Consider the following 134,564-nt stretch of genomic DNA (forward strand, 5'->3'; position numbering starts at 1 on the left):
TGAGAAAGCTGACACTTCTGGAGTGGAGGCAACCATGAAGGCAGACGGCGCAGATGTGGCCCCCAAATCATCGCTGGCGCTGGACATTGCTTATTTGTCATTCTTGTATGAAAACTAAAATTCTGGAGATTTTGGAAGCCTGTTCAGACCACCTGTGATACTAGAAGTGTTGTCATAGGGACACAGGTATAGAACGTTTGTGCACAGCAGACCCGCAGCTTCAGCCTATGATAACTCTTCAGTTATGAGGCCCAATGTCCTTATCTTAGTATTGTGCTGCCAGAACACGGGTACAATAAGTGTTGTCATAGGGATATAGGTAGCAAAGGAAATCTCACACTAGTCCTGCCATTTTAACTTGTTCTTCTGTAATGCCGGCGTATATCTCTATAATAACGCAAGGCAGGAAGTGTTGTCATAGGCACATGGGTAGAAAAACTTTTCTGGCATGGACTTACAAGCTTATCCTGATCTGATAATGCCTCACCTCTGATTTTCACTTAGTGTCTTTTGAGAGTGTCAGAGCGTTGTGACAGGAAGAACTATCACAGGGGCATAGATTTAGAAGGTATAGTAACCTCTGATTTTCACTTTTAGTGTCTTTTGAGAGTGTCAGAGCGTTGTGACAGGAAGAACTATCATAGGGGCATAGATTTAGAAGCTATAGTAACCTCTGATTTTCACTTTTAGTGTCTTTTGAGAGTGTCAGAGCGTTGTGACAGGAAGAACTATCACAGGGACATAGATTTAGAAGCTATAGTAACCTCTGATTTTTACTTTTAGTGTCTTTTGAGAGTGTCAGAGCGTTGTGACAGGAAGAACTATCACAGGGACATAGATTTAGAAGCTATAGTAACCTCTGATTTTTACTTTTAGTGCTTTTTGAGAGTGTCAGAGCGTTGTGACAGGAAGAACTATCATAGGGATATAGATTTAGAAGCTATAGTAACCTCTGATTTTTACTTTTAGTGTCTTTTGAGAGTGTCAGAGCGTTGTGACAGGAAGAACTATCACAGGGACATAGATTTAGAAGCTATAGTAACCTCTGATTTTTACTTTTAGTGCCTTTTGAGAGTGTCAGAGCGTTGTGACAGGAAGAACTATCATAGGGATATAGATTTAGAAGCTATAGTAACCTCTGATTTTCACTTTTAGTGTCTTTTGAGAGTGTCAGAGCGTTGTGACAGGAAGAACTATCATAGGGGCATAGATTTAGAAGCTATTAGTAACCTCTGATTTTCACTTTTAGTGTCTTTTGAGTGTCAGATCATACTTACAGGAAGTGTTATCATAGGGACATAGACACAAGGATTTAAAAAAAATAATATTTTAAAACAGACGGGAGATTTTCTGGCAGTTCCCCTTAAAGACCCCCTTACTCCCGGGCTGTAATCATTGTATAATTAGTCGGGGGCTGTAATATATAATTAGTCGCTTCTCTATGGTAATTATATGCATGGTGGCGTTCAGCAGAGGGTCCCCGCTGATTGGACAGAGCGGCGGTGACCCGGAGACCCCGGCTCTGATCTCACTGACCCTCATTTTTATCATTTCATTCTCGATTTTCCAGCACATCAGATGTTACTGAGAAGCATCCGTCCTCCATTCTATTCATTGTTTCCATTACCTCCTTTCCACCCAGCTTTCTGACAGCCCTGAGTGACCTATGAATGTGCATTAATACTTAGGTAAAGCTTCTTCCCACCTTCTAATCACTAGCGCCCGTGTGTCAGTCTTCACTGTAAGTCTTGAGTTCTGTTCACACACCAGCGCTCTACAAAGCTGATTATTCCAAGGTCCTAAAGCAAAGACCCTGTAAGAACATTGACCCATTTCCTCATATTTATTACAACGTGTGTGAAATCTGTAGAAAAAAAGATCTATGAAAAGGTCTTTAAGTACTCAACTAAAATGTTAGAGAAGTTAGCTACTTCCTCCTTTACTAGAAGAGACACAGCTCACTCTGTCACTGATCAAGATGCTAGATGAGAAGATGGCTTATTTCTCCGTCACTGATCTGACCGTTATAGAAGTTAGCTACTTCCTCCTTTACTAGAAGAGACACAGCTCACTCCGTCACTGATCAAGATGCTAGATGAGAAGATGGCTTATTTCTCCGTCACTGATCTGACCGTTATAGAAGTTAGCTACTTCCTCCTTTACTAGAAGAGACACAGCTCACTCCGTCACTGATCAAGATGCTAGATGAGAAGCTAGCTTACTTCTCCGTCACTGATCTGACCGTTATAGGAGAAGCTAGCTACTTCCTCCCTCACTGTTTGGACCAATAGATAAGTGCTAGACGTCCCCCTCATTGACCTGCTCATAAGTAAAGCTACCTACTTCCTTCTTCACAGATCTATCCATCAGGGTAGAAGCTAGCTACTTCCTCCCTCAATGTTTGGCTCATCACATGAGAAGCTGGCTATCTTTTCCTAAATTGACCTGACCATTAAATGAGAAGCTAGCTTTCCCCACCCTGACTGATATGTCCATCAGGGGAGAAGCCAGCTACTTCCTCTCCTTTGATCTGCTCATTAGGAAAGACATTGGCTACTTCCTCCCTCATTAATCTGACCATTGTGGAAGAAATTTGCTACTTCCTCCTTCACCAATCTGTGTACTAGAGGAGACATTTGATACCTTCTCACTTATTAGTCCATTAGAGGAGAAGCTAGCTACTTCCTCACTCACTGATTAGTCTATTAGAGCACTGATTAGTCTATTAGAGGAGAAGCTAGCTACTTCCTCACTCACTAATTAGTCTATTATAGGAGAAGCTAGCTTCTTCCTCACTCACTGATTAGTCTATTAGAAGAGAAGCTAGCTACTTCCTCACTCACTGATTTCCCCATTGGAGGAGAAACTTACTGTTCCCTCCCACACTTATTAAACTATTCGATGAGAAGACAGCTACTTCCTTTCTTACTGATCTAATCGTAATAAGAAAAGCGAGCTTCTTCCTCATTCATTGATATGTCCATAAAAGGGAAAGTTAGCTACTTCATCCCTGATATTATTGATATCCCTTTCTGATATATCCCTTAATAATATGACCATTATAGGGGAAACTTACTACTTTCTTCTTCCCTCACTGATATTTTAAATGCTTGCTATTTCTTATCTCGATATTTGACAACTTGAGGAAAAGCTATGTACTTTCTCAGTCACTGATCTATGCATGAGAAAAGAAGCAAGCTACCTCATTTCTCATTAATCTCACATTAGAGAAGAAGCTAGCTACTTCCCCTGTCACATATCTATATTAGAAAATAAGTTATCTACTTCCTTCCTCGCTGATCTTTAATTTGTGGAGAAGCTAGTGACTTCCATCCTAAGTGATCTGACATTAGATGAGAAGCTAGCTACTTACACCCTCACTGATCTATTAGTAGGCAAGCTAGCTACTTTCTCTCTTAATGATCTGATTTTAGAGACGGTAGCTACTTCCTCACTGATCTGACATTAGCGCAGACGCTAGCTCCTTGTACCCTCACTGATCTATTAGAAGACAAGCTAGCTGTGTCCTCCATCACTGATCTAACATTAGAGAAGAAGCTAGCTATTTCCTCTGTTACATATTTATTAGAAAATAAGCAAACTACTTCCTTCCTCATTGATCTTGCGGAGAAGCTAGCTACTTCTCTCACTGATCAAATATTGGAGAAAAAGCTAGCTACATTAGACAAGATGGCAACTTCCTCCCACACTGATCTGACATTTGCAGAGAAGCTAGCTACTAGCACCCCCAATGACCTATTAGTAGACAAGCTAGCTACTAGCATCCTAGTAGGGGAAGCTAGTTACTTCCTACATTACTCATCTAACATTAGAGGAGAAGCTAGCTACTTCCTACATTACTCATCTGACATTAGAAAAGCTAGCTACTTCCTACATTACTCAGCTGACATTGGGGAAGCTAGCTATTTCCTACATTACTCATATAACATTAGAGGAGAAGCTAGCTACTTCCTACATTACTCACCTGACATTAGAGAAGCTAGCTACTTTCTACATTACTCATTTGACATTAGAGGAAAAGCTAGCTACTTCCTACATTACTCATCTGACATTAGAGAAGCTAGCTACTTCCTACATTACTCATCTGACATTAGGGAAGCTAGCTACTTCCTACATTACTCATCTGACATTAGAGAAGCTAGCTACTTCCTACATTACTCATCTGACATTAGGGAAGCTAGCTACTTCCTACATTACTCATCTAACATTAGAGGAGAAGCTAGCTACTTCCTACATTACTCATCTGACATTAGGGAAGCTAGCTACTTCCTACATTACTCATCTAACATTAGAGGAGAAGCTAGCTACTTCCTAAATTACTCATCTGACATTAGGGAAGCTAGCTACTTCCTACATTACTCATCTGACATTAGAGAAGCTAGCTACTTCCTACATTACTCATCTAACATTAGAGGAGAAGCTAGCTACTTCCTACAGTACTCATCTGACATTAGAGAAGCTAGCTACTTCCTACATTACTCATCTGACATTAGGGAAGCTAGCTACTTCCTACATTACTCATCTAACATTAGAGGAGAAGGTAGCTACTTCCTACATTACTCATCTGACATTAGGGAATCTAGCTACTTCCTACATTACTCATCTAACATTAGAGGAGAAGCTAGCTACTTCCTACATTACTCATCTGACATTAGGGAAGCTAGCTACTTCCTACATTACTCATCTAACATTAGAGGAGAAGCTAGCTACTTCCTACATTACTCATCTGACATTAGGGAAGCTAGCTACTTCCTATATTACTCATCTGACATTAGAGAAGCTAGCTACTTCCTACATTACTCATCTGACATTAGGGAAGCTAGCTACTTCCTACATTACTCATCTGACATTAGAGAAGCTAGCTACTTTCTACATTACTCATCTGACATTAGGGAAGCTAGCTACTTCCTACATTCCTCATCTGACATTAGAGGAGAAGCTAGCTACTTCCTACATTACTCATCTGACATTAGAGGAGAAGCTAGCTACTTCCTACATTACTCATCTAACATTAGAGGAGAAGATAGCTACTTCCTACAGTACTCATCTGACATTAGGGAAGCTAGCTACTTCCTACATTACTCATCTGACATTAGAGAAGCTAGCTACTTCCTACATTACTCATCTGACATTAGAGTAGAAGCTAGCTACTTCCTACATTACTAATCTGACATTAGAGGAGAAGCTAGCTACTTCCTACATTACTCATCTGACATTAGAGGAGAAGCTAGCTACTTCCTACAGTACTCATCTGACATTAGAGAAGCTAGCTACTTCCTACATTACTCATCTGACATTAGAGGAGAAGCTAGCTACTTCCTACATTACTCATCTGACATTAGAGGAGAAGCTAGCTACTTCCTACATTACTCATCTGACATTAGAGGAGAAGCTAGCTACTTCCTACATTACTCATCTGACATTAGAGAAGCTAGCTACTTTCTCCTTTTCTATGTCACTATAATATTTTGTTCTGGCTTATCTGACGCATCCCTGATGTAGAAATACCGTAATTTTCACTGACACCAGATGATGTTCTTCACTTTATAGGAAGAGAGTAGGACAGAGGAGGCTCCATACTGTGACGGAGGGTCCAGAAGGGCTGCAAGAAGGAGGGCATTATGGGTGACCAGGTAATAGAAATATTAGTCTGATGCCAATGCTCATATCTACCTTATATAAAAGTGTTGGTCATGAAGAAGTTTGGCTGGTTGGCTAGCCCTGACCTCTCGTTACCTGCCCTGTGTGGGATGGATGAGCATGTTTGTCAGGCTAATCACCGTACTGACCATGACTTTATTTATAGAATGTAATTAGGTCATCTCTCCGCCTTTCTCAAAGCAAACACATCTAATTTGTCTCATCTTTCAGTATAATTTAACCTCTCGGTTTCCTAGATTAATGGGGGCGTCTTTCTTCGTAGGAGGCACCAAAGTAAGCGATGAACCATCAAACGAGTGTATCATACACCGAGACCAGATAATCCTGCAGAAAAACGTGTGTAATGTATCCGATGTGCGTAACGTATCCGACGCCATCTTATCAGATACTTTTATCTTCGTCTTGTTTCTGGTCCAATATCCTGAACTTATTAATTTCATCATGTGTCCTTATAATGAATTCTGCTCCAGTTCCCCTGTAGGGACATGAAATAAGATGTTGACTTCCTGCAGTCACCACTAGAGGGAGCTCAGGAGCGCAGTGAATACTGATTACACTGTATGCAGTCAGCGCCCCCTAGTGGTGGCAGCAGGTACTCATAATTTATTCGTTGCCCATGAAGAGGATTTGCAACCATTTGACAGAATGTGACAGAATTATGGACTATTTGCGTAAAAAAAACATAGTGTTTAAGGGTGGAAATTAAAGTAACATTATACACAAGCCCCTTCTACTAAAGATATCAAAACTTGTTTTTCACTGTATTCCTGATTGGCCCGTAAACCTTTAACTCCTCTGTCCCTATGACAACACTTCTTGTGCTGTAATATGGCAGCTTAGCCTTGTCATATCTGCATTTATTTCTGCATGATCATTACCGTTTTATGGTTTGTGGGGGTCTGGCGTCTGGGACCCTCAGGGTCTCAATCGTCTATGTTTTCCTTGGCCACACTCCGTGCAGAAAACGGCAGCTGAGCTTCTTCATTCTCCCGATCAGTTGGGGTCTTAAGAAGTCGGACCCCCACCAGACATAAAGGGCTGATGTATCACAGCAATATATTTCTTTCTAAGTCGGTATAGTCCTTTAAACTACTAAAGGGTTAATCCTTTTCTTGCTGTGTGAGCTGTATTCTGAGTACATGATGTCAGCCGCCTCCTAATAATGTATGTAGTAGGACGTGAGTGTTCCTCAAGTGCCCAGATATTTCCTTACAGCCGCTACAACATAGGAAGTCATCTTCATCCATGCAACACGTTGCAAAAATCCCCACACCGACATCGAAAGGATGGTGCAGGGTTCTGTCTATCCACTAATGCCTCCTGGGGAAAAAAAAGCATGCAAATTAGATCTCCTATTCTCTGCTGCCACCTAGTGGAGAGAGCTGCTTATTGCACTAGCTCTCCTACAGGCAGAAGAAAACTGACTCTCTGCTGCCACCTAGTGGAGACAGCTGCTTATGGCAATAGCTCTTACAGGCAGAAGAAAGCTGACTCTCTGCTGCCACCTAGTGGAGACAGCTGCTTATTGCACTAGCTCTCCTACAGGCAGAAGAAAACTGACTCTCTGCTGCCACCTAGTGGAGACAGCTGCTTATGGCAATAGCTCTTACAGGCAGAAGAAAGCTGACTCTCTGCTGCCACCTAGTGGAGACAACTGCTTTTTAAGGCACTAGCTCTCCTACAGGCAGAAGAAAGCTGACTCTCTGCTGCCACCTAGTGGAGACAGCTGCTTAAGGCACTAGCTCTCCTACAGGCAGAAGAAAGCTGACTCTCTGCTGCCACCTAGTGGAGACAGCTGCTTATGGCACTAGCTCTCCTACAGGCAGAAGAAAACTGACTCTCTGCTGCCACCTAGTGGAGACAGCTGCTTATGGCAATAGCTCTCTTACAGGCAGAAGAAAGCTGACTCTCTGCTGCCACCTAGTGGAGACAGTTGCTTAAGGCACTAACTCTCCTACAGGCAGAAGAAAGCTGACTCTTTGCTGCCACCTAGTGGAGACAGCTGCTTATGGCAATAGCTCTTACAGGCAGAAGAAAGCTGACTCTCTGCTGCCACCTAGTGGAGACAGCTGCTTAAGTCACTAACTCTCCTACAGGCAGAAGAAAGCTGACTCTTTGCTGCCACCTAGTGGAGACAGCTGCTTATGGCAATAGGTCTTACAGGCAGAAGAAAGCTGACTCTCTGCTGCCACCTAGTGGAGAGAGCTGCTTATGGCAATAGGTCTTACAGGCAGAAGAAAGCTGACTCTCTGCTGCCACCTAGTGGAGACAGCTGCTTAAGGCACTAACTCTCCTACAGGCAGAAGAAAGCTGACTCTCTGCTACCACCTAGTGGAGACAGCTGCTTATGGCAATAGCTCTTACAGGCAGAAGAAAGCTGACTCTTTGCTGCCACCTAGTGGAGACAGCTGCTTAAGGCACTAGCTCTCCTACAGGCAGAAGGAAGCTGTCTGTCTGCTGCCACCTAGTGGAGACAGCTGCTTATGGCAATAGCTCTCCTACAGGCAGAAGGAAGCTGTCTGTCTGCTGCCACCTAGTGGAGACAGCTGCTTAAGGCACTAACTCTCCTACAGGCAGAAGGAAGCTGTCTGTCTGCTGCCACCTAGTGGAGACAGCTGCTTAAGGCACTAGCTCTCCTACAGGCAGAAGGAAGCTGACTCTCTGCTGCCACCTAGTGGAGACAGCTGCTTAAGGCACTAGCTCTCCTACAGGCAGAAGGAAGCTGACTCTCTGCTGCCACCTAGTGGAGAGAGCTTTTTTTTTTTAAATGACTATTTGACTTTTTAAAGAAGCTAAGCCATAATTTTCTACAAAAGAGACACCCATCAGTAGACAGCTATAAGTGCAGGGTGAGATGGTCGGTAGTATTACACGGGCACTACTTAGTCTGGTAGCATATGGGCACCAGCCTTGGCATAGTTTGCTGCGCAGGGTTTGTGCCACTTTAAGGGTGACCACTAGATGGCAGAACCATCCCACCCCAGTATCTATCCTAGAATTGTGTTATCTGTCATAACAGGAAATACTTTACCAGAGCATGGCAATATACAAAGATTTATCCAGAAAACCTAATAACATAAACAGACGTGTCCCCCGGAGAAGTGTCTCAGCAGAACCTGTTTTCTTCTCAAGGCAAAAACAAGTGAAATTGTGAAACTTCCACGTGATACAAAATTAAACTAATGGGGAAAAGATGGGAACAATTAAATAAGTATAAATGTAAATATCTAACTCAAACTGCGCAATACCACCAGTGACCACCAGGTGTCGTTCCTTTCCTCATTGCAGACAGGTACCATCCTATATGATGGTGCTACATGCAGGTGGCAGAGCTGTAGACCCTTGTACCCTCCCCCCCCCCCCCCCCAGGTAATATATGGACATATTGTAATACAACATTGCATGAAAATGAGCAACTGATGACGATTAGTTATCCAGTAGCAGGTCCCTCACTTATCAGTTCCTGTTAAAAGGGAGAATTTTGATGAGAAAACCTCTTATAAATGGGCTCCAAGAGAAAAAATGGTTTCCTTCTTGTAAATTAAATAATAAAAATAAACAGCGCCGCCTTTGTCTACAGTTAGTGTCTGGTACTGCAGCTTAGCGCAGCCCCATTCGCGTCATAAGAGCTGAGCTGGAGTACCAGGTACAACCTGTAGACAGGGGTGGCGCTGTTTTTTATTTAGCAAGAAAGGATCTACCTCTCTAGCAGGTAGCAGGTTGTTGGTAGCAGATTTGTCACCATCTCAGCTCTGCTCCATCTGTGTCTCATGCATTATGCCTCCCCTGCAGTCCCTGATGTCGTCCAGCAGGTGGCAGCAGACAGCAGCCGAGAGCTCAGGCTCCCCATCTCCTGCTCACACAGCTGCCTGGGCTCAGGAGGGGACACACACAGATCTGCTCCTCTCCTCCTCCTCCTCATCATCATCATGACCATCAATAACCTGCAGCACGGGAAGAACTACAAAGTCCAGATGTCATGTCTGACCAAGGTAAGACCCCCGCTGCCATCATACAGAACTGACAGATGTGGAGGGAGCCAGGGGCGATGCTGCTCCAGATGTCGCCGCCGTGGTACGTAGCGCAGTCCTCGTGGACTATGGATGTAGCAGAGCTGAATGTGTCACACCGCGCTGTACAGGACTCACTTATGTATCAGGATATAATAATCAATAATAATACCTGCAGTCCCATGTAAATTCATAGATACGGTATCATTTAATGAAGGCGGTGTACCAGCAGTCCTATGTAAACTTACCGATCATACGCATTATTTGCAGTCCTATAGAAAAGACTGAGATGATGTTATAAAATAAGCCGTAGCGCTACCGGCAGTCCTATGTAAAAATACTGATAGTGCGTTATAACTTAATACAGCAGGTTTACTTGCAGTCCTGTGCAAGGTACAGATCATACGCGTAAGGTAAAGCCAGTGATAGTGTGATAAAATCATATCACGTTATATCCATGTTCTCATTACCCGCAGTCCTATGTAAATCCAAAGATAATGCATTATAACAAACCACAAGGTGTTTACGCGCAGTCCCATGTAAAGCCTCAGATCATACTGACAAGATACAAGATCGGGTTTACTTTTAGTCTCGTGTAACGCTTGAGATAGTGTAATAAAACAATCTATAATATTTCTCGCAGTCCTACGTAAAACGTCATACCGTAAGTTTACGTGCAGCCCTATGTAAAGCCATAGCTCACACACTTAAGATAAGGCAGTAGGTTTAATTGCAGTCCTGTGGGAAATCTGAGATAATGTGATAATATGTAACGTTATCAGCAGTCCTATGTAAAATCACAGATAATGCATTATAATTTAACACAGTAGGGTTTACTTGCAGTCCTATGTAAATCCACAGATCGCACACTCAAGATACGGTAGTAGGTTTGCTTGCAGTCCTATGTAAATCTTTGCAAAATAACTTGTACCATTACCTGCAGTCCTATGTAGAAGTACATACAATGCATTAAAACTTAATATAGTAGGGTTACTTGCAGTCCTATGTAAAGTCACAGATTGTACACATGAGGTAAACTCTGTAGTAATGTGATGAAATCACCTGTGTCATTTATTGCAGTCCCATGTAAAAGCACAGATAATACATCACAATGTACTACAAATTGTTTACTAGCAGTCCCATGTAAATCCATCAATCACATGTGCACGATGAGAAAGTAGGTTTACTTTCAGAACTATATAATGCTTGAAATAATGTGATAAAATCATCTTTAGCATTGCCTGCAGTCCTATGTAAAACCACAGATGATGCATTGTGATGTAAAACAGTAGGTTCACTTGCAGTCCTATGTATAGCAGTAGATTACACACATAAGATAAGGCAGTAGGATTTTTGGCAGTCCTATACAAAGCTTCAGATAAAAAAGATAATGCAGCAGTCCTATGTACAGATAACGCTTCATGATATGACAATGTAGTAGGATAACATGCAGTCCTATGTAAATATCTCAGATAACGCATTGTAAGTAGGTTATTTGTGATGGATTAGCCGCAGTCCAGTGTAAACCTCGTCTCTTTATGATCAGAAGTGCAGTCCTATGTAAGTGCAGTGTGATGACAGCGTCGGCTCTGCTACATTCCGCGTGTCCCTCGCTCTTGTACTCGCTGAGGCCGCGCTCCCCGCAGGATAATGAGCGAGCGGCTGCAGTTACATCAGGACACGGAGCAAGTTCCCAGATAAAGCGAGTTATATATAGATGAAATGGAATCTGCTGGATGAGCGCGGAGCGACCACCACTCCCATCATCACCAGCACCGCTGCCACCAGTCTAATACCATCACCCCCATCATCACCCGCATCGTACCAGCACCGCTGCCACCAGTCTAATACCCATCACCCCCATCGTACCAGCTCCGCTGCCACCAGTCTAATACCATCACCCCCATCATCACCCGCATCGTACCAGCACCGCTGCCACCAGTCTAATACCATCACCCGCATCATCACCAGCATCATTATCAGCACCGCTGCCACCAGTCTAATACCATCACCCCCATCATCACCAGCATCATTATCAGCACCGCTGCCACCAGTCTAATACCCATCACCCCCATCATCACCAGCACCGCTGCCACCAGTCTAATACCCATCACCCCCATCATCACCCACATCGTACCAGCACCGCTGCCACCAGTCTAATACCATCACCCCCATCATCACCAGCATCATTATCAGTACCGCTGCCACCAGTCTAATACCCATCACCCCCATCATCACCAGCACCGCTGCCACCAGTCTAATACCCATCACCCCCATCATCACCAGCACCGCTGCCACCAGTCTAATACCATCACCCCCATCATCACCAGCATCATTATCAGCACCGCTGCCACCAGTCTAATACCCATCACCCCCATCATCACCAGCACCGCTGCCACCAGTCTAATACCCATCACCCCCATCATCACCAGCACCGCTGCCACCAGTCTAATACCATCACCCCCATCATCACCCGCATCGTACCAGCACCGCTGCCACCAGTCTAATACCATCACCCCCATCATCACCCGCATTATTACCAGCTCCGCTGCCACCAGTCTAATACCCACCACTCCCATCATCACCAGCACGGCTGCCACCAGTCTAATACCCATCACCCCCATCATCACCCGCATCATACCAGCACCGCTGCCACCAGTCTAATACCCATCACCAGCATCATCACCAGCACCGCTGCCACCAGTCTAATACCCATCACTCCCATCATCACCCGCATCATACCAACACCGCTGCCACCAGTCTAATACCCATCACCCCATCATCACCCGCATCATGCCAGCACCGCTGCCACCAGTCTAATACCCATCACTCCCATCATCACCCGCATCATACCAACACCGCTGCCACCAGTCTAATACCCATCACCCCATCATCACCCGCATCATACCAACACCGCTGCCACCAGTCTAATACCCATCACTCCCATCATCACCCGCATCATACCAACACCGCTGCCACCAGTCTAATACCCATCACCCCATCATCACCCGCATCATGCCAGCACCGCTGCCACCAGTCTAATACCCATCACCCCCATCATCACCCGCATCATACCAGCACCGCTACCAGCAGTCTAATACCCATCACCCCCATCATCACCAGCATCATTATCAGCACCGCTGCCACCAGTCTAATACCCATCACTCCCATCATCACCCGCATCATACCAGCACAGCTGCAACCAGTCTAATACCCATCACCCCATCATCACCCACATCATGCCAGCACCGCTGCCACCAGTCTAATACCCATCACCCCCATCATCACCCGCATCATACCAGCACCGCTGCCACCAGTCTAATACCCATCACCCCATCATCACCCGCATCATGCCAGCACCGCTGCCACCAGTCTAATACCCATCACCCCCATCATCACCCGCATCATACCAGCACCGCTACCAGCAGTCTAATACCCATCACCCCCATCATCACCAGCATCATTATCAGCACCGCTGCCACCAGTCTAATACCCATCACTCCCATCATCACCCGCATCATACCAGCACAGCTGCAACCAGTCTAATACCCATCACCCCATCATCACCCACATCATGCCAGCACCGCTGCCACCAGTCTAATACCCATCACCCCCATCATCACCCGCATCATACCAGCACCGCTGCCACCAGTCTAATACCCATCACCCCCATCATCACCCGCATCATACCAGCACCGCTGCCACCAGTCTAATACCCATCACCCCCATCATCACCAGCATCATACCAGCACCGCTGCCACCAGTCTAATACCCATCACCCCATCATCACCCACATCATACCAGCACCGCTGCCACCAGTCTTATACCCATCACCCCATCATTACCCGCATCATACCAGGACCGCTGCCACCAGTCTTATACCCATCACCCGCATCATCACCCGCATCATTATCAGCACCGCTGCCACCAGTCTAATACCCATCACCCCATCATCACCCGCATCATACCAGCACCGCTGCAACCAGTCTAATACCATCACCCCCATCATCACCCGCATCATACCAGCACCGCTGCCACCAGTCTTATACCCATCACCTCATCATCACCAGCATCATACCAGCACCGCTGCCACCAGTCTTATACCCATCACCCGCATCATCACCCGCATCATCACCAGCACCGCTGCCACCAGTCTAATACCCATCACCCCCATCATTACCCGCATCATACCAGGACCGCTGCCACCAGTCTTATACCCATCACCCCATCATCACCAGCATCATACCAGCACCGCTGCCACCAGTCTAATACCCATCACCCGCATCATACCAGCACCGCTGCCACCAGTCTAATACCCATCACCCGCCTCATACCAGCACCGCTTCCACCAGTCTAATACCCATCACCCCCATCATCACCCGCATCATACCAGCACCGCTGCCACCAGTCTAATACCCATCACCCCCATCATCACCCGCATCATACCAGGACCGCTGCCACCAGTGTAATACCCATCACCCCATCATCAACCGCATCATTACCAGCACCGCTGCCACCAGTCTAATACCCATCACCCCATCATCAACTGCATCATTACCAGCACCGCTGCCACCAGTGTAATAGCCATCACCCCCATTGTCACCCGTATTATCACTGCCACCATTACCCACACTGTCTCCTCATCACGCCCAACATCACCCCCATAACAACTATCACCCTAACATCACTATTCCCATAATAACTATCACCCCTAACATCACTATTCCCATAATAACTATCACCCCTAACATCACTATTCCCATAATAACTATCACCCCTAACATCACCACTCCCATAATAACTATCACCCCTAACATCACCACCCCCATAATAACTATCACCCCTAACATCACCACCCCCATAATAACTATCACCCCTAACATCACCACCATAAACCACCATCTGTCATCAATTCGACCATCCTCACCCGCCATCACACTCACCATCTCTTACCATATCCTTACAACCACCTCCATCATCCCCCCTCACAGCCCTCGGACTACTCCTTCTCCTCCACTATCTCCTCTACTACAACCCCTGGCAAAAATGATGGAATCACCGTCCTTGGAGGATGTTCATTAAGTTGTTTAATTTTGTAGAAAAAAAAGCAGATCACAGACATGGCACAAAACTAAAGTCATTTGACATGGCAACTTTCTGGCTTTCAGAATCACTAAAAGAAATCAAGAACAAAAAATGTGGTAGTCAGTAATGGTTCCTTTTTTTAGAACAAGCAGAGGGGAAAAATTATGGAATCACTCAATTATGTGGGAAAACATTATGGAATCACCCTGTAAATTTTCATACCCAAAACTAACACCTGCATCAAATTAGATCTGCTCGTTAGTCTGCATCTAATAAGGAGTGATCACACCTTGGAGAGCTGCTGCACCAAGTGGACGGACATGAATCATGGCTCCAACATGAGAGATGTCATTTGAAACAAAGGAGAGGATTATCAAACTCTTCAGAGGGTAAATCATCACGCAATGTTGCAAAAGATGTTGGTTGTTCACAGTCAGCTGTGTCTAAAATCTGGACCAAATACAAACAACATGGGAAGGTTGTTAAAGGCAAACATACTGGTAGACCAAGGAAGACATCAAAGCGTCAAGACCGGAAACTTAAAGCAATATGTCTCCAAAACAGGAAATGCACAAAACAAATGAGGAACGAATGGGAGGAAACTGGAGTCAACGTCTGTGACCGAACTGTAAGAAACCGCCTAAAGGAAATGGGATTTACATACAGAAAAGCTAAACGAAAGCCATCATTAACACCTACACAGAAAAAACAAGGTTACAATGGGCTAAGGAAAAGCAATCGTGGACTGTGGATGACTGGATGCAAGTCATATTGGTGGTGGATAAAATAAACTAAGTGAACGAGCAAAAGAGAAAATGTAAATCCTATCCTTGTCTTCTGACCGCCCATCACCTCCATCATCAGTATCTGGTGACCGCCCATTACCTCCATCATCAGTTTCTGGTGACTGCCCGTCACCTCCATCATCAGTTTCTGGTGACTGCCCGTCATCTCCATCATCAGTTTCTGGTGACCGCCCATTACCTCCATCATCAGTATCTGGTGACTGCCCGTCGCCTCCATCATCAGTATCTGGTGACCGCCCCTCTCCTCCATCATCAATATCTGGTGACCGCCCATCAACTGCATCATCAGTATCTGGTGACCGCCCGTCACCTCCATCATCAGTATCTGGTGACCGCCCGTCTCCTCCATCATCAGTATCTGGTGACCGTCCGTCTCCTCCATCATCAGTATCTGGTGACCGCCCATCACCTCCATCATCAGTATCCGGTGACCGCCCGTCACCTCCATCATCAGTATCTGGTGACCGTCCGTCTCCTCCATCATCAGTATCTGGTGACCGTCCGTCTCCTCCATCATCATTATCCGGTGACCGCCCATCACCTCCATCATCAGTATCTGGTGACCGTCCGTCTCCTCCATCATCAGTATCTGCTGACCGCCCATCACCTCCATCATCAGTATCCGGTGACCGCCCGTCACCTCCATCATCAGTATCTGGTGACCGTCCGTCACCTCCATCATCAGTATCTGGTGACCGTCCGTCTCCTCCATCATCATTATCCGGTGACCGCCCATCACCTCCATCATCAGTATCTGGTGACCGTCCGTCTCCTCCATCATCAGTATCTGCTGACCGCCCATCACCTCCATCATCAGTATCCGGTGACCGCCCGTCACCTCCATCATCAGTATCTGGTGACCGTCCGTCTCCTCCATCATCAGTATCTGGTGACCGCCCGTCACCTCCATCATCAGTATCTGGTGACCGCCCGTCGCCTCCATCATCAGTATCTGGTGACCGCCCTCACCTCCATCATCAGTATCTGGTGACCGCCCGTCGCCTCCATCATCAGTATCTGGTGACCGCCCTCACCTCCATCATCAGTATCCGGTGACTGCCCGTCGCCTCCATCATCAGTATCTGGTGACCGCCCGTCACCTCCATCATCAGTATCCGGTGACCGCCCCTCTCCTCCATCATCAGTATCCGGTGACCGCCCCTCTCCTTCATCATCAGTATCTGGTGACCGCCCGTCACCTCCATCATCAGTATCCGGTGACCGCCCGTCGCTTCCATGACTTCTTGGTCACTTGTACAGAGGTTGTTCCAAACATCTTGGAGACCCGACCCCAGATCTTCTGTGTATGAGGCTTGTGCGGATCCTTCTGTCTCATGTGCGCCCAGACAGACTGGACGATGTGAGCTCAGCGCTCTGTGTTCCCGGATCATCACCCCCAGGACTCCTCATTGTTATTGACATTGGCTGGATATTGGGGGTCGTCGTCCGGCTGTAGACTGAATTTGGAGACCCCGCACTCTTCTCCCATCAGATAAAATGTCTGCCCCTCTGGGTGGCCATACTGTACTCTTCGTGAGCCTAGGAGAGTTGGATGACCGCAGTGGTGGCCATGTTGGTTGTCGGTGGCTGCACAGATCTTCTCCCCCTCTGGACTCCGCCATCTGTGCTCAGACTCCACTCAGCAAGAAACCAAACAATCTCCCACAAGAAGCGAAGAATCTGCTAATCAGAGCGGGAGGAGAATTCGTCTGATTACATCCGAATATTCACTTCATAGTGATGAGCAGCCGCCAGGTGCGCGGGGCGTATCACACATCACAGGCTGAGATACACGAGAATAAAGTCACTGCCCACTGATCCTCAGTGATTCCTCCACTCTGAGCTGAAAGCAGAAATGACATTGTACCGATATAACACGACCGCATGAGCTGACACTGAAGTGGCCACTTGGCGGAAATACATTTGGTGGATAGAAAATAATCAGAAATCCACAGAGATAATCTCCTTCTAGATTAAATTCTACCGCCAGAGACAGAACTGACGGTGCAATTACACAAATGTCACAGTATAAACCGCCCATAGTAAGACAGATTGTTCTGTGCACCGCTATGGACATTATACAGGACTGCGATATTAGTGGTTATATTACTGTACATAGGAGCAGTATTATAGTAGTTATATTCTTGTACATAGGAGCAGTATTATAGTAGTTATATTTTTGTACATAGGGGCAGTATTATAGTAGTTGTATTCTTGTATATAGGGGCAGTATTATAGTAGTTATATTCTTGTACATAGGGGCAGTATTATAGTAGTTATATTCTTATATATAGGGGCAGTATTATAGTAGTTATATTCTTGTACATAGGGGCAGTATTATAGAAGTTATATTCTTATATATAGGGGCAGTATTATAGTAGTTATATTCTTGTACATAGGGGCAGTGTTATAGTAGTTATATTCTGTACATAGGGGCAGTATTATAGTAGTTATATTCTTGTACATAGGGGCAGTATTATAGTAGTTATATTCTTGTACATAGGGGCAGTATTATAGTAGTTATATTCTTCTACATAGGGGCAGTATTATAGTAGTTATATTCTTGTACATAGGAGCAGTATTATAGTAGTTATATTCTTGTACATAGGGGCAGTATTATAGTAGTTGTATTCTTGTATATAGGGGCAGTATTATAGTAGTTATATTCTTGTACATAGGGGCAGTATTATAGTAGTTATATTCTTGTATATAGGGGCAGTATTATAGAAGTTATATTCTTATATATAGGGGCAGTATTATAGTAGTTATATTCTTGTACATAGGGGCAGTGTTATAGTAGTTATATTCTGTACATAGGTGCAGTATTATAGTAGTTATATTCTTGTACATAGGGGCAGTATTATAGTAGTTATATTCTTGTACATAGGGGCAGTATTATAGTAGTTATATTCTTGTACATAGGGGCAGTATTATAGTAGTTATATTCTTCTACATAGGGGCAGTATTATAGTAGTTATATTCTTGTACATAGGGGCAGTATTATAGTAGTTATATTCTAGTACATAGGGGGCAGTATTATAGTAGTTACTGTATATTCTTGTACATAGGAGCAGTATTATAGTAGTTATATTCTTGTACATAGGAGCAGTATTATAGTAGTTATATTCTTGTACATAGGAATAGTATTATAGTAGTTATATTCTTGTACATAGGGGCAGTATTATAGTAGTTGTATTCTTGTACATAGGGGCTGTATTATAGTAGTTATATTCTTGTACATAGGGAGCAGTATTATAGTAGTTATATTCTTGTACATAGGAGCAGTATTATAGTAGTTATATTCTTGTACATAGGAATAGTATTATAGTAGTTATATTCTTGTACATAGGGAGCAGTATTATAGTAGTTATATTCTTGTACATAGGGGCAGTATTATAGTAGTTGTATTCTTGTACATAGGGGCTGTATTATAGTAGTTATATTCTTGTACATAGGGGCAGTATTATAGTAGTTATATTCTTGTACATAGGAATAGTATTATAGTAGTTATATTCTTGTACATAGGGAGCAGTATTATAGTAGTTATATTCTTGTACATAGGGGCAGTATTATAGTAGTTGTATTCTTGTACATAGGGGCAGTATTATAGTAGTTATATTCTTGTACATAGGGGCAGTATTATAGTAGTTATATTCTTCTACATAGGGAGCAGTATTATAGTAGTTATATTCTTGTACATAGGAGCAGTATTATAGTAGTTATATTCTTGTACATAGGGGCAGTATTATAGTAGTTGTATTCTTGTATATAGGGGCAGTATTATAGTAGTTATATTCTTGTACATAGGGGCAGTATTATAGTAGTTATATTCTTGTATATAGGGGCAGTATTATAGAAGTTATATTCTTATATATAGGGGCAGTATTATAGTAGTTATATTCTTGTACATAGGGGCAGTGTTATAGTAGTTATATTCTGTACATAGGTGCAGTATTATAGTAGTTATATTCTTGTACATAGGGGCAGTATTATAGTAGTTATATTCTTGTACATAGGGGCAGTATTATAGTAGTTATATTCTTGTACATAGGGGCAGTATTATAGTAGTTATATTCTTCTACATAGGGGCAGTATTATAGTAGTTATATTCTTGTACATAGGGGCAGTATTATAGTAGTTATATTCTAGTACATAGGGGGCAGTATTATAGTAGTTACTGTATATTCTTGTACATAGGAGCAGTATTATAGTAGTTATATTCTTGTACATAGGAGCAGTATTATAGTAGTTATATTCTTGTACATAGGAATAGTATTATAGTAGTTATATTCTTGTACATAGGGAGCAGTATTATAGTAGTTATATTCTTGTACATAGGGGCAGTATTATAGTAGTTGTATTCTTGTACATAGGGGCTGTATTATAGTAGTTATATTCTTGTACATAGGGAGCAGTATTATAGTAGTTATATTCTTGTACATAGGGGGCAGTATTATAGTAGTTACTGTATATTCTTGTACATAGGAGCAGTATTATAGTAGTTATATTCTTGTACATAGGAGCAGTATTATAGTAGTTATATTCTTGTACATAGGGGCAGTATTATAGTAGTTATATTCTTGTACATAGGGGGCAGTATTATAGTAGTTATATTCTTGTACATAGGGGACAGTATTATAGTAGTTATATTCTTGTACATGGGAGCAGTATTATAGTAGATATATTCTTGTACATAGGGAGCAGTATTATAGTAGTTATATTCTTGTACATAGGGAGCAGTATTATAGTAGTTATATTCTTGTACATAGGGAGCAGTATTATAGTAGTTATATTCTTGTACATAGGAGCAGTATTATAGTAGTTATATTCTTGTACATAGGGAGCAGTATTATAGTAGTTATATTCTTGTACATAGGGAGCAGTATTATAGTAGTTATATTCTTGTACATAGGAGCAGTATTATAGTAGTTATATTCTTGTACATAGGGAGCAGTATTATAGTAGATATATTCTTGTACATAGGGAGCAGTATTATAGTAGTTATATTCTTGTACATAGGAGCAGTATGATAGTAGTTATATTCTTGTACATAGGGGGCAGTATTATAGTAGATATATTCTTGTACATAGGGAGCAGTATTATAGTAGTTATATTCTTGTACATAGGAGCAGTATGATAGTAGTTATATTCTTGTACATAGGGAGCAGTATTATAGTAGTTATATTCTTGTACATAGGAGCAGTATGATAGTAGTTATATTCTTGTACATAGGGGGCAGTATTATAGTAGATATATTCTTGTACATAGGGAGCAGTATTATAGTAGTTATATTCTTGTACATAGGAGCAGTATGATAGTAGTTATATTCTTGTACATAGGGAGCAGTATTATAGTAGTTATATTCTTGTACATAGGAGCAGTATGATAGTAGTTATATTCTTGTACATAGGGGGCAGTATTATAGTAGATATATTCTTGTACATAGGGAGCAGTATTATAGTAGTTATATTCTTGTACATAGGGGACAGTATTATAGTAGTTATATTCTTGTATATAGAGGCAGTATTATAGTAGTTATATTCTTGTACATAGGAGCAGTATTATAGTAGTTATATTCTTGCACATAGGAGCAGTATTATAGTAGTTATATCCTTGTACATAGGAGCAGTATTATAGTAGTTATATTCTTGTACATAGGGGCAGTATTATAGTAGTTATATTCTTGTACATAGGAGCAGTTTTATAGTAGTTATATTCTTGTACATAGGAGCAGTATTATAGTAGTTATATTTTTGTACATAGGGGCAGTATTATAGTAGTTATATTCTTGTACATAGGGGGCAGTATTATAGTAGTTATATTCTTGTACATAGGGGCAGTATTATAGTAGTTATATTCTTGTACATAGGGGCGGTATTATAGTAGTTATATTCTTGTACATAGGAGCAGTATTATAGTAGTTATATTCTTGTACATAGAGGGCAGTTTTATAGTAGTTATATTCTTGTACATAGAGGCAGTATTATAGTAGTTATATTCCTGTACATAGGGGGCAGTATTATAGTAGTTATATTCTTGTACATAGGATAAACCTCTTTCCACAGTAAAGATTATTGCTTTATCTATAGAAATCACAATGTTCTCTTTTAACATCCTCCCCTTTAATTGCGTTACTTCTGTCTCACGTTAGATGGAGCGTCTGATTGTGGCTATGCAAGACCCAGATATCGGCATTAAGATGAGAAACCAGCGCTTGCTGATCACTGTCATCCCGCACGCCATGACGGGTAAGTCTTGATTTTTCAATTATTCATTTTAATTTTGCTGTTTTTTTTCTTCAGACTTTTATTATTTTTACTAATGCAGCTCTAATTGCTCAGTAATATGAAGGACCTGGGGTCACTCATAGCGAGTGGAAGAAAGGCGATTCTGACAGCTAAACAGGAAAGGGTTCTTTACAGTTAGAGCAGTCAGAATGTGGAACGCCGACCACAAGAGGTAGTAATGGCCGACACTATAGCATCGTTTATACAAGGGCTGTACCCCCAATACTCATAACATTGTGAGTTATAGTCAATTTTGTGATAAAATGATTAATTGGAGGAGAAAGGTTAAATTTGATGGAGCGGGGTGTTTTTTCAACCTATGTAACTATGTCAAAAATTATCTCTAAAATGACTTTTTTTCATTTTAAAAATTAGAAAATGGGTCGATGCAAAAGTTTTTGCACTCTTGGGAGATTTATGTTCTCAGATAACTTTAACCAATATTTCAGACCTTAATCAGCCTGTCATAGTTATTACTTGTTCACCATTATCGTTAGGAAAGGCCAGGCAATGGAAATTTCCGAACTTGATAAAAACCCAGCCTCCTCTAACCTTGTGCCAAAAAATAGCAGCCATGGGTTCTTCTAAGCAGCTGCCTAGCACGCTGAAAATGAAAATGGTGGAGGCCCACAAAGCAGGAGAAGGCTATAAGGAGATAGCAAAGCATTTTCAAGTCGCCCTTTTCTCAGTTCAAAATGTAATTAAGAAACGACAGTTACCAGGAACAGTGGAAGTCAAGATAAGGTCTGGAAGACCAAGCAAAATTTCATTGAGAGTTGATTGTAGGACTGCTAGAGAGGCAAATCAGAACCTTCAATTGACTGCAAAAGACTTTCAGAAAGATTTAGCAGACCCTGGAGTTGAGGTACATTGTTGTACTGTTCAGAGACACCTGCACAAATATGACCTTCATGGAAGAGTCATCAGAAGAAAACCTTTGCTGCGTCCTCAGCATAAAATTCAGCATCAGAAGTATGCAGAATAACATCTAAGCAAGCCTGATGCATTTTGGAAATAAGTCCTGTGGAACAATGAGGATAAAATAGAATTCTTTGGCCACAATGATCAGAGGTATGTGTGGAGAAAAGAGGGCCCAGAAATTCAGGAGTTCAGGAAAAGAACATCTTGCCCACCATTAAGCATGGAGGTGGATCCATCATGCTTTGGGGTTGTGTTGCAGCCAATGACATGAGGAATACTTTATGAGTAGAGGGAAGAATGGATTCAATGAAATTTCAACAAATTCGTGATGCAAACATAACACCATCTGTAAAATAGTTGAAGCTGAAAAGAGGATGAGGATGGCTTCTGTAAATGGAGAATGATCCTAAACACACATCACAATCCACAATAGTCGACCTCAAAAGATGAAGGATTTACAATGGCCCTCACAGTCCCCTGATCTGATCATTGAAAATCTGTGGCGAGACCATAAAATAGCAGAGGATGGAATCTCACAGAACTGGAGGAATTCTCCAAGGAAGAATGGATGAAAAAAAGCGTTTACAAGTTGTGATACTTGCAAAAGGGGGGCGCTACTAGGTACTAACCATGCAGGGTGCCCAAACTTTAGCATCAGCCCATTTTTCCTTTTTGTAATTTTAAAAATGTAAAATATGAAAATATATATTTTTTGCCTAAAATACAAAAGGAAATGCGTCATCTGTAACATTCGGCCTTTTAGAGGTCATTTCATCTTGCGTAACTGTTCACAATGACAGTAATTTTGATCAGAGGTGCCAAGACTTTTACATGCCACAGTATAAGTGTAGTTGTTGGGTCTCCTATGGCTTTATGGGTAAACACGAGTTTACCTTAGATGGTTTTATTCTAGAGATATATTACTTCTTTTAAAGAGTCGAGTCTTCTAAAAACAGAGGTCTTGGAGCTGTTTTGACTGTTTTGTTTGGACTGACACATATAAAAATGTCTAAAAACGTCGTCCTTTATCCCCATTACCTATCTTAAATGTCTAGTAATCAATGTAATTACTTATGAAATGTCAATCAAATTAAAAAAAAATTAAATCCACATTTCTGAAGATTTAAAGGGATCCTCCCCACCGTTACGGGTGGATATTGTCAGCGCTTGTAAAAACAAGCACTTTTGCAATTTACTGTTTGTTAAAATTTGCAGCCATTTTTAAGCTATTAATACTTTTCTTCTCATCCCGTTGTCTAGGAGACCGACCAATTTTTTTTTTTTATGTAACAGCGGTGGGCAAACATGTTCAGTGCTTACAAGCTCTTTTTCTTAGCTTGTAAGTATCGCCAGGATCGCTGTTACTTCCTAATACCGTCCAGCTTCGGGGAACTGCTTACAAGTTTTAAAGCAGCAGTGGTCGGTCTCCTAGGCAACGAGCTGTTATCTAAAGAAAAATTTTAATATCTCAACGACGGCTGAAAATTTTTAGAAACTGTAAATGGCAAACTTGTTTATTTTTACGAGCTCTATCCAATAATAGCCATAGGTGAAGTTGGAAAAATGCACTTTAATAACCCTGCTGTTGTCTTCGGTCTGGGGAGACCGATTTTGAACTTTGGTATTTTTGGGGGGTGTTCAAGATGCGGTTCTGAAACTTGTAGTTGATTGACTTAAATGAGGATGGGTCGGTCGGCCACGGGTTTCAGAGCCGCATCTTGAATATTTTAAAGAATATCGAAGTCGGTCGTTTTTGACCGAAGACAACAGCAGGGTTTTAAATCAGTCGTACTAACTTGAAACTATTCATACACTAGGGACGGAGTGCATTTACTGTCTGTACAGATAAATATCGACATTCCGGAAAATCTGAGCATATCACCGTTCTTAAACTCCTCCCATAAATGGGCTTTTCCATTCTGTTTGAGGTGGTCCTAAGGGCGGGACTTAAAAATGTGCACCCCCTATAGCTATGCTCCTACCAGGTTTAGGCATATCACATGGAGGCCAATTCTTCATTCATCTGGAATGTCATCAATATATATAAAAAAATTACAATTTTATTAATTTTCTTATCACGCTGCTAAGAAGAATTGTATTTGTGAGACCTCAAACTGGAGAATCTACAGACCTAGGTTCTATCTTCCTCACACTTCCATTAAAGGAATCTTCCTTGAGATTTTCCCCCTTTCTGGAAAATCTCCAAACAGTGAATTCCTCAGGGCGCACATTTCAGAAACCGTCTAATTAGGTGAGAATATTTTTACGCTCCAGTAGTTCCGAGTTGTTAGTGATAAGTTCTTGAGAATTTCGTGCTGGGGTGAAAAAAAAAATTTCCAATGAATTTGCTAAAGGTAGATTTAATAAGTGCAAAAAATGGCGAGTGTACAGGGGCCGGGCATACGAAGGGTTAACCAGCCACAGTAGCTGGAGTTTCTTTTCTATAGATTCCATCCGGATTTGTTGGTAAATAATATCTTAATGTTCGTACGCTGCTTTTTTTTTTGGTGCAGATTTTTCTAAATTCTATGGATAGTTTGCGCAGTTAGTTACACATTTTATCATTCATCTTTTCTTATGGAAACATCCCAAAAAATGCAATAAAATGACCCCGGGACGGCAGCTAATCCTGCAAATTTCAGGTTGCTATTGAAATTAAAAAGGGGAAATCAGCACCAAAAAGTAGAATTTCTGCATCAGAAATGAACACAAAGCCAGTTTTCGTATGAATTCCGCCGCCCCATGTGTATAAAATTAAAGTAAAACTTTTCTGGTGCTGTAAAATAGTGCAGATTTCACTCGCATAAAATCTGCACTAAGTCCGTAAGGTGTGAACGCAGCCCTAAGGGGATATTCACAGGTCGCGGGATTGGTGCAGATTGTTACGCAGCGTATCTGCGCGCGTCGGGTGTGGGTTTTGCTTCCCATTTCCACTGCAAAGGGTAAAAGCTGCAATTCCGCCTGACGGATTGACACGATGCAGATTTTTTTTTTTTAATTTACCATTTTAAAATTTCTAATTTTACTCATAAAAAAATCATTTAACAGCACCAAGTTCTGAATCAGCGCAAAAATGGGTTTTTCTTGCATTTTTATTTTTTAAATCCACAATTTCTCTTGCAGAAATGCATTTTTTTTTTTATATCGGATTTTATTGATTTGTTTCAATGGTTTTCCTTGATCCTAATTTTGATGCATCTTTGCAAATCCGTTCAGATTCTAGAGGCACAAACGTTCCGGAATTCATTTCAATCTTTGATATGGAAGAAATTAAATGTGCCCCAAACTTTGCTACAGAAAAATCTGGACCAAAATTCCGACATGTGCCGTTAGCCAAAGAGTACGAGCCACCCTACCGAAAAGAGTTTGGAAAAACCGAGTGACTACCCCTGTGGGAACAGTCATGTCAGCCATCTTTGTTGTCACCCAGGTTCCTTCCCTTCTAACTTGAGGTTCTGTCCAATTTATTTTCCCCCTTCTGGGTCTTTATTTTTGTATAAAGTGAACTTTTCCACCCTTAGGCAGAAAAAAAGGTAATAATAACCTGTGGTGGTTAGTGATCTGAGATCTCCCGAGAGCAGAGAGACCTGGGGTAACCAGTAGAGACGCGGCGACGCACGGGATGGCGGTACGTTTGTACTGAGCTTTACTTTCCAGGCTCTGAATTATTCACAATAGAGGATCGCAGGTTTAGACGACCGGTGAACATCAATAATCCTCCACCGATGGTCTCCAGAAAGCCCCCGGCTCTGAGCTCCGCCACCAAACTGAATCTCTAATGTAACAGGAAGAAAAACATTTTGGGCTCAGAAAGTTCGGAATTTTGGAAAGTGAGATTGGAACGGAACTTTATCCAATCTTCTCCCTGACACTGGGACTTCTGATATTGGGAAGCCCATGTCCTACTGTGACCTATAATGGAGGGGTCGTTGTAAAGCCACAAGGGCGTCCACAGCAGATCTCAGTGGGGCGAGGCGCAGGTCTTCCCCCGGATCGTGAGCTCGTGCCCGGGGCTCTATGACTGACGCATCACTGATTCATTAATAGCAATGTTATCCAGCGAGGACACACTATAAAGCCTGGAAAGGAGCGGATGACCGCAAGTGACCGGTACTAGACACCGACATTTATGGTTTTATCATTTCCATAATTCAGGCCTGAGAAAGTTAGACTTTAATTTATTGATTCCAGAAATTGTTTAAACTGTAGAATGTCAGACAGCACTAGGAAAGGCACATCGTAATATGCAGAATTCATTATCCTCCATCCTGTATAATCCTCCAGAGCTGCACTCACTATTCTGCTGGTGCAGTCACTGTGTAGATACATTACATTACTGATCCTGAGTTACATCCTGTATTATACCCCAGAGCTGCACTCACTATTCTGCTGGTGCAGTCACTGTGTACATACATTACATTACTGATCCTGAGTTACATCCTGTATTATACTCCAGAGCTGCACTCACTATTCTGCTGGTGCAGTCACTGTGTACATACATTACATTACTGATCCTGAGTTACATCCTGTATTATACCCCAGAGCTGCACTCACTATTCTGCTGGTGCAGTCACTGTGTACATTGTTATGGCTGGCAATCAGGCAACACAGCGTGCAGTAATCAGCGCACATACAGAGATCTGGCAATAACCAAAAACAATAGGACGAGCTCTGAGACGTGGAATCTCTGTAGACTGCAGTACCTGATCTATCCTCACACAACTATAAGCAGCAGTGGATTGCGCCTATCAACTACCTATGCAACTCGGCACTGCCTGAGGAGCTGACTAGCCTGAAGATAGAAATACAAGCCTGACTTACCTCAGAGAAATACCCCAAAGGAATAGGCAGCCCCCCACATATAATGACTGTTAGCAAGATGAAAAGACAAACGTAGGAATGAAATAGATTCAGCAAAGTGAGGCCCGATATTCTAGACAGAGCGAGGATAGCAAAGAGAACTATGCAGTCTACAAAAACCCTAAAACGAAAACCACGCAAAGGGGCAAAAAGACCCACCGTGCCGAACTAACAGCACGGCGGTGCACCCCTTTGCTTCTCAGAGCTTCCAGCAAAAGTTAATAGCAAGCTGGACAGAAAAAACAGAAAACAAACTAGAAGCACTTATCTAGCAGAGCAGCAGGCCCAAGGAAAGATGCAGTAGCTCAGATCCAACACTGGAACATTGACAAGGAGCAAGGAAGACAGACTCAGGTGGAGCTAAATAGCAAGGCAGCCAACGAGCTCACCAAAACACCTGAGGGAGGAAGCCCAGAGACTGCAATACCACTTGTGACCACAGAAGTGAACTCAGCCACAGAATTCACAACAGTACCCCCCCCTTGAGGAGGGGTCACCGAACCCTCACCAGAACCCCCAGGCCGACCAGGATGAGCCACATGAAAGGCACGAACAAGATCTGGGGCATGGACATCAGAGGCAAAAACCCAGGAATTATCTTCCTGAGCATAACCCTTCCATTTGACCAGATACTGGAGTTTCCGTCTAGAGACACGAGAATCCAAAATCTTCTCCACAATATACTCCAATTCCCCCTCCACCAAAACAGGGGCAGGAGGCTCCACAGATGGAACCATAGGTGCCACGTATCTCCTCAACAACGACCTATGGAATACATTATGTATGGAAAAGGAGTCTGGGAGGGTCAGACGAAAAGACACCGGATTGAGAATCTCAGAAATCCTATACGGACCAATAAAACGAGGTTTAAATTTAGGAGAGGAAACCTTCATAGGTATATGACGAGAAGATAACCAAACCAGATCCCCAACACGAAGTCGGGGTCCCACACAGCGTCTGCGATTAGCGAAAAGCTGAGCCTTCTCCTGGGACAAGGTCAAATTGTCCACTACCTGAGTCCAGATCTGCTGCAACCTGTCCACCACATAATCCATACCAGGACAGTCCGAAGACTCAACCTGTCCTGAAGAGAAACGAGGATGGAACCCAGAATTGCAGAAAAATGGAGAGACCAAGGTAGCCGAGCTGGCCCGATTATTAAGGGCGAACTCAGCCAACGGCAAAAATGACACCCAATCATCCTGGTCAGCGGAAACAAAACATCTCAGATATGTTTCCAAGGTCTGATTGGTTCGTTCGGTCTGGCCATTAGTCTGAGGATGGAAGGCCGAGGAAAAAGATAGGTCAATGCCCATCCTACCACAAAAGGCTCGCCAGAACCTCGAGACAAACTGGGAACCTCTGTCAGAAACAATATTCTCAGGAATGCCATGTAAACGAACCACATGCTGGAAGAACAAAGGCACCAAATCAGAGGAGGAAGGCAATTTAACCAAGGGCACCAGATGGACCATTTTAGAAAAGCGATCACAGACCACCCAAATGACCGACATTTTTTGAGAAACGGGAAGGTCAGAAATGAAATCCATCGAAATATGTGTCCAAGGCCTCTTCGGGACCGGCAAGGGCAAAAGCAACCCACTGGCACGTGAACAGCAGGGCTTAGCCCTAGCACAAATTCCACAGGACTGCACAAAAGCACGCACATCCCGTGACAGAGATGGCCACCAGAAGGATCTAGCAACCAACTCCCTGGTACCAAAGATTCCTGGATGACCGGCCAGCACCGAACAATGAAGTTCAGAGATAACTTTACTAGTCCACCTATCAGGGACGAACAGTTTCTCGGCCGGACAACGATCAGGTTTATTAGCCTGAAATTTCTGCAACACTCTCCGCAAATCAGGGGAGATGGCAGACACAATGACTCCTTCCTTGAGGATACTCGCCGGCTCAGATAACCCCGGAGAGTCGGGCACAAAACTCCTAGACAGAGCATCCGCCTTCACATTTTTAGAGCCCGGAAGGTATGAAATCACAAAATCAAAACGAGCAAAAAATAACGACCAACGGGCCTGTCTAGGATTCAAGCGCTTGGCAGACTCAAGATAAGTAAGGTTCTTATGATCAGTCAAAACCACCACGCGATGCTTAGCACCCTCAAGCCAATGACGCCACTCCTCGAATGCCCACTTCATGGCCAGCAACTCTCGGTTGCCCACATCATAATTACGCTCAGCAGCAGAAAATTTCCTGGAAAAGAAAGCACATGGTTTGAACACTGAGCAACCAGAACCTCTCTGTGACAAAACCGCCCCTGCACCAATCTCAGAAGCATCAACCTCGACCTGGAACGGAAGAGAAACATCAGGTTGACACAACACAGGGGCACAGCAAAAACGACGCTTCAACTCCTGAAAAGCTTCCACGGCAGCAGAAGACCAATTAACCAAATCAGCACCCTTCTTGGTCAAATCGGTCAATGGTCTGGCAATGCTAGAAAAATTACAGATGAAGCGACGATAAAAATTAGCAAAGCCCAGGAATTTCTGCAGACTTTTTAGAGATGTCGGCTGAGTCCAATCCTGGATGGCCTGAACCTTAACCGGATCCATCTCGATAGTAGAAGGGGAAAAGATGAACCCCAAAAATGAAACTTTCTGCACACCGAAGAGACACTTTGATCCCTTCACGAACAAGGAATTAGCACGCAGTACCTGGAAAACCATTCTGACTTGCTTCACATGAGACTCCCAATCATCTGAGAAGATCAAAATGTCATCCAAGTAAACAATCAAGAATTTATCCAGATACTCACGGAAAATGTCATGCATAAAAGACTGAAAAACAGATGGAGCATTGGCAAGTCCGAACGGCATCACCAGATACTCAAAATGACCCTCGGGCGTATTAAATGCCGTTTTCCATTCATCTCCCTGCCTGATTCTCACCAGATTATACGCACCACGAAGATCAATCTTAGTAAACCAACTAGCCCCCTTAATCCGAGCAAACAAGTCAGAAATCAATGGCAAGGGATACTGAAACTTAACAGTGATCTTATTAAGAAGGCGGTAATCAATACACGGTCTTAGCGAACCATCCTTCTTGGCTACAAAAAAGAACCCTGCTCCCAATGGTGACGACGATGGGCGAATATGTCCCTTCTCCAGGGACTCCTTCACATAACTGCGCATAGCGGTGTGTTCAGGTACGGACAAATTAAATAAACGACCCTTAGGGAATTTACTACCAGGAATCAAATCGATAGCACAATCACAATTCCTATGCGGAGGTAGGGCATCAGACTTGGACTCTTCAAATACATCCTGAAAGTCCGACAAGAACTCTGGGATGTCAGAAGGAATGGATGACGAAATAGACAAAAATGGAACATCACCATGTACTCCCTGACAACCCCAGCTGGTTACCGACATAGAGTTCCAATCCAATACTGGATTATGGGTTTGTAGCCATGGCAACCCCAACACGACCACATCATGCAAATTATGCAGTACCAAAAAGCGAATAACTTCCTGATGTGCAGGAGCCATGCACATGGTCAGCTGGGCCCAGTACTGAGGCTTATTCTTGGCCAAAGGTGTAGCATCAATTCCTCTCAACGGAATAGGACACCGCAAAGGCTCCAAGAAAAATCCACAACGTTTAGCATAATCCAAATCCATCAGATTCAGGGCAGCGCCTGAATCCACAAACGCCATGACAGAATATGATGACAAAGAGCACATTAAGGTAATGGACAAAAGGAATTTGGACTGTACAGTACCAATAACGGCAGAGCTATCGAACCGCCTAGTGCGTTTAGGACAATTAGAAATAGCATGAGTAGAATCACCACAATAGAAACACAGTCTGTTCAGACGTCTGTGTTCGTGCCGTTCTACTTTAGTCATAGTCCTGTCGCACTGCATAGGCTCAGGCTTACTCTCAGACAATACCGCCAGATGGTGCACAGATTTACGCTCGCGCAAGCGACGACCGATCTGAATGGCCAAGGACATAGACTCATTCAAACCAGCAGGCATAGGAAATCCCACCATTACATCCTTAAGAGCTTCAGAGAGACCCTTTCTGAACAAAGCCGCTAGTGCAGATTCATTCCACAGAGTGAGTACTGACCATTTCCTAAATTTCTGACAATATACTTCTACATCATCCTGACCCTGGCATAAAGCCAGCAGATTTTTCTCAGCTTGATCCACTGAATTAGGCTCATCGTAAAGCAATCCCAGCGCCTGGAAAAATGCATCAACATTACTCAATGCAGAATCTCCTGGTGCAAGAGAAAACGCCCAGTCCTGTGGGTCGCCGCGCAAAAAAGAAATAATAATCAAAACCTGTTGAATAGGATTACCAGAAGAATGAGGTTTCAAGGCCAAAAATAGCTTACAATTATTTCTGAAGCTCAGGAACTTAGTTCTGTCACCAAAAAACAAATCAGGAATCGGAATTCTTGGTTCTAGCATCGATTTCTGATCAATAGTATCTTGAATCTTTTGTACATTTACAACGAGATTATCCATTGAGGAGCACAGAGCCTGAATATCCATGTCCACAGCTGTGTCCTGAAGCACTCTAATGTCTAGGGGAAAAAAAAGACTGAAGACAGAGCTAAGAAAAAAAAATGATGTCAGGATTTCTTTTTTCCCTCTATTGGAAATCATTGAAGGGCTCCTTGTACTGTTATGGCTGGCAATCAGGCAACACAGCGTGCAGTAATCAGCGCACATACAGAGATCTGGCAATAACCAAAAACAATAGGACGAGCTCTGAGACGTGGAATCTCTGTAGACTGCAGTACCTGATCTATCCTCACACAACTATAAGCAGCAGTGGATTGCGCCTATCAACTACCTATGCAACTCGGCACTGCCTGAGGAGCTGACTAGCCTGAAGATAGAAATACAAGCCTGACTTACCTCAGAGAAATACCCCAAAGGAATAGGCAGCCCCCCACATATAATGACTGTTAGCAAGATGAAAAGACAAACGTAGGAATGAAATAGATTCAGCAAAGTGAGGCCCGATATTCTAGACAGAGCGAGGATAGCAAAGAGAACTATGCAGTCTACAAAAAACCCTAAAACGAAAACCACGCAAAGGGGCAAAAAGACCCACCGTGCCGAACTAACAGCACGGCGGTGCACCCCTTTGCTTCTCAGAGCTTCCAGCAAAAGTTAATAGCAAGCTGGACAGAAAAAACAGAAAACAAACTAGAAGCACTTATCTAGCAGAGCAGCAGGCCCAAGGAAAGATGCAGTAGCTCAGATCCAACACTGGAACATTGACAAGGAGCAAGGAAGACAGACTCAGGTGGAGCTAAATAGCAAGGCAGCCAACGAGCTCACCAAAACACCTGAGGGAGGAAGCCCAGAGACTGCAATACCACTTGTGACCACAGAAGTGAACTCAGCCACAGAATTCACAACAGTACATACATTACTGATCCTGAGTTACATCCTGTATTATACCCCAGAGCTGCACTCACTATTCTGCCGGTGCAGTCACTGTGTACATACATTACATTACTGATCCTGAGTTACATCCTGTATTATACTCCAGAGCTGCACTCACTATTCTGCTGGTGCAGTCACTGTGTACATACATTACATTACTGATCCTGTGTTACATCCTGTATTATACTCCAGAGCTGCACTCACTATTCTGCTGGTGCAGTCACTGTGTACATACATTACATTACTGATCCTGAGTTACATCCTGTATTATACTCCAGAGCTGCACTCACTATTCTGCTGGTGCAGTCACTGTGCACATACATTACTGATCCTGAGTTACATCCTGTATTATACCCCAGAGCTGCACTCACTATTCTGCTGGTGCAGTCACTGTGTACATACATTACATTACTGATCCTGAGTTACATCCTGTATTATACTCCAGAGCTGCACTCACTATTCTGCTGGTGCAGTCACTGTGCACATACATTACATTACTGATCCTGAGTTACATCCTGTATTATACCCCAGAGCTGCACTCACTATTCTGCTGGTGCAGTCACTGTGTACATACATTACATTACTGATCCTGAGTTACATCCTGTATTATACTCCAGAGCTGCACTCACTATTCTGCTGGTGCAGTCACTGTGTACATACATTACATTACTGATCCTGAGTTACATCCTGTATTATACCTCAGAGCTGCACTCACTATTCTGCTGGTACAGTCACTGTGTACATACATTACATTACTGATCCTGAGTTACATCCTGTATTATACTCCAGAGCTGCACTCACTATTCTGCTGGTGCAGACTGCAGTCACTGTGTACATACATTACATTACTGATCCTGAGTTACATCCTGTATTATACCCCAGAGCTGCACTCACTATTCTGCTGGTGCAGTCACTGTGTACATACATTACATTACTGATCCTGAGTTACATCCTGTATTATACCCCAGAGCTGCACTCACTATTCTGCTGGTGCAGTCACTCTGTACATACATTACATTACTGATCCTGAGTTACATTCTGTATAATAATCCAGAGCTGCACTCACTATTCTGCTGGTGCAGTCACTGTGTACATACATTACATTACTGATCCCGAGTTACATCCTCTATTATACCCCAGAGCTGCACTCACTATTCTGCTTGTTGTTACTACATTCTGGCTAGCCCTAATACCGTAGATAAGCTCCAATAATACTTTATTCTAACTCAAAGTTGCATTTTTTTTGGTATAAACTTTACCAATTACCATAAAAGCTGCTTATTATCCACGGCTTTTCCTTTATTTACGCCCACAGTGAGGATGAAAGGAGAAAGTGATTACTTGGTCACATGAGGTGGAGAATGAACTGTGCAGCGGAATGTTACATTGCCTATAATCAGAGATCTTTCTATTGATCATGTGCAGAACTGATGTATCTGGTAAACTACGGAGCCGGACTCCTGAGGATAAAACAGTAACCAGGCAGTACCCAAGGATCGAAAAGCTTAGATGGCTCCCAGATCCATTAGTAGGCAGTAATGAGGCATCGGCCAAGACCACATACTTCACATGTCATCTAGACCCTCTTAAGTAGAAGATAATTGGTCATTGCCCAAGATCCGATAGCTCAGATAGTTCCTAGACCCCCTTTAAGAAGTGTCCAAACTCCTTTTGATTATTGATTGTTGCGTTTATGAAAATAAAAAAAATTTGACAAATTTTGAACATTTTACAATTTTCAAACTTAATTTTTATCCCCTTAAACCAGATAGTTACCGTATATCACACAAAATAGTCAAAAAATAACATTTTCCACATGTCTACTTCACGAAACATCATTTTTTATTATTAGGACATTAGAAGGGTTAAAAGTTTATCAGAAATTTCTCATTTTTCCAAGAAAATTTACAAAACCAATTTTTTTTAGAGACCACATCACACACTTGAAGTGACTTTGAGGGGCCTATGTGACGTAAAATACCCAGAAGTGACCCCATTCTTAAAACTACACCCCTAAAATGCTTAAAACCACATCCAAAAAGTTTATTGACCCTTTAGGGGTTTCACTGGAATTTAAGCAACGTGGAAGGAAAAAATGAAAATTGCATTTTTGCCCACAAAAATATTGCTTTAGTCCCAAATTTTGTGTTTTCAAGATGGTATCAGGAGAAAATGAACAGTACAATTAATTGAGCAATTTCTCCTGAGCATACGATACCCCTCATATGGTGGAAAACTACTGTTTGGGTGCACGGCAGGGTTTGGAAGGGAAGTAGCACCGTTTCACTTTTGGAGCACAAATTTAGCTGAAATAGATATCAGAAGCCATGTCGCGTTTGGAGAGCTCCTGATGTGCCTAAACAGTGGAAACCCCCAGCAAGTGACACCACTTTGAAAACTACACCCCTCAAGAAATTTATATAGATGTCTTGTGAACACCTTGAACCCCCAGGTGCTTCACAGAATTTTATAACGTTGAGCTGTGAAAATAAAAAAATCAAATTTTTCTCACAAAAATGTTACTTTAGCCCCAGTTTTCAGAAGAGTAACAGGAAAAAATAGACAATACAATTTGTTGTGAAATTTTTCCTGAATTCACCGATTCCCCATATGTGGGGGGAAAACTACTGTGTGGGTGCATGGCAGGACTCAGAATAGAAGGAAGAGCCATATTGGAGTTCAGATTTTGCTGTTAAGGTTTGTGGGTGTGATGTCACATTGGCAGAGCCCTTGAGGTTCCAGAACAGTAGAATTTTCCCATAAGTGACCTCATTTTACAAACTACACTTCTCAATTAATTAATCTAGGGGTGCAGTGATCATATTGACACCACAGGTGTGTCACCTAATTTTATACCATTTGACTATGAAGAAATAATAATAAAATTTTTACCACAAAAATGTTGTTTTAGCCCCAGATTTTACATTTTCACATGGGGATCTGTGTAAAAATGGAACCAAAATGTATAACACAATTTTATCTGAACATAGAAATACCCGATATGTGGCTGTACAGTACTGCTTAGCCACAAGGCGAGACTCGGGAAGGACAGAACGCTATTTGACTTTTTGAGAACAAATTATTATAGAATAGTTTGCGGGCTTCATATACAAAGCTACTAAGTGCCAGAAGAGCATAATCCCCTCTCTAGTGACCCCATTTTGTAGATTATACCCCTCTAGGAATTTATCTACAGGTGTAGTGATGATTTTGACTCTAGGGGTGTTTTCCAGAAACAAGCAGCAGTGGATATTGCTGAGTGAAAATTGCAAATCTGCTATTGTAGTGCCCAGTACGTTCTAATGCCCATTACATAATGCCCAGCCCGGGCTTCTGGAGACACACAAGTGAATTAAGCGGGCTTTCATATAAACATGGATGCTAACTGTGGTTTAGGTAAACTGTGGGGATCAGAAGGGAGGGGGGGCATTTGGATTTGGGAGTGCAGAATTTGCATTTCTTTTGGGGGGTGAAGAGCCATTTCGCTTTTCCACAGCCTTGGTACTACCAGTAACGTGGAAGCCCCCTATACTTCCATTAACAGATGATGGACCTGAGTGGGGACTTGCTTTTTTTTTTGTAGATTAAGTTGAAGCTTTTATTGGGAACATTTTACATAAAATTTGGGATCACATTTATCCTGCACTCTACGCTGAGCACTTACATCTGGGTTTCCATCTAAATCTCAGAGTGACATGATTCAGATGAAACCCCTGAGGGACCCATTCACTATATTGATGCAGCAGAGTTCCTCTGGACTCCATCTGGCCTCTGTTCAGCTATGTCTTTCTTTTCAGAAGTGCACAAAACTGTGGCTGACGGCACTTTTGTGCAATCTTAAAAAGACGGACACCGACAGATCACAGGTCAGACGGTGTCCACAGTGCCTCCATCTGCCTCATTATAGGGAATCTTCCGCCAGGGGTTCCGTCTGAATCACATATTTCAGAGATTAACACAGAAACCTTGGTGTAAGCGCTCAGTGCAGAGCGCAGGATAAATATGTGCCAAGTAGTGATGAGCGAATATACTCATTACTCAAGATGTCTCGAGCACACTCGGGTGTCCGAGTATTTTTTAGTGCTCGGAGATTTAGTTTTTCTTGCCGCAGCTGAATGATTTACATCTTAGCCAGCTTAATTACATGTGGGGATTCCCTAGCAACCAAGCAACCCCCACATGTACTTAAGCTGGCTAACAGATGTAAATCATTCAGCTTCGTGCGGTATTAGTGATTAGGCGACTTTATTCTTCAGGACACTGCGATTACAGCAATACCAGATTTATATCGAGTTTTTATGTTTGGCTGCTGTCACACACTAAAATATGCTTTTTTTTTGCAAAAATAACTTTTTGCAACACCATTTTTTAAGATATATAATTTTTCCAAATGTTGGTCCACAGAGTCATGTGATGGCTTGCTTTTTGCGGGACAAGTTGACGTTTTTATTGGTATCATTTTCAGACACATGACATTTTTTGATCACTTTCTATTCCAATTTTTGGGAGGTAGAATGAACAAAACCATCAATTTAGGAATTTTTAGGAGTATTTTTTATGCTTTTCCCCATGTGCTAAAATTTATAAGGCAGCTTTATTCTCTGGGTCAGTATGATTACAGCGATATCACATTTATATAATTTTTTTTAATGTTTTGCTGCTTTTACACAAAAACTGTTTTATAGAACAAATAATTATTTTTGCTTCCTTTTATTCTGAGAGCTATAGCTTTTCTATTTTTCCATTGATGGCGCTGTATGGCACCTTGTTTTTTTGCAGGACAAGATGACATTTTCAGCAATTCCATTTTTATTTCCAATCGACTTTGATCGCGTTTTATTCCACTTTTTGTGCTGCAGTATGATGAAAAAGCAGGTTTTTATGGTGTTCACTAGAGTGATAGTTTTATGAGTGATAGTTTTATGGGCTGGGTTGTGCTGGTACCAAATACCGGTATGCGTATTTTTTGTTTATATTTGTTTTTACATAAATTCACCAATTTATTGGTATAATCTTATTTTCATTTTTTAAATTTATTTAGTGATTTTTTTTTTAATATTTTAATTTTTTTTACTTTCTTTTTACTTTTTTACTTAGTTCTCCAATGGGACTTTAACTTTTATTCCTTTGATTGCTGGTATAATGCTTTGCAATGCCCCAGCATTACACTGACAGAAGCCTCTTAGACCATGCTCCTGACATGATCTAACAAGCCTGCCATAGCTCGCTAACCCAGAACAGAAGTCATCATTATGACCTTGGGTCGCCATGACAACAATCGTACCTTCGAGATGTCATCTTGGGGGGCCATGATTGGAAGGGAAAGTGAGTCCCCTCCTTTTCCTAGCCTCCCAAATGCTGTGATTGATATCGAACATGGCATTTAGGGGGTTAAACAGGGGTAGTGCGGGCACCACTTCGCAGTGACAGACGGGTCTTGGCTATCACATAAGCCGAGCTTCCTGCGGCGGAACCCCTATCCTACCATGACGTATTGGTACGTCAAAGGTCATGAAGAGGTTAAGACTCAGTAATCTTTCCATGTTCAGAAGTTCCCAGATCACTTTTAGTTATCCTGTTTTGTCCAAAGATCAGAGGCTGAGACCTTCCTAAGCCGATGGTGATTGAACATTGCCCAAGGACCAGATAGCCCAGATGGATCCTATATACCTTTCACGCCGGTAACTTGCCTGCCATCTCAGCACCGTCTCACTCACGTCTCAGTGGTCACAACTCTGCTTCCTCTCATGTCAGGCTGTCTCCCTGGGTTGCTTCTTGCAGCATTCCCGAGCACTGCTGCATCTTCCTGTTGTCTGTACGGAGGCACAGCTGGTCTCTGCAGGAATTTATCCCTGCTATGTCCTGCATAGATTAACTTCAATGACCTATTCGCTGCAAGCAGGGGATTTATTAGGTACCTCCTCTCTCAATTCCATGCCTGAACTTTAGTTCTAGTCAGCAGTTTGTTACCAGCTTCCAGTTAAGGTATCTTCTCATTTTGTCTCCCGTTACTGATCTGACTTGTCCACCCGTTCTGTCTGATCTCTCCGCTCCTGACCTCAGCTTTGTATCTTGAACCTATGCTGCCTGCCCTGACCTTGGACTGTCTGACTACGTCTGTCTGTGCCCTCTGTTCCGTGAATACCTGCCTTGACACATTGATCATCTTCTGCAGGTCCGAGCACTGCCCTGGAGGGGTATCTGGTGGCTATCTTGCTGACCAAGCCTATTACTACCATCAGAGGCTCTAGCAAAGACCAGGTAGCCACTTAGTCATGCCCCTCCAGTGTAAGCCCAGCCAGTGGTGCAGTTGGTCCTCACCCACCACCACAATACCCTTCAATAGAGGGTTATTAGATGGCTCCTAGAACTTCTTAAGTAGGTTGGAACTGGCCATTGTCATGACCCAGTAGTTCAAATGGTTCTTGGGCCCTGTTTAGTTGGTGGTAATCGAACAGTATCCAATTGCCTAATATTTCACATGCGCCAAGACTTTTTTTTAGATATTAGGACAAAAAGGCTCATGTGGCTCTCAGACCCTCTTATTGACTGGTAATGGTAGGGTACTAGTTGGAAATTCATAATTTCCTCTCAATGATAGCTCATATGGCTCCTAAAGGCCCTTTAGGAGTTGGTAAATGGGTGAAGCCAATAGATTATTTGTCTCTTTGGACCTCTTGGCAATCTGGTGGTGTCCATAGGCTTGATAGTACAGATGCTCTAAGAGACCTTTTAGCTGTCAAAAGGTACTAAAAATAGAAAAAAAAAGCTCTGATGACTCCAATAAAGGCATCCAGGCCTTCCATGGAACTTTTTCAGTAAAGAATCACCACCCGTGTTTATGATTACCGTAAATCTTCTTCCCTCAAGACCAGGGATGTCAAACTCAAATACACAGAGAGACAAAATTAAAAGCTTGGACAAAGTCGTGGGCCAACCTTGATATTTATTAAAAAATGTCTACAATTAAGGAAGTGTTTCTTTATCATCCAATATGATGAATATTTCCATATGAAAACAACCTTAAAGGGGTTCTCCCACGAACAAAGTACATTTTAATTAGTAGATCTTAGCATATTGGAATAATATAATATGTTTTATAAGAGCAGTACAAAGCATATGGCCCAATGTCCTACTTTAAATAAGTAATAACAAATGATAAAAAAAACCTTGAATAATGCAGATAATAAAGTATGATGCAAATAAAAATAGCCACCAAACATTAGTAAGACACCCCCACAGTGAATGTACCCCCCTTCCCTCAACCCACCTGGCAAAGTATGGTGACATCATGACAGTATGCGTCCCCACACTGTCCTCCATAGTGCTCCATATAGTATAATGGCCCCACACAGTGCTCCATACAGTATAATGCCCCCACATAGCACTCCATACAGAATAATAGCCCCGTCTGGCCTTGTGGGCCAAATATACTCACCCTGCAGGACAGATTTGACCCACGAGCCAGAGTTTGACACGTGTGTTCTAGACATAGACAATGCCCCCTTACCTTGCAAGCCAAGTCTTTTTCAGTGACAGTTTTACCCAATGATTTACCATTTAGTACATCATTATACATTTTCTTTCCTTGGCTCAAGTCCATGAGCTTATATTTATGTGCATTAAACTTCAATTTCAATTTCTCATCTAAGCCTCCAGTTTACATAAATCTCTCTATAACATTAAATTATCCATTTTAGTGTCGTGTACTTTGCACAATTTACTGTCATCTGCCAATATTGAAATTCTACTATGCATGTCCTCAACCAAATCATTGATAAATACATTAAAAAGAAGAAGGCCCAATACCAACTCCTGTATTAAGCCACTGTTAACCTGACCAATTCAGTATATGATTAATTAATAACCAACCCCCTGTTTCCAATCACTGACATGGTTGTGGATACAGTTACACATATTTTGACCTAGTCCCATTACTTTCATTTTATATACCAACCTATTATGTGGCACCCTATGAAATGCATCTGAAAAGTCCAGATAGGCAACATCCACCTCCATACCCTGGTGTAGTCTGAAACGTACCTCCTCATGGAAGCTGATCAGATTACTTTTACAGGACCGATCCCTCAGAAAACTATGCTGTAGTTGGGTAATGAGGTTATTTTTATTAACATACTCCAGGATAGCATCATTTAGAAGACCCTCAAAGATGTTGCCCCCCAGTAGAGGTTACTCTTCCAAGTCTATAATTTCCAGGCTCTGTTTCTGTCCCCTTTTTGAATATTGGTGCCACATTTGCTATGTGCCCATCTTGTGGTACAGACCCTGTTATTATGGAATCCTTATATATTAGAAATAATGGTCTGTCTATCACTTAACTCCTCCAGTACTCGGGGAAGGAGGTGCCATACTTCTTGCTAGGCTAGGCAGGCGACATTTAATGGAAAATCTATGATATGCCTGATCATGTCATGTGTCAAGGGGCTTTCCTGTGTAAATACTATAGACCAGAAGGCTTTTAGTAGATCAGCCTAATATCTGATGTAATTGTCCCTTTAAGAGACCCCAGGTTCGAATCATTATATTCCATTACTTTCATCTGTCTCCAGTTACATCTTATCTCTATTTCCATATATATTGTATCTTACACTGCAGAAGATTGCAGCATGTTGCCTTCTTCGTTACACAGTTGTTTCATTAAGATAATTAAACCCCTGAGTCTTGATTACACTTGTGGGATTTATTTACTTTCTTTTTTTTTTTTTAATTTCCTTCCCATCCTCTTGGGCACCTGCTCTTTTCTCAAACGCTAAACCTGGCGGCTGGTAAAAATAAAACCACAGGGGAATGCAAAAATCATATGTGGCACATTTGTGCTTCGAATTGGGAGTAAATTACATTGAATTCCAGCTTTGGTGACAAGGGACTGCAATGGCAGAAGAAAAGAGGATGGCAGTGTAACGGGAAGCAACTGGTTCCCAATGTAAATTTTGTATGTGTAATTGGGTCAAAAACTGGCTCAGTGATAGGAAGCAGAGTGTGGTTATTAATGGAACACAATCTGATGAGGTCACAGTTAACAGTAGGGTGCCACAAGGGTCGGTATTGGGCACTCGTCTGCTATATATGGTTAAGAATCATCTAGCTGCAAAGGAATATAACTACTATAAAACTGCTCCCTATGTACAAGAATATAACTACAATAATACTGCCTCCTATGTACAAGAATATAACTACTATAATACCGCCCCCTATGTACAAGAATATAACTACTATAATACTGCCCCTATGTACAAGAATATAACTACTATAATACTGCTCCTATGTACAAGAATATAACTACTATAATACTGCTCCTATGTACAAGAATATAACTACTATAATACTGCTCCTATATACAAGAATATAACTACTATAATACTGCCCCTTATGTACAAGAATATAACTACTATAATACTGCTCCTATGTACAAGAATATAACTACTATAATACTGCCCCTATGTACAAGAATATAACTACTATAATACTGCCCCTATGTACAAGAATATAACTACTATAATACTGCTCCTATGTACAAGAATATAACTACTATAATACTGCTCCTATGTACAAGAATATAACTACTATAATACTGCTCCTATATACAAGAATATAACTACTATAATACTGCCCCTTATGTACAAGAATATAACTACTATAATACTGCTCCTATGTACAAGAATATAACTACTATAATACTGCTCCTATGTACAAGAATATAACTACTATAATACTGCCCCTATGTACAAGAATATAACTACTATAATACTGCCCCTATGTACAAGAATATAACTACTATAATACTGTCCCTATGTACAAGAATATACAGTAACTACTATAATACTGCTTCCTATGTAGAAAACTATAATTACTATAATACTGTCCCTATGTACAAGAATATAACTACTATAATACTTCTCCTATGTACAAGAATATAACTACTATAATACTGCCCCTATGTACAAGAATATAACTACTATAATACTGTCCCTATGTACAAGAATATAACTACTATAATACTGCCCCTATGTACAAGAATATAACTACTATAATACTGCCCCCTATGTACAAGAATATAACTACTATAATACTGCCGCTATATACAAGAATATAACTACTATAATACTGCCCCTATGTACAAGAATATAACTACTATAATACTGCCTCTATGTACAAGAATATAACTACTATAATACTGCCCCCTATGTACAAGAATATAACTACTATAATACTGCCGCTATATACAAGAATATAACTACTATAATACTGCTCCTATATACAAGAATATAACTACTATAATACTGCCTCCTATGTACAAGAATATAACTACTATAATACTGCCTCTATGTACAAGAATATAACTTTTATAATACTGCTCCTACCACAAGAGTCAGTATTGGGCCCTCGTCCATTAGATATGTTTAAGAATCATGTAGTTGAGGACATACAGAGTAGAATTTCAATCTTTGCACGTGGTATTAAATATTGCAAGGTAATCTACACAGTAGAGAATAAACTAATATTGCAGATGGATTTGTAGAAGCTGGAGGTTTGGACAAAGAGAAATGGTAATGTTGATGAATGTAAGGTAATGCAGTTGGGTCACCAACGTTTTTCTATATGTGATACTGATGTCTATGTTTCAATGTGACAGGATACTATGATTCAGTAAAGTTTAAAGGAAAATTGTCATCACATATTAGGCCTCAAGCTGTCACCATTCCACTAGACCAGAAAGTTCTAGGTTTCTAAAAATGACCCTGTATAAAATTAAGTCATAATATATTGCTGCACATGAGCCAGATGTTGCCAGAGCTGGCAATGATATATCCTGCTCCATGGGAAATCAGTCAAGCCTGGGCCTGTGTCAGGTGACTAAGACCGCCCACATGACTCCTCATCCAGAAATTAACATATAGTGTAATCTAGTTTATAAATATTATTGAGGGGTATCTTTAAACACCTTTGGTATAACAGTTTAGTGCTGGTTTGCAGGCCTAACATGTGGTGACAGGTTCTTTAAAGGCTCCTTTTAAAGTAGATTTCTGGCCCCAAATACCCATTTTTCAAGTACCCCAATATGACATTTTAGTAAATAGGGGGTTCACTGAGCGTCTCTTGCGCTGGAGGACTCGGGATATCCGTGCATTGTATGGACATCCAACCAAGCTGTGTAATACTCGAATTCTCCACTGGGGGCACTGTAGGGAATCGCTGCTGCTAGAGATCAGCCCTGATACACAAGAAAGGAATTGTCCAAAGTGAAGAAGCGCTTTAATTAAGTCACCAAGTTCTCTGGCACAAAGCGACGGGGGTCTTATAGGTTAAATAAGCTTTTGGAATAGTAAGATCTATCTGTAGGATCACATCTCCCAGGGCTTCTCTCCAACTCTGCTATCCATCAATAGTAATGGACAGAAGAGCATTAACAATCTATGTGCAGATAAAAGGCTCTTAACATGGTTATTGACCCTGTGTAGAACCTCCGGAGCCCATCAGCAAGACTGTAACACCCCATTATATCGAGCTTCTTGAAGCAACTCAAAGACCCTGCAGTATATTGTGCTCAACTCATTTACCGCCCTGGTGCCATGTACAAAGAGCAGAGAATCTCACATAGCGCCATGGACGTCTTCTGGCTATATTCTTGTCCACATCCTGCAGATAAATAAAACTGCTCTCTGTGTGTTCCATCAGCTGATTGTGCAGAGGAGCCAAGAGCAGCCAGACTGTGACAAGAGTCCCACTGCCGAGGCGCCCGATTATATATATACAGTGGGGCAAAAAAGTATTTAGTCAGTCAGCAATAGTGCAAGTTCCACCACTTAAAAAGATGAGAGGCGTCTGTAATTTACATCATAGGTAGACCTCAACTATGGGAGACAAACTGAGAAAAAAAAATCCAGAAAATCACATTGTCTGTTTTTTTATCATTTTTTTTGCATTTTATGGTGGAAAATAAGTATTTGGTCAGAAACAAACAATCAAGATTTCTGGCTCTCACAAACCTGTAACTTCTTCTTTAAGAGTCTCCTCTTTCCTCCACTCATTACCTGTAGTAATGGCACCTGTTTAAACTTGTTATCAGTATAAAAAGACACCTGTGCACACCCTCAAACAGTCTGACTCCAAACTCCACTATGGTGAAGACCAAAGAGCTGTCAAAGGACACCAGAAACAAAATTGTAGCCCTGCACCAGGCTGGGAAGACTGAATCTGCAATAGCCAACCAGCTTGGAGTGAAGAAATCAACAGTGGGAGCAATAATTAGAAAATGGAAGACATACAAGACCACTGATAATCTCCCTCGATCTGGGGCTCCACGCAAAATCCCACCCCGTGGGGTCAGAATGATCACAAGAACGGTGAGCAAAAATCCCAGAACCACGCGGGAGGACCTAGTGAATGAACTGCAGAGAGCTGGGACCAATGTAACAAGGCCTACCATAAGTAACACACTACGCCACCATGGACTCAGATCCTGCAGTGCCAGACGTGTCCCACTGCTTAAGCCAGTACATGTCCGGGCCCGTCTGAAGTTTGCTAGAGAGCATTTGGATGATCCAGAGGAGTTTTGGGAGAATGTCCTATGGTCTGATGAAACCAAACTGGAACTGTTTGGTAGAAACACAACTTGTCGTGTTTGGAGGAAAAAGAATACTGAGTTGCATCCATCAAACACCATACCTACTGTAAAGCATGGTGGTGGAAACATCATGCTTTGGGGCTGTTTCTCTGCAAAGGGGCCAGGACGACTGATCCGGGTACATGAAAGAATGAATGGGGCCATGTATCGTGAGATTTTGAGTGCAAACCTCCTTCCATCAGCAAGGGCATTGAAGATGAAACGTGGCTGGGTCTTTCAACATGACAATGATCCAAAGCACACCGCCAGGGCAACGAAGGAGTGGCTTCGTAAGAAGCATTTCAAGGTCCTGGAGTGGCCTAGCCAGTCTCCAGATCTCAACCCTATAGAAAACCTTTGGAGGGAGTTGAAAGTCCGTGTTGCCAAGCGAAAAGCCAAAAACATCACTGCTCTAGAGGAGATCTGCATGGAGGAATGGGCCAACATACCAACAACAGTGTGTGGCAACCTTGTGAAGACTAACAGAAAACGTTTGACCTCTGTCATTGCCAACAAAGGATATATTACAAAGTATTGAGATGAAATTTTGTTTCTGACCAAATACTTATTTTCCACCATAATATGCAAAAAAAATGTTAAAAAAACAGACAATGTGATTTTCTGGATTTTTTTTTCTCAGTTTGTCTCCCATAGTTGAGGTCTACCTATGATGTAAATTACAGACGTCTCTCATCTTTTTAAGTGGTGGAACTTGCACTATTGCTGACTGACTAAATACTTTTTTGCCCCACTGTATATTATATTAGGAGGTGCCGAGTAACGGCTTCTATCCTGCATTACTTTTTGGTCTAGTTTTAAAAGGCAATTCAACATAAATAGTAAAGGGATAAAATGTACAAGAATATAACTACTATAATACTGCCCCTATGTACAAGAATATAACTACTATAATACTGCCCCTATGTACAAGAATATAACTACTATAATACTGCCCCTATGTACAAGAATATAACTACTATAATACTGCTCCTATGTACAAGTATATAACTACTATAATACTGCCCCAATGTACAAGAATATAACTACTATAATACTGCTCCTATGTACAAGAATATAACTACTATAATACTGCCCCCTATTTACAAGAATATAACTACAATAATACTTCTCCTACGTACAAGAATAGAACTACTATAATACTGCCCAATGTACAAGGATATAACTACTATACTACTGCCCCTATGTACAAGAATATAAGTACTATAATACTGCCCCCTATGTACAAGAATATAAGTACTATAATACTGCTCCTATGTACAAGAATATAACTACTATAATACTGCTCCCATGTACAAGAATATAACTACTATAATACTGCTCCTATGTATAAGAATATAACTACTATAATACTGCTCCTATGTACAAGTATATAACTACTATAATACTGCCCCAATGTACAAGAATATAACTACTATAATACTGCTCCTATGTACAAGAATATAACTACTATAATACTGCCCCCTATGTACAAGAATATAACTACTATAATACTGCTCCTATGTATAAGAATATAACTACTATAACACTGCTCCTATGTACAAGAATATAAGTACTATAATACTGCCCCCTATGTACAAGAATATAAGTACTATAATACTGCTCCTATGTACAAGAATATAACTACTATAATACTGCTCCTATGTACAAGAATATAACTACTATAATACTCCCACTACGTATAAGAATATAACTACTATAATACTGCCCCTATGTGCAAGAATATAACTACTATAATACTGCTCCTATGTACAAGAATATAACTACTATAATACTGCTCCTATGTACAAGAATATAACTACTATAATACTGCTCCTATGTACAAGTATATAACTACTATAATACTGCCCCAATGTACAAGAATATAACTACTATAATACTGCCCCATGTACAGGAATATAACTACCGTACTATAATACTGCCCCTATGTACAAGAATATAACTACTATAAAAACACCTATTTTCCTCAGTGACTCGTGTCTGGGATTGTCTTTATGTCTAATGGGACATTTTCTTCTGAGTTTGTACAGTGACTTGTTTGTGCTTCCTTGCAGGTAATGATGTGGTGGAGTGGCTCATACAGAAGTTGTCCATCAGCGATGAAGGTGAGTGACTGACTCTCATAGAACACGTGTATATTTGAAATCTCTTATCAGAGCTACAGCTGCTAAAACAAGTCTGTGCTTCATTAGAGGGTAGTCTGCTGTACAGCAGATACAACTTCCTGTGTGCTGAAATGGTTGTCATTAAGACAAGAAATTAAGTAGGAAGTAGGAAGCCAGAACTAATACTGTAGAATGAACTCACTAGGGGGCGCTGTAAGAAGAGATTGTGAAACAGAAGCGCCTCAATGACTCCATATTGTCCCCGAGGATAGAAGCAGCGGTATATCACATCTTCTTGTACCGTTATCATATTTTGGGCTTTGCTTCACTCGTTTAGTTGATTTTTACATGAAGCCAACCTTCATTAGTGCCAGAATGTCTTACATAACGTCTCGTTAGGTAAGAGAACAGAGACTTTCCCTGAGCTGCTGCATCTCCCTCCTCTCCCGCCTCCCATCCCCCTCTGTCAGTGTATTCAGTCTCAATGTAATATCTTATCATCTGCCGTTACCTATGAAGAACGTCTTACAGACATTCGGGCATTTCTGACGGACTCCTCGTCAATGGAATTTTTTTTTAATCTCATTTAATTAGCGTTTTATTGAATAGACCGATGGAATCGGACGTATTTTATTCTCACGGTTTTCGATTTAATTTTTTTTTAGGCGTTTTAAATTTGCAATACAAAAAATTTTTCTTTTATATTTTGTAGATTCCTTTTTCCAGAAGACCACAGAATCTTGTGATTGGCTGCAGCGGTCAGGTGACGAAAAGAGTGCGCTCCTCTAGTCATTTAACCTCTGCAGCCAGTCACAGGCTGCAGCGGTCCTGTGTCTTCTAAACCGGGACCTCCGGATCGTTTTACACTAGATCCATGGGCGTGCCGTATTATTATAATTACGGTATTTATTTATATATGTGATTATGCCTCCATTTTCTTTATTTTAAGAGAATCCATGCTTTATAAATATATATATATATATATATATATATATATATATATATACTATTGTGCCGTACAACCCCTTTAAAAAATAATATGCAATGTATCTAGTAACTAATGAAATATTTGGAACGGCTCTATGTGTCTTCCCCACTGACTAGAGCGACGGTAGCATAATGTAGAGTATAAGCCATTTCTGGTCCTAAAACAAGTCTGTGTAGCATTGAAAGGCAGTCTACTGTATAGCAGAGACCATTTGACGTAGGGTGATTATAAATGACACAGTGTCATTTTAGTTACTTTTCACGGCCAGGATGGGGGAGTTGTTTTAAAGTCTGTCAGCTATACAGGAGACTGCCTTTCCATGCTACACAGACTTGTTTATGCGAATATTTAATACAATGTAGCTGGTTGCGTTCACACTGTTTCGTGAAGCAAAATGGCCCCATCCCTGAGTGTCCATGAATAGAGCGACCGTCCCAATAGAGACGTGCGCAGGTGCTAAAATAATAATTCCCCAGGACTGGAAGTGGCAGTAATAGCAGTTACAGCATTTCCACAATTTCCGGACCCCTGGGACCCCCCCCCCCCCCCCCCAAACATCATCCTTTTTTTTCTGGTCTCAGTTTTTTTTATTTTTCCACTTCATCTTCTCCCTCTGGAAATTTCTTTCATCTTCGAACGTATAAAAAGGCCAAAAAATTAATTAGCAAAGATCTGTGTAACGCGATACACTGCGGCTTTACATCCCGTTCCTCGCGCCACTCGGGGTCGGAAGCGGAAAATTAGATAAACAGAATATCATCGACGTCCAATATAAGGGACTTAGGGGAACGCTAATGCCCATTTTATGTAACGTTTCCTCCGAGAAAGGACATTGAAGCAAAATCAGATTGGATTTAACGAGGCAGGAAAAGAAACTGCGCCAATTAAAGGGGTTTTTCCCATTAAATCCATTTTTGAGATATTATATACAGTGGGGAAAAAAAGTATTTAGTCAGTCAGCAATAGTGCAAGTTCCACCACTTAAAAAGATGAGAGGCGTCTGTAATTTACATCATAGGTAGACCTCAACTATGGGAGACAAACTGAGAAAAAAAAATCCAGAAAATCACATTGTCTGTTTTTTTAACAATTTATTTGCATATTATGGTGGAAAATAAGTATTTGGTCAGAAACAAACAATCAAGATTTCTGGCTCTCACAGACATGTAACGTCTTCTTTAAGAGTCTCCTCTTTCCTCCACTCATTACCTGTAGTAATGGCACCTGTTTAAACTTGTTATCAGTATAAAAAGACACCTGTGCACACCCTCAAACAGTCTGACTCCAAACTCCACTATGCTGAAGACCAAAGAGCTGTCAAAGGACACCAGAAACAAAATTGTAGCCCTGCACCAGGCTGGGAAGACTGAATCTGCAATAGCCAACCAGCTTGGAGTGAAGAAATCAACAGTGGGAGCAATAATTAGAAAATGGAAGACATACAAGACCACTGATAATCTCCCTCGATCTGGGGCTCCACGCAAAATCCCACCCCGTGGGGTCAGAATGATCACAAGAACGGTGAGCAAAAATCCCAGAACCACGCGGGGGGACCTAGTGAATGAACTGCAGAGAGCTGGGACCAATGTAACAAGGCCTACCATAAGTAACACACTACGCCACCATGGACTCAGATCCTGCAGTGCCAGACGTGTCCCACTGCTTAAGCCAGTACATGTCTGAGCCCGTCTGAAGTTTGCTAGAGAGCATTTGGATGATCCAGAGGAGTTTTGGGAGAATGTCCTATGGTCTGATGAAACCAAACTGGAACTGTTTGGTAGAAACACAACTTGTCGTGTTTGGAGGAAAAAGAATACTGAGTTGCATCCATCAAACACCATACCTACTGTAAAGCATGGTGGTGGAAACATCATGCTTTGGGGCTGTTTCTCTGCAAAGGGGCCAGGACGACTGATCCGGGTACATGAAAGAATGAATGGGGCATTGTATCGTGAGATTTTGAGTGCAAACCTCCTTCCATCAGCAAGGGCATTGAAGATGAAACGTGGCTGGGTCTTTCAACATGACAATGATCCAAAGCACACCGCCAGGGCAACGAAGGAGTGGCTTAGTAAGAAGCATTTCAAGGTCCTGGAGTGGCCTAGCCAGTCTCCAGATCTCAACCCTATAGAAAACCTTTGGAGGGAGTTGAAAGTCCGTGTTGCCAAGCGAAAAGCCAAAAACATCACTGCTCTAGAGGAGATCTGCATGTAGGAATGGGCCAACATACCAACAACAGTGTGTGGCAACCTTGTGAAGACTTACAGAAAACGTTTGACCTCTGTCATTGCCAACAAAGGATATATTACAAAGTATTGAGATGAAATTTTGTTTCTGACCAAATACTTATTTTCCACCATAATATGCAAATAAATTGTTAAAAAAACAGACAATGTGATTTTCTGGATTTTTTTTTTCTCAGTTTGTCTCCCATAGTTGAGGTCTACCTATGATGTAAATTACAGACGCCTCTCATCTTTTTAAGTGGTGGAACTTGCACTATTGCTGACTGACTAAATACTTTTTTGCCCCACTGTATAAATCCATTCCCGATGGCGGTCTGACCTCCGGTGGCGGTCTGACCTCTGGTGGCGGTCTGACCTCTGGATCCCCCTCTGATCAGTATATTTTTCAGGTGTCATGCTTCTTTGACCCATATTGCCCACACTCGACTCCAGCCGTTACACTCAATGGGTTAACCTCATGACAAGTATGGTAGACAAAACGCCACAAGGCCTTTTATCTTAGTGGTTGTCTCAGATGGTCACCTACCCCCTCACCGCCCTTACACGCTAGACTCGGCAAAGCGAGAGGGGAGCAAATGGCCACCACACCCTTCTGGTCTCAAATTTTGCCCATTGTCTGATGACTTTCTCTCTTGACACCTGCCGTTGGTGGGGATTGGGCACAGTGGACGGACAGCCGCTCCCACCAGGGACTGGTTGATGTTCATCTAATCATAATGTATATGGTTGCCTGAAGGGTCACAGAAAGAAGGATGGAGGGGGAAACAGATATCTGTCCTGGATGAATAAATTAGGTACCATAATGGGGTATACGTTTGCCCCTCGCATTGCACATCTCATTTAAGGATTAGAATGTAGAATTGTATCTTTCCTTATACATAAAATTGTTACGTTGAAGCTTTTGGCAGGAGGATGAGAGTGTTTGTGATGGCGCAGGTTCGGACTCACTCAGCATCTGTCTCCGCTTTTTGTGTGGGAAAACAAAACGCTTGGCATCAGGGAAGAGAGATACTAATGTCTGTTCCATTACAGATTAGGGAGTCTTGCATCATCGGGGGCTTTTTAATTATGCATGAAATGAGTGAGGGCGAGAGAGACGACGTTAATGTGCTGCAATGAAGACGGGGAATCGCGTATAGGATTTATATGAATTTTTTTGATGCTTTTTAAATTTCTTAATTATTGTTTTTTTGTTTTTTTTAATTTTTAACAAAAATCTTTCTCTGTTATCTCTGTTCTTAAATATTCTGTCTAATAAATAATTGCAGAATAATCGGAAGGGGAGGGAGGGTTTAATTAAGCTAGTGGTAGGGGGAAGGGGTCTGACCCAAATCCTACAGTGTGACAGGACTTGGCAGGTGCTAGATTATCACATATTCTGCATTATGGCCAATTCACGTGTCTGTAAGAGGATTGAAAAAGTCTCCTGTTCCCCTTATGTTACTGCTTGAAAACCTTGGTTTGGGTGAAAAATTAATTACAGTGGGTGCAGGGATTCGAGTTGCACCAGGGCCCTGGAGCCTAAAGGACCCTAAAGGTCATATTGGCCCATAAGTGAAAATCTTAATAATTAAAGACCAGGGATAGTTGGGGGCCCTGTTGTAGATGTTTGGATTAGGGTCCACAACTTGGGTCACTGGACGAAGGACTAATTTGTCGATGGGAATAAAAGGTTAAGGTACTGAGTCCATCTTATACGGTGAGCCACAGCATAGTGGACAAGAGAGAGCTGGAGCGGGGAGCATCATAGGCTCTTCATTTCCTTGTAGTTCCTCGTGGGTGTGGCCCAATTACACCCTCAAACATTTTCATGTCGTTGGATACGCCCACTCCAGAGCCATCCAATCGAGTGCGGCCTATGAGTTATGTTTTACACCAATTTTTACCATTCTTTTTCTGGGAATGACGATGAGTTTCTAAACTGTTACTCCAAAATTTTCTATTTTTTTTTGTAGAATCGCTACATCTTGGAAATTTTCTTGTCAAGTACGGTTACATCTATCCTTTGAAGGACCCCAGGAATCTTGTTCTCAGAGCAGATGATTCCCCGTACAGATTTCAGGTAAATCGCAGATGACCATTGGTAGAGAACCATATTGGTTGTCCACTAGGACAGTTTGATGGCCTGTACAAGCTCACAAGCTATGGTATATGCAATTACTATCCAGAAAATTATACAAATCAAATTGTGCAATACTGCAACTAGTGGTCATACTTGGTAGTGCAGGTTAAATAGTTGTTTTCAAGTGTAAAATTGAAGAGTTTTTTTTTTTTAATGATGTAATTAAGCAAGTCTGATTAAAAACAGTAAATTAGATAATTGTTAAAAGTCCAATTAAAAGTCACCAAGACGCAGCGCTTCACTGTGGATTCCTGATTAATAATTAATCTGCGTGAAACTGGGCGAGGAGCAACCGAGTCTGATCTGTAAAGCTGAGGACCCAGAACCACAGTACAGAGCAGTTAGAGACTAATGGCCGACATTAGTGACAGTGCCCGGGCCCATTCTTCATTGTGGATCGGTATTGATTATCCCTCCTGCTTTCGTTTCCCGAGCATCCTCCAATTCAAAGATCAACATGTTTGCTGCCTCTGGGCTTCGCTCTCATCAGATTTTCCCAGAAAGATTGAAAGATAATTGGAGTCTAATGCCCCGGAGTATTGTAGAGGCTGCAAATAGCTCGTATTAGAATAGATTCAGCCACGCAATGAGCAATCCCAGCAGGGAAGAAAGGTCTAACTATAGAAGCGGGAAACTTTACTGACACAATCACTCGGGGTTAGTGATTCACATTCTAGAGAGGATTCAATGTATTTTATCAGATCGTCTTCTGCCACATGTTCAGTGAAGACTGATAGCAATAACGATCAATTATATATAATTTGTAAAGCACTGCGGAATATGTTGGCGCTATATAAATAAAAATTATTATTATTATTATAGGAGCAGTATTATAGTAGTTATATTCTTGTACATAGGGGAAGTATTATAGTAGTTATATTCTTGTACATAGGAGCAGTATTATAGTAGTTATATTCTTGTACATAGGGGCAGTATTATAGTAGTTATATTCTTGTACATAGGGGGCAGTATTATAGTAGTTATATTCTTGTACATAGGGGCAGTATTATAGTAGTTATATTCTTGTACATAGGGGGCAGTATTATAGTAGTTATATTCTTGTACATAGGGGAAGTATTATAGTAGTTATATTCTTGTACATAGGGGGCAGTATTATAGTAGTTATATTCTTGTACATAGGAGCAGTATTATAGTAGTTATATTCTTGTACATAGGGGCAGTATTATAGTAGTTATATTCTTGTACATAGGAGCAGTGTTATAGTAGTTATATTCTTGTACATAGGGGGCAGTATTATAGTAGTTATATTCTTGTACATAGGGGCAGTATTATAGCAGTTATATTCTTGTACATAGGAGCAGTATTATAGTAGTTATATTCTTGTACATAGGAGCAGTATTATAGTAGTTATATTCTTGTACATAGGGGGCAGTATTATAGTAGTTATATTCTTGTACATAGGGGCAGTATTATAGCAGTTATATTCTTGTACATAGGGGAAGTATTATAGTAGTTATAGTCTTGTACATAGGGGCAGTATTATAGTAGATATATTCTTGTACATAGGGGAAGTATTATAGTAGTTATAGTCTTGTACATAGGAGCAGTATTATAGTAGTTATATTCTTGTACATAGGGGAAGTATTATAGTAGTTATAGTCTTGTACATAGGAGCAGTATTATAGTAGTTATATTCTTGTATATAGGAGCAGTATTATAGCAGTTATATTATTGTACATAGGGGCAGTATTATAGTAGTTATATTCTTGTACATAGGGGCAGTATTATAGTAGTTATATTCTTGTACATAGGAGCAGTATTATAGTAGTTATATTCTTGTACATAGGAGCAGTATTATAGTAGTTATATTCTTGTACATAGGAGCAGTATTATAGTAGTTATATTCTTGTACATAGGGGCAGTATTATAGTAGTTATATTCTTGTACATAGGAGCAGTATTATAGTAGTTATATTCTTGTACATAGGAGCAGTATTATAGCAGTTATATTCTTGTACATAGGGGCAGTATTATAGTAGTTATATTCTTGTACATAGGGGCAGTATTATAGTAGTTATATTCTTGTACATAGGAGCAGTATTATAGTAGTTATATTCTTGTACATAGGAGCAGTATTATAGTAGTTATATTCTTGTACATAGGGGGCAGTATTATAGTAGTTATATTCTTGTACATAGGAGCAGTATTATAGTAGTTATATTCTTGTACATAGGGGCAGTATTATAGTAGTTATATTCTTGTACATAGGAGCAGTATTATAGTAGTTATATTCTTGTACATAGGAGCAGTATTATAGTAGTTATATTCTTGTACATAGGGGGCAGTATTATAGTAGTTATATTCTTGTACATAGGGGCAGTATTATAGCAGTTATATTCTTGTACATAGGGGAAGTATTATAGTAGTTATAGTCTTGTACATAGGGGCAGTATTATAGTAGATATATTCTTGTACATAGGGGAAGTATTATAGTAGTTATAGTCTTGTACATAGGAGCAGTATTATAGTAGTTATATTCTTGTACATAGGGGCAGTATTATAGTAGTTATATTCTTGTACATAGGAGCAGTATTATAGTAGTTATATTCTTGTACATAGGAGCAGTATTATAGTAGTTATATTCTTGTACATAGGGGCAGTATTATAGTAGTTATATTCTTGTACATAGGAGCAGTATTATAGCAGTTATATTCTTGTACATAGGAGCAGTATTATAGCAGTTATATTCTTGTACATAGGGGCAGTATTATAGTAGTTATATTCTTGTACATAGGGGCAGTATTATAGTAGTTATATTCTTGTACATAGGAGCAGTATTATAGTAGTTATATTCTTGTACATAGGAGCAGTATTATAGTAGTTATATTCTTGTACATAGGGGGCAGTATTATAGTAGTTATATTCTTGTACATAGGAGCAGTATTATAGTAGTTATATTCTTGTACATAGGGGCAGTATTATAGTAGTTATATTCTTGTACATAGGAGCAGTATTATAGTAGTTATATTCTTGTACATAGGAGCAGTATTATAGTAGTTATATTCTTGTACATAGGGGGCAGTATTATAGTAGTTATATTCTTGTACATAGGGGCAGTATTATAGCAGTTATATTCTTGTACATAGGGGAAGTATTATAGTAGTTATAGTCTTGTACATAGGGGCAGTATTATAGTAGATATATTCTTGTACATAGGGGAAGTATTATAGTAGTTATAGTCTTGTACATAGGAGCAGTATTATAGTAGTTATATTCTTGTACATAGGGGAAGTATTATAGTAGTTATAGTCTTGTACATAGGAGCAGTATTATAGTAGTTATATTCTTGTATATAGGAGCAGTATTATAGCAGTTATATTCTTGTACATAGGGGCAGTATTATAGTAGTTATATTCTTGTACATAGGGGCAGTATTATAGTAGTTATATTCTTGTACATAGGAGCAGTATTATAGTAGTTATATTCTTGTACATAGGAGCAGTATTATAGTAGTTATATTCTTGTACACAGGGGGCAGTATTATAGTAGTTATATTCTTGTACATAGGGGCAGTATTATAGTAGTTATATTCTTGTACATATGGGCAGTATTATAGTAGTTATATTCTTGTACACAGGGGGCAGTATTATAGTAGTTATATTCTTGTACATAGGGGCAGTATTATAGTAGTTATATTTTTGTACATAGGAGCAGTATTATAGTAGTTATATTCTTGTACACAGGGGGCAGTATTATAGTAGTTATATTCTTGTACATAGGGGCAGTATTATAGTAGTTATATTCTTGTACATAGGGGCAGTATTATAGTAGTTACATTCTTGTGCATAGGGGCAGTATTATAGTAGTTATATTCTTGTACATAGGGGCAGTATTATAGTAGTTATATTCTTGTACATAGGAGCAGTATTATAGTAGTTATATTCTTGTACATAGGGGCAGTATTATAGTAGTTATATTCTTGTACATAGGGGCAGTATTATAGTAGTTATATTCTTGTACATAGGGGCAGTATTATAGTAGTTATATTCTTTGTAAAGCTGCAGTAGCATCGTACGCAGTGAAGAAGCAGTGACCCACAAATTCAAACACAAAAGTCTCTTTTAATGTGTTTCTTCACAGCATTAAAGTCCACTTCACATAACTGCATATAACTTCAGTGATCAGTTTACACCAGTTCAAAGTAATGCATATCACATGGCTTTAGATTTGCGGTCCCTAAACAGGCCAGACTTCCCTTGTCCAGTTTCCCTGGGCGACCGCACGCCATCTCACAGTCTCTATACGTCTCCGTACACACAGCCTCATTTGTTGCAGACACTACACACGCCAGCCCTCCTCTGACTAGTTCTCGTGGGTGTCCTGCATCGCTGTATCACTGTCTCTTACAGACTCATTAATCACACAGTCGTACACAGTTCAGGATATCCTCCGGATAGCAGCTGGGCACCATATCCACCTGTTTGCAATCGTTACACATGCTAGTCCTCTTTCGGGAACAGGACATCCACCTCCGGGCACAGGACTATCCACATCCGACTCCCACGGGCACAGGATATCCACCTCTGGGCACAGGACTGTCCACATCCGAGACCAGTACCATGGACGACTTGCATCTCTGTGTACGCTGTGGGTGCCAGGCTATTCAGCTGCCCTGGGTGCTGGCTCTGCTGGCCTCCATGCACTCTGCAGACCAGCACACACCAGACTGACACTGACGTGCCCCTCGCACACCTGGCCTCACCTGGCCAGACACCTGACACACCCATACCCCTTACTGCAGGGCTTTTAAACACACACAAACCTGTGGCCTTCAGCCACCTGGAAAACCCGGACCGGAAATCCGTGACTCTCATGCACACCTATGGACTTCATCTGTCTGCATGCACATTCTGGGAGAACAAACAGCGCCCCCTAGCTGTATCAGAGGCCACAGCCTCACATCTTGTATATAGGGGCAGTATTCTAGTAGTTATATTCTTGTACATAGGGGGCAGTATTATAGTAGTTATATTCTTTTACATAGGGGCAGTATTATAGTAGTTATATTCTTGTATATAGGGGCAGTATTATAGTAGTTATATTCTTGTACATAGGAGCAGTATTATAGTAGTTATATTCTTGTACATAGGAGAAGTATTATAGTAGTTATATTCTTGTACCTAGGAGCAGTATTATAGTAGTTATATTCTTGTACATAGGGGCAGTATTATACTAGTTATATTCTTGTACATAGGGGCAGTATTATAGTAGTTATATTCTTGTACATAGGGAGCAGTATTATAGTAGTTATATTCTTGTACATAGGGGCAGTATTATAGTAGTTATATTCTTGTACATAGGGGGCAGTATTATAGTAGTTATATTCTTGTACATAGGGGCAGTATTATAGTAGTTATATTCTTGTATATAGGGGCAGTATTATAGTAGTTATATTCTTGTACATAGGAGCAGTATTATAGTAGTTATATTCTTGTACATAGGAGAAGTATTATAGTAGTTATATTCTTGTACATAGGAGCAGTATTATAGTAGTTATATTCTTGTACATAGGGGCAGTATTATAGTAGTTATATTCTTGTACATAGGGAGCAGTATTATAGTAGTTATATTCTTGTACATAGGGGCAGTATTATAGTAGTTATATTCTTGTACATAGGGGCAGTATTATAGTAGTTATATTCTTGTACATAGGGAGCAGTATTATAGTAGTTATATTCTTGGACATAGGGAGCAGTATTATAGTAGTTATATTCTTGTACATAGGGGCAGTATTATAGTAGTTATATTCTTGTACATAGAAGCAGTATTATAGTAGTTATATTCTTGTACATAGGGAGCAGTATTATAGTAGTTATATTCTTGTACATATGAGCAGTATTATAGTAGTTATATTCTTGTACATAGGAGCAGTATTATAGTAGTTTTATTCTTGTACATAGGGGCAGTATTATAGTAGTTATATTCTTGTACATAGAAGCAGTATTATAGTAGTTATATTCTTGTACATAGAAGCAGTATTATAGTAGTTATATTCTTGTACATAGGAGCAGTATTATAGTAGTTATATTCTTGTACATAGAAGCAGTATTATAGTAGTTATATTCTTGTACATAGGGGCAGTATTATAGTAGTTATATTCTTGTACATAGGAGCAGTATTATAGTAGTTATATTCTTGTACATAGGGGCAGTATTATAGTAGTTATATTCTTGTACATAGGGGCAGTATTATAGTAGTTATATTCTTGTACATAGGAGCAGTATTATAGTAGTTATATTCTTGTACATAGGGGCAGTATTATAGTAGTTATGTTCTTGTACATAGAAGCAGTATTATAGTAGTTATATTCTTGTACATATGAGCAGTATTATTGTAGTTATGTTCTTGTACATAGGAGCAGTATTATAGTAGTTATGTTCTTGTACATAGGAGCATTATTATAGTAGTTATATTCTTGTACATTGGGGCAGTATTATAGTAGTTATATTCTTGTACATAGGAGCAGTATTATAGTAGTTATATTCGTGTAAATAGGGGACATTATAATAGTAGTTATATACTTGTACATGGGGCAGTATTATAGCAATATTACTCTTATACTTAGGGGCAGTATTATAGCAATATTACTCTCATACATAGGGGGCAGTATTATAGTAGCTCCTGCACCTGTGATGTTTATAAAAATAGTGAGGGAAGTTGCCCTTTAAGTGATTGTGGTGTGGAAGTCTTTGGGCTAGGAGGCATTTGTACAAATGATGTTTTTGGAGCTTATTAATAACAAGGATGTTGCCTGCAGGGCACGCGTGGCTAAATTTGGAAAGAATAAGGAGATTATGTCAGTTACATTTTAGAGCTATGACTATCTTGTGTTCCTTGTTAAGGCGACGGAATATTTATTTTGACAGGAGCACTGCCCACCTTGGCAAGACGCACTGCCATCTTCTGTTATTACTGCTATCTGTCTTGGAGACTATAAGACTTGTAGACATGAAGCGGCTTCTTTTCAGGCTCTAAGACAATGAGAGGAGCACGTCAAAATGGAGATTGATTTAAGTAGGTTCAAGGATCGGCCATGACTGCCCCCGCACACAGCAGATGCATGGCCTGTAATATCTCTATCTCCCCATATTTTTGTGTACTGTTCTCTGCACTTTCTTTATGAGGGATGACTCTTAAAGTGAAGCTTTCATCAGAAAAAGACCTATTGTTTAAATCCATTTTTTGTGTTACATGTATTTTTTACACTTTTTTTCACCATATCAAATTCTGTATTAATAAAGAAAAATTTAATTTTGCAATTTTCACCTGTTTTGGGAAATGCACAGGTACATTAACAGCAGTGAAAAGGCTCTGAACCCATCTCTTGTATTGAAGCATCTAATGTGCATGTGCAAAGGTCATTGAAAAAGGAGGAGGAGGAGGAGGTGAGCTGTGATATTATCTATTGTGAATAGTGGATCCTGTGTTATCTACTGTATATAGAGGTGTTATCAGTCATTATACAGGAGGAGGAGGTGAGCTGTGATATTATCTATTGTGAATAGTGGATCCTGTGTTATCTACTGTATATAGAGGTGTTATCAGTCATTATACAGGAGGAGGAGGTGAGCTGTGATATCACCTATTGTGAATAGTGGATCCTGTGTTATCTACTGTATATAGAGGTGCCATCAGTCATTGTACAGGAGGAGGAGGTGAGCTGTGACATCACCTATTGTGAATGGTGGATCCTGTGTTATCTACTGTATATAGAGGTGTTATCAGTCTTTGCACAGGAGGAGGAGGTGAGCTGTGACATCACCTATTGTGAATGGTGGATCCTGTGTTATCTACTGTATATAGAGGTGTTATCAGTCATTGTACAGGAGGAGGAGGTGAGCTGTGACATCAGCTTTTGTTAATGGTGGATCCTGTGTTATCAGCTGTATATAGAGGTGTTATCAGTCATTGTACAGGAGGAGGAGGTGAGCTGTGACATCAGCTTTTGTTAATGGTGGATCCTGTGTTATCAGCTGTATACACCATGTTCATGTCAGTCTAATAAAAGTCATCACCCGTTCGATAATATATCGAATTTTATTGAAGAAACCTCCCAATGATAACAGCATAATCTCCAAAATGAATAAAAACGAACAATGCACTGATCCATATTATTAGGCACAGTAGAATTTCTAAACATTTGATATAAAGAACTGAAAAGTCTCATTTGTGGAATTTGCAGCATTAGGAGGTCACATTCACTGAACAAAAAAGCTATTTAACTCCAAAACCTCCTAACAGGCCAAGTTACATGTAACATCGGAGCCTTCTTTGATGTCACCTTCACAATTCTTGCATCCATTGATCTTGTGAGGTTTTGCAGAGTTTCTGCTTGTATTTCTTCCCTCCCAGAGCTGCTGTTTTGATGTGAACGGCCTCCCACCCTCATAGATCTTTTACTTGATGATTCTCCAAAGGTTCTCTGTACGGTTGAGGTCAGGGGAAGATGGCGGCCGCACCATGAGTTTATCTCCTTTTATGCCCATAGCAGCCAATGACTCAGAGGTTTCTTTGCAGCAAGAGATGGGGCGTTGTCAGCATGAAGATGATTTTGCTCCTGAAGACACGTTTCTGCTTTTTAGACCATGGAAGTTGTCAGTCAGAAACTCTATATTCTTTGCAGAGGTCATTTTCACACCTTTAGGAACCTTAAAGGGCCCCACCAGCTTTTTCCCCATGATACCGGCCCAAGACATGACTTCTCCTTGATGACGTCGCAGGCTTTTTGGGACATTGTGGCCTCCACCAACCATCCACTACTCCATCCATCTGGACCATCCAGGGTTGCTCGACACTCATCAGTAAACAAGACTGTTTGGAAATTAGTCTTCATGTATGTCTGGGCCCACTGCAACCGTTTCTGCTCATGAACACTGTTTAGGGGCGGCCGAATAGTAGGTTTATGCAGCACAGCAAGCCTTTGAAGGATCCTACACATTGAGGTTCCATGGACTCCAGAGGCACCAGCAGCTTCAAAACACAAAAACCTGATTTAAATATTAGGTCATTTTCTGATGACACATTACGTTTAAGTAATTTTTATCTGTAGAGGAAGCTGTGAGGAAAAACATCTTGTTCTTGTTCTTCAGTTCCGCAGCCAGCGCATGCACTCAGTATCAGTACCGCAGCGACAGCATATACCCAATAATGGTACCCCACACAGAGACTGACACCATTGTCAGTGATGCCACCAGAAAGTGCCCCCAATAACAGTGCTAAAGTCAGAGAGTGCCCCCTATTAACAGTGTCACAAGAGTGTCTTCGTTAACAGTGCCACAGCCAGAGAGCACCCCCTATTTACCGTATCCCAACTAGAAGCGCCCCATAATACCAGTGTAACTTCCAGAGAGTGCCCCATTAACAATGCCTTAGACACGCCCTGCGGCCGGGAGCCTTTCCCAACAAACTCCCGCTCGGCATGCCCTGACCTGCACGCTCAGCAACGCTCCCCTGTCCTTACCGCACCCGACCATTATCACTGCTCGCAGCACAGGTCCTCTCTCACTCAGCCCTCCAGCGGGAAGCCCCTCTTTGTTCCCGCGCAAACCACCTTATACTACCCTGACTCACCACACCCCCTCTCTGCAGGTCATGGGTGTCCTCCGACATCAATTTCCTTCCCCCCTGCAACAGGAGGCACGGCCTCGGCAGTTTTGGACTAGGTGCTTCAGCCTGGTTCTCCCTTCTACAATGCCCTAGCCAGAGAGTGCCCCCATTATCAGTGCCTCAGCTAGAGAGTGCCTCCATTATCAGTGCCTCAGCTAGAGTGCCCCCTTTATCAGTGCCTCAGCTAGAGTGCCCCCTTTATCAGTGCCTCAGCTAGAGAGTGCCCCCAATATCAGTGCCTCAGCGAGTGCCCCCCATTATCAGTGCCTCAGATAGAGAGTACCCCTATTATCAGTGCCTCAGCTAGAGAGTGCCCCCATTATCAGTGCCTCAGCGAGAGTGCCCCCCATTATCAGTGCCTCAGCTAGAGAGTTCCCCCAATATCAGTGCCTCAGCGAGAGTGACCCCCATTATCAGTGCCTCAGCTAGAGAGTGACCCCCATTATCAGTGCCTCAGCTAGAGAGTGCCCCATTATCAGTGCCTCAGCTAGAGTGTCTCCATTATCAGTGCCTCAGCTAGAGAGTGCCTCCATTATCAGTGCCTCAGCTAGAGAGTGCCCCCATTATCAGTGCCTCAGCTATAGAGTGCCCCCATTATCAGTGTCTCAGCTAGAGAGTGCCCCAATATCAGTGCCTCAGCTAGAGAGTGACCCCCATTATCAGTGCCTCAGCTAGAGAGTGACCCCCATTATCAGTGCCTCAGCTAGAGTGCCCCATTATCAGTGCCTCAGCTAGAGTGTCTCCATTATCAGTGCCTCAGCTAGAGAGTGCCTCCATTATCAGTGCCTCAGCTAGAGAGTGCCCCCATTATCAGTGCCTCAGCTAGAGAGTGCCCCCATTATCAGTGTCTCAGCTAGAGAGTGCCCCAATATCAGTGCCTCAGCTAGAGAGTGCCCCCAATATCAGTGCCTCAGCTAGAGTGCCCCTATTATCAGTACCACAGCTAGAGAGTGCCCCCATTATCAGTGCCTCAGAGAATGGCTCCATTATCAGTGCCTCAGCTAGAGAGTGACCCACATTATCAGTGCCTCAGCTAGAGAGACCCCCGTTATCAGTGCCTCAGCTAGAGTGACCCCCATTATCAGTGCCTCAGCTAGAGTGACCCCCATATTCAGTGCCTCAGCTAGAGAGACCCCTATAAGTACATCAGCTAGAGAGTGCCCCCTTTATCAGTGCCTCAGCTAGAGAGTGCCCCCATTATCAGTTCCTCAGCTAGGGAGTGCCCCCTTTATCAGTGCCTCAGCTAGAGAGTGACCCTATTATAAGTACCTCAGCTAGAGAGTGCCCCATTATCAGTCCCTCAGCTAGAGATTGTCCCTATTATCAGTGCCTCAGCTAGAGAATGGCTCTATTATCAGTGCCTCGGCTAGAGAGTGCCTCCATTATAAGTGCCTCAGTTAGAGTGCCCCCATTATCACTGCCTCAGCTAGAGTGCCCCCATTATCAGTGCCTCAGCTAGAGAGTGCCCCTATTATCAGTGCCTCAGCTAGAGAGTGCCCCCCATTAACAGTGCCTCAGCTAGAGAGTGCCTCCATTATCAGTGCCTCAGCTAGAGAGTGCCCCCATTATCAGTGTCTCAGCTAGAGTGCCCCATTATCAGTGCCTCAGCTAGAGTGCCCCCATTATCTGTGCCTCTGCTAGAGTGCCCCCATTATCTGTGCCTCTGCTAGAGTGCCCCCATTATCTGTGCCTCAGCTAGAGAGTGACCCCATTATCAGTGCCTCAGCTATAGAGTGCCCCCATTATCAGTGCCTCAGCTATAGAGTGCCCCCATTATCAGTGCCTCAGCTAGAGAGTGCCTCCATTATAAGTGCCTCAGTTAGAGAGTGCCCCCATTATCAGTGCCTCAGCTAGAGAGTGTCCCTATTATCAGTACCTCAGCTAGAGTGCCCCATTATCAGTGCCTCAGCTAGAGAATGGCTCAATTATCAGTGCCTCAGCTAGAGAGTGCCTCCATTATCAGTGCCTCAGCTAGAGAGTGCCCCCATTATCAGTGCCTCAGCAAGAGAATGGCTCTATTATCAGTGCATCAGCTAGAGAGTGCCCCCATTATCAGTGCCTCAGCTAGAGAGTGCCCCCATTTTTAGTGCCTCAGCTAGAGAGTGCCCCCATTATCAGTGCCTCAGCTAGAGAGTGCCACCATTATCAGTGCCTCAGCTATAGAGTGCCCCCATTATCAGTGCCTCAGCTAGAGTGCCCCCATTATCAGTGCCTCAGCTAGAGAGTGCCCCCATTATCAGTGCCTCAGCTAGAGAGTGTCCCCATTATCAGTGCCTCAGCTAGAGTGCCCCCATTATCAATGTCTCAGCTAGAGTGCACCATTATCAGTGCCTCAGTCAGAGTGCCCCCATTATCTGTGCCTCAGCTAGAGTGACCCCATTATCAGTGCCTCAGCTAGAGAGTGCCTCAGCTAGTGAGTGCCTCCATTATAAGTGCCTCAGTTAGAGAGTGCCCCCATTATCAGTCCCTCAGCTAGAGAGTGTCCCTATTATCAGTACCTCAGCTAGAGAGTGCCCCATTATCAGTGCCTCAGCTAGAGAATGGCTCCATTATAAGTGCCTCAGTTAGAGAGTGCCCCTATTATCAGTGCCTCAGCTAGAGAGTGCCCCCATTATCAGTGCCTCAGCTAGAGTGCCCCCATTATCAGTGCCTCAGCTAGAGAGTGCCCCATTATCAGTGCCTCAGCTAGAGAGTGCCCCCATTTTTAGTGCCTCAGCTAGAGTGCCCCCATTATCAGTGCCTCAGCTAGAGAGTGCCACCATTATCAGTGCCTCAGTTAGAGAGTGCCCCTATTATCAGTGCCTCAGCTAGAGACTGCCCCCATTATCAGTGCCTCAGCAAGAGAGTGCCCCCATTATCAGTACCTCAGCTAGAGAGTGCCCCCATTATCAGTGCCTCAGCTAGAGTGTCTCCATTATCAGTGCCTCAGTTAGAGAGTGCCTCCATTATCAGTGCCTCAGCTAGAGAGTGCCCCCATTATCAGTGCCCCAGCTAGAGAGTGCCCCCATTATCAGTGCCTCAGCTAGAGAGTGCCCCCATTATCAGTGCCTCAGCTAGAGAGTGCCCCCATTATCAGTGCCTCAGCTAGAGAGTGCCCCCTTTATCAGTGCCTCAGCTAGAGAGTGCCTCCATTATCAGTGCCTCAGCTAGAGAGTGCCCCCATTATCAATGTCTCAGCTAGAGTGCACCATTATCAGTGCCTCAGTCAGAGTGCCCCCATTATCTGTGTCTCAGCTAGAGTGACCCCATTATCAGTGCCTCAGCTAGAGAGTGCCTCAGCTAGTGAGTGCCTCCATTATAAGTGCCTCAGTTAGAGAGTGCCCCCATTATCAGTCCCTCAGCTAGAGAGTGTCCCTATTATCAGTACCTCAGCTAGAGAGTGCCCCATTATCAGTGCCTCAGCTAGAGAATGGCTCCATTATCAGTGCCTCAGCTAGAGAGTGCCCCTATTATCAGTGCCTCAGCTAGAGAGTGCCCCCATTATCAGTGCCTCAGCAAGAGAGTGCCCCCATTATCAGTGCCTCAGCTAGAGAGTGCCCCCATTATCAGTGCCTCAGCTAGAGTGTCTCCATTATCAGTGCCTCAGTTAGAGAGTGCCTCCATTATCAGTGCCTCAGCTAGAGAGTGCCCCCATTATCAGTGCCCCAGCTAGAGTGCCCCCATTATCAGTGTCTCAGCTAGAGAGTGCCCCAATATCAGTGCCTCAGCTAGAGAGTGCCCCCAATATCAGTGCCTCAGCTAGAGAGTGCCCCCATTATCAGTGCCTCAGCTAGAGAGTGCCCCCATTATCAGTGTCTCAGCTAGAGAGTGCCCCAATATCAGTGCCTCAGCTAGAGAGTGCCCCCAATATCAGTGCCTCAGCTAGAGTGCTCCTATTATCAGTACCACAGCTAGAGAGTGCCCCCATTATCAGTGCCTCAGAGAATGGCTCCATTATCAGTGCCTCAGCCAGAGAGTGACCCCCATTATCAGTGCCTCAGCTAGAGAGTGACTCCCGTTATCAGTGCCTCAGCTAGAGAGTGACCCCCATTATCAGTGCCTCAGCTAGAGAGTGACCCCCATTTTCAGTGCCTCAGCTAGAGAGACCCCTATAATAAGTACATCAGCTAGAGAGTGCCCCCTTTATCAGTGCCTCAGCTAGAGAGTGCCCACATTATCAGTTCCTCAGCTAGGGAGTGCCCCCTTTATCAGTGCCTCAGCTAGAGAGTGCCCCCAATATCAGTGCCTCAGCTAGAGAGTGACCCCCATTATCAGTCCCTCAGCTAGAGAGTGCCCCTATTATAAGTACCTCAGCTAGAGAGTGCCCCATTATCAGTGCCTCAGCTAAAGAATGGCTGCATTATCAGTGCCTCAGCTAGAGAGTGCCTCCATTATAAGTGGCTTAGTTAGAGAGTGCCCCCATTATCAGTGTCTCACCTAGAGTGCCCCAATATCAGTGCCTCAGCTAGAGAGTGTCCCCAATATCAGTGCCTCAGCTAGAGTGCCCCTATTATCAGTACCACAGCTAGAGAGTGCCCCCATTATCAGTGCCTCAGCTAGAGAGTGACCCCCGTTATCAGTGCCTCAGCTAGAGTGACCCCCATTAGCAGTGCCTCAGCTAGAGAGTGACCCCCATTTTCAGTGCCTCAGCTAGAGAGACCCCTATAATAAGTACATCAGCTAGAGAGTGCCCCATTATCAGTGCCTCAGCTAGAGAGTGCCCCCATTATCGGTTCCTCAGCTAGGGAGTGCCCCCAATATCAGTGCCTCAGCTAGAGAGTGACCCCCATTATCAGTCCCTCAGCTAGAGATTGTCCCTATTATCAGTACCTCAGCTAGAGAGTGCCCCATTATCAGTGCCTCAGTTAGAGTGCCCCCATTATCAGTGCCTCAGCTAGAGAATGGCTCTATTATCAGTGCATCAGCTAGAGAGTGCCTCCATTATAAGTGCCTCAGTTAGAGTGCCCCCATTATCAGTGCCTCAGCTAGAGAATGGCTCTATTATCAGTGCATCAGCTAGAGAGTGCCTCCATTATAAGTGCCTCAGTTAGAGTGCCCCCATTATCAGTGCCTCAGCTAAAGAGTGACCCCATTATCAGTGCCTCAGCTAGAGTGCCCCTATTATCAGTGCCTCAGCTAGAGAGTGCCCCCCATTATCAGTGCCTCAGCTAGAGAGTGCCTCCATTATCAGTGCCTCAGCTAGAGAGTGCTCCCATTATCAATGTCTCAGCTAGAGTGCCCCATTATCAGTGCCTCAGCTAGAGTGCCCCCATTATCTGTGCCTCTGCTAGAGAGTGCCCCCATTATCTGTGCCTCTGCTAGAGAGTGCCCCCATTATCAGTGACTCAGCTAGAGAGTGACCCCCATTATCAGTGCCTCAGCTAGAGAGTGCCTCCATTATAAGTGCCTCAGTTAGAGAGTGCCCCCATTATCAGTCCCTCAGCTAGAGAGTGTCCCTATTATCAGTACCTCAGCTAGAGAGTGCCCCATTATCAGTCCCTCAGCTAGAGAATGGCTCCATTATCAGTGCCTCAGCTAGAGAGTGCCTCCATTATCAGTGCCTCAGCTAGAGAGTGCCCACATTATCAGTGTCTCAGCTAGAGTGCCCCATTATCAGTGCCTCAGCTAGAGTGTCCCCATTATCTGTGCCTCTGCTAGAGAGTGCCCCCATTATCAGTGCCTCAGCTAGAGTGACCCCATTATCAGTGCCTCAGCTAGAGAGTGCCTCAGCTAGAGAGTGCTCCCATTATCAGTGCCTCAGCTATAGAGTGCCCCCATTATCAGTGCCTCAGCAATAGAGTGCTCCCATTATCAGTGCCTCAGCTAGAGAGTGCCTCCATTATAAGTGCCTCAGTTAGAGAGTGCCCCCATTATCAGTGCCTCGCTAGAGAGTGCCCCCATTATCAGTGCCTCAGCTAGAGAGTGCCCCCATTATCAGTGCCTCAGCTAGAGAGTGCCCCCATTATCAGTGCCTCAGCTAGAGAGTGCCACCATTATCAGTGCCTCAGTTAGAGAGTGCCCCTATTATCAGTGCCTCAGCTAGAGAGTGCCCCCATTATCAGTGCTTCAGCAAGAGAGTGCCCCCATTATCAGTGCCTCAGCTAGAGAGTGCCTCCATTATCAGTGCCTCAGCTAGAGTGTCTCCATTATCAGTGCCTCAGTTAGAGAGTGCCTCCATTATCAGTGCCTCAGCTAGTGTCCCCAATATCAGTGCCTCAGCTAGAGTGCCCCTATTATCAGTACCACAGCTAGAGAGTGCCCCCATTATCAGTGCCTCAGAGAATGGCTCCATTATCAGTGCCTCAGCCAGAGAGTGACCCCCATTATCAGTGCCTCAGCTAGAGAGTGACCCCCATTATCAGTGCCTCAGCTAGAGTGACCCCCATTATCAGTGCCTCAGCTAGAGTGACCCCCATTTTCAGTGCCTCAGCTAGAGAGACCCCTATAATAAGTACATCAGCTAGAGAGTGCCCCCTTTATCAGTGCCTCAGCTAGAGAGTGCCCACATTATCAGTTCCTCAGCTAGGGAGTGCCCCCTTTATCAGTGCCTCAGCTAGAGAGTGCCCCCAATATCAGTGTGCCTCAGCTAGAGAGTGACCCCCATTATCAGTCCCTCAGCTAGAGAGTGCCCCTATTATAAGTACCTCAGCTAGAGAGTGCCCCATTATCAGTGCCTCAGCTAGAGAATGGCTCCATTATCAGTGCCTCAGCTAGAGAGTGCCTCCATTATAAGTGGCTTAGTTAGAGAGTGCCCCCATTATCAGTCCCTCAGCTAGAGATTGTCCCTATTATCAGTACCTCAGCTAGAGAGTGCCCCATTATCAGTGCCTCAGCTAGAGAATGGCTCCATTATCAGTGCCTCAGCTAGAGAGTGCCTCCATTATAAGTGCCTCAGTTAGAGAGTGCCCCTATTATCAGTGCCTCAGCTAGAGAGTGCCCCCATTATCAGTGCCTCAGCTAGAGAGTGCCCCCATTATCAGTGTCTCAGCTAGAGAGTGCCCCAATATCAGTGCCTCAGCTAGAGAGTGCCCCCAATATCAGTGCCTCAGCTAGAGTGCCCCTATTATCAGTACCACAGCTAGAGAGTGCCCCCATTATCAGTGCCTCAGAGAATGGCTCCATTATCAGTGCCTCAGCCAGAGAGTGACCCCCATTATCAGTGCCTCAGCTAGAGTGACCCCCGTTATCAGTGCCTCAGCTAGAGTGACCCCCATTAGCAGTGCCTCAGCTAGAGAGTGACCCCCATTTTCAGTGCCTCAGCTAGAGAGACCCCTATAATAAGTACATCAGCTAGAGAGTGCCCCTATTGTCAGTGCCTCAGCTAGAGAGTGCCCCCATTATCAGTGCCTCTGCTAGAGAGTGCCCCCATTATCAGTGCCTCTGCTAGAGAGTGCCCCCATTATCAGTGCCTCAGTTAGAGCGTGCCCCCATTTTTAGTGCCTCAGCTAGAGAGTGCCCCCATTATCAGTGCCTCTGCTAGAGTGCCCCCATTATCAGTGCCTCAGCTAGAGAGTGCCCCCATTTTTAGTGCCTCAGCTAGAGAGTGCCCCCATTATCAGTGCCTCAGCTAGAGTGCCCCCATTATCAGTGCCTCAGCTATAGAGTGCCCACATTATCAGTGCCTCAGCTATAGAGTGCCCCCATTATCAGTGCCTCAGCTATAGAGTGCCCCCATTATCAGTGCCTCAGAAAGAGAGTGCCCCTATTGACAGTGTCATAGCCAGATTGTCCTCACATGAGTGCCACCATTAATGGTGTCACAGTCAGAAGGTGCTCCCATAGCCTCAGTGTTACAGAGACAGTGCCATCTAGAGTGCTCCCCCAAAATGCTGCAATCTTAGAGTTCCATCATAACGTACTCTAGAGATCGAGGGCTTCCAAAGCTCTATCCCGGGGACCCCTGAGAATGTGAGCACAATTGTAAACACTGATGTTCAGCTTCTTCTTTATGGTCCTGCTCTTGTGGGCCGTATGTGACCCCCGGGATAGGACCTTCTCTCCAACTGTATCTGTTACTGATATTTCACAGATTTCTTTTTTAGACCCCATATTTCTGGACCACCAATAAATGGCCGGCCACAGAGCTGGACTATGGTAAGTTAGTGTCACCATTCTGTGTGTGCCAGTGCCAGTACTTCACTACAGTCTTCTTGTGAGAAGAGCTTTTCTGCATGTTCCCCTATGACAACTCTTCCTGCATCTCTGCTGTTATAAGAACGCAGGGTTCCATAGAAACCATTCAGATCTCATTTCCTTTCTGTTAGGCTTAATTTCCCTATGGCTATGAACCATTGAACAGGGACAGAGTATATCGTCACGGCCCCGGGGACACGGTCTAAAAACTTTTTTGCTACTTCAACTGCTGATAAATTGACATGGGAATATATTTTAAATTTTTTTAAAATCTTTAAGGGGATTTAAAAAAAAAAAAATCTCAGTAGTTCTCCTTTAAGAAGGCCTCCTGGAGGCTAAAGAGCATCTTCTAATTTAATTCATGCTAAGCCTTTAGATGAGGGCATTTATCAAAGATGATCTAGTGGGCACAATTGCTCTCATAATAAAAAAACATTGGGCCATTTTGCTGTAAGGTAGAAGGAGCTAATAGTAGGAAGTGTCAATATTTGCTCCTCGTGGGCGGGACACTATTTCCCGTCACTGTGCTTATTGGTTTATGTTCTATAAAGTGCCCTTATTCAATTGTCCCTAATCTGTGTCTCTCAGCTGTTGTGAAGCTACAATGCAGGTGAAGTTTTTCTACTTTTTTCTTTTCAGCCATTTATCTTGCAAAGAAGAATATCAGGAAACAAGGAGACCTGGTGGAGTACGAAAAGGTCAGTCATCTCTCTAATTTTGGAATGTGTTGGGAAAGCTGGGTGATAATCAACATCATCAGCGTCGCTATCGGGGCAGCAATGCCAGTACTGACGTAGAGTGACAGGCCATTTCACAAAACTAAGGGCCAACATCTGTCATCAACAGACTGCAGTTTATTTGACAGTTCTGATTTTTCCACTGTTGGTATATAGTTATGCAGTTTATTCATTGCTGTTGTATAGCTATGTGTGCAGTTTATTCACTACTGGTATATTGGTATGTGTGCAGTTTATTCTCTGCTGGTATATAGATATGTATGTAGATAGTTCACTGCTGTTATACAGTTATGTGTGCAGTTTATTCACTGCTGGTAGATAGTTATGTATGCAGTTTATTTCTGCTGGTATATAGTTATATATGTATGCAGTTTATTCGCTGCTGGCATATATCTACAGTATGTGTGCACTCTGTTTGCTGCTGGTATATAGTTATAAGTGCAGTTTGTTTGCTGCTGGTTCATAGTTATGTATGCAGTTTATTCACTGTTGGTATATAGTTGTATGTGTAGTTTGTTTGCTGCTGGTTCATAGTTATGTATGCAGTTTATTCACTGCCGGTATATAGTTATATGTGCAGTTTGTTTGCTGCTGGTTCATAGTTATGTATGCAGTTTATTCACTGTTGGTATATAGTTATATGTGCAGTTTGGTTGCTGCTGGTTCATAGTTATGTATGTAGTTTATTCTCTACTGTTATATAGTCATGTGTGCAGTTTATTCACTGCTGGTATATAGTTGTGTGTGCTGTTTGTTTGCTGCTGGTTCATAGTTATGTATGCAGTTTATTCACTGTTATTATATAGTTATGTGTGCAGTTTATTCGCTGCTGGTGTATAGTTATGTACGCAGTTTGTTTGCTGCTAGTATATACATCTGTTGCTGGTATATTGTTACCTATGGGTTTTGACTGATATTTCAGCTTGGCACAATTTAATAATAATCATAATAATCTTTATTTTTATATGAGACTGAGAGCCAATGTCATACACAACCTGTGGACAGGTGTGGCACTGTTGTTGAAAGAAAGCAGCTATGATTTTCTCATCCTGGAACAACCCCTGTAAGAGGGATAAGCCCTTATTAGAGCGTGTATTTTGGTAAATATGCTTAAAAATTAACATGCCATGCTGTTTTTGTAGATATGCCTTCATATGTGCGTAGTGCGCCTATGGAATATGGATATTTCATTTCTATGTATGTCACTCATATGTTATTTTTTTGTGGGGGGGTTGTCACAGGATAGTTATAATCAGCTGCACAAGCGAATTAATCACACGTGGGACTTCGTGGTGATGCAAGCGAGAGAACAGATCAGGTACGTAGACGCAACAGTTTATATAGTTTGGCGCTGCATCCTCCCCAAAAATGGCGCAGATTCATGATAAATTCATCATGAGCCTGACCCCTTTTTGTGTATCGATCCCTACCATGGATCGCAGCGCGTCGAGGACACGTGTGCTTTTTTTTTTTTCTTAAGTGGGTTTTAAACCGCCATAAATAAGTAACATGTTTATGCAGTATACGTAATACAGGCGGCACATATGAAATATTCATGCAAATCCATCATGAAATATTCAGGATCATGTGGAATATTTGTATGGATTGTTCCGGAAGCACGCAGCTGCACATAGTGCTCCGTTATTACAGCCGGACATGTTATATACGAGAATACGTCGTCCTATGATATGTTATCTGTCTCAGACACTCTGCTTAATGGACCCTGCAATCAGGCCAGTCTTTGTGGCAGTATTTCGGGTTACGCACTGATTCTGGATATCTTACTGCTCCCTCCTGGCAGATTAGAGGCGGCCATCTTGAGAATCAATCTTAATGATAATGCAACACCTTTATTTGTCCCTATGACAACTCTTCCCGTGTATTCTGCCATGACACCTTATCATAGGGCTAAGTAGATATCCCGGTTTGATCTTTTCGACTTCTGTTTTGCAGTGTCAGGGGTCCAGGGGTGTAACCATAGTAGGGCCCTAAAGCTTTACGGGGGCCTCTAAAGTCCCTCTGGCCCATATGAGAAGAATCTTCTATTAAACACCATGCTGAATATTTTACACTGGGGCCCACAAGCTTCAAGTTACACGACAAAACAGAATTGGCGTCCGTTTTTCTCACACAAGGGCCTACGAAGCCCCAAAAGCCTTAATTTTATCAAAACTGAACTTGTTGCCTATAGCAACCAGTCGGAGCACAGCTTTCATTTCTAAAACTGCACTGGCAAAATGAGAGATGTGCTCTGATTGGTTGAAACGGGCAACAATATGAGACCTATTAAACGACATGATAAACATCTAACAAGGCGATATTATAACACGCACTTCCGAGCCTGTCACCGTCCAAGTGCTTAAATGTCATATTTTAAGGCTTTATAATTTTTAATATTACATACATATCATATTCCTGTTTTTTCTTTGTGTTTTTACATAGGGCGGCCAAACAGCGCCGTAAGGGGGACCGGATTGTGATCGAGTGTCAGGAGCAGGCGTATTGGCTCGTTAGCAAACCATCGGTAAATTCATTATCATAAGTATAAGGCAATTGAAAGGTCATGATAATATTCTTATTATTATTTTATTGTTATTATCAGTATATGTTCTCCAGGACATTATAAATAAAGTTGATTGAAAATAGGAAGTGGGCAGAAGATAAATTCTTCGTTGCCTATTGCAACCAATCACAGGCCATCTTTCATGTTTCCAAGGGTACAATATGAAATGAAAGTCAGGCTCTGATTGGTTTAGACATTTTTCTAGATCTCCATAGAAATCAGAGAGCTCTGGTCCTTAGAATTTCAGCCACTGATCCCATCTCCCAGGGACCAAATTGCTACATAAAATATATTCCAAAGTTTAAGCATACATAGTGCTGTCTCCAAAAAACTTTATTTAAAATGTTCAGGAGAACACCTTTAATAAACGACGAGACACAGAAAAGTCTAAACGTTTAGAAAAAATCAAATAAATTTGGCTTGCAAAACAGTGGACGACAATGTTGGTCTCCTCAGGTGACCCGGAGTAGTCACCTGGTGGCTGTGGTGGCTGTTGCTAGGCAACAGAACAATCGTATTCAGAAGTTATCTGGTGAAAGGAGCCACATCTTCTTAAGGAAACCTTATTAAATGTCTTTCCGTAGAGCATAAAACCACGTGGTACCTTCTAGTTCTGGTGACAAGGCGGCATGTTGTGAGTCATTGCCCACATCTGTCCCACTCAGGACGCTCCCACGCTTGTCTTTCATCGCAGGGTCTGATCTTTCAGACCACAATATTTCCATTTGTGATCTAGGAAAAAAAAAAAACCACAGGGGGGGGCGTCTCGTAAAGTCAGTGCCGGCGCTTTCATGACGCCTGCAGACGACTTTGATGTTCTCCACTTCTCATCTTTGACAGTCGTATGTATTAAGGCGCGAGGTTTGTGTGAGCGGTGTATAATTAGATGTGTATAATTCTGCATCAGCCACGTTAGAACATGCCGCTACACTAAATATAGCCTCGTTCCTTGGCACGCGTTCAAACATTAAATTAATGGAAGCCATCGGCTCCTCACAACAGGGACAGTTAGAAGATTTACACTTAAGACGATCGTAGGGTCAAGGCGCCAGAGTATAGCAATAATTGGGAACGAAATATTAAAGGTACTTTCTAGGCTCCTCCCTCTTATTGATGCCTTCCCTTTATGTAGTCTCCTCTCCTTATTGATGCTCCTCCCATTTATTTAGGCCCCTCCTCTTATTGCGTGACGTTTATAAGTACTCTGTCCTTTCTGTAATAAAAATCAACTATGTACTGACCTGCCTCTGAACTCGTGTTTATACACATGAGTCTACCTGAATTAAAAAAAGAGATCCAGTGTAAAGCATGGAGGACATAAATAATTTTTTTCTGTGTGAAATATGTGAGGGGTTCCCATATATACGTGTGTAACCATATATATGTATAACCCCTTCGGAAAAAGATGGCTCCTTTTAAAAATAGGACGGCCCCTTCAAATAAGGACAATGTCTTTAAATAATGACTCCCTCTTCAAATAAGGACGGCCCCTTCAAATAAGGTCAGATCCTTCAAATAAGGACAGCCTCTTTAAATAAGGATGTTCCCTTCAAATAAGGACGATCCCTTCAAATAAGGACGACCCCTTCAAATAAGGACAACCCATTAAAATCAGCTCAACCCCTTCAAATAAGGACAGGCCTTTCAAATAAGGTCAGACCCTTCAAATAAGGACACCACCTTCAAATAAGAATGACCCCTTCAAATAAGGATGACCCCTTCAAATAAGGACACCCCTTTCAAATAAGGATGACCCCTTCAAATAAAGATGACCCCTTCAAATAAGGATGGCCCTTTCAAATAAGGTCAGATCCTTCAAATAAGGACAGCCTCTTTAAATAAGGATGTTCCCTTCAAATAAGGATGACCCCTTCAAATAAAGACAACCCATTAAAATAAGCTTGACCCCTTCAAATAAGGACAGGTCTTTCAAATAAGGACAGACCCTTCAAATAAGGACACCCCCTTCAAATAAGAATGACCCCTTCAAATAGGGATGACCCCTTCAAATAAGGACACCCCTTTCAAATAAGGATGACCCCTTCAAATAAAGATGACCCCTTCAAATAAGGATGGCCCTTTCAAATAAGGTCAGATCCTTCAAATAAGGACAGCCTCTTTAAATAAGGATGTTCCCTTCAAATAAGGATGACCCCTTCAAATAAAGACAACCCATTAAAATAAGCTTGACCCCTTCAAATAAGGACAGGTCTTTCAAATAAGGACAGACCCTTCAAATAAGGACACCCCCTTCAAATAAGAATGACCCCTTCAAATAAGGACGACCCCTTCAAATAAGGACACCCCTTTCAAATAAGAATGACCCCTTCAAATAAGGACGGCCCCTTCAAATAAGGTCAGATCCTTCAAATAAGGACAGCCTCTTTAAATAAGGATGTTCCCTTCAAATAAGGATGACCCCTTCAAATAAGGATGACCCCTTCAAATAAGGACAACCCATTAAAATCAGCTCAACCCCTTCAAATAAGGACAGGCCTTTCAAATAAGGACAGACCCTTCAAATAAGGACACCCCCTTCAAATAAGAATGACCCCTTCAAATAAGGATGACCCCTTCAAATAAGGACACCCCTTTCAAATAAGGATGACCCCTTCAAATAAAGATGACCCCTTCAAATAAGGATGGCCCTTTCAAATAAGGTCAGATCCTTCAAATAAGGACAGCCTCTTTAAATAAGGATGTTCCCTTCAAATAAGGATGACCCCTTCAAATAAAGACAACCCATTAAAATAAGCTCGACCCCTTCAAATAAGGACAGCCCTTTCAAATAAGAATGAGCCCTTCAAATAAGGACACCCCTTCAAATAAAAATGACCCCTTCAAATAAGGATGACCCCTTCAAAAAAGCTCAACCACTTCAAATAAGGACAGCCTGTTCAAATAAGGATGACCCCTTCAAATAAGGACACCCCCTTCAAATAAGGACACCCCCTTCAAATAAGAATTACCCCTTCAAATAAGGACAGCCCCTTCAAATAAGGATGACTCCTTCAAATAAGGATAACCCCTTCAAATACGGACAGCTCATTCAAATAAGCTCAACCCCTTCAAATAAGGGCAGCCTGTTCAAATAAGGATGACCCCTTTAAATAAAGACGACCCCTTCAAATAAGGACAGCCCCTTCAAATAAGAACAGCCCCTTCAAATAAGAACAGCCCCTTCAAATAAGGACGATCCCTTCAAATAAGGACGATCCCTTCAAATAAGGACAGGCCCTTCAAATAAGAACAGCCCCTTCAAATAAGGACGACCCCTTCAAATAAGGACGATCCCTTCAAATTAGAACAGCCCCTTCAAATAAGAACAGCCCCTTCAAATAAGAACAGCCCCTTCAAATAAGGACAACCCCTTCAAATAAGGACGATCCCTTCAAATTAGAACAGCCCCTTCGAATAAAGACGACCCCTTCAAATAAGGACAGCCCCTTCAAATAAAGACGACCCCTTCAAATAAGGACAGCTCATTCAAATAAGGACAGCCCCTTCAAATAAGTATGACCACCCCAAGTAAGGCAGGCCTCCTCAAATAAGGATGATCACTCCAAATATAGACAGCCCCTTCAAATAAGGACAGCCTCATGAAAGGATGACCACTTCAAAAGAAGGACTGCCCCTTTAAGTATTACTACGACAATTCCTTTGTCCCAATTGATATTTCTGATCTATTCCAGCCGGGATGCATGAATGTAATGGAGCGCGGGCCAGAGAGAGGAAACTGCTACACAGGAACAATGGCATTGGTGAGCCTCTTTCCCATAGTTTTTACGACTTTTGACTCTTTTTTGTAATTCTAAAAATCAGAACATATGAGTTGCGAATCTGCAGACACAACACGATCGCAGAAATTTTTGTTATGGGCGACCACCATAACACAGCCCAGTGTGTTCTATCCCCTGCTTACTACATTGTACCACCTTTTTTGCCTGAGTGTCAGTCTTTACTGTAATCTTGCATTCTATTCATGAACCCGAGGGCCCTGGATGACTAGGGTTATACTTCATCCAGGGTTTATCTAATATATAATTGCCTAGAATACTACTTCCTGCAATTTGTGCCAACTTCCGTGGCTTTGTCCGGAGCTAATGTCCGGAGCTAATGTCCGGAGCTAATGTCCGGAGATTAATTGCCTAGAATACTACATCCTGCAATTTGTGCCAACTTCCGTGGCTTTGTCCGGAGCTAATGTCCGGAGCTAATGTCCGGAGCTAATGTGCGGAGATAATGTCCGGAGCTAATGTCCGGAGCTAATGTCCGGAGCTAAGGTCCGGAGCTAATGTCCGGAGCTAATGTCCGGAGCTAATGTCCGGAGCTAAGTGACGTCAACAGTGTCCAGTGTCTGATTGGTTGCCGCCTGCTGCGAGCGACCAATCAGAAACGTGCCGTACTGTGACACACTCCGCCCGCCATTTTGGTGTGATTTTTGAATTTTTACCTCACAGCAAGTTTCTACTGCGTGGAGGCGGGCCCAGTGACGTTGCTCTTCAAGCTCCTGCCGAATTTCGTCAAAAAAATGATAATACCATTTACCAAAACTATATATATTTAGTTGTGAAGTGGTTCAGTGACATTTTCACACCAATTTTGAACTTTTGTTTGGTGTTTTCTCCATATACTGCCTATTATTTTTGTTCTTTCTTACTATTATTTATTAATTGTATTATTCTTACATTTGAATAAATAAAGTATATATGGATTCTAGACTCCCGATTCTTTAGAATCGGGCTGCCATCTAGTCATAGATAATAATATATTTTTTTGCTTCTTTAGGGAAGAAATGCAGATTATTACAAAAGGGAGGTAAGTAATGGGTTGAAATGAATAAACACTGTGGTCCTGGAGTATTGGATTGGACCCAGCCTGAGGGAGCTCATCTTCTTTTCCTTGTATCTATAACCAGGGATAGCCTTATGGTCAATGTAGTGCATCAGCTTCAATTGCTGGGGAGGTCACCACATATGGTGTGGCAACAGAGGCCTGTGACCACCGTAACTGAATAGCCATTCTATTTATACATTGTACGGCAGGTTACTTTCTGCTTACTGTGTGGCAATATTATATGACCACTATATGGTGATATTATTTGAGCACCGTGTGGCGGTATTATTTAGGCAGTGTATGGCGGGATGATTTCAGCACTGTATGGCAGTATAATTTGAGCACTGTGTGGTGGTATTATTTAAGCAGTGTATGGCGGGATGATTTCAGCACTGTATGGCAGTATAATTTGAGCACTATGTGGTGGTATTATTTAAGCAGTGTATGATGGTATGATTTGAGCACTGTATTGCAGTATGATTTGAGCACTGTGTGGTGCTATTTAAGCAGTATATGACAGTATGACTTGAGCACTGTGTGGTGGTATTTAAGCAGTGTATTGTGGTATGATTAGAGCACTGTATGGCAGTATAATTTGAGAACTGTGTGGTTGTATTATTTGACCACTGTATAGCAGTATGATACGTGCACTGTAAAATGTTATTGCTTGGCACTGGCTCTTTACCATATATTTATTGCATGGTGGTGGTATTGGATTTCGGCAGCTGAGATGTAACTTGATCTCCTGGCTGCCAATGAAGAATAAGTAACATTATTTTTTGTTTTGCTGCTAGATGGAGTACCTGAAAAAAGCCATGGCACGAACGAGAGTGAAATCATCCATCTGTCTAGAAGGGTGAGTTACATAACAGAAATCATAATATTGCCCCCATGATGGTGGTTCATAATGGCCAGGTGCCTATTTTCTTTAATTTCCTACCGCTTTTGATAGCCCTTAACTTCTAGGCTTCCATTGCAAAATCTGTGTCCCCACCAACGATGTACGTTTTATTACACTGCCCTCTTGTTGTGGGCCTCTGGATGTCGCTCAGGCATCGGGGCCCACGTGTGATTTCAGACCGGGCACAGCTTATGGCCCATCTTTATTACATGGGAATGGATGCAACCCTAAGATTAGTCCTCCTTGTGGTGCCAGTAGCTAAGTGAGCTCAACACTGGGAACCTTCTTGCAGGAAAAGGGATTGGACCAACATAAGGTGGGTTCTTCTTTCCATGGGCCTCCTTCGCATGGAGCCTATGAAGTTGAACATGTTCCTCCTCAGGTTCTCCAACCTGAATGCTTGGAGCAGGACCTTCAAAGTCAAGAAACCATGCTTAGTCCTTAGCCCCTTGCACCTTCTCCGGCAGGGTCCTGTAGGCCCATTCCTTCGTCACTTATACATGAAACATTAAGTTCCAATCTGAGCACAAAAAAATTAATTCTCAGGATGTTCTTACCCATATGTTACATCTTGACAGCCAAAGTCAGCGTGGATCATTTACAACTCCAAGGACGCCACAAAGAATTAAGAATATTTGTTTTTTTAGAGGGATGCAGATCTGCAGCAGAGAGAGCACTTTGTAACTTTGTGCTTCGTTCCTTTCCCATCTCTCTCGTAGGTTTCTTAAGTTCAGCGAGCAATATCTCCCGCATGATCCCATTATGTCTGGCTGCCTGCCCAGTAACCCATGGATCACGGACGATGTCATGTACTGGACCATGAACGCTCCCATGTACGTAAAACTCAGGCAGTGAACTGAAAAATTAAACATCCGGCACTAAGCAAAAACATTGGTGCACCCCTTCCCAAATGTGAAGTTGGGGGATCAAAAACGTATGCATCACGCTTATATTTAATATCACCCAAAGGGTCCCAATGCCATCTCAACTGCGGGTGGAACGGTGGACTTTTAATTTCATGGAGGTCTTGAATGACCAGCGGGGTCGAAAGGAGTTTTTGCAATTTTTGGAGAAGGAGTTTAGTGGTGAGTATCAGTCTCGAAATGGTTTCTGTTGTCCTGATTGAAAAGTTGTAGTGAAGGCTCAAAAATGTAGCATTTTGTTTTCTTTGTAGCTGAAAATCTGTGTTTTTGGGAAGCATGCGAGGAGCTACGATACGGGGAGCAGTCTAAAGTGGCCTCTACGGTTCAGTCCGTCTATGAGTAAGTCGGCAATGTAGCGGCTCTTTGTCTAAAGTCTTCCAGATGGCTTCAGTCATCTGAAAGTGTTAAAAAGTTCTTGGCTGGCCTGGATATGGAAAAAGTGTATCATACCAGGGACGTTTCTTCATTGGGTCCATAATTAAAAGATGAAATAAGTCTCGTTCTTGGGACGATGCCAGTAATGCCAGGTTATAATGTGACTGGATTATTACATGCTCAAAAGAATGAGGCCAGAAAAGTAAAAAGGAAAGAAGCCCAATAATCTGGACGTTGTGGGCCGACCCATGTAAGGTCTACGAAGGTCCATTCTAGTCCTTACTAAGGAAGGATTGGTTCTACGGTCCACTCTTGTAGATCCAGTCTGAGGATGGGTTGGTATTGGGGGTCAATACACAAATGGGGAAGTGGTTGTAGGAAAATCAGTTAAGGGCTCTTTTCACCTTGGGGGGCTTTGATGGGCCAATTCAGTAGGATAAATTCCAAGGGACCGGCCTAGGAGGAAACCCACTAGTTACAGAATTAAGACTTCTTAGGTCTTAGGAAAGACTTAACTTAAAGCATGCCCTTTACCACTTATGGTTCCTAGTGGCGGGCTTGACTTAACTCATGGTTGATATGCCAATAGGTGGAGAAATGGGAGTTTGGTGTACCGAATAGTATAATTTCCAAAGGTCAGGTTTAGGAGGAAACACACCATTTACAGAATTATGATTTCTCGGGTCTTGAAGAAGACTTAAATTGAGGAATGTTCTCTTACATCGTCTGAACCCTAGAGGCGGCATTGACTTTACCCATGGTTGGCGTGCATATGGGTTTTTGGTGGACCCAATAGCATTATTCCCAAGGCATAGGTTTAGGAGGAAACCCACCAATTATAGAACCGTGACTTCTTAAATCTTAGGAAAGAGTTGCCTTGAAGCATGCACCATAGCCCTTCCAGCCCCTAATGGTGGGGTTGACTTTATCCATGGTTGGTCTGCCTGGAAACATGCATATGGTGTTTTGTTGAACCCAACTGCATCATTACCAACACAAAGGTTTGGGAGGAAACCCACCAATTACAGAACTGTGGTTTCTTAAATCTTAGGAAAGGGTTGGAGTGAAGCAAGTCTCTTGACCATTATAATTCTTAATGGTGGTGTTGACGTTATCCATGGTTGTCTATCTGGAGGCATGCATGTGACCCTTTGGTGGACTCAATAGCATAATTCCCAAAGCACAGGTTTTAGGAGGAAACCCACCAATTCCCAAAGCATGCCCTTTACCCATTATTGTCCCAAGTGGTGTGGTTAACTTTACCCATTGTTAGTGACAATCGGGGTGGGGGGGAGTGCTGACAGCAAGGTGATGAATAAGTCATTAGAGTACCTTAGCACCACCTGGGCAGGTAAGGTTTGGGATTTTTTTTTGTCCACAGAGTAGGAAGTTTTTGAATGGTGCCATCTTGTTTTTAGGCTTTTTTTGGCGCCCGGAGCAACTCGCTGGGTAAACATTGACAGCAAGACAATGGAGAAGACATTAGAAGGTATAAAGAATCCTCATCGTTATGTGTTAGATGATGCCCAAATGCATATCTACATGTTGATGAAAAAGGTGGGTTTTCAAAAAAATTCACTGCTAGTGTTGCTTTATAGAGAGCTGGAATTTTCTGCATCTACCCAGTGGTGCTCCCTACTGGAGGGAACAAAAGAATATTGATAGCTGGGTGTAATTAATGCAGCCAGGTGAATATTGAAGAGAGGATGAGGAGGACGTTCCCTGTTTTTTTTGTGACCCCCTCACAAATGATTGATGTTTAGGCACTTTGGTTCAGAGTGGGATGAGGGGGCTATCAGATATATATAATTTATGCACTTTGAGAGTCAATTCTCGATGAGCACCGTAATTGAACATTCGCTTCTACTTTTAATTAAATATCCTCCTTTTTTTCACCATGTCATTTTGTGGCCCAGTACACTTTCCAGCAGTCACCACTAGGGGGAGCCTAATGCATACAGATTTACTATTGAGCTCTATGCATTAACTGTATGCAGTGATCTCCCTCTAGTGGTGTCTGCAGGTACTCAATTTATGTAATTTTGACTAGGTGAATGCTGAGGATTTGGAGCTTTGTATCAGGAATAATTGATATATATATAAAATTATTCATCACAACATTTTTAAACAATCTAGATTGAATAAACAAGTGTTTAAGAGCGGACATTGAATTTAAGGGAGAAAGTAAAAAAGTTGCAGATGTCAGACCCTCAGTACCAGAAAAAAAGGGGCCCGATTTTAATTTTGGACAACGCCATCTAAAGAGGCTATTCTGGTGTCAAGTTCCCTGTAAATTCTGGTTAATGATATAGACTAGGTTTGCCGTGCCTCGTGCCGGGTAATGAGCTTTTTGTGTGGCTCCGCAGGGTCTTCCAGGGGTGATGGTGGGTGAGTAGGAAATAATGGATTATGAGCGACAACAATACTACGAGGTTTTTTTTAAAAACATCCCCTTGTGTTGCCTCTATAATTACCGGACAGGAGGAGGGTGCTTTACTTTTTGCTTTAATTTTTCTGGTGTTAGTGTGAATATCTGTCCCTGGACTTGGGGATTTGTGTGTTATCCTCTCAAATCGATTTATTTACCTGTTTAGCTTATTTGCTGAATTGTAAAGTGTCGGGAAAAGGGTTAAAATATACAACTACTCATCTCGCTGCTCGCCTATTCAGCCATTTGGTCTTCATGCGCTCCAAACTCTTTTTCCTACGTCCCCCTGGTCTGAAGCCTAAAGGGTCGTGTTTCCAGGGACAGAGGCGTTGGAGCTGCCATTGTTGGGTTAGGTGCCGACTTCCTACCAAACGGACTTTAGCTTTATCTGGGTCCAGTTTTAGCCGCCGGCATTTATCCATCTTTGTAGCTCAGCTAAGCAGGGATTTATAGCTGGAGATGGCTCACTCCTGGCTTCAGTGTTGGGTATAATGGGCTGTCATCGGTAAAGCAATGTTATTCCGGACCATGGCGGTGCACTGTCTTGTCTAACTGGTGATTTCACTTCAGGAATCAATGCTGCATTTGTGATTTACTCCTGGAGGCCTGAAAAGGTGGATCTGGTACCCAAATATATACCCAGTCATGGTGCGCCTAGTACCCCAATATACACCCAGTCATGGTGCACCTAATAATCCAATATACACCAAGTCATGGAGCTCCTAGTACCCCAATATACACCCAGTCATGGTGCACCTAGTCCCCCAATATACACCATCATGGTGCACCTAGTACCCCAATATACACCCAGTCATGGTGGACCTAGTACCCCAAAATACATCCAGTCATGAAGCACCAAGTACCCCAATATACACCCAGTCATGGTACATTTAGTACCCCAATATACACCCACTCATGGTGCACCTATTACCCCAATATACACCCAGTCATGAAGTACCCAGTACCCCAATATACACCCAGTAATGGTGGACCTAGTACCCCAATATACAGTAATGAAGCACCTAGTACCCCAATATATACCCAGTCATGGTGCACCTAATACCCCTGGTATATACCCAGTCATGGTGCACCTATTACCCCAATATACACCCAGTCATGAAGCACCTAGTAAACCAATATATACCCAGTCATGGTGCACCTAGTACTCCAATATATACCCAGTCATGTGCACCTAGTACCCCAGTATACACCCAGTTATGATGCACCTAGTACCCTTGGTGTACACCCAGTCATGGTGCATCTAGTACCCAATATACACACAGTCATGATGCACCTAGTACCCCAATATATACCCAGTCAGGGTGCACCTAGTACCACAATATACACCCAGTCATGAAGCACCTAGTATCCCAATATACACCCAGTCATGGTGCACCTAGTACCCCAATATACACCCAGTCATGGTGCACCTTGTACCCCAAAATATACCCAGTCATGGTGCACCTAGTACCCCAATATACACCCAGTCATGGTGCACCTAGTACTCCAATATACACCCAGTCATAGTTCACTTAGTACCCCAATGTACACAGTCATGAAACACCTAGTACTCCAATATACACCCAGTCATGGTGCACCTAGTACCCAAATATACACACAGTCATGGTGGACCTTGTACCCCAAAATACATCCAGTCATGAAGCACTTAGTACCCCAATATACACCCAGTCATGGTGCACCTAGTACAATATACACCCAGTCATGGTACACCTAGTACCCCAATATACACCCAGTCATGGTGCACCTAGTACCCCAATATACACCCAGTCATTGTGGACCTAGTACCCCAATATATCCCCAATCATTGTGGACCTAGTACCCCAATATATACCCAGTCATGGTGGACCTAGTACCCCAATATACACCCAGTCATGAAGCACCTAGTACCCCAATATATATACCCAGTCATGGTGCACCAATTACCCCAATATACACCCAGTCATGAAGCACCTAGTACCCCAATATATATACCCAGCCATGGTGCACCTAGTACTCGATTATATACCATCATGGTGCACCTAGTACCCTTGGTGTACACCCAGTCATGGTGCACCTAGTACCCCAATATATACCCAGTCATGGTGCACCTAGTACCCCTGATATACACATAGTGTTTATGTGCTTCATACCCCCGCGGCGGTGGGGGAACAGGAAAAGTTGTCACTAATTGTTTTTTCTGTCTTATAGGATTCATTCCCTCGATACTTGAAATCAGAAATGTACAAGAATCTTCTTGGTCAAGCCTTTATTCCTCCTGAGTCCAAGAAAGGGTCTGTAACACTTCACTATGTTCAAGTCAATGCATGAGGATTATACATCGATGCAGATGTGGGAGGACGAGGAGTCGGGGGGGGGGGGGCTGTTTGCTCATCTATAAAAAAAAAACCCTTCCTAGTAGAGTTGAGCAAAAGATCAGCCGGATAATCGGCAGCTGCCGGACCACGGCCCTGCGGTCCTCCCCCTATCTGCCGGCATCACCGGCTCTTCTTCTAATTAGTAGACATCTTCGTAGTAGCATGATGCCGGAATGACTAATCAGTAGAAGAGTTGGGGATGCCGGCAGATAGGAGACGGTCCGCAGGGCTCTGCTCTGGACTATCGCTCCTGACAGTTGGCTCGGCAGCGTCTGTGCGGCGAGTGTGCAGCGTCTGTGCGGCGAGTGTGCAGCGTCTGTGCGGCGAGTGTGCAGAGAACACTAATAATCCAGGAGGAGCAGCGGGGAGTGATTTCCGTGTGGTCACTTTGTAGTAAGCGCTGACTGATCTCTGCCCCTGGAGGCTGCAGGGAGAATATAACATCATTTTCTGTCTGCAGCCGCACTTCCTCTTAGAACATGGATTTACAACATTATTTCCCTGCAGATTACTTCTATGGTGCCGTGCAGGTAAATGTGAGGACTGGTCAGGTCCTAGCTACAATGATACATTGTAACAAACCCAATTGTGTGAGGAAGACTAGGTGTAAATATGAGAGGTTTTGCATTCGCCAACAAAAAGAAGAGGTCTTGAAAATGAAAAATAAAGTTGCAGAACCTTTCCTTATAAATGGTTCATTTAAACTCCTGGACGTCCCCTTTTAGGATGTATCGGATGTGTCTAAGTCTCCTCTTATTTCCTTCCATTACTGCGGCAGGGTATTCCCATTTATGAGACGACAGCGACACTCCAGCCCGAGCCCGGCGTTCCTCTTTCCACCAGGAGAACAAGAACCAAAGTCAGATGGAGAGAGCAAGTCCGGTTCACCGGCCGCCGTGTCACAGGTGAAAGCGAATGTGATGTTTTCCATGTACTGTACTGTGCAAAAGTTTTAGGCTGGTGAAGAAAAGCACTGCTGAGTAAGAAGCTTCTATCATCAGTATCTGGTGACTGCCCGTCCCCTCCATCATCAGTATCCAGTGACCACCCGTCACCTCCATCATCAATATCTGGTGACCACCCGTCACCTCCATTATCAGTATCTGGTGACTGCCCGTCACCTCCATCATCAGTATTTTGTGTACCGCCCGTCACCTCCATCATCAGTATCCAGTGACCACCCGTCACCTCCATCATCAATATCTGGTGACCACCCGTCACCTCCATTATCAGTATCTGGTGACTGCCCGTCACCTCCATCATCAGTATCTGGTGACCACCCGTCACCTCCATTATCAGTATCTGGTGACTGCCCGTCACCTCCATCATCAGTATTTTGTGTACCGCCCGTCACCTCCATCATCAGTATCTGGTGACCACTCGTCACCACCATCATCAGTATCTGGTGACCGCCCGTCACCTCCATCATCAGTATCTGGTGACCGCCCGTCACCTCCATCATCAGTATCTGGTGACCGCCCGTCACCTCCATCATCAGTATCTGGTGATCGTCCATCACCTCCATCATCAGTATCTGGTGACCACCCGTCACCTCCATCATCAGTATCTGGTGACCACCCGTCACCTCCATCATCAGTATCTGGTGACCACCCGTCACCTCCATCATCAGTATCTGGTGACCGCCCGTCACCTCCATCATCAGTATCTGGTGACCGCCCGTCACCTCCATCATCAGTATCTGGTGACCCCCCATCACCTCCATCATCAGTATCTGGTGACCACCCGTCACATCCATCATCAGTATCTGGTGACCACCCATCACCTCCATCATCAGTATCTGGTGACCACCCATCACCTCCATCATCAGTATCTGGTGACCACCCATCACCTCCATCATCAGTATCTGGTGACCGCTCGTCACCTCCATCATCAGTATCTGGTGACCGCCCGTCACCTCCATCATCAGTATCTGGTGACCACCCGTCACCTCCATCATCAGTATCTGGTGACCACCCGTCACCTCTATTATCAGTATCTGGTGACTGCCCGTCACCTCCATCATCAGTATTTTGTGTACCGCCCGTCACCTCCATCATCAGTATCTGGTGACCACCCGTCACCACCATCATCAGTATCTGGTGACCGCCCGTCACCTCCATCATCAGTATCTGGTGACCGCCCGTCACCTCCATCATCAGTATCTGGTGATCGTCCATCACCTCCATCATCAGTATCTGGTGATCGTCCATCACCTCCATCATCAGTATCTGGTGACCACCCGTCACCTCCATCATCAGTATCTGGTGACCACCCGTCACCTCCATCATCAGTATCTGGTGACCACCCGTCACCTCCATCATCAGTATCTGGTGACCGCCCGTCACCTCCATCATCAGTATCTGGTGACCACCCGTCACCTCCATCATCAGTATCTGGTGACCCCCCATCACCTCCATCATCAGTATCTGGTGACCACCCGTCACCTCCATCATCAGTATCTGGTGACCACCCATCACCTCCATCATCAGTATCTGGTGACCACCCATCACCTCCATCATCAGTATCTGGTGACCACCCATCACCTCCATCATCAGTATCTGGTGACCACCCGTCACCTCCATCATCAGTATCTGGTGACCCCCCATCACCTCCATCATCAGTATCTGGTGACCACCCGTCACCTCCATCATCAGTATCTGGTGACCACCCATCACCTCCATCATCAGTATCTGGTGACCACCCATCACCTCCATCATCAGTATCTGGTGACCACCCGTCACCTCCATCATCAGTATCTGGTGACCACCCATCACCTCCATCATCAGTATCTGGTGACCACCCGTCACCTCCATCATCAGTATCTGGTGACCACCCATCACCTCCATCATCAGTATCTGGTGACCACCCGTCACCTCCATCATCAGTATCTGGTGACCACCCATCACCTCCATCATCAGTATCTGGTGACCACCCGTCACCTCCATCATCAGTATCTGGTGACCACCCATCACCTCCATCATCAGTATCTGGTGACCGCCCGTCACCTCCATCATCAGTATCTGGTGACCACCCATCACCTCCATCATCAGTATCTGGTGACCACCCGTCACCTCCATCATCAGTATCTGGTGACTGCCCGTCGCTTCCATCACTTCATCTTGTCTCTTGTACACAGGGTATGGAGGATCTCGTCAGAAAGTTGCTCCAAACATCTTGGAGAAGTGACCCCCGATCTTCTGTGTATCAGGCTTGTACAGATGCTCCTGTCTCTGCCTAAAAGTTTTGCATAGTATTGTAGTTGAGACAGGTTTTCTTAACCCCTTAGTGACAGAGCCAATTTGGTACTTAATGACCGAGCCAATTTTTGCAATTCTGACCACTGTCATTTTATGAGGTTATAACTCTGGAACGCTTCAACGGATCCCGCTGATTCTGAGACTGTTTTTTCGTGACATATTGTACTTCATGTTAGTGGTAACATTACTTCGATATTACTTGCGATTATTTATGAAAAAAACGGAAATATGGCGAAAATTTTTAAAATTTTGCAATTTTCAAACTTTGTATTTTTATGCCCTTAAATCAGAGAGATATGTCACGAAAAATGGTTAATAAATAACATTTCCCACATGTCTACTTTACATCAGCACAATTTTGGAAACAAATTTTGTTTTTGTTAGGGAGTTATCAGGGTTAAAAGTTGACCAGCAATTTCTCATTTTTACAACACCATTTTTTTTTAGGGACCACATCACATTTGAAGTCATTTTGAGGGGTCTATATGATAGAAAATAACCAAGTGTGACACCATTCTAAAAACTACACCCCTCAAGGTTCTCAAAACCACATTCAAGAAGTTTATTAACCCTTTACGTGCTTCACAGGAACTGAAACAATGTGGAAGGAAAAAATGAACATTTAACTTTTTTTTGCAAACATTTTAATTCAGAACCATTTTTTTTATTTTCACAAGTGTAAAAACAGAAATGTAACCATAAATTTTGTTATGCAATTTCTCCTGAATACGCCAATACCCCATATGTGGGGGTAAACCACTGTTTGGGCGCACCGCAGAACTTGGAAGTGAAGGAGCGCCGTTTGACTTTTTCAATGCAGAATTGGCTGGAATTGAGATTGGACGCCATGTCGCGTTTGGAGAGCCCCTGATGTGCCTAAACAGTGGAAACCCCCCACAAGTAACCCCATTTTGGAAACTAGACCCCCCATGGACCTTATCTAGATGTGTGGTGAGAACTTTGAATGCCCAAGTGCTTCACAAAAGTTTAGAATGCAGAGTCGTGAAAATAAAAAAATATTTTTTTTTCCACAAAAAAGATTTTGTAGCCCCCAAGTTTTTATTTTCACAAGGGTAACAGGAGTAATTGGACCCCAAAAGTTGTTGTCCAATTTATCCCGAGTATGCTAATGCCCCATATGTGGGGGTAAACCACTGTTTGGGCGCACGGCAGAGCTCGGAAGGGAAGGAGCGCCGTTTTGGAATGCAGACTTAGATAGAATGGTCTGTGGGCATTATGTTGCGTTTGCAGAGCCCCTGATGTACCTAAACAGTAGTAACCCCCCTCAAGTGACCCCATTTTGGAAACTAGACCCCCCAAGGAACTTATCTAGATGTGTGGTGAGAACTTTGAATGCCCAAGTGCTTCACAGAAGTTTAGAATGCAGAGTCGTGAAAATAAAAAAATATTTTTTTTTCCACAAAAAAGATTTTGTAGCCCCCAAGTTTTTATTTTCACAAGGGTAACAGGAGAAATTGGACCCTAAAAGTTGTTGTCCAATGTATCCCAAGTACGCTGATGCCCCATATGTGGGGGTAACCCACTGTTTGGGCGCACGGCAGAGCTCGGAAGGGAGGGAGCACCATTTGACTTTCTGAGCGCAAAATTGGCTGTCGTGTTTGGAGACCCCCTGATGTAACTAAACAGTGGAAACCCCCTAATTCTAGCTCCAACCCTAACCCCAACACACCCCTTATCCTAATCCCAACCCAATCCATAATCCTAATCACTAACCCTAACTATAATCACAACCCTTACCCCAAAACAACCCTAATGTCAACCCTAACCATAACCCTAATCAAAACCCTAAATCCAACACAACCCTAATCCTAATCTCAACCCTAACCTCAAACCTAACCCTAATCCCAATACACCCCTAATCACAACCCTAACCTTAACCCTAATCCCAAACCTAATCCCAAGCGTAACCCTAATGCCAACCCTAACCCTAATACCAACTCTAATCCAAACCCTAACCCTAATCCCAAATCTAACCCTAACTTTAGCCCCAACCCTAGCCCTAACTTTAGCCCCAACCCTAACCCTAGCCCTAAGGCTACTTTCACACTTGCGTCGTATGGCATCCGTCGCAATCCGTCGTTTTGGACAAAAAACGGATCCTCCAAATGTGCCCGCAGGATGCGTTTTTTGCCCATAGACTTGTATTGCCGACGGATCGTGACGGATGGCCACACGTCGCGTCCGTCGTGCACTGGATCAGTTGTGTTTTGGCGGACCGTCGGCACAAAAAACGTTCAATATAACGTTTTTTTGTATGTCGCGTCCGCCATTTCTGACCGCACATGCGTGGCCGTAACTCCGCCCCCTCCTCCCCAGGACATAGATTGGGCAGCGGATGAGTTGAAAAACTACATCCGCTGCCCACGTTGTGCACAATTTTCACAACGTGCATCGGTATGTCGGGCCGACGCATTGCGACGGCCCCGTACCGACGTAAGTGTGAAAGAACCCTAACCCTGAATTTAGCCCCAACCCTAACCCTAACCTTCGCCCTAACCCTAGCCTTAGCCCTAACCCTAGCCCTAACCCTAACCCTAGGCCTAACCCTAACCCTAGCCCTAACCCTAATTTTAGCCCCAACTGCTGTTCTCCTGCCGGCCGGCAGATGGAGACAGATGGCGGGCGCACTGCGCATGCGCCCGCCATTTTCTTTTGCCGGCGGCCAGGATGAGCAGCAGGAGGACCCAGGGACACAGGTGAGTATGGCAGGGTCCCCGAATCCCCCTATTTCTCTGTCCTCTGATGTGCGATCACATCAGAGGACAGAGAATTACACTTTGACTTTTTTTTTTTTTTTGCGGTCGCCGGTAAACAGTTAATAACCGGCGATCGCAAAACAGGGGTCGGTAAAACCGACCCCGATCATGCTCTTTGGGGTCTCGGCTACCCCCGGCAGCCGAGACCCCAAAGATTCTCCTGGGGCCGGCCGGCGGGCGCACTGCGCATGCGCCCGCCATTTTGAAGATGGCGGCGCCCACCGGGAGCCACGAGGAGCACCGGGGGAGATAGGTGAGTATCGGGGGGCTATCTGGGACCCCCTTTCTCTGTCCTCCGATGTGCGATCACATCGGAGGACAGAGAAATTAAAAAGAGATCGCGGTTTTTTGGGTTTTTTTGCGATCGCCGGTAAACGGTTAATTACCGGCGATCGCAAATGCGGGGTCGGTACAAAACCCCCCGAATCATGTTCTTTGGGGTCTCGGCTACCCCCGGCAGCCGAGACCCCAGAGAAAATCCGACTCTGGGGGGCGCTATTCACTTTTTCCACAGCGCCGTTAATTAACGGCGCTGTGGTTTAAGTACCCTTAGCGGCCGCCGTTAAAAGGCGTATCGGGGGTCGCTAAGGGGTTAAAGGGCTGTTCTACTTTATAACCATGGAGAAACAATCGCTTATCAATCATACTGCTGTGGACGACCCCTTCTCATATGAACGATTAGGTGATGTGAATGTAAAGGAGGGCTGCCCCTTTATATGGATCACAATGATCCTTTTATGTAAACACATTTTGTGTCTCTATGGTTACAGACTACAAATAACCTCCTGTAGTAAAGACCCCTATAGTGATTCTAATATAATAATAATAATAATAATAATAATAATCCTCTTCATTTTTATAGAGCCAACATGGGTGTTTGTAGCCAGTAATCTTGGAAACACGTACATCTGCCTAGGAGATGCATGCAAAACTACGTTGGAGAGTTTTAAGTGCAAGTTGAAGAATTTCTTCATTTTTTGTTTACTTTTGGAAGTCAAATTATATTACTACAAAAAAAATTATGAAAATATTTTGCAAAATAGTCACCAGTCACAGTCACTCATTTCCTTTTAACATCCAATCCAGTATTTGATTTGCTGGAGGACAACAGTAGATTAACTTCCCACATTTTGTTAACGATTACGATAAAGTAAAGAACGGAATGTACCACTCGGCGGGGAGGCAGGAATACACAAATCACTGTCTATATATAGGACAGTCCAGATGTACAGTATATGTTCTCCAAGAAAAACTGCAGTTTACATTCCAGTCTCCTGCTGATCTGAGAATATAGAAACCCCTAACTGATGCCCCATAGTCAATTCAGTGAGTCGCGGAAAACATTTACCCCATCAATCTGAAGATAAGAGCATATAGTAGTTATATTCCTGTACATAGGGGGCAGTATTATAGTAGTTATATTCTTGTATATAGGGGCAGTATTGTAGTAGTTATATTCCTGTACATAGGGAGCAGTATTATAGCAGTTATATTCTTGTATATAGGGGCAGTATTATAGTAGTTATATTCTTGTACATAGGGGCAGTATTATAGTAGTTATATTCTTGTACATAGGGGGCAGTATTATAGTAGTTATATTCTTGTACAGAGGGGGCAGCATTATAGTAGTTATATTCTTGTACATAGTGAGCAGTATTATAGTAGTTATATTCTTGTACATAGGGGCAGTATTATAGTAGTTATATTCTTGTACATAGGGGCGGTATTATAGTAGTTATATTCTTGTACATAGGGGCAGTATTATAGTAGTTATATTCTTGTACATGGGAGCAGTATTATAGTAGTTATATTCTTGTACATAGGGGCGGTATTATAGTAGTTATATTCTTGTACATAGGGGCAGTATTATAGTAGTTATATTCTTGTACATAGGAGCAGTATTATAGTAGTTATATTCTTGTACATAGGGGCAGTATTATAGTAGTTATATTCTTGTACATAGGGGCAGTATTATAGTAGTTATATTCTTGTACATAGGGGCAGTATTATAGTAGTTATATTCTTGTACATAGGAGGCAGTATTATAGTAGTTATATTCTTGTACATAGGGGCAGTATTATAGTAGTTATATTCTTATACATAGGGGCAGTATTATAGTAGTTATATTCTTGTACATAGGGGCAGTATTATAGTAGTTATATACTTGTACATAGGGAGCAGTATTATAGTAGTTATATTCTTGTACATGGAGCAGTATTATAGTAGTTATATTCTTATACATAGAGGCAGTATTATAGTAGTTATATACTTGTACATAGGGAGCAGTATTATAGTAGTTATATTCTTGTACATGGAGCAGTATTATAGTAGTTATATTCTTATACATAGGGGCAGTATTATAGTAGTTATATACTTGTACATAGGGAGCAGTATTATAGTAGTTATATTCTTGTACATGGAGCAGTATTATAGTAGTTATATTCTTATACATAGGGGCAGTATTATAGTAGTTATATTCTTGTACATAGGGGCAGTATTATAGTAGTTATATACTTGTACATAGGGAGCAGTATTATAGTAGTTATATTCTTGTACATGGAGCAGTATTATAGTAGTTATATTCTTGTACATAGGAGCAGTATTATAGTAGTTATATTCTTGTACATAGGGGGCAGTATTATAGTAGTTATATTCTTGTACATAGGAGCAGTATTATAGTAGTTATATTCTTGTACATAGGGGGCAGTATTATAGTAGTTATATTCTTGTACATAGGGGGCAGTATTATAGTAGTTATATTCTTGTACATAGGGGGCAGTATTATAGCAGTTATATTCTTGTACATAGGAGCAGTATTATAGTAGTTATATTCTTGTACATAGGAGCAGTATTATAGTAGTTATATTCTTGTACATAGGGGGCAGTATTATAGTAGTTATATTCTTGTACATAGGGGGCAGTATTATAGCAGTTATATTCTTGTACATAGGAGCAGTATTATAGTAGTTATATTCTTGTACATAGGAGCAGTATTATAGTAGTTATATTCTTGTACATAGGGGCAGTATTATAGTAGTTATATTCTTGTACATAGGGGCAGTATTATAGTAGTTATATTCTTATACATAGGGGCAGTATTATAGTAGTTATATTCTTGTACATAGGGGCAGTATTATAGTAGTTATATACTTGTACATAGGGAGCAGTATTATAGTAGTTATATTCTTGTACATAAGGGGCAGTATTATAGTAGTTATATTCTTGTACATAGGAGCAGTATTATAGTAGTTATAGTCTTGTACATAGGAGCAGTATTATAGTAGTTATATTCTTGTACATAGGAGCAGTATTATAGTAGTTATATTCTTGTACATAGCGGCAGTATTATAGTAGTTATATTCTTGTACATAGGAGCAGTATTATAGTAGTTATATTCTTGTACATAGGAGCAGTATTATAGTAGTTATATTCTTGTACATAGGAGCAGTATTATAGTAGTTATATCCTTGTACATAGAGGCAGTATTATTGATTATTGTATTTATACTGCTCATTATGCTCAGCTTTCCTTTAGTAAAATGGATTTAGTATGATGATATGTCATATCTGTTTCCTTGTGGTTGTGTGATCTGGCAATAATAAAGTTAATTAGGTATTAATGAAGGAAAATCTCTTTCTTAGAGACCTCCCAGTTAGTTTTGTCAGTTCCTCATCCATGTGACTTTATTTTTCTTGATATGCGATTCTCAGTTTTTCTTATTGTCATTAATTTTTCATTAAATTATTTTGTAAATTCCTTTGACTTCTGGCAGTCTATTATCAGAATAAACAATTGGAACTTTGCTTATTTTTAATGATTCAGCCAGATTGTAACTTAAATGAGACATCTCCTTCAAGCTTCATTTAAAGACGTCATTTCATCATCAAATTCATTTATGCCTGCGGGGTATGCACCATTTTTACACAACTGGCCAGCTGAAAATCAGGCTTTATACAAACCATTGGATTTCTGCAATCTTCCATCTCTCATATAACCAGGCAGTATGTAGGCCGACACTCCTGGATGTGATCTCATACATGCACATATGGAACGCTGCTCATTAATATGAAGCTGTATTCAATAATATATCACAGCAGCGTCTCCAAGTGCAATGTAATGGACTACGAATCTCTATCGGTACCTACTGGCTACATGAGAAACTGCAAAAAAAAGGTTTTTTGGGTTTTTTTTTTCCAGGCTGGTTCTATGTGGATGACAGCATGATTTACTTGTTTAGATTTTTATAAGAGGAGATTATTTTCTCACTGTATCCTTGACAGTAGACCCCACTCTTCATGATTTCTTAGCTTTTCTGAATGAGACGATTCCCAGGCCTCTCACAACATATGACTTCATTCTGTTTCTGATTAATTCTCCAGAGAGCAATTATACACACACACACAAACACACACACACACACACACACACTCACACACACACACACACACACACACACACACTCACTCACACACACTCAATCAGACACTCACTCAATCAGAGTATCTAGAGAGGCCTATAATGACTGGGGAGGTGGAAGCACTATTTGAAGCTAATGTTCACCTTTTATTTTTTTTTTATTGAAAAAGAGCCAATATTTTGAGCTGATTAATTTCTTATATCATTATAGTGATCACAAACTCATTTTTCTGATACCAAAACCGAAAGTCTCTGCAAAGCCAAAATGATTCCATCTGTGCAGCCACCACTCGGGGGAGCTCCCTGTATACAGAGATACATGATAAGATCCTGTCTGCGGCCAACACTAGGGGGAGCTCCCTGTATACAGAGATACATGATAAGATCCTGTCTGCAGCCACCACTAGGGGGAGCTCCCTGTATACAGAGATACATGATAAGATCCTGTCTGCGGCCACCACTAGGGGGAGCTTCCTGTATACAGAGATACATGATAAGATCCTGTCTGCGGCCACCACTAGGGGGAGCTCCCTGTATGCAGAGATATGATAAGATCCTGTCTGCGACCATCACTAGGGGGAGCTCCCTGTATACAGAGATATATGATAAGATCCTGTCTGCGACCATCACTAGGGGGAGCTCCCTGTATACAGAGATACATGATAAGATCCTGTCTGCAGCCACCACTAGGGGGAGCTCCCTGTATACAGAGATACATGATAAGATCCTGTCTGCAGCCACCACTCGGGGGAGCTCCCTGTATACAGAGATACATGATAAGATCCTGTCTGCGGCCACCACTAGGGGGAGCTCCCTGTATACAGAGATACATGATAAGATCCTGTCTGCGGCCACCACTAGGGGGAGCTCCCTGTATGCAGAGATATGATAAGATCCTGTCTGCAGCCAGCACTAGGGGGAACTCCCTGTATACATAGATACATGATAAGATCCTGTCTGCAGCCACCACTAGGGGGAGCTCCCTGTATACAGAGATACATGATAAGATCCTGTCTGCAGCCACCACTAGGGGGAGCTCCCTGTATACAGAGATACATGATAAGATCCTGTCTGCGACCATCACTAGGGGGAGCTCCCTGTATACAGAGATACATGATAAGATCCTGTCTGCAGCCACAACTAGGGGGAGCTCCCTGTATACAGAGATACATGATAAGATCCTGTCTGCGACCATCACTAGGGGGAGCTCCCTGTATACAGAGATACATGATAAGATCCTGTCTGCAGTCACCACTAGGGGGAGCTCCCTGTATACAGAGATACATGATAAGATCCTGTCTGCGACCATCACTAGGGGGAGCTCCCTGTATACAGAGATACATGATAAGATCCTGTCTGCAGTCACCACTAGGGGGAGCTCCCTGTATACAGAGATACATGATAAGATCCTGTCTGCAGCCACCACTAGGGGGAGCTCCCTGTATACAGAGATACATGATAAGATCCTGTCTGCAGCCACCACTAGGGGGAGCTCCCTGTATACAGAGATACATGATAAGATCCTGTCTGCGGCCATCACTAGGGGGAGCTCCCTGTATACAGAGATACATGATAAGATCCTGTCTGGAGCCACCACTAGAGAGAGCTCCCTGTATACAGAGATACATGATGAGAATCTATCTGCAGCCACCACTAGGGGGAGCTCCCTGTATACAGAGATACATGATAAGATCCTGTCTGCAGCCACCACTAGGGGGAGCTCCCTGTATACAGAGATACATGATAAGATCCTGTCTGCGGCCATCACTAGGGGGAGCTCCCTGTATACAGAGATACATGATAAGATCCTGTCTGCAGCCACCACTAGAGGGAGCTCCCTGTATACAGAGATACATGATGAGATTCTATCTGCAGCCACCACTAGGGGGAGCTCCCTGTATACAGAGATACATGATAAGATCCTGTCTGCAGTCACCACTAGGGGGAGCTCCCTGTATACAGAGATACATGATAAGATCCTGTCTGCAGTCACCACTAGGGGGAGCTCCCTGTATACAGAGATACTGTACATGATAAGATCCTGTCTGCAGTCACCACTAGGGGGAGCTCCCTGTATACAGAGATACATGATAAGATCCTGTCTGCAGCCACCACTAGGGGGAGCTCCCTGTATACAGAGATACATGATAAGATCCTGTCTGCAGTCACCACTAGGGGGAGCTCCCTGTATACAGAGATACATGATAAGATCCTGTCTGCAGTCACCACTAGGGGGAGCTCCCTGTATACAGAGATACATGATAAGATCCTGTCTGCAGTCACCACTAGGGGGAGCTCCCTGTATACAGAGATACATGATAAGATCCTGTCTGCAGCCACCACTAGGGGGAGCTCCCTGTATACAGAGATACATGATAAGATCCTGTCTGCAGCCACCACTAGGGGGAGCTCCCTGTATACAGAGATACATGATAAGATTCTGTCTGCAGCCACCACTAGGGGGAGCTCCCTGTATACAGAGATACATGATAAGATCCTGTCTGCAGCCACCACTAGGGGGAGCTCCCTGTATACAGAGATACATGATAAGATCCTGTCTGCAGCCACCACTAGGGGGAGCTCCCTGTATACAGAGATACATGATTAGATCCTGTCTGCAGCCACCACTAGGGGGAGCTCCCTTTATACAGAGATACATGATAAGATCCTGTCTGCAGCCACCACTAGGGGGAGCTCCCTGTATACAGAGATACATGATAAGATCCTGTCTGCAGCCACCACTAGGGGGAGCTCCCTGTATACAGAGATACATGATTAGATCCTGTCTGCAGCCACCACTAGGGGGAGCTCCCTGTATGTAGAGATACATAAGATTCTGTCTGTAGCAACCACTAGGGGGAGCTCCCTATATACAGAGATACATGATAAGATCCTGTTTGCAGCCACCACTAGGGGGAGCTCCCTGTATACAGAGAGACATGAGAAGATTCTGTCTGCAGCCACCACTAGGGGGAGCTCCCTGTATGTAGAGATACATAAGATTCTGTCTGTAGCAACCACTAGGGGGAGCTCCCTGTATACAGAGATACATGATAAGATTCTGTCTGCAGTCACCACTAGGGGGAGCTCCCTGTATATAGAGATACATGATAAGATTCTGTCTGCAGCCACCACTAGGGGGAGCTCCCTGTATACAGAGATACATGATAAGATCCTGTCTGCAGCCATCACTAGGGGGCGCTCCCTGTATACAGAGATACATGATAAGATCCTGTCTGCAGCCACCACTAGGGGGAGCTCCCTGTATACAGAGATACATGATAAGATCCTGTCTTTGTATCAGAAAAATGGAGCTCTGACTGCTATAATCAATTTGTTGATTTAATTTGGGAAAAATAACAATAACAAAAATTAAATAGCGTTGAGGGATGGACAGTCACTTTCAGGTAATTTGGAATACATTATTTATCGTATGTTTCTTGCTTCTATGTTGGATATGTACAATCGTCTTCACCTTGTCCCGTTTCCTCCTTCTCATTGCCATTTGTCTCGTTTGTACAGCTGTCCCCGTTAAGCAGTCCCTTGGCTAAATTACCCGGAAACCTCTTGCCTGCTTGCCCTGAAGAGAGACCGCCCTATTCCTTGCACGGTGCCTCCTCCTCTCGCCTGGACGCCTCTCCCACCTTCCCATCTCCCAGCACGAATGGCTCGGAGAGGTTTAGTCTCAAGTCACTTTTCTTTATGGGCCTTACTTTAACAAGACGCAATAATTTCCTGTTTATTATAACCACTACTTAAAGGGGGCGCCACTGCCAGTCGCCGTTTTTACAGATGTGAAGTAAAATTACTCAGAGTAACCATTTTGATATAACAATGCAGTATTTCTGTGCAATATTGAAGATTAAAGTTGAATATTTCATGTTGGAGATGGCCATTTTGAATACCGGGGAGGAATTGAGTCCGCCCTGTTAGTTTTCAAGAAAAAATGCACACATATTGCGTCTTATTATTGTATGGTCCTATACATTGTCTCGTGACCTATTTCTAGTGACCTGATGTGTGCTTGCTATTGTTGAGTGCAAGTCCAGGATGCGTTATTGTTGTCCCCAAAAAATTACACTTCAGGTTCAGGTACAAAATAAAAATTGTTTAAAAAAAATAAATATATATATATATCTACGGTATATAGATAGATATATATAGATAGATAGATTATGGGGTAGGGCAGCAACTGAGTCTTTACCCCCAGAGGAAGAAAAGCTTAGGTGAAACTGTGATTATGAGCAGCTGTGATGAAAAATACCATTGGCACCCAGATTCAGAAAGTGAACCAACAGGCCACTCTGCCATGTCCATAATATTTAGATATAAGGATAGAGAAGCAAATGAGTCTACCCCTAGAGGAAGAAAAGCTTAGGTGAAACTGTTATCATGAGCAGATGTGATGAAAAAAAGCGTTTAGCACCCTGATTCAGACAGGGAACCAATAGGCCACTTTGCCATGGCTACTGTATTTAGATACAGGGATAAGGCAACAAATGAATCTTTGCCCCCAGAGGAAGAAAAGGTCAGGCGAAACTATGAACCGCTGTGATGAAAAATGCACCACAATTCACAAATACAACCATCAGGCTACTCTGCCATGTCCATGATATTTAGAGGTAAGGATAGGGCAGCAGCTGAGTCTTTACCCCGAGAGGAAGGAAAGCTTAGGCGAAACCATGATTCTGAGCAGCCGTGATGAAAAATTAAACAACTTTCTGTTAAAATGCCATCAGCCTGGCATTAGGCAGACATATATCCAATGTGGTCCAATTGGTAGGAATTCTGGTAATGGTAAAACATTTTTATTATTAGTTTCATTTGGAAATCAAAAACCCTTGCCACGAGACGTAAGCGAAACGTATCCTACCAGTGATTTGTAGGCTCAACGTTGTTGTTTTGGCATGACTCACACCGGACGGAAGGTAGGCGATGATTACGGAACACTGGCCTGGACATTGCTCTGGGGTTCTGTGAATTGATTCATTCATCTCTAAAAAAAAAAACAGAAAAATCCAGTGGCCATGTATGTTGCATTTTTTTTTACCCTTTTTTATGATAAAAAGATAAGAAATATATCTAGATTCGTTCACAAAGTTAAACATTACGCGCTGACCTATTTTCCCAGAGATTTTTTTTTTTATCTTTTGTATGAATCCGTCTTTGTGAACACGCAGCCGCTAGAACCTAATACTTTCCCAAAGTCAAGTGAATAGACGTCTGCTTCTGCGGCTATCACAAGCCTTTTAATATTTCTCTGTGTTACTCTTCAGTTCACTGCTGGAGGGGGCCCCCGCTGTTTTGTGTGCTGCGTTCCCATCCCTTTATAATAAAATGCTGCTTTCCGCCAGCTGAACATTTCAAATAAAAATAAAAAAAAATCTAAAAAAAATAAAAATATATTAAGCTTCAGGCCAGCTTTAGATTATTTAAAAACCATCTGTGATCCTTCTTAAAAATGACATAAGGTCTATTATCCATGAGATTTCACATGGAAAGAGCCTTCACTTCCAATCCACGTTATCTATGGAGATACAAACATGACGCCGCTCCTGAGATTTTCTCTTCTTTTTTGGGAAAATGTGGTAATCAATGTGTTTAAATCAAACCTAGAAATAAAATAACAAAAAGGTAAAAATGAAAGGTAACAACAAGTGAATTTTTTTAAAATTAAAATTGGAAGTAAAAAAAAAGGTAAAAAGTATAGGTAACAACAAGTGAAAAAAAAATGTAAATTGGAAGTAAATGAAAAGGTAAAAAGTATAGGTAACAACAAGTGAAAAAAAATGTAAATTGGAAGTAAAAAAAAGGTAAAAAGTAAAGGTAACAACAAGTGAAAAAAAAATGTAAATTGGAAGTAAAATAAAAAGGTAAAAAGTATAGGTAACAACAAGTGAAAAAAAAATGTAAATTGGAAGTAAAAAAAAAGGTAAAAAGTAAAGGTAACAACAAGTGAAAAAAAAATGTAAATTGGAAGTAAAATAAAAAGGTAAAAAGTATAGGTAACAACAAGTGAAAAAAAAATGTAAATTGGAAGTAAAAAAAAAGGTAAAAAGTAAAGGTAACAACAAGTGAAAAAAAAATGTAAATTGGAAGTAAAATAAAAAGGTAAAAAGTATAGGTAACAACAAGTGAAAAAAAAATGTAAATTGGAAGTTAAAAAAAAGGTAAAAAGTAAAGGTAACAACAAGTGAAAAAAAATGTAAATTGGAAGTTAAAAAAAAAGAAAAAAGTAAAGGTAACAACAAGTGAAAAAAATGTAATTAAAAAGTAAAAAGAATATAAACAAAATAAAAAAACAACTTAAATCATTCAATATAAACTGCTGAAACGCAATGCGAATATAAAATGGACTAATAAATGTAAAAAAATAAAAATTTTACATCCTTCTTTTTGCGCCTTTTTTCAAGATTTTTTTTGTCTTTTTTTTTTTTCTTTGCCCCTTTTTCATAATTAAATTTGCACCAGTTTTAACCTAACTTGTTTTCATCTTTTGTTTCGGCATTGTGGTCTTGGGTTTTAGTTATCCAGATGTTTTAGGATAAATCATCATTTGTGACTTGTTGAAATGTTGCAAACTTTGGACACGATTCATCACTCAGGCTTTTTTTTTTTGTGCCATATTTTTCAAAATGATGCACATTCTTATTTTTTTTTTTAAATCTTTCCAATGCCCTAAAAAAAGGTACAAATTAAAAGAAGATTGCGGTGCCAATAAAAAAAAATGAAAACAGGTGAAAAACACTAAAAACGAGACAATAAAAGGTACAATTGCAATAATTAATCAGGCTCGAACGATTCAATTTTTAGGCATTTTTATGTTTGTTTTTTTCATGCAAATTTATTATGGCATTTAGCACCATTTTTACAATAGTCTTTACAGTTCTCATTTTCTTGTTTTTTCTTGACAATATAGGAACAGTTTTTATTATCCAGGCGCGATTGATCATTTCAAACTTTTTGAAATTTCAAAATTTGTTCACAGTTGTACTCCGATGTCCTAGTGGAGTAATCAGTCTAATTTGTATTTTTTTTTTGCAGTTGAAGACTAGTGTGTTACATTATAAAGCGGTATCTGATTAAAAAAAGCACAATTAAAGCAAAATAGTATAAAATAAAGAAAATCAACTTTGCATTTGCGCAACGTGCTTCGAACATTCCGTTCCATTTTGACGATTTTGTAAAGGAAAGATAATAGAAAAAAAAACAATTACTTAACACAAATACTCAAATGATGAATTGGGACATAAAAGTTTACAGTAATAAAATCATAGAAAAAAAAAGAGAATAAAAACATCCTGAAAAAAATAAACTAACTCTACAGGTGAGTGAATCCACCAAAATTGGGATCCAGCAGATTTACTTAATTTCAGGGGGGTAAATTTGATTCGTCTTCAATTTGATGCAAATTGCTCATTTGTTTTACATTTTAATTTTTTACTTTTTATTAGATTATTTGTATTTATTTTTTTTCTAAAAACAGGAATGAATATCCCCTGGAATGCCAAATCTATATTGTAGATAAAGTCTTCACTGCCCAACCAGATCCCCGGACATCACAGACGGAAGCAGACGCGGAAAGTTTAGAGTCTTCCACTGCGTTCTGACGGGAGATGCTGCCTCGGCGCTCTTGAATATCTCCTGTCTTGAAGAACAGGTGCCTTTTATACGGAGGAGAAGACATGCGGCCTGTAAATAGTCGGTCACTCAGCACGAGGTGGATGTTGGCGTATTATGGCGGTATTATTACATCTGTGAATTCTGTCTCCACTCAACTTATGATGAAGTTCAATGTAACCATTCTAAGTCTTGGATACATGGCAACTTTTGGGCGATTGGGGGCTCTTTAAGAAAGCAAGGCTTTGTGCAATGTTCTGCTGACGTTTCCTTTAGTCTGATGGAAGGATATAGACATTGAGATGTGTCAAGAAGCAGGGGAGGAAGAGTGTACTGCTTCTGTGGGAGGCAGTGACCTATATCCAAGTCTGTAATAAGCTGTGCGTGACGGGGTAATGTCATCATTTATGGAGGGTAAACCAAGGATTCCACCGAGGATTGCATAGTAAAATGAGCAGGAGATGAGTATGCTGATCATGTGGTGGGCACTCGTGAGAATGGCGGAAACAGCAAATGCCACAGCAGCACAGAGCACTCGTTCCAGGAGGCAGTGACCTGGACACAAGTGGGAGGACACAGACTAGTTTTTTGCAGCAGTAAGTCTACTCTCTTCTTTTTAGTTTGTAGGGGGCGCCGTTTTATCGTCTGGGCACATGTATCTCCCCTAATATCTGGATGTACAGTGGGGAAAATTAGTATTTGATACACTGATGATTTTGTAAGTTTTCCCACCTACAAAGAATGGAGAGGTCTGTAATAGTTATCGTAGGTACACTTCACCTGTGAGAGACAGAATCTAAAAATTAAAAAAAAACAAAAAAAAAACAGAACATTACATTGTATGATTTTTACATTATTAATTTGCATTTTATTGCATGAAATAAGTATTTGATCACCGACCAACCAGCAAGAATTTTGGCTCTCACAGACCTGTTAGCTTTTCTATAAGAAGCCTCCTACTCTGCACTCATTACCTGTATTAATTGCACCTGTATAAAAGACACCTGTCCACACACTCAATCACACTCCAACCGCTCAACCATGGCCAAGACCAAAGAGCTGTCTAAGGACACATGGGACAAAATTGTAGACCTGCACAAGGCTGGGATGATTTACGGGACAATAGGCAAGCAGCTTGGGGAGAAGGCTACACCTGTTGGCACAATTATTAGAAAATGGAAGAAACACCCGATGACTGTCAATCTTCCTCGGTTTGGGGCTCGATGCTGGATCTCGCCTCGTGGGGTAAAGATGATTCTGAGAAAGGTCAAGAATCAGCCCAGAACTACACGGGAGGACCTGGTCAAAGACCTGAAGAGAGCTGGGACCACAGTCTCAAACATTACCATTAGTAACACATTACGTCATCATGGATTAAAATCCTGCAGGGCACGCAAGGTCCCCCTGCTCACGCCAGCACATGTCCAGGCCCGTTTGAAGTTCACCAGTGACCATCTGGATGATCCAGAGGAGGCAAGGGAGAAGATTATGTGGTCAGATGAGACCAAACTAGAATTTTTTGGTATCCACTCCAGTCGCCGTGTTTGGAGGAAGAAGAAAGATGAATACAACCCCCAAGAATACCATCCCAACCGTGAAGCATGGTGGTGGAAACATCATACTTTGGGGGTGTTTTTCTGCAAAGAGGACAGCACGACTGAAGGGAGGATGGATGGGGTCATGTATCACGAGATTTTGTCCAACAACTTCCTTCCCTTAGTAAGAGCATTGAAGTTGGGTTGTGGCTGAGTCTTCCAGCATGATAATGACCCAAAACATACAGTCAGGGCAATTAAGGAGCTTCTCCATAAGAAGCATTTCAAGGTCCCGGAATGGTCTAGCCAGTCTTCAGACCTGAAACCAATAAAAAAATCTTTGGAGGGAGCTGAAACTCAATGTTGCCCAGCAACAGCCCCAAAATCTGAAAGGTCTGGAGCAGATCTGTATGGAGGAGGGGGCCAATATCCCTGCTGCACTGTGTGCGGACCTGTTCAAGAACTACAGGAAACGTCTGACCTCTGTAATTGCAAACAAAGGTTTCTGTACCAAATATCAGGTTCTGCTTTTCTGTTTTATCAAATAATTATTTAATGCAATAAAATGCAAATTAATTATGTAAAAATCATACAATGTGATTTTCTGGTTTTTATTTTTAGATTCTGTCTCTCACAGGTGAAGTGTAGCTACGATAAATATTACAGCCCTCTCCATTCTTTGCAGGAGGGAAGACTTACAAAATCGTCAGTGTATCAAATACTTATTTTCCCCACTGTATTCCTACATAGGACATTTAGATCTTTGCACAAACACTGGTGTAAAAAAAAATTTCACTTCCTGCGTTGATGATAGTGATCCACTCAGCGCACAGGGTATCGGAGTATACATTGTATATAGGGTAGTTAGGGCACAGCCGCAGGCCACGGGGTTACTTCTGTCGCACAAAACGGGAGATTTGCTTTCAAATACTAGGAAAACTCTGAGTAAAAACTGAGTGGGCGGAGCATGACACGCAAACATGCTATTATGCCCCACCCCCGCGGGGCCTGCACTAGGCACAGTGTATCACTTTTGGAGTGACCCTTTGTCACTTTGCACTCTCAAATATGCACTGAAGACTTCCTGAGGATGAACAAAAACTTTTGTTACTTTCTAATATGTCTTACAGGTTCAATACATTTATGTAGAATTTCCCTTTAACTACCCAGCATGCCTTGCAGGTGATGCTGGGACTTAATAGTTTGGGCTGCCACGAATTCTTCCCCTGCTCTACACAATATATAGGGTAGAGAGTTTCCTGTACTTATTTATTATATATAATATACAGTATATACATACGGTCGGTGGTCTATTTATAATATTGTTATAATGTCACGATGAATAAAGACATTTTTAAAAAAGCGTCAAGAATTCTGTGATTATTGATCCTGTTATATTTACCGTGCTTTCCAAAAATATTTACACCCATACCCAGTTTAGCAGTGACATTTGTTCCTTTGCAATTTTTTTAAAGGTTAATTAAAGGTTATTTTTAAGTAGACATTTATGATGATAATAGATTTTAAAGGACATTTTAGAAGCTAAAGCCACTGCTCCCCCTCGTTATTGAGGCCTTTCCTCTTTATTGAGGCCCCTCCTCCTTATGGAAACTCTTCCTCCTTATTGTCTCTCTTATTTATTATTGAGGCTCCTTCTCTTAAAGGGACTCTGTCACCTGAATTTGGCGGGACTGGTTTTGGGTCATATGGGCGGAGTTTTCAGGTGTTTGATTCACCCTTTCCTTACCCGCTGGCTGCATGCTGGCTGCAATATTGGATTGAAGTTCATTCTCTGTCCTCCATAGTACACGCCTGTGCAAAGCAATCTTGCCTTGTGCAGGCGTGTACTATGGAGGACAGAGAATGAACTTCAATCCAATATTGCAGCCAGCATGCAGCCAGCGGGTAAGGAAAGGGTGAATCAAACACCTGAAAACTCCGCCCATATGACCCAAAACCAGTCCCGCCAAATTCAGGTGACAGGTTCCCTTTAATTGTGTCTCTTTTCTTATAGAGGTTCCTCCATATTAAGGCTTCTCTTCCCCATTGTAGCTCCTCCTCTTTATTGAAGCTCCTCCTCCTCATTGAGGCTCCTCCTCTTTATTGAAGCTCCTCTACCTTATTGAGGCTCCTCCTACTTATTGAGGCTCCTCCTCCTTATTGAGGCCTTTCCTCTTTATTGAGGCCCCTCCTCCTTATGGAAACTCTTCCTCCTTATTGTGTCTCTTATTTATTATTGAGGCTCCTTCTCTTAAAGGGAACCTGTCACCCTGTTTTTTCAGTAGGAGATAAAAATACCTTTAAATAGGGCCTGAGCTGTGCTTTACAATAGGGTATTTTTTGTCCCCTGATTCCCTACCTATGCTGCCGAAATACCTTACAAAAGTGTCCTTTTTCGCCTGTCAATCAGGCTGGTCAGGTCGGATGGGCGTGGTCACAGCGCTGTTTCTCCCCCACATCTTGCTTATGTTCCCGTTGGTGGCGTAGTGCTTCTCGCATGCGCAAGTGCCGAATGCACTGCGCAGCTGTAGAAAAAGAGCGCCCTCGCCGCTATTCAGCGGTTTCTCGGTGGGCGCGGCCATCTTCCTGAGGCCGCGCGTGCGCAGATGGAGTCTCCTGCTTCCCGGGGCTTCAGGAAAATGGCCGCAGGATGCCGCGCGTGCGCAGATGGATATCGCGGCGGCCATTTTCCTGAAGCCGAGATTCGAACGCAGCATGTGCATACAAAATGCGGATTCCATTAATAGGATGGTTAATGTGAGCGTTTTTCGCAGTTTTATCGCGTTTTTATAGCGAAAAAACGCAAAAAATCCAAAACGCGTGCACACAGCCTAAAAGACAAAGTGGCACAAAAAAATTGTAAATGAACATCATTGTGTCTCATACAGTATCCTCTGCCCATTATACTATATGCTATGAGGGTCCAGCCCTGTGCAGGCAAAGCACCAATGCAGAGATATGTCTGCGACTAGTTGTATATCTAGGCTCCCAACATTTTCTTAACCTTGGAATAGTCTCTGTTATACTTGGCTGGATCTGACAGAATTCAGAATTATGAGCTGTGCAGTGAATGATGAATGACGTTATTAGGATAAGAAAATATTTTTGGCTCAACAGAAATTTGTGGCTGATATTTGTATATTACATTACTGATCATATACTGATTCTAAGCTATTATACTTCAGAGCTGCACTCACTATTCTGCTGGTGCAGTCACTGTGTACATACATTACATTACTGATCCTGAGTTACATCCTGTATTATACTCCAGAGCTGCACTCACTATTCTGCTGGTGCAGTCACTGTGCACATACATTACATTACTGATCCTGAGCTACATCCTGTATTATACCCCAGAGCTGCACTCACTATTCTGCTGGTGCAGTCACTGTGAACATACATTACATTACTGATCCTGAGCTACATCCTGTATTATACCCCAGAGATGCACTCACTATTCTGCTGGTGCAGTCACTGTGTACATACATTACATTACTGATCCTGAGTTACATCCTGTATTATACCCCAGAGCTGCACTCACTATTCTGCTGGTGCAGTCACTGTGTACATACATTACATTACTGATCCTGAGTTACATCCAATATTATACTCCGGAGCTGCACTCACTATCCTGCTGGTGCAGTCACAGTGTACATACATTACATTACTGATCCTGAGTTACCTCCTGTATTATACTCCAGAGCTGAACTCACTATTCTGCTGGTGCAGTCACTGTGTACATACATTACAACTGCAACTAGTTGTATATCTAGGCTCCCAACATTTTCTTAACCTTGGAATAGTCCCTGTTATACTTGGCCGGATCTGACAGAATTCAGAATTATGAGCTGTGCAGTGAATATACATTACATTACTGATCCCGAGTTACCTCCTGTATTATACCCCAGAGCTGCACTCACTATTCTGCTGGTGCAGTCACTATGTACATACATTACATTACTGATCCTGAGTTACCTCCTGTATTATACCCCAGAGCTGCACTCACTATTCTGCTGGTGCAGTCACTGTGTACATACTTTACATTACTGATCCTGAGTTACATCTTGTATTATACTCCAAAGCTGCACTCACTATTCTGCTGGTGCAGTCACTGTGTACATACATTACATTACTGATCCTAAATTACCTCCTGTATTATACTCCAGAGCTGCACTCACTATTCTGCTGGTGCAGTCACTGTGTACATACCTTACATTACTGATCCTGAGTTACATCCTGTATTATACCCCAGAGCTGCACTCACTATTCTGCTGGTGCAGTAACTGTGCACATACATTACATTACTGATCCTGAGTTACATCCTGTATTATACCCCAGAGCTACACTCACTATTCTGCTGGTGCAGTCACTGTGTACATACATGACATTACTGATCCTGAGTTACATCCAATATTATACTCCGGAGCTGCACTCACTATCCTGCTGGTGCAGTCACAGTGTACATACATTACATTACTGATCCTGAGTTACATCCAATATTATACTCCGGAGCTGCACTCACTATTCTGCTGGTGCAGTCACTGTGTACACACATTACATTACTGATCCTGAGTTACATCCAATATTATACTCCGGAGCTGCACTCACTATGCTGCTGGTGCAGTCACAGTGTACATACATTAAATACATCCTGTATTATACCCCAGAGCTGCACTCACTATTCTGCTGGTGCAGTCACTGTGTACATACATTACATTACTGATCCTGAGTTACATCCTGTATTATCCTCCAGAGCTGCACTCACTATTCTGCTGGTGCAGTCACTGTGTACATACCGTATTTTTCGGACTATAAGACGCACCGGACCATAAGACGCACCCCAAATTTGGGGTGAAAATTGCAGAAAAAAAGATTTTTTTATAAGATGGGGGTCCGTCTTATTGTCCGAATTTACAGTATCTTACCTGAGGGCTGGCGGTGGCAGAGCAGGGTCACAGGAGGCAAGGTGTCGGCAGAGATGGGGTGATGCTGGGATGAGACGGTGCTGGGATGAGGAGGTGCTGGGATGAGGAGGTGCTGGGATCAGGAGGTGCTGGGATCAGGAGGTGCTGGGATGAGGAGGTTCTGGGATCAGGAGGTGCTGGGATCAGGAGGTGCTGGGATCAGGAGGTGCAGTGAGAGGTATGGCGTGAGAGGGGTCCCAGGCTTACCGTGCAGGCAATGCAGGCTTACCGTGGCGGCAGAGGTGCAGTGGCAGAGGAGGCGCAGTAAGCGGGGTCCCTTTTCCCGGTATGGTGATGCAGCAGCCCGGTAAGCAGCAGAGCCGGGTGAATCCTGTTGTTATCGGTGGGCGCGGCCATCTTCCTGAGGCCGCGCGTGTGCAGATGAAGCGCTCTGCTTCCCGGGGCTTCAGGAAAATGGCCGCGGGAGGCCACGCGTGCGCAGATGGAGATCGCGGCGGCCATTTTCCTGAAGCCCCGGGAAGCAGAGCGCTCCATCTGCGCACGCGCGGCCTCAGGAAAATGGCCGCCACCACCGATAACAACAGGATTCACCTGGCTCTGCTGCATATCGAGCTGCTGCATCACCTCACCGGAGAAAGGGACCCCGCTTATTGCGCCTCCTCTGTCGTCGCACCTCTGCCACCGCACCTCTGCCGCCACGGTAAGCCTGCATTGCGACTATTAGACGCACCCCCCATTTTCCCCCCTTTTTTGGGAGGGAAAAAGTGCGTCTTGTAGTCCGAAAAATACGGTACATTACATTAGTGATCCTGAGTTACATCCAATATTATACTCCGGAGCTGCACTCCCACTTACTGATTGCAAATGATCTCGGCAAGATCAATAAAGTCGCTGATGGACTGAATAATTGAACCTGCTATATAAATGTACTTTTTCCTTTCCTTCATCTGCTTTCCCACTGCTGCACATTTGTCCTCTGATGTCACAGATTAAATATACGCTTACTCAGACATTCTTCCAAACATAGCTCCAAGACAATCAGGTAATGTAATCCCTTCACAAAGGCAAAGCTGCTCCATGGATGTGGTAAGGCGAAGGAGGCCTGAGAGCTGCAAAAATTTCCAACTACATTAAGTTAAATCTGCAGAAAGTACAAAAAAAAAATCTACAAATCACTATCACGATTCCCTCATCCTTTTCCTAATTTAGGTGTGTATATATAGATCTATATATACACACACATAGATATATATGACATTACAATGCAATATATACACTAGTATTTGTTAGGAGTTGAAGAAAAATGGTGAATGCAGAGCTCCATGACGCATTAACTTAAGCTTAAGGTTAAAGAGCAGAGAACATAAAGTATTTGTGCAGGAAGATCCAAAGACCTCACAGAGCCAAAGTAATGAAACAGAAGGGTTAGACTTAGAACAGAAAATGCAAGAACAAAAAATAGATGAACAGAATAGGTCAGGAAAGACAGGAAAACTATGATACAAAAAATATTGTTTGGTTGAAAACAGAGAGCATAGCCTTACAATTATATCTAGATATCAGCAACATCAAAAATAATAAATCACCCCCTAAATGTTTTTCACTTGCTCAAATTAAGAATGGTTAATCTTTGGAATTTGGCTCCACATTCTGGTAAAAAGTAATAAAACACAAAAAAAGCATTTCCTGATAGATTCTCTATGTATCTACTGATATGTCTAATAGTTGGCCCACAGTTAGCATCCATTACTGTACCATACATATAGAGTAACACTTCTGTAAATCATTGTGCTACTTAACTAGTAACATTAAAACTATATTTTATCAATGATTTTGCATGCCTAGTATGTCATATCTAATTCTGATTACTGGCAAAATGGACAAGGCTTAGTTTCAATGGTGGTTCCAGGTATATGAAATAATCCTCTCAGCGACTGAAAGTATTTTACTAATTGTTTCAATTACATACATAACGCTAAAGCTTTCAATATATGATGTATTATGCATAACTTTGTCAAAATGGGAAGTGATAGCCCCCATTGCAGTTCTATGCATACTGAATGAACCTCTCTGTGATTATACTCTATGTACAATAAAGATGAAAATGTATTTTACTCATTCATTTTCAGGTTAAGGTTTTAAGGTTACATATCCTATATGAAACACATAAAAATGCACAATGTTAGCAAATAAGTGTGCAGAGTAAGACTTCATTGTGGTTTCCTGTGTATGACACCCCAAATTATTTTGATTTAGGAATTATAAAAAAAAGCAGACAGAAGAACAAAAATTTTTTAAAAATAGTATTAATTTAATTCTGAAACCTAGATTTATTGCCCTTTCATGCAGTTTTGACATATCAGAGTGCACAGTAATCTCCTTCAGTGGTGCTGAATTAAAAAGCTTTCAATAAGTGCTTTCCATCTGAATTAACAACGAAAATATATCTTACTGGTTACTTTTCATCAAGTCTGTTGAATCTAAAAAATTTAATATATCAATAATAACAGATACTGCTGACAAATAAGGGTGCAACCTAAGCCCCCATAGCGGTTCCAAGTGAATAGAAGATTATTCAGTCTGAAATACCCAATATATATATAAATATTAGTGCTTAATGAATGTAAATACAGAGGCAACATAAGCTCCTGTTATTGATGCATATAGATGGAATAAAGTTTCCCTCACAAATTCTGCTTCATTCAACATAATATTTAAGTCTAGAGTGTTGGAACGCTATTTCAGCTACACAAATTTCTTGATCAAATCTCCTACTCTATGCACATTACCACCTCTTTCTATATTACATGCTCTAGTATAAGAACACATTTCTACAACTACGTCCAATGCAAGTCTGGGATCCAACTACCATAACTGTGACTATATCAGTTAGGTCTGTTAAAAGACTAGGCTCTGCAGTCACTGAGATTGGAAGCGATATAATATTGGAAAAAAATGCATGTAGGGGAACATCATTTGTGGCAGAAGAGCAATGAAAGAAGAGCAGTTAATTTAAATATAGGCTAATTTTATGGAACAGCGATGGGAGCATAATCTACCTCCATATTTTCCATTTCTAATTATATTATAAAACTAAAGTGCTTAAGCAACATATGACATTACTTTATGAATTCATATTGTAAGGTATTATATTAAGAACTTTTAGCATTTAGGCTTTAGTATATACCTGTAAATAATAACATATCATTCATGATTGCAAACATGGGGTAGAATATGGTCCCATCGCTGTTCCCTAAAATTAGCATATATCTAAATTAACTATATTGATTATATATCAATATATCTGAGTGTGCTTTTTATCAAATTGTGCATTCAGATTCCTGTCCTGGAGAAGAAATGAAGTGGGATCATCCATATTTTAGTTCATAACATACATTGGTCTTAGCTATAATCAGTTGCAGTTAATCTGTCCTGGATGTCAATTGTAACTTCAGACGTGTGTCTGACAGCTCGGTACTTAATGATGTCAGCAAGCTGCTCTAAGTAGCTATTAATAAGCTCCAACACCCAGCATGCAGCTCAATTAGCCCTACTTGTGTGTATACAAATAATCTCTAGGAGGAAGTCATCTCCTTCCAGCAAGGTAAGATTCATCTCATTACTACAACCGTAGAAAGGATTTGTGAACTTGTGATAGATCCCTAATGTACACCAATCAGCCAGAACAATTAAAAAACCATAGGTGAAGAAAATAACATTATATTGTGATAAAGGCACTCCTCAAGGGAAAGAAAGGGATATATTGGGCAGCAAGTGAAAAATCGATGTGTTGGAAGCAGGAAAAACTAACAAGCGAGAAGATTTGAGCGACTGTGACAAGGGCCAAATTCAGAGCATCTTCAGAACGGCAGGTCTTGTGTATATGTATAAGTCTTAAAAGTTCAGTTCATGCCAAGCCAATGATATTTTAGACCACATTTACTAAATTTTGCAAATTTGTATGGTGATTTAAACATAGTATAATTAAAAAAAAAAAGAGAAAGCTAAAATGTTTATTTTATAGAACCTTTTAGAATAGTTGTTGGTAACACATTTGGAGACATTGTAATGAATAACTACGGTAACTAAATTTGCCGATTTCAGAGAACTGTTGACTATCCTTCGTCATGTAAACGATACGATAGTCTTCATGTTTTAACGTTCTGACTGTATTTATACATTATAATCTGACAACCTTGAAGGTGACTTTTATTCACAAGCTAAATTAACAATTTTTTTTTTTTACCATTTATTCTCTCATATTTAATGGGAAGCAAACGATTTTTGTAAGAACCGGAAACTAAAATGCATCCGAACTTGCTGTATATTAATATTGCTAATGTACTGATATACTGTAACAATATACCAAATAGAGACCAGAATCCACTTGTTTCCTATCTATAATAAAACTAGAAACATATGTAGACTATAAAAGTTTTGCTCCAATTTTTAACACAAATGTTCATTTTATTGCTTTTGAAAAATTCTTTAACGTTAATTTTTCCCAAATTATGTTCTCATCTTGTATAAATTTTGTAGAATATATATGTCAAATGTCATCGTTTTAAAGGTTTGCTGGGTTTCTCCGACACCAGGGGAATCTAACTTGTGGCTCCATAGCCTTTGCAAAACTTCTATGACATCTATTACACCAAGGACCATGCAAAACACTACTCTCTTCTAGTATCATAAACAAATATTAAATTAGACACCCAACAGTCCACAAATTGGTGACTGGCAGCTCTATAGTTATTTGAGCACATAAGGTAATGTTTGAGGAGCATCAGATGGCATTGAAAAGTGTATCTGGACACGAGTAATGGATGCCGTAGAGGAAGACTCTCAAAGGAGGTCGCAGATCCTCGACTCTGCCATCTCTTTCAAGCCACATATCCAAGCTCTTGCCTCCTCCTGCCGTCTCAAACTCAAAAATATTTCCTGGATCTGTGCTTTCCTTGACCGCGACACCACAAAAACGCTAGCACATGCCCTTATCATCTCCCGCCTCGACTACTGCAACCTCCTACTCTCTGGACTCCCCTCTAGCACTCTGGCACCACTCCAATCCATCCTACACTCTGCTGCCCGACTAATCTACCTGTCTCCCCGCTATTCCGCAGCCTCTCCCCTATGTCAAGCCCTTCAGTGGCTTCCTATCGCCCAGAGACTCCATTTCAAAACCCTCACAATGACATAGAAAGCCATCCCCAACCTGTCTCCTCCATACATCTGTGACATGGTCTCCCGATACCTACCTACACGCAACCTCCGATCCTCTCAAGACCTCCTTCTCTACTCCCCTCTCATCTCTTCTTCCCACAACCGCATCCAAGACTTCTCCCGTGCTTCCCCCATACTCTGGAACTCTCTACCCCAACACATCAGACTCTCGCCTACCATAGAAACCTTCAAAAAGAACCTGAAGACTCACCTCTTCCGACAAGCCTACAGCCTGCAGTGATCCTGAACTTACTGAACTGCCGCACAACCTGCCCTACCCCATCTAATGTATCCTCACCCATCCCCTGCAGACTGTGGACCCTCGCGGGCAGGGTCCTCCCTCCTTATGTACCCGTGTGCCTTGTTATTTGCTCATCTTTAATGTATTTGTCTATATTTGCCCCGAATTCACATGTAAAGTGCCATGGAATAAATGGCGCTATAAAAATGTATAATAATAATAATAACCCCGAGTGGAGGGTCATGTAAATGCCTCCATACAATTATGTTTTATGGAAGGGAGCATCTTATTTGGAAAATCTTACCATACTCATATTACCTGAAAGGAAAATATGGCCGTATGTCATTCCTGACCTATGCGAGAACTCAGGCTTAAGTTGAACATATCTGATGGGATGAGCCCTTTAAATCGTTAATACTCTTTAGCTGCTCTCTTGTACTTGGCACTAATGATGGTTTCCACAACGGGGACGTCCGTATTTATCATCTATATAATCTGATATTTGTAGGTATAACCGGGACACCATACATGTACATTTTGTATGGACGTGGCCCTAATAGAGGGTTGTCCAATTTGGGTAACTACTTAGTAGAGAACTATGCCAAGGTCGTGTTCTCCTGCTGTCTGCACAGACTCCCAGCTATTACATCCATACAGAGGTTGTCTCCGGGTCATACAGAGCCGCGTACTTCCTTACGCAGCTGTGATAAAAGTGGATTATTCCAGAAGAGTGCAACTGTGCATTTACAGAATTGCTGGGAGCCTAATCTGATTACATGTGTGCATATACTCAAAGCGTCCATGAAGCCTCCCACGTTCCAAATGTCCAGAAGAGGATCAGAAAACATGTGGGACAAAGCAAACATGATGCTAGGATGATGAAAATAAAGGATTTATCTAGCTGTGGCCATTTTCCTGGTCACCATGCTGCTGATGTCATACTGTGCCTAAATAGAACCACCTAACAGTGCCAATATAATAGCACCATACCGGCAGTGGCGTGGTGCATTAGTCGCGGGGGCGGTTACACAGGGTGGTAAGTCTATGGAGGAAAAATGTCACCCCTATGCCTCCTACTGTCAAATGATCTGTCCAGGTAAGTGCCGTCCTGGAGCTGTGTATGAAGACTGCGGCAACTGAGAAGACAAACTGAGGAGCTATCAAAGACAGTATTGAATCAAGTGCACGGCGTGATTAAAGGCGGTCTTCATTCATTCATTACTAATCCTGATGTTACATATGTATAGTTTTTTTTTTGAACCCTGACAAGGGTTAGTGTTAGGTTTAGACTTAAGGCTAAGGATAGGACTGAGTATTGGACTAGGGTTAGGATTACAACTAGGGTTAGGGCTAGGGTTAAAGATAGGACCGGGTATTGAGCTAGGGTTAGGGTTAGGACTAGGTTTATACTTAGGGCTAAGGATAGAACTGGGTAAAGGGCTAGGGTTAGGATTAGGACAAGGGTTAGGGCTAGGACTAGGTTTAGACTTATGGGATTTGGGTATAGGGATAGGGTTTGGGCTAGGGTAAGGTTTACACTTTTGACTAAGGAAAGGATTGGGTATAGGGCTAGGGTTAGGATTAGGACAAGGGCTAGGGCTAGGACTAGGTTTAGACTTATGGGATTTGGGTATAGGGATAGGGTTTGGGCTAGGGTAAGGTTTACACTTTTGACTAAGGAAAGGATTGGGTATAGGGCTAGGATTAGGACAAGGGCTAGGGCTAGGACTAGGTTTAGACTTATGGGATTGGGTATAGGGATAGGGTTTGGGCTAGGGTAAGGTTTACACTTTTGACTAAGGAAAGGATTGGGTATAGGGCTAGGGTTAGGATTAGGACAAGGGTTAAGGCTAGGACTAGGTTTAGACTTATGGATTGGGTATAGGAATAGGGTTAGGGCTAGGACTAGGGTAAGGTTTAGACTTTTGACTAAGGAAAGGATTGGGTATAGGGTTAGGATTAGGACAAGGGTTAGGGCTAGGACTAGGTTTAGACTTATGGATTGGGTATAGGAATAGGGTTAGGGCTAGGACTAGGGTAAGGTTTAGACTTTTGACTAAGGAAAGGATTGGGTATAGGGCTAAGGTTAGATCTCTGACTAGGGTTAGGGTTAAGGCTACCACCAATGTTAGGGATTGGACCAGAGTTGGTGCTAAATTTGAGGGTAGTACTAAGGTTAGGGTTAGAATTAGGGTTAGGATTAAAGCTAGATCTAGGGATTGGTCTAGGTTTAGGGCTAAATTTAAGACTAAGGACAGATATGTAATAAAATAGGTACATAAAAATGTAAATAATGTAACAGTTGTATAAAAAAGTCAAAATTAAGCCACAAAAATATATAAAATTGGATACATGTTATGTCAAGTTTCAGAAAAAAAAAAACACAAAACAGAATATTTTTTTTTAGGTGAAAGAGCAACACCAGAATTTTTTTATGATACAATAGATATGCTTGGGTCATATGGGTTCAATACTGGAGGAAGGGGCTTAGGTAGTGCTAACGGCCTACAGGTTAGGGGTCACAAAATAATTGCGGGTGTTGTGACCCACAGTAAACACATAGTACAATCATGCAGTGCCTATATAACACTGCCAGAGAAAAAAGCATTTTTAATGTAAAATATAAAATAGCCATACACTATCCATATGCGGTACCAATGTTTTAATAAAACCAGCCAGTACCACAAAGTCCGTAACAACGGCCTAAAACAGTGTTTGCTATGGGTAGTGGGGTCTCCATAATGTTTAGTACAGAGGGGTATTTGACTTTTGCCCAAGCTATAATCCATCCCTAGAAATGGGTGCATGTGTCCACTGATAAGTATGCATTTTGTGATCATATTTTTGAGAAAAGAGATAACATACTATGACTGAAGGAGTTGTATTTCTCCTTCGTAGATGCAGCTGGATGACGACTCCGAAGGAGGGAGAATTAAACATGAGCCCTTCAAGAGGAAACATCGATAAGTATCTACCAATTCCAGGTCATCGTTGCACTGCTCAGAAGTTTTGCCTATAAACCCAATGGGCCTACATTTAGACTGCGCTCCGAAGGCAACCTAGATGGCAATGTTGACACTTGGACCAGTGGTGGGATGTCTAGGCTACGTAGCTTAGGTCTTGTAAAACAAATTATGAGAATATCATGTATTGGATTTTAGACCATAAATATTTATAGAGTCTTTTCCCTTTACAGGATTAAAACATCTGCACCAGTAATAGCAACAGAACCTGCAAAACCGCAGACCCAGGCCTCCATAAAAGCCACAGAAGCCAATGACCAAGAACCTCAGGAAAAAAGAAGGGAGTCTGCAGACCAAAAGATCATTCAAGATGGACCTAAAGTAGAAGAGCCAAAAAAGGACAATGAGGGTGTGAGAGCCGGGCAGAAGGTAGAAGAGGTGAATGAAGGTGGAAGAGAGAATGATCTGGAAGAAGATGCAGCTGAAGAAGAGGACGAACCCGAAATACCAGATGGAGCTGCGCCAACTGAGACAAAAACATTGGCTCCTCTAGCAAATAATCCAGTGCCTCCAGCAAAATTAGGACCAACACCGAGAAGAGCTCCAAAATTTAAACAAAGGGGGACAAGAAACTTTAAAAGCAAACCACCAAGAAAGGGAGTTCTAGGGTAAGACCATAGAATGTGAGTTACTGGTAAAATATTGTCTCTCCAACTATTAAATTATTACTCTATTTTAAATTACAAGCTAGAGCACAATACTGCCCCATATTTACAAGAATATAACTACTATAATACTGCCCCTATGTACAAGAATATAACCACTATAATACTGCCCCATATTTACAAGAATATAACTACTATAACACTGCCCCTATGTACAAGAATATAACTACTATAATACTATGTACAAGAATATAACTACTATAATACTGTCCCCTATGTATAAGAATATAACAACTATAATACTGCCCCTATGGACAAGAATATAACTACTATAATACTGCCTCTATGTACAAGAATATTACTACTATAATACTGTCCCCTATGTACAAGAATATAACTACTATAACACTGCCCCTATGTACAAGAATATAACTACTATAATACTGTCCCCTATGTACAAGAATATAACTACTATAATACTGCCCCTATGTACAAGAATATAACAACTATAATACTGCCCCATATTTACAAGAATATAACTACTATAATACTGCTCCTATGTACAAGAATATAACTACTATAATACTGCTCCTATGTACAAGAATATAACTACTATAATACTGCCCCATGTACAAAAATATAACTACTATAATACTGACCCTATGTACAAGAATAACTACTATAATACTGCTCCTATGTACAAGAATATAACTACTATAATACTGCTCCTATACAAGAATATAACTACTAAAATACTGCTCCTATACAAGAATATAACTACTATAATACTGCCCCTATGTACAAGAATATAACTACTATAATACTGCTCCTATATGCAAGAATATAACTACTATAATACTGCTCCTATGTACAAGAATATAACTACTATAATACCGCTCCTATGTACAAGAATATAACTACTATAATACTGCCCCCTATGTACAAGAATATAACTATTATAATACTGCTCCTATGTACAAGAATATAACTACTATAATACTGCCCCCTATGTACAATATAACTACTATAATACTGCCCCCTATGTACAAGAATATAACTACTATAATACTGCTCCTATGTACAAGAATATAACTACTATAATACTGCCCCTATGTACAAGAATATAACTACTATAAGACTGCTCCTATGTACAAGAATATAACTACTATAATACTGCTCCTATGTACAAGAATATAACTACTATAATACTGCCCCCTATGTACAAGAATATAACTACTATAATACTGCTCCTATGTACAAGAGTATAACTACTATAATACTGCCCCTATGTACAAGACTATAACTACTATAATACTGCTCCTATGTAGAGGAATATAACTAGTATAATACAGCCCCTATGTACAAGAATATAACTACTATAATACTGCTCCTATGTACAAGAATATAACTACTATAATATAATACTGCTCCTATGTACAAGAATATAACTACTATAATACTGCTCCTATGTACAAGAATATAACTACTATAATACTGCCCCTATGTACAAGAATATAACTACTATAATACTGCCCCTATGTACAAGGATATAACTACTATAATACTGCCCCTATGTACAAGAATATAACTACTATAATACTGCTTCTATATACAAGAATATAACTACTATAATACTGCCGCTATATACAAGAATATAACTACTATAATACTGCCCCCTATGTACAAGAATATAACTACTATAATACTGCCCCCTATGTACAAGAATATAACTACTATAATACTGCTCCTATGTACAAGAATATAACTACTATAATACTGCCCCTATGTACAAGAATATAACTACTATAATACTGCTCCTATGTAGAATATAACTACTATAATACAGCCCCTATGTACAAGAATATAACTACTATAATATAATACTGCTCCTATGTACAAGAATATAACTACTATAATACTGCTCCTATGTACAAGAATATAACTACTATAATACTGCTCCTATGTACAAGAATATAACTACTATAATATAATACTGCTCCTATGTACAAGAATATAACTACTATAATACTGCTCCTATGTACAAGAATATAACTACTATAATACTGCCCCTATGTACAAGAATATAACTACTATAATACTGCCCCTATGTACAAGAATATAACTACTATAATAGTGCTCCTATGTACAAGAATATAACTACTATAATATAACACTGCTCCTATGTACAAGAATATAACTACTATAATACTGCCCCTATATACAAGAATATAACTACTAAAATACTGCTCCTATGTAGAAGAATATAACTACTATAATACTGCTCCTATGTACAAGAATATAACTACTATAATACTGCCCCTATCTACAAGAATATAACTACTAAAATACTGCTCCTATGTAGAAGAATATAACTACTATAATACAGCCCCTATGTACAAGAATATAACTACTATAATACTGCCCCTATATACAAGTATATAACTACTATAATACTGCCCCTATATACAAGAATATAACTACTATAATACTGCCCCCATATACAAGTATATAACTACTATAATACAGCCCCTATGTACAAGAATATAACTACTATAATACTGCCCCTATATACAAGAATATAACTACTATAATACTGCCCCTATATACAAGAATATAACTACTATAATACTGCTCCTATGTACAAGAATATAACTACTATAATACTGCTCCTATGTACAAGAATATAACTACTATAATACTGCTCCTATGTACAAGAATATAACTACTATAATACTGCCCCTATGTACAAGAATATAACTACTATAATACTGCCCCTATGTACAAGAATATAACTACTATAATAGTGCTCCTATGTACAAGAATATAACTACTATAATATAACACTGCTCCTATGTACAAGAATATAACTACTATAATACTGCCCCTATATACAAGAATATAACTACTAAAATACTGCTCCTATGTAGAAGAATATAACTACTATAATACTGCTCCTATGTACAAGAATATAACTACTATAATACTGCCCCTATCTACAAGAATATAACTACTAAAATACTGCTCCTATGTAGAAGAATATAACTACTATAATACAGCCCCTATGTACAAGAATATAACTACTATAATACTGCCCCTATATACAAGTATATAACTACTATAATACTGCCCCTATATACAAGAATATAACTACTATAATACTGCCCCCATATACAAGTATATAACTACTATAATACAGCCCCTATGTACAAGAATATAACTACTATAATACTGCCCCTATATACAAGAATATAACTACTATAATACTGCCCCTATATACAAGAATATAACTACTATAATACTGCTCCTATGTACAAGAATATAACTACTATAATACTGCTCCTATGTACAAGAATATAACTACTATAATACTGCGACCATGTTTAAGAATATATAATACTGTTTCCTTAGTGCGAGAAACTTCTCTACATTTCTCATTATTTTCTATATATTTTAATCAATTCATTTTTCTTGTTTTGGCTTCAGGTTTGGAGATGAAATTCCTGGCATGGATGGACTTGGCACAGGTAAACAGCTACTATATACATTATTATATGTATATATAATATGTATATACATATAATATGTATATATTATATGTCTATATGTATATATTATATGTCTATAGCACCATTGATTCCATGGTGCTGTACATGAGAATGGGTTACATACAAGTTACAGATATCACATACAGTAAACAAACTAACAATGACAGACTGGTACAGAGGACCCTGCACTTGCGGGCTTACATTCTACAGGATTATGGGGAAGGAGACAGTAGGTCGGGGGTTGCAGGAGCTCCGGTGTTGGCGAGGCGGTGGCTCCGGTGTTGGTGAGGCGGTAGCTCCAGTAGTGATGAGGAGGCAGCGGGGTCAGTACAGGCTGTAGGCTTTCCTGAAGAGATGGGTTTTCAGGTTCCGTCTGAAGGATCCGAATGTGGTTGATAGTCGGACGTGTTGGGGCAAAGAATTCCAGAGGATGGGGGACATTCTGGAGAAGTCTTGGAGGCGGTTGGGTGAGGAGCGAGTAAGTGTGGAGGAGAGGAGGAGGTCTTGGGAGAACCGGAGATTACATGATACATATATTTATCCTCTTCTCTACGCAAGGTTCATACACAAATTACCTAGATATAATGGTCATCACTGCTAAAGATCCATCCTGTGAAATACGGTAGTTGACAATTTTTTTTCCTTTATTTTAGCATATTCTTTACAATAAATGAAAAAGTCACAAAATATCACCTTGCAGCGCAGGTTTCCAGTAGCGGTAATTGATTTCCTTTTTGCTTACAAAATGTACAATCTTTAAGAGGATTTTTTTTTTTTTATAAAAAATAATCTCCTTATTCCTCCCCTGGATTTCTCTGCTGACAGGAAAGTGAGGATTAGGGACAACAGGAGGAGACAAGGAGAAAATAATCCTCATTTACTTAACTAATATAATTAAATGTGCCTTAACCTATTACTGCACAGGATTAAGCCTGGCTCAATTTTTTTTTTTTTAATTTTGCCTTATAAGAGACATACGGTAACTTCCGTTGTAAATTTCACGCATTCATCAACTTTCAATTTTGCATTTGAAGTTCACACTTTACAAAATTTTGTTTTTTTTTCCAAAAGAATTGCATTTGTAAAAAGAAAAATGAACGTTTGTTATTGTCGTTATTTACGGAAATTGACAAAACTAATATAAAAATATTTATCTTTTAAGGAGAATATTGAAATGAAAAAAAAAAAAAAAAAAATATTGAATTTATATTCTTTATTTGCTACATTTTCTGCAGAAATTGCAAGAAAAAAAAAAAAGGTGAAACAATGAAAACCATGGCTTGGTATGGAAAAAACAAGCTCATCCATGCGTAAATAAAAAAAAGTTACAGATTTCAGAAAACGTGACATAAACCAATTTTATTTTTGAAAGATCAGATTTTTTTTACTTTTAAAAAACACTAGAAGTATAAACAGTTTGGTACTGGCCTGGAGAATCACGATACCACACCGTGTACAATAAAAACAAAATATAAAAAAATAAGGCAGAATTGCATTTCTTTTTCACCATTTCACTGTTCATTAACTGTTTTTTTTTCCAATATATTACACGGTACAATTACTGTTGTCATTTAAGACTACAACTTGTCAAAAAAAAAATTAAATTAAATGTTGAAGAAAAAAATAAAATAAAATAAATCACTTGTCTAAAAAGAGTTAAAGGTGTTGTTCATTTTTTTTTCAAATGTTAGTGCTAACGTAAAAACATATCAAAGGCGCTGGAAACAAAATGGGTTGAACTGCGCTGCCGTCGAAGGATGATGAAAAGAGAGGAACCGATTTCTGCAATTTATTGGTCAACACGTTTCGAAGTTTCAAACATCTTCATCCAGAGATAATTACATTTGTTATCTCCTGATGAAGATGTTTGAAACTTCGAAACGCATTGACCACTAAATCTCAGAAATTATTTCCTGTCTTTTCATGATCCTTCGTCGGTAGCGCAGTTTAATCCATTTTGTTCCAGTGCCTTGTACTCTTTCTTCGTGGGTCTGCAGCAGCCCATGTCGCTTTCAGTAGTTGTGTGCACACAATCCCATCAGGTGAACAGGATAGTGCATATTCTTTTCCAAAACATCCATCTAGGTAAGATCCTATTGCACTTTTTGTCCCTTCCAGGTTTTTTCTCCTAACATAAAAACATACTCGCCTACCTAGATGAAATATGAAAAAAATCTACACAATCCTATAATCTACTGCTTGTACTGTGTATAAGCAATGATATAATTCCGCCACCTAGTGCCCATCTATATATATAATTGTCTAAGGGGTACTTCCGTCTGTCCTTCTGTCTGTCACGGATATTCATTGGTCGTGGCCTATGTCTATCATGGAAATCCAAGTAGCTGATTGGTCGCCGCAAAACAGCCACGACCAATCAGTGACGGGCACAGTCCGGAAGAAATTGGCCGCTCCATACTCCCCGCAGTCAGTGGCCGGAGCCCCGCTCCCCGCAGTCAGTGTCCCCGGCGCTCCGCTCCCCGCAGTGAGTGTCCCCGGCGCTCCGCTCCCCATAGTCAGTGTCCCCGGTGCTCCGCTCCCCGCAGTCAGTGTACCCGGCGCTCCGTTCCCCACAGTCAGTGTCCCCGACGCTCCGCTCCCCGCTGTCAGTGTCCCCGACGCTCCGCTCCCCGCAGTCAGTGTCCCCGGCGCTCCGTTCACCACAGTCAGTGTCCCCGGCGCCCGCTCCGCTCCCCGCAGTCAGTGTCCCCGGCGCCCGCTCCATACTCCCCTCCAGTCACCGCTAACACAGGGTTAATGCCGGCGGTAACGGACCGCGTTGCCGCGGGTAACGCATTCAGTTACCGCCGCTAATAACCCTGTGCGTCCCCAACCTTTTACGATTGATGCTGCCTATGCGGCATCAATAGTAAAAACAAGTAATGTTAAAAATAGTAAAAAAACAAAAAACCTGCTATACTCACCCTCCGTTGTCCGCTGAGGCGCTTGCGCCTGCCGCCATCTTCCTTTCCCAGCGATGCTTTGCAAAATTACCCACAAGACCTAGCGGTCTCGCGAAACCACCAAGTCATATGGGTAATTTCGCAAAGCATCCTGGGAACGCAAGATGGCGGCAGCCGCGCGCCCATCTGCACAGGATCCCAGGAGGCGGAGAGACGGGACGCTGAGGAGCAGCGACGAGAATGGTGAGTATGTTAAACTACAAGGGGCCCTCGGATCGTTAGGTAAGTATGTTTATTTTTTATTTTTTTAACCTGTGACATACGTGGCTGGGCAATATACTACGTCACTGGGCAATTTACTACGTGGCTCTGTGCTGTATACTACATCGCTGTGCAATATACTACATGGTTCTATGCTGTATACTACGTGACTGGGCAATATACTATGTGGCTGGACAATATACTACGTGGCTGGACAATATACTACGTGGCTCTGTGCTGTATACTACGTGGCTGGCCAATATACTACATCGCTGTGCTGTATACTACGTCGCTGTGCAATATACTACGTGGCTGGGCAATATACTACGTGGCTCTGTGCTGTATACTATGTCGCTGTGCAATATACTACGTGGCAGGGCAATACACTACGTCGCTGGGCAATATACTACGTGGCTGGGCAATATACTACGTGGCTGGGCTATATACTACGTGACTGGACAATATACTACGTGGCTGGGCAATATACTACGTGGCTGGGCAATATACTACGTGGCTGGGCAATATACTACGTGGCTGGGCAATATACTACGTGGCTGGGCAATATACTACGTCGCTGGCCAATATACTACGTGACTGGACAATATACTACGTGGCTGGGCAATATACTACGTGGCTGGGCAATATACTACGTGGCTGGGCTATATACTACGTCGCTGGCCAATATACTACGTGACTGGACAATATACTACGTGAGCTGGGCAATATACTACGTGACTGGCCAATATACTACGTGACTGGCCAATATACTACGTGACTGGCCAATATACTACGTGGCTGGGCAATATACTACGTGGACATGCATATTATAGAATACCCTAAGCGTTAGAATCGGGCCACCATCTAGTGAGATATAACCGCTAAGCGCTTTTTTTTCCCCCTCTTTTAGATATTACGGTGATCTGCCCATGGGAGGCGTTCAGTCACTTGGAGCTGCATGAGCTGGCGCAGTTTGGTATCATCTGAAGACCTTCAAACTAGAAGAGATGTCATGGAAAGTGCAACCATCCAACAAAATACTTCGGATAGCCATCATTTAAGATTTAGAGAAAACCAGGGATTTCAAAAACTAAGAAAACTTCAGAGGAACTAGCCAATAGGCAACAATTGGAGTCTATGAGACATAAGTTGCTGGATCCCCATATTTAGTAATGGCAGCCATATTGTGAGAAAAACAAACAAAAAGTACTAGAAATGAAAAGTTTTGTTATAATTTGATAATGCTGCGACACCAATTTTTAAATGTTATCCACGTGCGCCTCCGCCAGTGTATATGTGCGCACAGCTGACTGCTCCTTAAAGTGGAGAATGTATTGTGAGGATAATGCCGCCATCTAGTGCGCATAAAGTAAAACTGCTACGTGTTTCTCTTTCAGTGGACGTAGATTAATCACTATCAAAGCCAAACCAAAGATGGCAGTACACCCTGTTAGGCTCAGAGATCCTTCTACTCATCCCCTAGCACATACGTAAATAATTAGCAATGTTAACCCCTAATACAACCCGCACCCCATCTCCGGAGTTCTGGGGCGTACATGTAACCGACACGTGCATACACAATAAATATGTATTTTGTTTTTAAAGGATTGTTTCTTATTTTTCTATAGTCTGTGACTGTCGGGAACAAACACTCCAAAAAATTACAAGGCCTCATGTACAGAGAATGCTTCACAGGAAATGCAGCCTTGTTTACATTTTAAGGACCAATCAGAATTCACCTTTCATTTTCTAAGCTGCCCTGGAGAAATGTCAGGTGACCTCTGATTGGTTGCTATTACTAAAACCCGTCTTACCTTTCCCGTGAAGCACTTTTCATGTATGAAGCCCTATGTTTTTAATCCTATAGAGTGTAATTTCCTTTATTTCATTCAGTAGATCAGAAATTTTGGCAAAAATAAATTAAAAAGAAAAAAAAAAAATCTAAAAAGATTTGTCCAATTCATTTGTGTATTCTATCAGACTGTTTTTTTTTCCAGCAGGACGATGCGCCATGCCACACAGCTAGGTCAAACAAGGTGTGGATGAAGGACCACCACATCAAATCCCTGTCATGGCCGCCCAATCTCCAGCCCTAAACCCCATTGAAAATCTCTGGAACGTAATCAAAAGGAAGATGGATAGGCACAAGCCACCAAACAAAGAAGATCTGCTTCCATTATTGTACCAGGAGGGGCATAAGGTCCCCCAAAAGCAGAGTGAAAGACTGGTGGAAAACTGCCAAGACGCATGAAAGCTGGGATTAAAAATCATGGTTATTCCACCATAGATTGATTTCTGAACTCTTCCCAAGTTAAAACATTAGTATTGTTGTTTCTAAACTCTCTTTTTTCATTATTTGAGGTCTGCAAGCAATGCATTTTTTAGTTATTTTGACCATTTCTTATTTTCAGAAAATAAATACAACATTTATTGCTTGGAACTTCGGAGACATGTTGTCAGTAGTTTATAGAATAAAAGAACAATTTACATTTTACTCAAAAATGTCTATAAAGAGAAAAATCAGACAAACTGAACATTCTGCAGTGGTCTGTTAATTTTTGCCAGAGCTGTATATCTATCTATCTACTATATAATTGTCTAAGGGGTACTTCCGTTTGTCTTTCTGTCTGTCCTGGAAATCCCGCATCGCTGATTGGTCGCAGCCGTCAGGCCGTCTGGGCAATATACTACGTGGCTGGGCAATATACTACATGGGCTGTGCTATATACTACGTGTCTGTGCTATATACTGCGTGGCTGGGCAATATACTATGTGGCTGGGCAATATACTACGTCGCTGGGCAATATACTACGTGGGCTGTGCTATATACTACGTGGCTGGGCAATATACGTGTCTATGCTATATACTACATATCTATGCTATATACTACGTGGCTGTGCTATATACGTGTCTGTACTATATACTATGTGGCTGTGTTATATACTGCGTGGCTGGGCAATATACTACATGGCTGGCCAATATACTACGTGGCTGGGCAATATACTACGTGGCTGGGCAATATACGTGTCTGTGCTGTATACCACATATCTGTGCTATATACTACATGGCTGGGCAATATACTACGTGGCTGGGCAATACACTATGTGGCTGTTATATACTATGTGTCTGTGTTATATACTACGTAGCTTTGCTACATACTACGTGGCTGTGTTATATACTACGTAGCTGTGCTATATACTACATATCTGTGCTATATACTACGTGGCTGGGCAATACACTATGTGGCTGTGTTATATACTATGTGTTATATACTACGTAGCTTTGCTACATACTACGTGGCTGTGTTATATACTACGTAGCTGTGCTATATACTACGTGTCTGTGCTATATACTACATATCTGTGCTATATACATCGTGGCTGGGCAATATACTATGTGGCTGTGTTATATACTATGTGTTATATACTACGTAGCTTTGCTACATACTACGTGGCTGTGTTATATACTACTTGGCTGTGCTATATTTCTCTGCTGTATCTGTGCATCATGAATCATGGTGTTAAAGAGGGGGCCCACTGAGACTTCTTCCGCCCGGGGCTCTCAAAAACATGGAGCCGGCCCTGGCTTCACTGATTGGTCACGCCCGGCCACGAACAATCAGCGACAGGCGCAGTCCGGCTGCGAGTTGGCGCGGAATTTGAACCTCGCTTCGCTAATTGGTCGCGGCCGTCCGGCCGAATCCTGTGAATAAATTGCATTATTCTGAAAACTTCATAAATAAACTACATATTCTAGAATACCCGATGCGTTAGAATTGGGCCACCATCTAGTTTATATATAAAATGTCTCAGGTCTCAGAAAATGGCTTTTTTTTTTTTTTTTTTTTTTTAAACCACCAAAAAAATAAAATTTGGTATCACCATAATTGTACCGACCCAGAGAATCGTGTCACCAGATCATTTTTACCAAAGAATAAACATCATAAATAGGAAAAAAAACAAAAACAGCAAAATAGTTTTTTCAATCACTTCACTGCATTGTAAATTATTTTTCAGTTTTTATGTTAAAAATTAGCAAAAATTAAAATGGCTGCATTGGGAAGGGGTTAATAGGGGTGCTCCAGCATTTGGGGCCCTGGGATGCATTTATGGGGGGGGCTTTTACCACAAGATGTCACTCAGCCGCCCACCAGACAGGGAAACACTTCACAGCACAGGTAAAACAGATGATATTAGTTGTGTTTTCACATTTCAAGGCAGATTACACGAATAAAGACCAATAACGGTGACATTTACCTCAGAAACCATTATCAGCACCATTCACCACAAGGAGAGAACTACCTGTGTCATCATTCACCTCAGGAGCATTTCCCGCCTAGAAATAGGACAGACTGAGGTAAGTCTGCAGTTTCCGCAATGATTGCTGGGAGTTGTAGTTTAATAATCACTTCTGCGCATTAGATAACAGCAGACGTGAACTACCGTTCCCAGAAATCCATGCACCGCAAATGGTTTCTGGGAACTGTAGTCCGGAGAATGCAGTAACAAGCACTAGACAGGGACAGTTACACTACAAATCCCAGAAATCATTGCAGGATTAAGTCTAAGAGTGAAATAGAGGTTTTTGAGGAGAGCTCTTATATGAGGAGAGCAGGGTGGAGTGCATAATGAGTGACTGCTGGGGCTTGTAGTTCCCCTGTAGCTAAGGAGCCATTCTCCTCAGATTATAGAGATGACGTTAGTCAGCTTTCAGCATCATGAATGTATAAATGTCACCATTATTATTAACCCCTTCACGACCTCTGCCGTACTAGTATGGCGGAGGTCGCTTCCCTCCCTTTTATGCGGGCTCCGGCAGTGAGCCAACATCTTTCCGGGGACATGTCGGCTGTTTTGAACAGCTGACATATGCCTGCAAAAGCCGCGGGTGTTATCACAATCCACCCGCAGCTATAAACTAGATAAATGCCGCTGTGAAACTGACAGCGACATTTAACGCGCGCTTCTGGCCATCGGGCCGGAAATACGCACACCGGTGACCACGTGATCTTGGGTCACCAGTGGGTTGGCATGACAACTGGGGGTCTCCTTGAGACCTCTATGGTTGTTGATGCCGGATTGCTATGAGCGCTACCCAGTAATCGGCGCTCATTGCAAGTCAGTAATTCAGCTACATAGAGGCGATCTGACCATCGCCTATATGAAGCAGAGCCGATCAAGTTGTGGCAGCTTCTAGCCTCCCATGGAGACTATTGAAGCACGCCAAAATTAAAAAAAAAAAAATGATGTTTTTAAATATATTAAAGGGAACCTGTCACCCCGTTTTTTGAGATTGAGATATAAATACTGTTAAATAGGGCCTGCGCTGTGCGTTACTATAGTGTATGTAGTGTACCCTGATTCCCCATGTATGCTGAGAAATACATTACCAAAGTCGCCGTTTTCGCCTGTCAATCAGGCTGGTCTGGTCAGGTGGGCGTGTTCACAGCGCTCTTTTCTTCCCCAGCTTTCCGTTGGTGGCGTAGTGGTGTGCGCATGTCCAGAGTTCCGACTTCCCTGCGCCCACGTGAAGACACAGCGCGCGATCTGCGCTGTAATCCCTTGCATCGGTGGGGGCGGCCATCTTCCTGGGGCCGCGCGTGCGCAGATGGAGTGCTCTGCTGCACGGGGCTTCAGGAAAATGGCCGCGGGATGCCGCGCGTGCGCATTAGAGATCGCGGCGGCCATTTTCCCAAAGCCGAGTTTGCATCCTAGACATGTTTGGTGTCTATGAACTCAATGACCTGGAGAATCATAATGGCAGGTCAGTTTTAGCATTTGGCGAACTTGGTAAAAAAAAATTTCCAAAAAAAACTTTGTGGAACCACTTTTTTTGCAATTTCATCGCACTTGGAATTTTCTTCCCATTTTTGAGTACACGATATGGTAAAACCAATGGTGTCGTTCAAAAGTACAACTCGTCGTGCAAAAAACAAGCCCTCAAATGGCCACATTGATGCAAAAAAGGCTCTGGGAAGAAGGGGAGCATAAACAGAAATGCAAAAACGAAACAGGGCAGGGTCTTGAAGGGGTTCAGCACATTCGCTGTCGAAAGCGCCATCCCATTTCTCTGACGTGTTGCGTTTTTATCTCTCTTCTCATGGTATTTCTCCATCTTTTGATAACCCCACAGTTGCTATAGCGTGGCTATGCGGAGCGGGTGCGGCTTCATACACACACGTGTGTGTGTGTGTGTGTGTGTGTATGTATATACATACATGTATATATATTGTACACATACATACATGTATATATATATTACTAGATGGTGGCCCGATTCTAACGCATCGGGTATTCTAGAATATGCATGTCCACGTAGTATATTGCCCAGCCACGTAGTATATTGCCCAGCCACGTAGTATTCAGCAGAGCCACATAGTATTTAGCAGTGTGTGCACCATATCCCTGTTAAAAAAAAAAAAAAAAAAAGGAATTAAAATAAAAAATAGTTATATACTCACCCCTGAGATCCAGCGAAGCTGTGTGATGCGGCTGCCATCTTCCGTTCCCAAGATGCATTGCGAAATTACCCAGATGACTTAGCGGTCTCGCGAGACCGCTAAGTCTTCTGGGTAAGTTCGCAATGCATCTCTGGGAACAGAAGATGGCGGCTGGCGCGAGCGGCTCAGTGGACAACGGAGGGTGAGTATAGCAGGTTTTTTGTTTTTTTATTAATTTTTAACATTACATCTTTTTACTATTGATGCTGCCTATGCAGTGCGGCGGGCACTGTGACTGTAAGGGAGGGACTAATCGGACTGCGCCCGTCACCGATTGGTCACGGCAGCCATGACAGGCAGCTGCCGAGACCAATCAGCGATGTATATATGTATAACATGTACATGTACATGTACATATATATATATATATATATATATATATATATATATATATATATATATATACACACATACACATTATATATATATACATATACACACATACATATACACACACACTCACTGCTCAAAATTAAAGGGAACACAAAACAGAATATAACAAAGTAAATCAAACTTCTGTGAAATTAAACTGTCCACTTAGGAAGCAACACTGATTATTCCACTTTCACAACAGCATGTGAAATTGTCAGATAAGAGATGGAAATTATTGGCAATTATCAAGACCCCCTCAATAAAGGAGCGGTTCTGCAGGTGAGGACCACAGACCACATCTCAGTACCAATGCTTTCTGGCTGATGTTTTGGTCACTTTTGAATGTTGGTTGTGCTTTCACACTCGTGGTAGCATGAGACGGACTCTACAGCCCACACAAGTGGCTCAGGTAGTGCAGCTCATCCAGGATAGCACATCAATGCGAGCTGTGGCAAGAAGGTTTGCTGTGTCTGTCAGCGTAGTGTCCAGAGGCTAGAGGCGCTACCAGGAGACAGGCCAGTACACCAGGAGACGTGGAGGGGGCCGTAGGAGGGCAACAACCCAGCAGCACAACCGCTACCTCAGCCTTTGTGCAAGGAGGAACAGGAGGAGCACTGCAAAATGACCTCCAGCAGGCCACAAATGTGCATGTGTCTGCTCAAACTGTCAGAAACAGACTCCATGAGGGTGGTATGAGGCCTTATTTCCACAAGTGGGTGTTGAGCTTACAGCCCAACACTGTGCAGGGCAATTGACATTTGCCAGAGAACAAAGATTGGCAGATTTGACAATGGCGCGGTTACGGGTTTACCGTTACAAAGAGGAGCCAGAAGACTACAGTGTCCGATTTCTCCTACTCCTGCACTGATTAGAAGCACTTCACCTTCATATTAAATGGTGTACATTTCTTTTGGCAGTGCGGGGGTTAATCTGCTCTGGTGAGAGCTCCTGGAGCTAAGGCTCTCAGCTGTGCACTGTTAGCCCCTCCCATCTCCTATTAAAGATGGGCCCTGGCTAGTACTCCTTGTCAGAGGATACCTTATGCTGCATGGCTGGAGGTTTTTGGTGGATTTATCTGTGACTGTTGCCTGGTGTGTGTGATACTTCCCTTTCTTCTACTTTGGTTTAACCCCATCATCCACTCCCCACTGCATTCCTGTTATATGTGCGAGTATACTTGTATACATTTGGTATTTTTCATTATCCCTGTTTGTACCTTGTTTGTCTAGTTGGTGTATTACAATACACCACTAGTCCCCTCTTCCCAGGGTGGGGGTGGGGTGGGGGGGGGGAGAGAGT

The 134,564-nt window shown here is 42.0% G+C and overlaps 1 protein-coding gene across 2 annotated transcripts; it reads left to right on the forward strand.

The window, feature by feature from the left end:
* Positions 1-9,460: 9,460 nt before the first annotated feature.
* On the forward strand, positions 9,461-106,958 carry RGS11 (regulator of G protein signaling 11). 2 transcript variants are annotated; one of them, XM_069734720.1, is made up of 19 exons: positions 9,461-9,674; positions 21,735-21,831; positions 47,787-47,837; positions 53,027-53,133; positions 70,841-70,892; positions 71,571-71,629; positions 72,910-72,986; positions 74,111-74,192; positions 77,924-77,992; positions 79,020-79,049; positions 79,862-79,923; positions 80,688-80,801; positions 80,938-81,053; positions 81,143-81,230; positions 82,685-82,823; positions 85,903-85,985; positions 86,848-86,974; positions 100,042-100,196; positions 104,006-104,230. In XM_069734720.1, exons 1-19 carry the CDS (start codon positions 9,612-9,614, stop codon positions 104,127-104,129), a joined length of 1,695 nt encoding a protein of 564 aa, XP_069590821.1. In that variant the 5' UTR covers positions 9,461-9,611; the 3' UTR covers positions 104,130-104,230. The 2 variants fall into 2 exon arrangements, with proteins under 2 accessions (XP_069590821.1, XP_069590820.1); XM_069734719.1 differs by lacking the exon at positions 100,042-100,196 and having other exon boundaries at positions 9,548-9,674; positions 104,006-106,958.
* The last annotated feature ends 27,606 nt before the right edge of the window (positions 106,959-134,564 follow it).

Source organism: Ranitomeya imitator, chromosome 7 (assembly GCF_032444005.1).
Source record: "Ranitomeya imitator isolate aRanImi1 chromosome 7, aRanImi1.pri, whole genome shotgun sequence".
NCBI classification, from domain to species: Eukaryota; Metazoa; Chordata; class Amphibia; order Anura; family Dendrobatidae; genus Ranitomeya; species Ranitomeya imitator.

Coding starts and splice junctions, on each gene's coding strand:
- RGS11 (XM_069734720.1), top strand. CDS start 9,612: ATGACCATCAATAACCTGCAGCACGGGAAGAACTACAAAGTCCAGATG. Junction 21,832..47,786: donor CATCCCGCACGCCATGACGG/GTAAGTCTTGAT, acceptor GCTTCCTTGCAG/GTAATGATGTGGTGGAGTGG. Junction 86,975..100,041: donor CACCGGCCGCCGTGTCACAG/GTGAAAGCGAAT, acceptor TCGTTTGTACAG/CTGTCCCCGTTAAGCAGTCC.